Source organism: Psittacula echo (assembly GCF_963264785.1).
Source record: "Psittacula echo genome assembly, chromosome: 4".
NCBI classification, from domain to species: domain Eukaryota; kingdom Metazoa; phylum Chordata; class Aves; order Psittaciformes; family Psittacidae; genus Psittacula; species Psittacula echo.
The window spans coordinates 120142661-120286839 of NC_137738.1; the positions used below are offsets into that span (position 1 = coordinate 120142661).

The following is a 144179-nucleotide window of genomic DNA, read 5'->3' on the forward strand; positions in this document are numbered from 1 at the left end:
TCTGTCAATTTGCTTGGCACAGCCACAAAACCAACTCCAGCATGGAGGCAGGAAAGGAGAAGGTCTGAAATCAGCTCTCATCTGCAAAGTTTTACACCTCTGAGCATCAACAAAACGCAGATGCTCTTTTCTCTGAGTGAAGACCATTCCACATCTGGAAAACTCAAGTTGAGAAGAGAGACCAGAGGGCAAAGGGGAGAAATCTGTCTGCACAATAAAGTGCTGCACCTTGCAAACTGAGCCATACACCTTTAATCAGCAGTAATACGTGCAAACCAAGTATGTCTCTCAAATAGATGAAGGCATTTCTTCATGTAAATAAATATTTAGCACTGACTTAAACCACACAACAAAACAAAACCCAGGCATCTATTTGAATTTTTAATATATATCAGAAAATCACAGAATGGTTTGGGTTGGAAAGGACATTAAGAACATCTAGTTCCAACCCCCTATCATGGGGAGGGAACGCCTCACCCTAGACCATGTTGCCCAAGGATCTGTCCAACCTGGCCTTAGATGGAGCGTTTACCACTTCTTTGGGCACCCTGACAATGACACCATAGAAAATTACACCATGTAACATACTGAGACAAACACTAAGCTAAGACCAAATAAACTAAGTGTGCATTTTAGCACCAGTCTCCACAAACCCAAAGTAAACCCCATGCAGACTTGTCTGTCTCTACTATCAGTTTACAAAGCACCACCACGGACCATGTTCACAGGTTTATCCTTTAAGGCCCATACTTGAAGATGACACGCTTAAGTTTTACAGAATCATAGAATCAACTAGCAAGAAGCTTCAGCAAAGCATCCAGTGAATCACAGGCCAATCTGAAATTAGGTTCTCATGAGCAGAAGAAGACCTTGCCCAGACTGGTAACTGAAAAACCATTTCCTCTGTCATATAAAACTACCCCTGTTCCGTCTCCACTCCCTCACTGAGCTGTTCTGAGCTGTATTAATTAGTTACACTGGAGGAAACAGAAATGGGAGATATCTGATAGATCCTGTAAATTCCCTGAAGCCTCTTGAAAATCTAACCTTCAAAATGAGGAAAACCTCTTTTTATACTCCTTTAACCTGATTTTTAATTGCAAAGTGTACATCACTGCACTCCACCGTAGACTTTTTTGTTGCAACATAGCTGTATCTTGTTGTAATTCAACTAGAATTGTACTGTTTGTCAAGTACCATAGCCATATCCCTTTGAAAAATACCTAATTGTTCTACTAAGCTCTACTATTTTTATTTATGAGCAAGAGCACCTGCAAAGCACAACCGGTTTTGCTCACAACAATTAGATTTCTACTGTTTACGGACCAAATTTTCCTAGCAGAGACACAGGGGAAAACTCCACTTACAGCTGAGGTACATCAGATGGCATTAGTTCAGGAGCTTATCTAGTGCATTTATCTTCTCTTAGAACAGCTTTGTCACCTCCTTTCAACACACAACATCATTTCTAACACAGTTTCAGGTTTACAATCACTGGTTCCCTTCCCAAGCCTTAGGCCAGTCCCACCAGCTGCTAAGGATGGCGATTTACCAACGATCACCAGTGATGGACAGGTGGTTTCCACCAACTGTAGTAAATGTGGCTTCAAGGTAAAACGTGTTTCAGGTGTTTTCCCCACAAGAAAAGACTCGCAAGGTGAAATCGAGTTTTAAACCTTTTTAATTACTAAATTTGACAGTTTCCATGTGATTTACTTACTCCTCAGCAAATCGCAACAGACACCAAAAGGAGAATAGAAAATGCACCACTTTGAGATAATTTTACAGTCATTTATGCCCATGAAATCCCAGATAACAGGATTGTGTCTGTAAAGCAGCAACAGAAGCGTAAACAGAACCAGGTCCTGTTTTCTAAATGAGTGTCTGCCTGACTAAACCAGCACTGCCTTTGGTCGTGGGTACTGTATGGATTTCTCAGGTAGCTGAATACAGAATAAAGCCCAGGTTCTGTGGGCAGTTACAGTTCAGCTGGGACTCCAGCACTGCGGTTACATTTCTCCTGCCCTTTGGTCACCTTTATTTCCCTGTAAAGAATGTAAACTCGCAGGGCACATCTGGAGAGACACCAAGCCAGAGCACTATTCTGCATGGGTTATACAGCTCTCTTCTAACACCAGCCCTTAGTTTACGTCATTTTAGCTCCTCCTGTTCAGGCCACCAGAATTCAGAGCCTAATAACGCGTGAAATAGGAGTTACAAATGTGGTTAAAGGCAGTTCAGTCAGAAGCCTTTTAGGGAATATATTTAATTACTCCTAGGAAAAAATCCCAACAGTCTGCCTAATAATTCCTCCCCTTCCAAACAAATAGCACAGGATGATCAGCCTAAATAACCTCCCCTCTCGCAATCCCTCTGCTTCATGGATTTTGCTGTTTATATAGTTTCTGAAAAAGGCAAAAACCTAAACTGCAGCAAATCTGACTGAAAAGACATTCTTTTATAACTTGCACTTAAGTTCTCCTCAGTCTTTGGCACCAGCTGAACACACACACGGTCAGCAGAGGAACAAGTTATTTATGTAGACACCATTTTACCTAAGGAAAGCCCTTTCCTTCTATGACACAAAATAACTGGAAACCTCCAAATTCAAGCCCATGTTTCACTTCAGACTCGGCTCAGCTCAGCTGACGGAGAAAAGGGAACATACAGTTACAGAGCTCTCGGCACTACCCAAATCCTTACACCACTCCGGAGGAACACCGGCAATGAGGGCAGTTTGGGGAGAGAGGAGCTCGCTATACCCACAACACAGGGCGGGCGTCATGCCCTCCGTGCCTGCTCTTATATATAAAATAATATATAGCTATATACAATACATATATTTATATACAAACACAGATACGTTGAGCAGTACCTACACTTGGTGCCGCTGTCCAGGCGCCTTCAGCTCTATGAGGAGAGGCGGGGCCAACCCCAGCTGGTTCCAGCTGGTTCCAGCCGGTTCCGGCAGCCCCGCCCGTCAGCCTCACCACGGGCACCTGAGGGGAGCCCCGGTGAGAACAGACAAAATGGCGGCCGGCAGCGAGGGGAGAGGGTGAAGAGTCCTGTGGGAAACAGCACTGAGAGACCCGAGGGGAAGAGGAGCCACCGCAGCCCTGCTGTCCTCACCAGTGCTGACGTACAGAGCGCAAGAGACACACAGAGTGTGGCCAGATCGGAGCTGGCACATGGAATTGTGTTATGGTTTGGGTTGAAGGGACCTTAAAGCTGATCCAGCTCCAACCCCTGCCACAGGCAGGGACACCTTCCACTGGAGCAGCTTGCTCCAAGCCCCTGTGTCCAACCTGGCCTTGAACACTGCCAGGGATGGGGCAGCCACAGCTTCTCTGGGCACCCTGGGCCAGCGCCTCAGCACCCTCACAGGGAAGAGCTTCTGCCTAAGAGCTCAGCTCAGTCTCCCCTGTTCTGGCAGGTTCAAGCCATTCCCCTTGGCCTGTCCCTACAGGCCCTTGTCCCAAGCCCCTCTCCAGGTTTCCTGCAGCCCCTTTAGGCACTGGAGCTGCTCTCAGGTCTCCCCTTCAGGTGCCTTCTCTTCTCCAGGCTGCCCCAGCCCAGCTCTCTCAGCCTGGCTCCAGAGCAGAGCTGCTCCAGCCCTCGCAGCATCTCCATGGCCTCCTCTGGACTCGCTCCAGCAGCTCCACGTCCCTCTTGTGCTGCTGCCCCAGAGCTGGATCAGGGCTGCAGGGGGGGTCTCCCCAAAGCAGAAGGGGAGCCTCCCTTCCCTGGGCTGCTGCTCACATCAGGGTCCATCCCACAGTGACAGGCAGTGACACATTCACCATCCCTGCAGGCGTCCTGCCATCGTCTGCTGGTCCCAAGGCCACAAAACCTCCACCCCACAGCACTGACCGGTCAAGCAAGAGGCCTCAGGACCTGCTGACAGCTCCCTGGGATGGAGACATGGGCAGGAACAAGCCCTTCGGTCTCTTCATCAACAGCACAGAACCGAAACAGAGGAGGAAATGTTCACCCGACACATGAGCAGTGCTGAAGGATGCTGAGCATCGATTATTTCATCAAGATCAAAGATAAAACCTTATCTGCTGTAGTCTCAGCAGGGCTCAGGAGCAGATCAGATCACTGCCTAAATGCTATCAAAAGCTTTCTACTCTCTATTGTTCCTTCTTCCTGCTAGGGCAGGGATATTAGCAGGGAAAAAGTCAAGTATACGGTCACATGGACCTATCATCTGAGACAAGGAAGAGCTTCAAAGGGCCGAGGGGAGCTACGTGGTCTGAAGTAGTCCTATTCCTTTGTTAATGTGACTATGCCTCCAGAATGAGTTCAGAGCAGCAGGTTTATTGCACAGTGATGGCACATGCCTGCCTTTACTTCCATCTCAGGTATCCATTAGCACCCGCAGAGGCATTTTGCTGGACACGGTAAAGTTATTACTTAATGTAGGCACATATGGATTATGGATGCTATATAGGAATATCCCTGTAGTTTCCATGGATGCTATATATGAATATTCCTGTCGTTTCCATTCTGTCAGGGTACCAACATAGTCTTTGTCTCCATGGCATTATAAGGCTTATCAAACAGGGCTGAGAGAGGTGATACTTCCAGTGTACTTAGCATTGGTGAGACATCTGGAGTGCTGGGTCCAGTTGTGGGCTCCCAGATGGAGATGGATACACTGGAATGAGTCCATGGAGGCCACCAGGATGGCCAGGGGCTGGAGCACAAGGCGTGTGCATCTCCCCACATGTGGCCGGTGAAAGGACAAGCGACAAGTGGGAACACTGGGCAGATACAAGGAAAGCCTTTTCATTATGAGGATGATCCAGTAGGATCAAACAAAGGGCAAGGGGTGCCCAGCGCACAGAGATGAGCCCTGCACATCTGCAGACCCAAGAGGCTGGTCCACACAGCTCCTCTCTGGCACTCAGCCGCAGGCACATGCCAGGACCAGTGGAACAGCTTCCCCTGCAGATGACTGCAGGCCACTCCTATCCTGTTGACTTGTTATGAATTGTTTCAGCGTGTTTTCCAAAGCCTGATTGAACTGTGGTAACAGCTCATCTGTTCACAAGAGGCTTGTCAAGGTCCTTAGGTGCCTGACCCCTTTCCCCTGCCATCACGTGCGGTCAGGCCCCGATGTGTAATCACTGGCCAGACCCACTGTGTTGGACAGCTTAATTACAGCCACATGCAATCGGGGTCAATGCAGGATTTATAGAGACTGAACTCCAGGTAACATATGGCATAATTTATGATTACAGAAATACACCACTGCCTTCCTGCCTTTCTCCCTGCACATGGCTGCCAAACACTTGCAGCGCATCAAGCCCAAAGAGTCCTTTCCAAGCAGGCAAAGGATGCTGCTTGGGAGCAGCTCTGCTTTGCCATATTAAGCCCTGGGTCTAGGGACAAGCTGGCCAGATTCTCCCCATGGGACTCACATGAACAACGGGGTCTGCTGGCCCTTCTTGATGGTTTGTGGCTATTTTCCTGGACAGAAACAAACAGTAATTTGCCCATTATGTAGCTTTGCCCTTTTAGTGAAGCCATCTGAGAGCATACTGCCTTCAACATCTATTCTATTTTCCCCAAATGTAATTAATGGGATTTATGGAGACAAGGTTTAATCATTCATCATTATTTTACCTTTTCCCCCCTTTTTAAAGCTATTAGCAAACCAAGATGAACATTTTAACAATGATTTCTAGCTAGAATTAATCACTGGAGGCAAAATCTTTTGTTCAACAGGTACACATAATTGATTTGCTGTGATTATTAAATTAAATCAGGAAGCTTTGGAGTCCTCTTAGCTACAGGTTACCTCATCTGGACACAAGGTGCTTTACCTGTCTGTGGGGAGCAGACTATCCCAAAGGAGAATGTTTTACTTTGGAATCACTCATTCAGATGCCACTGAATGCAAAGATAGAGATAACCAGCCTGGTCACAGACCTTTTTGCTTGTGATTTTACTTGGCTTTCTCCTTTTAAGTGTTTGGTTCCATAACTTTGATCAGGAAAGTGAGAAATTGCGTTGGGAGCCTTATGAAGAAAAATACACTGCCTTTGGGGCATTATAGCAGAGAAAGGACTTTGCTCTGAAGAGCACCAGACCCAACCCACAACAGCCTCTAACTGTACCACGCACCACACCATCACCTAACCTACGGCCTGTTTCTGTCAGTGACCTTCAGATAAAGCCTGGGGTGTGCAGATGTGCACCTGCATGCAGACTCACAGAGCACGTGTGAGCACCTCAGCAAAAGGGAGGCTGTACCAAGCTAAGTATTGATCCTGGCAACTAGGAAACTAATATTATTCTCTTACTATGCTGCATGTAAGTTCAGTAGCGGCTCTCAATTCATGCATCATTTTGAAAGGCTCGATAGTTATGACATGTGATGTGCTTTTTTTTCCCTCCCAAGTGTTTTCAGCATTAAAAGGCATCTAACATACACTCTCCTTCCAGCCCTAGAGACCTGTGACTGTTTAAAGCTGCCCGCAGTCCTGCCAGTGAGGCACAGTACCCGATGCAGCAGGGTGACACTGTGTGCACCAACAAACTAACATCTCTGCAGGGACCTGATGGACAGTGGTGCAGCTAAGCAAGGGCAGAGGGGATCATGGTGGTTCAGCGAGGCAGAAACTGAACCACGAAGCTTGTGATTTAGAGGTCCTCACGCTATTTGTGATCTCTTGTTCCCTTCTAGATGTCCTTCTAGATGACACCATCCAGAGCAGAAGGCCTTCAAGAAGCAGTTTTTGCAGCTAGGCATATTCAAAGCTTGATGTAAAAGAAAGCTAAACCTAAGAGAGCGATCAGTATGAGCCATTACACAATGGTAGGAAGCAGCCTTCAACCTCAGCCAGTTCCTACTCCTATCTTCCTACAAGCTTGGCTGCACATACTTACAAGTTCATCATTGCTCCCCTTTTCTGTTGTGCCCCACGACCATGCAGCCTGATCATCAGTGACCCCATTCCTGCTGCCCAAGTGTGGAAGGTGGTTAACCTTCTGGCATTCAGTATCACAGCGTCTTCCCTGCCACTTTGGTTTCATTTGTCTACGGCTACAAATGCTAATATTCAGCTGAGCTGCTCTGAGACACCACTTGCATGCAGCAGGAGGAAAGCACAGGAGGAAAATAAACCCTGTCGTTAGTGTTTGGTAGGCTGTTGGCAGCACAAAGTGAGCACAAAGTGCCCAAATGCCACATTCAAGCCCCCAAATACCTGGTGCAAAATCTTTAGTGAGAAGCCAAATCTTTAGTGAGAAGCAAAATGACCATAACAACAGGCTTAAAAGAGAAATACTAAGAGAAAATGTGAAAGCCACAACAGAAAGAATGCACTGCTTTAACATCTGTGTGAGAACACACAAGAATGCTTATAAAGAAGGCTTTCAAATGAGTTTCATAATCTGCTGTGATTGAAGGAAAGGCCTTATTCAAGACCTCACTCATCTCTCATCTTGCACTTAATTGTAAGCACATGTTGGGGTTCCAGCCTGGAGCAAGGTGTTAATTCTGCAATTATTTCACAGGATTAGAACTTCCTTTTTGTTTCCCCAGGAAATGCAATGTCATTGAAAGCCCATCCAGACATGCGATTTCATAATTAATACTAAATAAAAAGTGAATTCTCTCCTTTGTCTAAATAGTTTGCTTTGGCTCAGCTAGGAGCAGCAATTAGCAAGACAGCCTCCCTGAACGTATTTGATCTGCTACAGGGTTTCCTGCTGCGTATCAGAAGAACAAACCTGATTTCACACAATCCATGGGGTTTATGTTGGCTGGATGTGCTATAATCAAGATGATCTTCCCCCCACCTCCCAAGGGCTTTGTTTATGTGCTTGTGGGTTTTTTGTGGAGACACACACCTCATTTAGCAGTTCTGTTGATTTACACTCCTGCTCTTTACCGCTTCGCTTTGTAGCATTCGCTGTTTGTAGTTTGGTGCAGAAATTGGGTCCCGTTATCATTCCTGCTATAGGTTTTAGTAGCAGGAGTAGAGGAACAGTTCCCATGGAAACGTTGCCGTGTTTCAGGGTGAGCTTTTCCTGGGATTTTCAAGGTTGTGCAGGGTGGGCTCTGGGGTGCTCGGGGCCTTTCTAAACAGGCACCTGCAGCAGTCTGCGAGCACTTCCCTGCAGCGGCAGGAGGAAGAGAATGTATTTTTAGATTGTGTGTTTCCTTTCTGATGAACTCTAATGCCTGTGAAAACAGAGCAGCTCGACAGCCCTGTGCTGCAGACTGATACTCTGGCCAATTCCCACCACTCCAACAACAAACCGGATCCTATGTTGAAAGGCCACCTCAAACCCCCAGAGAGTGTTTTCCTTTCGTGCTGTGATCTTTGCGCTTAAGTCATCAGTGATGCTATGGCTCAACAGGGCTCAGTGCACTTGCCTGAGCCAAGATGTCCTTATGTCACCAGGGACTTCCAAAGCTTCCTGAAGAAACCATGACATCAACCTCCTCCTGCTCCACAGTTGAGGTGTTCAGACCCCAGGACCACAACTGCCCATGACCAACCGTGTCCCATGGCATTTATCAAGAGCAATGCTAAACAAACCCAACCCACAAACATAAGATCACATGTGAAAGCATTAAAGCACTTTCTTTCTCACACAGCCTTTCTCTCAGCCCTCTGTGATTGCCACACACAGGTGGGTTGCATAAAAAGGGAGCTGTACCCATTAGTCACCTAAACACTGCAAGAAGATGCACCTGCAGCCGGGATCCTGGCAAGACAGGTCCCCATTCCCCTTCCCTTTGTCCTCTTCCCTTCCAGAGCCTGGAGATGGGTTCCCAGGGTTATTTTTCCCTTTACTTTTTCACCTGAAGACTTATAAATAAATGACTTTAAAGTTAACGTCAACCAATTCACAGTAGTTGGGAAAAACCCACCAAAGAAACTTCAAACTTCAGGCCCATGGCTACTGCATTGAAGAGATAATTCTAGCAGACTCTGATGCAAGTGGAGAGTAATTATCATGTTCTAACAAACACATTAAATAATTCATTAGTATTATTTTGGCACTTCTTTGTGAGCCAGGTGTTCAGGAAGCTGTTTCAGATGGAAGCAGCAACGAAGTCCCTGAGGTCCTTCCCCACCAGTCAGTAGCACAAGAAGAACCACTCACTAATGCCTGAGCTGGAGCTGCCCATAGGCTGGCTCCAGCACGGCCAGCAAAGACCTCCTATTAACATCAGAAGATATTGTTTTATATAATACAATATAGTTTTATTGTATTTTCAGCTATAGTTTTATTTCATTTTCATCATTCCTCGTGAACATTTGTCAGTTTTCTAATTACCCCCATGGAAGTGTCTGAGCTTTCTCAGTTAAGAAAGATTTGGGTCAGGTTCATGTCTCTGGTCCATGTTATCTCTTAAGTTTTTGAAACAGGATAATACTATTTTTTCATTTATTTATAAAACTATTTAAGATTACTTATTATTTATTTATAAAACTATTTAAAACTTTATTTTCATTCACACTACCCATTTTGGGTTGCCTGACCTTCCACCAAAGTCAGCAGGAGTGCTCAGGAGCATCCCATGTAGTCTTAGTGAGCTTTTCTCTCCTCTCTGATCCTTTTGAAAAGCCAAAGCATTTGGCTTTTCATAACAACTGAAGTTTCTTTTCCACATATTGGAAATCTCAGTCACGCCATGCTATTTCTGGGATAAATCAAACCCATGAAGAGTCTGGAGTCAGCAAAGGAGGAGAGGAGAGAGGTTCTTTCTAAACAAAGAAAAAAGAGAAAGAGGAAAGACAAAAGAGAGGATAAAGTCATTACTAGCAAGAAGGTTACTTGTCCTTTCTTCCTTTTGCAGTTTCTCTTTCCCCCTCACTCCTAATACTGTGGATATCAGAGGTGATTTGCCAACTCTGGCAAATGCTGTCCCATTATTCACCTCTGAGCATTACTACCTATGCTAGAAAGTACGATAACTATGAGGCAGCCTAGCAAATGCTGGGTGATTAAATAACACAGAAACTCTTTCTTCATCCCAGGCAGAGCTGCTATCGAGTCAGCTCTTCTTACCTTCAGGTTTGGATGATCAGAGTCACAGAGCTAGTATCTGGCTGGGGACATGCATGGCTGGGGTCCCTGTGTACATGGTTCACCAAGCCTGGAAAACACAAGTGTGGAGTTATAAGGAGGTCTTGGTATTATAATACCAAAAAAAAAAATGGCAGCTGCATTTGCAGGTCTGTTCTGCAGCAACTGAAAATGAAGGACAGTATCAAGATTTTTTCCTTCCCCTGAAAATGGGGGAAAAAAGAGGCTTCTGCATCACACTGGTGAGATCAGTATAAAGAAGTCACCCCAGAGACTTACTTCCAAACCATATGAAGAATTAACTGAAGCAGTGCCCTGGCAAGAGCGGGATTCACTGGGGAGGTACCCGGCAGTGACACAGAAAGCCTGAGGGGCATTTGGTGTTGAGAAGTTCAGGCAGCACAAAGGAGCACGGGGCCGGGTGCTGCAGGGGCTGTTTGGGGTGGCTGTGCTCAGTGCGTTCCAAAGGGCTTTGTGCTGTGTTCATAAACATGTCCATCACTGCAACCTTTGGGGAACAGGCTCCACTGGAACCTTTCACTTGCTGGAAAACAAACTGCCATTCTTTGCCTCCTAATCCTTCAGCAAAGCAGCTTTTCTTCACTCCAGAATGTGAAATCCACCACTACATCTGCTGTGCAAGAGCTATTTAAAATTCACTCGCATCATGAACTTTAGAGCTCATTGATGCTCAGTTCAGAAGCTGGGAATGGCCCTGTAACAACACGTGGAGATTTTCAAGTGAAGCAGAATTATGCTAAAAACAACTGAACAAGAAATTCATGAGGCTTGGCAAGATTATGTTTTACTGCAGAACACCTAACCATGTGGGAAGAGAGCAATTCAGATGAGATGAAGGCCCATAACTACTACAGCAGTTTTTATTCATTAGCACAGCGACATATCAGCAGGCTACAGGCCATTCAAGAGCACTGCACCTCTTTCTCCCCACGCCACCCACTTTCTCCTCTTAGTAAGCCACATTTTCAGGACCCCCCACAGGATTTAATCATAGAGTAACAGAATGGTGTGGGTTGGAAGGGTGTTCAAAGCTCATCCAGTTCCAACCCTCTGCCACAGGCAGGGACACCTTCCACTACAGCAGGTTGCTCCAAGCCCCGTCCAACCTGGCCTTGAACACTGCCAGGGATGCCACAGCTTCTCTGGGCAACAAAGAACAATATATCAGCTTCAAGATCCTGATTGTACAAAGTTCCGGTTATTTCTCACAAAATTTACTTTTCTGCTCTCCAGCATGAGCAGTGATAGGCAGGCCTTTCACAGCACCTTCCCTTTGCCCCTACAGCCCATGGAGCGGGATGAAGGGGGCTGGTTCAGGGGCCTCCAGAGATGCATTGGGCACAGAAGACACACAGTGGGACACAACCAGCCTCCCCAGGACCCCCAACATGCCTGTGTGTCTTACCTGAGCAAAACGGCTGCAGGAGCCCCACGTTGCCTCATCTTGCCTCAAAGCCATGCTGTGCAAGAAGCAAGGAGGAAAACCCAGCACAGGTGCCCTTGGGCTGCCCTTGCAGCAGAGCTGGGGACTTAACACCTTACCTGGCCACCTGGAGCTGCTGCACAGAATCAGAATCAATGAGGCTGGAAAAGACCTTTAAGATCATCAAGTCCAACCTTTACTCCAGCACTGCCAAGGCCACCACTAACCCATGTCCCTGGCTCCCCGCTCTCCATACATCATACATACAGCACCTACCTCCTTTAGCATAAAAGACAGCAGCAAGTCCACAGTGGTTTTAAAGACACCTGGAGAGAAAGTGAACAAAACCCCACAACGTGCAGCTCATTCCTCAGCCAAGCAGGGAACATTTCAAATGGCTCCTTCCAAGCAAACCTCATGGGAGGCCAAGCACCTCGTGGCTTCAGTCATTAAAGGAGAGCAAACAGTGTGAGATGGTATAATTTATTACCGTTGCTAACTGAACACAGATACTTGATACCCACTCGTATGCAGAACTGTAAAAAAATAGTTTTAATACAGTATCAAAATTTACACAAGTGTCGTGTCAAAAGACCAGTGTCCCTCAGGTTAGCCCCTGCACATCCATCCTGCAGGCACAAGTACGGGTTTTACATCGTTTCATACACGCATATAGATAGATATAGGAATACAACAATTGTAGTTTAACTATGCAAACAATATGCATGGGAGAAAACAACATGTAAAGATAACAGACAGCTGTTTGGGCTGGGTTATATATATAGGAGAACCGATGCAAGAGTGCAAGGTTTCAAAATGGAAGGCCAGATTCTGCATTTCCATCTCAAGGAGAAGAAGCGAAGAAGAGTTTTGCCCTCAAAAGGAGAAAGCAATGCTGGATCAGAGGCCTTACATTGAACGGTACCAAGTAAAACTAACAACAGAAACCAGTAGAATTACTGCTGCAAATTAACACACTGTTTTTCTGAAGACAGTTAGCAGATTTACATCATAGTCCTAGATAACAAAAGATTGTACAGCAACCCAGCTACATTCCACTGCAGATAGCCCACGAATACAGCATGTTGCAAGCTCAGAGAAAACAGAGGTTCTGCCTTTGGCTCAAATCTTAGTAACCAAGAACAAACCAGAAACCCAGGAATTGTTGCATTCCTATTTTTTATGTTTAACTTTTATTAGTCTTTTTTTTGATGCTCAGCTATAGTAAAAAGTTAAGCAACAGCATTCAGTCACAAGCCTGTTGCACATTCATACATGAAACTATCGCTGCTTTTAGATATACACAAAATACCTATTCGTTGCAATTCATTACACACAACTAGTATCATACACATAGATAAAAATAAACTAAGCACATCTAGGGCGCCGTCTGGTCAAGTCTCAGGCAATCTCAACAAGAGCTTTCTGCCTCATAGTAATGAAAGACATGCTCTGAGTATAATAAAACCTTTTTCTTTGAAAGAATGCTACAGTTGGCAAGGAAAGCTTTTGTTTTATATATAATGAAGTGCAATCTTTTAGATCCTTATAGGCTCTTGTTAAATAAACCAGCGTGTCTCGAAATTACACAGTAGAAATTAGCATCCTGACAATTGGAAAATACTCTCCAGAAAAACACTCTTGATTTGAGACCTGTAATAGCAATCCCTAAGTCTTCTGTTCATTAAAGGGCTGTGAACATCCTACATGTCTTCAGAAGATGTGCATCAAAGTGAATCGAAAAGAAAGCTATCGTTACTTTCATTTAGAAAGAAATTGTGTTTCACTACAAGGACTGTAGTTATGCTACACTACTGGCTGGTTAGGAGACTTGATGGTCTTTTAGCACCTCCAAAGGCAGGTATTCTACCAAAGCAAAAAACAAAAAATCACTTGGAAATGGCGTAAGCACCATTAACTGATACTCTACAGACTGCAGGGTTAGTTACTAAGAGGTGACTTTCTCATAACTGCGGCGACCAAAGGCACAGTTTATCAACATCTCTCCAGTCTGGTGGAAAACCTCCATTAAATCCAGTGGCAAAGTTGTTCAGATTTGACTAAAGATTCACTGGAACTAAGCAAAAGAAAACATATATCATGTAACTCCTGCAGAATCCCGATTCTTTTGAGTTAGGGTGGGAATATCTCAGTGCTCCTACACATGGTGTGTTGGCAGATGATGCGGCGGCAGCGTTGCAATAGCCAGTATACCCAGAGAGCAGCACTCAGGGGATGCAGACAACAACATGGCTCCTCTGGGAGACTCTTGGGAGAATCCCGTCCAGTTTCTAACCGAGTCTCTTGCAGTGCATACAGACACCCTGTCGTCAGCTGGAAGTTGCTGCGGACACAGCCAGTCCTTTTGCTCTCATCAGCAGTTCAAAGTCTTTCTCTTCAGTAAGAGGATTTCCTCAGGGCCTTTTACATAGGTCCTTTATACTGATTTCCTGACAAATGTTGTCTAATTCCAGGGCACGACCCTGCAGCATCTCCAAGTTTCCTCCACACAACCTATAGGGAGGGATGGAAGAGATGTTGTTATCACCAGTTCAGAGGTCCCATTGTTCATACAGACATGCATCTGGAAACACCACGCATTGCACAGACCATGCAGCACAGGTAAGGACACAGGGGAGGGCCACACAACAGGAGAAGAGGGTATTTCTCAAGGGGTACAACATTGCTTCTGAACACAGAAAGCACATGCTTCTAGGAAAAAATGGTTAAAAACAGAGACAGATGAACTGGCACGTGCATCACCAGGCTGGTTTATGCTTCAGGTACAAGACTGAGGGCATTTCCAGGCCTCAACTGAAACACTGTTCAATACGTCTCTTGCAGAATGCAGTTCAGAAGCACGAAGCTCAGTCCAAAGGAGCCTAAACATTTCCCGTTTCAAATGCACAGAGCAGTTCTCCTCTTTTCCAAAGAATTTACTTGTTCTCTTACAATCAAGGAAGGCATTAAAAGTGTTGATTTCATTTGTTCTTCCTTGAGATCAGCGGAAGTGTGCCTGTAGTCACTGTTCTACACATGCCTGTGCGTTCTGCTGAACCAGAGCAAAATCTGCAATTCAGTAGAAGTGAGTGATTTATTTCTTTGTGTGGACCATACGTTATAAAGGTTCCCTTCCTCAGGCTCACATCTACTCCCATTCACGACTGCATAGCACTCACATTACAATTATGGAATTAGAAATGCAGGGAAGTTATACCCCAGAAAAATTAGGCAAGTCTAAAAAGGTGGACTGATTATAGGCAGGAGAATCAGCAGCTTGTGTTGTATCACTGAGCATCTCTTCCAGGGACCACCAAAACCAAGAGAGGTGATCACCACACTGTGTATAGCAACTTACGATTATTTCTGTTTAATAAGTATCAACTAGCAACCAGCTAAAGCAGAACTGCTGCTAAGCCCTCATTAATCTCTGAACCAACAGCCATATGACTGTCAAGGAGGGGAAAAAATGTTTTCCATTGTCATTATCTATTATTTGTATTTTAACAGTGCTTAAAGCCCAGGAGCAAAGAGATGGCATTAGCTGGAACTGAACAAACACAAAGCAGCTGGATCCTGGGAAGCTGACATCCTGAAAAGGCAGTTCCTACAGCTGATGAGCAAAGGCAGAACAACCTCAAGGTCCTCCTGTGATCCTGTGCAGGAGATGGGAAAATAACCCAGTTCCTCTGAGCCTTTGCTGAAGCAAACCCGAGCATAAGACTGGAAGCAATGACAACTGTCTCACTACACAGGACCAAACAAATTAAAGTCCTTTAAAGGGAAATGTCTTTAATACTAATGGATGGGCACAACCCAAACCCTGCAAACTTTCCATATGACCAGCATCTTGTAGCCTAAAATCAGAAGTTACCATCACAAAAATATCTTTTAGCTATGTTTGATGTATTGTGAAATATTTTGCCATGGTGAAAGCATGAAAATGGGTTTTCAGTGAAGCCTCCTGCATCAGCTGTCTATGGCAGACCCATTGGAAATGGTGGAGGGCTGGATCTGATGAGATTCCAATGTTTGGTTGCTGATTTTCCTAAGTTAATATTATCAAAAGGGAAGGTCTCTTGGATAGCTCTGTGAGGAGGCACATTGTACCCACACGTTGCCTTTCAACAGCTTTTCTGGTCAATAAGCATTAGGCAATATTTACCAAGCAGCTAATGCTGACACAATAATAAACTAAAAGGTGACACTTGCCAAAGTCCTTTATCTCCAGCTGAACAAATGACCCTGGTTGCCAGGAGGGGACAAACACACATCAGACAGCCCTGGAAAGCCAGCAGCCTCAGCAGAATTGCCCAGGTGGGTCAGAAGCAATACTCATGCCTTTTTTATGGGTGGGAAATGGAGAACTCTGTTATCAGCAACCACTTCTGCTTGTGCACACAGTGCAACAGGTACCTGGGTCTCGAAGGCATCACAGGAATTTTGCCTCCTTTTCAGTAACACAGGATGATATAGGCTAAATTTATCACCAAGCTCCTTTTGTGCTGGCGTATGTACAGTTCTTTGCACAATCATGGTAGCTGTACATGTTATCAGTTCACTAGTTCAACACTGACCTATCAAAAGCAGTGCTAATGGAATTACTTTGTGTTTACAAGCCCTGAAAAGAAAATGTAATGCTTAAGCGTTCCTGAATGTGTTTTAAATAGTTCTGACAAATAGCCCCATACCAAAGATTTCCCTCAGATTTTCAGCCAAAACCTTGATTGAATGAAGGACAGTTGTAAGGTTCATGATACAGTCATGGCAATTCATTTCTAGCTCACTTCCAACACACCAGAGTAAAAGGATGGGGAAAACTCCCTGGAAGCCAGGCAGAAAGCTGCACCCCAACTGCAAGGGAGAGCAGCTGCATTGCCTATTGGAGGGGCAGCACTCAAAGCCCATGGTACTTCATCAAATACTCGTGGAGATCTCTGAACTCCCTCTTTCCCAGCTATCCCACCAATCATATAGGGCATAAACCATCTTCCCTTTGGCTCCCAGCCCAAGTGAGCCTGCTGCAGCCCTGGGAGCAAAACTTACCAGTAATCTGAGGAAAGTGATGAAGAGCACCCCTCCAGACTTGATCCAAATGTTCCTGGGCTTTGAAATTACTTCCATGCTCACTAATACATGGGATGGTTTGGGTTGGAACGGACCTTCAAGCTCATCCAGTTCTAATCCCCTGCCATGGGCAGGGACACCTTCCAGTAGAGCAGCTTGCTCCAAGCTCCTGTGTCCAACCTGGCCTTGAACACTGCCAGGGATGGGGCAGCCACAGCTTCTCTGGGCACCCTGTGCCAGCGCCTCAGCACCCTCACAGGGAAGAGCTTCTGCCTAAGAGCTCAGCTCAGTCTCCCCTGTTCTGGCAGGTTCAAGCCATTCCCCTTGGCCTGCCCCTACAGGCCCTTGTCCCAAGCCCCTCTCCAGGTTTCCTGCAGCCCCTTTAGGCACTGGAGCTGCTCTAAGGTCTCCCCTTCAGGAGCCTTCTCTTCTCCAGGCTGACCCAGCCCAGCTCTTTCAGCCTGGCTCCAGAGCAGAGCTGCTCCAGCCTTGCAGCATCTCCAGGGCCTCCTCTGGACTCACTCCATGACACAATAAACTACCTCTAAACCTGCTACTACACATTCCGACATTCTCATAAAACAAGTATATAAATACAATGCAAAAACATTCCCAAATATGTTGATGCTGTAGTACCAATACCATACGCACATCCTGAAGAGAGAATTCCCACATCTATTATCTTAATGAAATTTCAACATGACCATATAACTCCATAAAGTTTCTATAATATGAATTATACATCCAAATTGCATTTTTGTACAAATCAAAATGATGCACCAAAATTATGCAGAGATTATTATAGAGCCCAAAATGAAATTTGTCATCTTTCCGCTGTTTTTACAGGCAAAATGATGCTGTGGCAAATGTTTCATGTAAAACACCCACAGTGCATAAAGCTGCAGCAAAACAGTGAGCTACAAACAGGAAGGAACTGCAATGAGAATGCAAAAGAAAAGAAACATTAGAATTAGTTTAGCACAGATCCACATTTAACATTGACAAGATGAACGTAAGAAAAAGTAAAACCAGAGAGGAAATAACCAAGTGTTTTAAAAGTATAATATATCAATAGCCAAATCAGACATAGATTATAGAAGTCAAAAGGAAAGGGAGCATTTCAGTGCCAGCAGCAGAGCTTTGTATCCCTGGGGAACAAAGAGACAAGGCAGAATGCAGGTATATCTTTGGGATTTACAAAACGGAATTGATCATGTCAAAGTTAGCGTTTTAGAAGTGGCATCACTTACATCACGAGGACTTTTATGGATTACTATTAAATATGTATTAGTTAGAAACTGCTTTTGTATCCATCATTTGCAAAGGAATAGAGTAGGCAGGAAAGTTCACAGGTGCCATTGCTCAGATGGGGAAACTGAGGCTGCCAGGCTGCAGCAGACTTATCCTTCCAAAGGATGAATTCAGGCCAGCTGAGTCACACAGTCCTTCATCCCAGGTACATTATCACACATAGACTTTTGTGATCAATACTGACCAACATGTTAAAATGACAGTATTCCAAATAAACCAGTAATTGCATTACAGAAACAGTCACTGACTTAATTTCCATGTAACATCTTCAAGAGCTTTATTGTCAGCATTTAAGCAGGAGTACTTTGCATTTTCAGGTGTTTCCAGGCTCATTGTGGAATAGAAAATGAAACACCTTAAACCTATACAGCACAGTTCTCCAGCCACAGCTTTTTTTGTCTCACGTAGGTAGTGGTAAGAGTTTTAGGAGTCTTTAATAACAATAACCTGCTGATTTATATGTTCCTGAGCTTCCAAGGCAAGGGTATGCTTAATAAAAGGAGATTTTACTTTATAAATCTGTTTTGTAGCCACAAATAAGAGCAATGGTAGATTTAAGCTTTCATGGGACCTCCTGAGTATGGGCATACATATACAACTGAGCAAAAAATTGCACTTAGACATAATTAGAGTGATTACAGTGCTCTGGATTGCAGGACAGGAGGAATCAGTAAATCTTCTTGCCTGGGTACCACAGGACACTCACTTTTCTGCAGCAGCTCCTATACTTACCCTCAGACCTTTGATTAAAGCATATCTCAATTGCATTTGTAGATGGCACAGTGGAGATTCCAGTAGGTGACACTGAACTCAGGATAGGAAAACCCAGCGCAAGTTTCACAGGTAAGGCTGTGCCCATGGTTATTCAGGAAGCCAGACTAGATAACCATCATCATTCCTTAAATATAACCCCTGGTCTGCAAAGCAAACTGTGTGGGACATGTGCACCTCCATGCACAAGCAGGCAGGATGGTCATATACAACTTGCAAGATGAAACAAACACATCCTGCCATATGTAATAGTTACCTATATATCTCTAGGGATACTACTTGCACATAGGGAATAATCCCATAACCACTGGCAGCCTGGGGAAGATCACCAAGGCCCCGGCATGAGGATGCACAACTCCTTTCAACCACCCTGAATGATGGATCAGGTCATAGAAGAGCCTGTATCAGACCAGCCACATGGCAAAGCTTTTCCCTCCCTTTCACCACTGTCTCCACCAGTGGAAGAGTCACAGGTAGATAGGGTTGTTTTTTACAGTCTCTTCATTACTCAGGAGAAAACCATACTATTTTTAGCAATGACCTCCCTCTGTTTTCTTCTGGATCTGCCCCTTTACAACACATTCCTGCTCTTCAGATTTCTTGCTGCGCAGAAGGGGACCGCACCAACAATGAGGTTTTGTAACAACAACTATTTCTTTCTTGCAGGAATTCCAAATGGTCAAATGAGTAAGGAAAAGCAGGCTCCTGAGGCTGGCTTGTTCTTCCTCCTGCATCTGATTCTGCTGAGCGATGCAAGTGGGAGCTCTGCATTCCCCAGACAGGCAGGATCAAACCCATCTGCTCCACTCTGCGAAACAGCAGGGTCTCCTCCCTGGCTGGGGATGGGGAAGGTAGGGCAGTGTGTTTAGCTGACAGCTCACTTTCCTTTTTGAATATACCAGTATCATTTATATCTACCTCTGCCTGCTGCAATACCTCCTAGCAAACTCAAGGCTGAGCTTTCACATCATATTGAACTAAATTCTGTGTATTTCTTACCAGTCCATTTCAGCAACCAATGTATCAACCATTGTTCAAATATTTCACTTACACCAATCAGCTATTACAGGTTGTACAAGAGCACGCTGTTAAAGGTTCCACTCAGGGAAATGTCTTTGCCAATAGGAATTCTAAGAACTACAAAAGGCTTTTCCTGATAATCACCAGCCAGGAATGGTGGCGGTTCATCCCATGAACTCTCCTGTACAAGGACAAGACCAGTGCACTCATAGGCAAAGTGCTGCTGATTGGGGACATGGGCTGTAGTGGTCATTATAGAAGGGACTTGTAGTTGTGTGCACATGGAGAAGGGTCAAGCTTTCTGCTGCTGCTGCTTCCCCTTTGGATGCCAGGAAACCAGGCGAGGGGGCTGCAGTGAAGCACTGCTGTGCCCAGGTTTTATGTTACAGGAAGGGATCTGATTGCTGTAATTTGTGCACAGGTCACTTGTATAAACCTATTTCCTCAGGCTTCCTGGAGGAGAAGTCAATGTCACCCAGCCATGTGGAAGATAATCACCCTGTGCATAAACTCAGCAAGTCAACAGCACTTCAGAGCTCTTGCTGTGCACTGAGCATCTCCATGAAGCCCCAAACCAGAGCAAATGTCTACAAAATCCCTTCCAGTTCTCCCCTGAAGGAGTGCAGACCTGCCACCTCCAAAGAACCAGTATATCCCTGCAGTATGTGTACAGGTGGGGAGTAACACCCACTTAACCAAATGAACATTAAAGCAGTTTAGCTAATGAGTAAAGTCCAGGAGAAGATGAACACAAAGCACCAGGAAACAGTCACATCAGAGCCAGCACCAGGAGGCAGGAACAGGGAGTCCCTGCTCTCTGCTCAGTTCACCATCAGGTTTTGATCCTCTCCGGAGGAGCACAGACTCAGCTGATGCCCCTCCTGTGGTGGGACAGGGAACTCAGCCGCTGGTTGACTCGGATCAGCTGATAAACCATCACATCTTTAACAGCTTTCTAAGTTTCATTAATTGCAGTAGTTTCACTGTTAACATAGGTAAGAACTTGGAGATATCTCTGCTTGTGGCAATTGCTGTTCATCAATACAACACAGGTCTGTGTAATCCAACTCTGACTTCAGAGTAAAGCACATCTGCTCTCAAAGATGTTTCAACACTGACCTTGGGATCATGATGCATGGTCTTCAGCCCAAAGTCCTGCTAGTTTTGTTATCAATATACCATGCACATTGACTTTATCTTTGCATTAAAGTATTCCTCTCTGCATGGGTTACAGGAATCCATCATATTCCACTGGCGAACAAGCAGGCATCCTAGGTGAAGTAGAAAGACTTCCTCATTTGGAAAACCACCAGTTTCAGGTTCAAAATAAAACTGTACATGTGTAAGTAGTTTGGAGAGCAGCTACAACTGGCATTGATCCCATTGTAAGGGCCAGATTCCTGTCCCAAGAAACACACAGTCCACAGATGCAATGGGTGACAAACAGAACACCAATCTCACTCATGACGGTAACATCCCAGTGGTATCCACAGGAATGTTGCCAAGACAAATACAACACGTGTTGGGGAACAGACAGGACATTTGGCATGGACTGTACCGGAGGAGCGTTACCTTCAGAGCATTTACCACTGAGTCAGACTGCTGGGAGGCTGAGCCATGTCCACTGACGCTAGCTGGCTCGTTTGCAGAGCAGTAGCTCCCCTCCGCCCCTCCTGGCATCCTAATGGGATCCTTCACAAGAAATTAAACACTATTTAATAAAGAAAAGGGTTGGCAACTAATTTCAACAGACGTCAGTTAGTTCCTGTTCTGTTTTAAAAGGCTGAAAAGCACTGAAGGCATGTTTCACGCCGAAGTCCCCCTCTTTCTGTGCCACAATAACCAAGATCCACATGAGGCAGCTCAAGTGCCACTGTTGAGTGTCACCCAAACACTCTCAAAAGGCCCTCAAAGGCAACTATAGCTGGAAAACCAGGATATAGGAGTAAAATTTCTTACCACAGAGTGGCTTGTGTTGGAAGGGAGCTTCAAGCTCCTCCAGCTCCAACCCCTGCCACGGGCAGGGACACCTTCCACTGGAGCAGCTTGCTCCAAGCCCCTGTGTCCAACCTGGCCTTGAACACTGCCAGGGATGGGGCAGCCACAGCTTCTCTGGGCACCCTGTGCCAGCGCCTCAGCACCCTCACAGGGAAGAACTTCTTCCTTATATCTAACATAAATCTCCCCGTTTTAAGTTTGAATCTCCCCTGTTTAAGCTTGAGATGTCAGTTTATACCCAACAGTGACAACCTCATGGGCTTCTTCCTCCCAGTGAACACCTGAAGGGTTCTTCAGGAAACTGCCAAACAAACACAAGCTACATAAACTCTTACAGCCCTGTCACCTCAAACTTTGCAGGATGTAAAGCACCTCCTGGAGCGACTGCAGTGCCGAGGTAACCTGAGCAAGCAGCCTGCTTCAAAGGAGTGCTAAAAATACCCCTGCTGCGTGCATGGACAGCAATGTGATAGCTGCAGTGGGAGGGATCCTTCTGAGGTGCCTTCAGCCTGACCTGCTCCTCACTGCCATTCTTCATGTAGCACTTTGTTTTATAACAAAGAGAAATAAAGAAGAAAAACGTTTCAAAGGTTGAGAGATGAAAAGTTCCTTTCTTACAAAGTAGAGAACCACTGTAGGAAACATTAAGAAATAATGTAGCAGTAATTCCTGCTGGAATGTGTGGGAAATGCATTTCTGAAGGGAAAATAATGACAGTGGGAAGAGCCTCTGATCAGGATCAGTGCCCCGATGTGCACTAATGTGCCCCGCTGAGCAAGCACGAAGCATGTTGCAGTCTTTGGGGGGAGGTCTATAATCTAAACAATAGGAAAGCTGGAGGTGGCTGTGGGAGAAGAAGGGCACAGAGAGATGGCATGAGCTGAGCTGCACAGATCCAGTCTGCCTGAAAATGTGGAACTGGAAAGAACCCCAGTCCAAAGCACGTCTATCTGCTGTGCATGGCTTCCTCGAGATATGCCCAGGCTTTTGTAACCAATGCTGCCAATGGGGCATAGCACAGGGAGAGCCCTTGCAACTGCTGGCCATAGAATCATGGAACCATCGAGGTTGGAGAAGACCATCAAGATCATCAAGTCCAACTGTTCCCCAGCACTGCCAAGGCCACCACTAACCCATGGCACTGAGGCCTCGTCTCCACGGGGTGTGAACCCTTGCAGGGACGGTGCCTGCAGCCCTGCCCTGGGCAGCCTGTTCCAATGCCTGAGCACCCTCTGGGGCAGGAATTGTTCCTCAGCTCCATCTAAACCTGCCCTGGTGCAGCTTGAGGCCGGTTCCTCTTGTCCCATCCCTTGTTCCTTGGGAGCAGAGCCCAGTCCCTCCTGGCTCCATCCTCCTGTCAGGCAGTTGTAGAGACACGTTAGACTCATGCCCGGCAAGTGTCTGCAGGACTGAACCTCACATATTCTACAAAAACCCTAAAAAATGTAACAAAATGAGACTGCTGCGTATGTTAAGCCTATGGAAAAGGTACCTTAAGTCTGCATTTAATACAGAAACTCATCTTCCTATGCCGCCCTCCTGCCAAGCCATGGATGCTTGTGTGAACCACAAGAGTGGGGACTAATGGGTCTCATAACCAGGCTGACAATAGCAGCACACACTTAGAGCAGCGTGCAGTGTATCATCCTTCACTTCTCCCCAGCAATGACTATTATCAATTTGCTGTGATATATGGAGGGAGGTTTAGGACTTATTTTTCTTTGGGCAGGATTTATAGATCTGTTACTGACTGGGCAGACTTAATGCTATACTTTGGGAAAGGAAATGAAAGGGGGAAGGAAAAGGGGTAATAAAGCAGATTGGAGCAATTCTGGTTTAGGATAAATTCCCTCAGTCAGCTTTGGGGTTTTATAAGTCAAAGTATTCTGTTTCTGTTACTGACTGCAGAGCCAGCAAAGATTTCTAGTCAGTTTTGAATGGTAAAATACAAATATTGCTATGAAAAGGCTGGGAATATTAGTGCAGATTGTACATCTAAAGCCTCTTGAATATGAGCAAATGCAAAACTCCTGTGAATTGTGCTGCTCTCAGAGTTCAGGCCTCCTTCCCTCCAGGCATCCTCACAGCCTCTTCTGTGCCATCTGCATCTCATGAGAATGAGAAACTTGTGAACACAGTGCTTTAAGCAGGCAGCATCTCAACACATGTTGGTAGGACACTGAAGTTAGTATTTCCCTTGTGGGCATCCTTCTCCCTCTGTCCTTGGTAAGACACATCAGCTTTTCCTTAAAAATAAGGCAGGTTTTGCAGCCCTGAAGTCCCATCCTTCAGCTCAGAGACTTCTCATCTCAGGGGATGCGACTCCACAAAGGCAGGATAACTTCTGCCAGCTTTGGAGGAAGCTTATTGCAGCAGGGGATGGGGATGGGACCAGCCTGAACGTGGGTCTCTTGTTCTTCAACTCCTGTGACTCTGAAGGCACTCCAGTGCTACTGACGGTGTTACGAGTTTCTGAGGCAGAGAAGCAAAACAGGAGGAAAAGAACTTTGCCAAAGTGGAACTGTCTGAAAACAAGGTGCCTTAGGAGACCAGAAGTGTGCTTTTCAGACCTATCATCACAGCTGCTGCTTGCCAGTGGGGAGCATGGTGATGGTTAACCTTCCACCAAAACCTGACCTGATCTTCCTTGCACTGAATCTCTTCTCTGCTGCTGCTCAACCCAGATTTCAACTGGATCCTGAGCAGGACCCTGAAGATAGGAGGAGAACTCCTGTTCCCTTCCTCCTATTCTCCAGCTCCACACACAGCACTTGCATTCAGCCACTCAAAGTAGGTATCCCTTGTGTACACGTGTGACCTATCTACTTATTATCTAGTAACAAAGCTGTGCAAGTGGAACCAAATCAGACAGAAGGGATGAAGTCATAGCACTGAAATCAGATTCACAGAATCCCAGCCTGGTTTGGGTTGGAAGGGACCTTAAAGCTCATCCAGTTCTAATCCCCTGCCACGGGCAACTTCCACTAGAGCAGCTTGCTCCAAGCCCCTGTGTCCAACCTGGCCTTGAACACTGCCAGGGATGGGGCAGCCACAGCTTCTCTGGGCACCCTGTGCCAGCGCCTCAGCACCCTCCCAGGGAAGAGCTTCTGCCAAGAGCTCATCTCAGTCTCCCCTCAGAGAGTTATTAACTCCTATTAACTTCATGCCTTACTTATTGAATAAAGTAATTAAATAAATTTAAGAACATATTTACATATTTTTGTGAAAGAAACCATTGTCTGATCCTGCATTAATTTCTTAACAGTTGCAGGACACATCACCTGACACTGCAAATCTGATCTGCAAGCTGTCTCCAGGCCTATTTTCTTCCCAATAGCTCTAAAAAGCTAAAGCAGAATTTCACGTTTGCTTTCATTTGCTGGCTGCCTGGCTACCAAATCTGCATTAACTGTGCATATTAATCTGTATTAACTTTAATATATTGAGTAATTGTGAATAAACAGTGCTGCAAACATCAACACCTGAGAAATAATGTACTGATCCTACACTGCCAACCATCCCCTCTGCCCCTGCCAGCCCTTGCGCCCAGGCTACAGCACGGTTTGGATGTTGCCTCCTCCGAAGTGTAGTCTGTGTGGATTATACTGCTGCAGAAAGCACATTGCCTGAGGCAGGCAGAACCCACATAATATCCCATGTACAGCTTCTCATAAAGAAAAGAGAGGGCAATTTCTAAATCCGTAGATCCATTTTCTGTTGGAAGTAAATCTACACAATATCTAATGCCAACACGTGACTCCAGTGAATAGAAGGCACAGGAAATCTGACTCAGCCCCACAATATCAAGTAACAAAAAATGAGATGAATGGAAATTCAGCACATCCCTCACACTGCCTTCAAAATGTGAGGAATACTCAGGCCATTCTCCCATAGAGGCAGAGGCAAACCCTGCACTGTGCCCTGGTCACAGTCAGAATGAAGACCCCTGTGCAGAACAGGGTATTTGATGGACAGAACTAATCATGAGCTTTTCTACTTGAGCCACTAAACCCCACCGTTTCCCAGTCTTTACTGTTGACAAGGGCAGTCTTGAATGTAAATCATGTAGGGCAGACCACGCTGTGCAGCTCCAGTCATGGCGGTTCATCTGCCAGCCCCTCCAGAGGAAACATTCCGCTTGCTGCCTGACTCCCAACCTCCCCACAGCACGCAGGGAGAGCTGAGAAGGGAGAACCACAGTTCCTTGTGTCCCAAGGCCACTTGAGTCACCTCCCCAAAGCTTCTGAGAGAACACGATTTTCCTGGCCACTGGGCACTGTTCACTTACCATCGGAGACCTACTTCAAATGCCCCAGACCTGGTTCTCCAGCAGCCTTTTATCCCAGAGGCAAGTGGTTTACTTGGAAGTATATCCTTCCTGCTGGGTAACTGCCACACCAGTGCAATCACTATCTGATGTTCGAAGCTTGCTTCTGATTTCCTCAGCCCTCACTTTCCCAGTTAGCTCAAAGAAAACATGGGCTGCATTTGTCGCCTTGTTTCAAGCAGGCAGGAGAAAGGAAACCAGAAAATACCAAACTGCAGAGTGTTGCTGTGCTGGATTAATAACACACTGCACAAAACTGCAGCAATTGTATTAGGGAACATTCCTGTCCATTGAAATACACAATTTTACAATGCTGCAGTTATTCACCACGTAACTCCTGTTCTCAAAGACCTCAGGAGAAACCTCTACTTGTGCATATTATTGCCAACAATCCACACAGCATCATGACTTATTTGAAGCACACTCAGATTTCTAAATGGCCAAAACCATTGCTGGCTACAGACTGTCATAGAATCACAGAAGAGTTTGGGTTGGAAGGGACCTTAAAGCTCACCCACTTCCAACCCCCTCCACGGGCAGGGACACCTTCCAATGGACCAAGTTGCTTCAGAAACAACCATTTTCAGCTGGTCCTTCATAAACCTCTTTTGCTGATGAATGCATAAGAGGAAAAGGTCCTGGGCTGTAGCAGGTCCAAATCTTGGAGACTATATAGGATATAAAGACCATCACTACTTAAGATCTGGAAGGTTCAGACTCAACTAGACTCCACTCTACTAGGACTCTACTAGAAAATCACGAGTGCGAGCAACTCCAGACCTTGGGAATTACTCTGGGAACAAAAAACCCCAAACCAAATCCGTTCTTCCCTCTGAACTGCAACTCTTGTTGTGACCAGGTTTTCCTTGAATTTGTATCTTAACAACAAGCCCATAAGCTCTTCCCATTCAGTTAACTCAAGGTGAAAGCACTGCTCTTGCTGCACCCAGAGACAAAGACCTCAGTCAGAACCTCAGCTGTTGTAAGTCACTACATTAATGACCTATTAATTTAAACAGAATAGGAGAGCACATGAAAGAACCTGGTGGGTGGATGCAGTTGATTTACTTTCAGCAAATATTTGATGACATGATGAGATAACGTGGGTTTGTTCAATGGGCTTTAATTACATTTTGGTTGAAGGATTCCCTATTCTCCTACATGCTATGGAAGGGAGGAGACAAACAGTATTGGGCTGTGAATAACACAGATTGCACAAGAAAAAATGCTAACCAAACAGTTCCCATCTTCTAATTAGATTTATAAGTAAACCCATGCCATGCACAGAGAAAATAGAACACACAGAGCTCAGCAAAAAGGGTTTTGAAAGAATTGGAAAGGGGTTGAAATAAAATGTGATAGTCTAAAGGAATGGGGGAAAAAGAGGGAAATGCAAATGTTAGAAGGGCTTAAAAATAAACTACTGTGTGCCTAAGGATCATGCCTGCCATTTCACACTGAAACATACTGCAAAAGGCAAGCTTCTTGGGTCAAAACCCCCAAAAAGCAGCAGTGGAAATGAAAGAGATACAACAAGAAGAGATGGAAAAGGACCAAAAGACTGGTAAGGAAAGAGTGAGGAAACAGAGGCAGGAAAGCCCTGAAAGAGAGCAGAAGCTTCAGCCTCATGGCTTTGGTGCTGCACACTGTGGAAGCTGGAGCTCAGCTCTGTGCATCCACCAGCCCCACTGTCCCATGCAGTTTGCTTCCTCAGAAAGCAGCATCCTGGCAACACTTCCTTTCCCCTTCATTAAAAGGTAAAGCTAAATTACAAGGACAAGGAGTTAGAAGGGGGAAATGTCTGACAATTCTCCATCTCTGCCTCTTGCTCCCTCCTCCAATGAAACAAGCACTGAAGCAATTTAAATTGGGTGGTTTGCCAAGTAGATCTTTTGCAAATGCATTCGCTGTCATTACATGACAGATGTCCACATTTCTATAACTTTCCAGCTGAACTTATCAGCCCTGAAATACAACCCCTATGAAAACACAGGGAGATCTACAGTTAATTGCTGTGGGGATGCCAGATCCTGATCTCGCTTCCCGCAGCAAGAGGCACGGATAGCGGTTACGCACCACACCAGGGCTGGGAGGACTCTCCTGTTTCCAGTTATCTGAAGCTGCTCGCTGACATGACAGATCTGTCGCGCCCAGGAAGCTCCCACTGGGATCTGAATACAATTTCTTGATTATTGCTGAGTGGTTTTCATTACTATACGCATAGACACTACGTTCTGGTGTACTGGGTTTGTGTGCCAAGGTTTTGGTAGTGGGAGGCTACAGGGGTGGCTTCTATGAGAAGTGGCTTGAAGCTTCCCCCATGTCCAACGGAGCCAATGCAGCCAACTCCATGACAGACCTGCCAGTGGCCAAGTCTGAGCCCATCAGTGACAGTGGTAGCACCTCTGGGATAACAGATTGAAGAAGGGGAGGAAAAAAGCCTGAAAAGAGAGGAATATGTGAGAGAAATAGCCCTGCAGACAGCAAGGTCAGTGCATGAGGAGGAAAGGAGGTGCTGCAGCCCATGGTGTAGACCATGGTGAGGCAGGCTGTCCCCCTACAGTTCATGGAGGTCCATGGTGGAGCAGATGCCACCTGCAGCCCATGAAAGGGCCCACACTGGAGCAGGGGGATGCCTGAAGGAGGCTGTGACCTTGTGGGAAGCCTGCGCTAGAGCAGGCTCTGGGCAGGACCTGTGGAGAGGAGCCTGTGCTAAAGCAGGTTTGCTGGCAGGACTTGTGACCCCAAGGTGGACCCGTGCTGGAGCAGAGGAAGAGTGTGAGGAGTCCTCTTCTGAGGAGGAAGGAATGGCAGAGATGAACTGACCACAATCCCATTCCCCATCCCCCTGTGCCAGTGGAGGGAAAGGCAGAGAAAAGGAGTAGTGAAGCTAAGCCCAGGAAGAAGGGAGGGGTGGGCGGAAGGTGTTTTATGATTTGGTTTTGGTTTTCATTATGCTATTCTGATTTGATTGTTAATAAATTAAACTCAATTCCCCAAGCCCAGCCTGTTCTGCCCCTGACAGCAATCAGTGAGTGATATCTCCCGTCTTTATCTGGACCCATGAACCTCTCCTTATATTTTCTCCCCAATGCAGTTGAGGAGGGGTGTGACAGAGCAGCTTTGGGGGGCACACGGCATCCAGCCAGTGTCAACCCACTGCATCTGGTTAGAACACTGGTCATTACAGCTTGCATTTTGGGGGACTTTCAGTGTTAGCAGCAAAACTCGATCCACAGCGATGCTGTAGTGCCAGGTACATTTTGAGGCATCAGAAGGCACTGCCTGAGCCAAGTGCCACAGGGAACTTTCCTGCCCCAGCCCCACGGGGGAACTGTGGTCTGAAATCCAAACCACAAATGCTCTTGCTCAGACCCTTTTGCCTCCACCACTGCTGTCACATTCCCTCACCTCCACGAGGGTTTGAGAAGCACCAGTGCACACACAGCCCTTGTCTCGGGCACAGTCGGCACCATTTGGCATTCCCAACACAAGACCCAGCTGCACACCATAAATCTTGGAAAGCATCTGCTTTCTTGCACAAAAATCCTGTTTGTGGCCAGGAACTGAAAGGGTCTGGATCCTGTTATGGGCTCGTTGAGAGAAGGCAAAAAAGACAACAACATAAAAAGAACAGCTAACTACAGCTCTCACCAGCACAGCAAACCTATAACCCATCTATGGCTCCTCCTAACTCTTAAAACCACTACTACACTATAAACCGCCACCAGAACAACTGCGCACAGCACAGGAACAGACTTTAACAGCCTGAAGTGATTATGTGCATTTTTATGCCTTTGTTATTACCTGATCAAACTAAAATATTGACTCAGTGGTGGTACTGCATTTCCTCTGACACAGGAGCCCTTCAGCAGAGCAGAGTGAACTAAAACTCAGGTTCCATTTGAGCAGTGATGGCAGCACTTAAACCCATTTTCTGTGGAAATGTTCTTGCTACTAAATATTAATAAAACCTTTACATTAGAGGGCTGTGGGGTTTTGAAAAGAACAAATCAGTGTGGAGGGAGACAAGCAAAGCAAAAGCAATTGGAAAAGAACCACACCTAAGTGATAGATGGAAGGGGTGATTTAGCTGAAGAGGGAGTCAGTGAAGGTGCCAGTGCATTTTCATGAGTGACACATGAGCAGAAAAGGGAAAAAAGAAAGGATATTGAAAGGAAAAAGAAGGAAATCATGGCAGGAGGAGAGAAAAAAGCCTCAGAAAGCAAGGCAAGGACTCCTCGGCAAACACCTGTCAGAGGCTTCATACAAGTGTGAGTTGTCACCTCTCTTGTACCAAGCGCAGTCCTGCAACTCCCAAAGCCTCCCACTGCTCCAGTACCATCAAAGAGGTGCTGTGCACAAAGCAAAAGGCACTTTCTTACTGAAGCACTGGTGAAATTTTAAGGCAAAACACTTTAAAAGCTGTGCCAAAAACCTTCATCAGTTCTGGAGCTCATCCTGTATTTGCAGCTGATTTGTCAAAAGCGCTTGGTCTGGCCTAATATCCAACAAACTTCCATTCCTGCCGTTAAACTGAATCAAAGCAGTGCTTGGAGCTGATGCATTTCCATCCTGCATCCTTGTGTTTGTGACAGGGCCTGACTGCTGCTCACCGCACGTTCAAGGTGTCACTCAGAGGAACCACAAACACCCAAAATGAACTCATGCAAATGTGATGCCGAGGTAATTGAATGCAAAGTCATCAAACTGAATGTCAGTGTCTACATTGCCTTCCTCTCTTCTTCAGGAGGAAAGGTGAGATATGTCAGGAAACACGAACTTTCTCACTCCTTTTTCTTAGCATCAATATGCAGAGATATTAGGAGATTTTTCAGAACTCTCCTACACATCCTTGTGCCAACAAAACCAAACATAAGGCAAACTCTGGCCTGTGTATTGAAAATCAAAACTCAGTTTGCAGGTTTGCTCACCTAGTTCTTCCCCTTCAAATGCCCACAATCAGCATATTTTGTTCCAATTACTTTTGCCACAGCTACAGGTTTAAGTGCTATAGTCACAAGCACTATTGCTCTGGTTTTGGCACCCCATCTCAGATATTTTCAATGAACTCAATGCTTACAATGTGGGTGTTCCAGTCTTTGGCAAGCTCTGGGAATGCACTTCATGGGTCACCACCTGAAAGCCTCAAGCCCCAGACAAAAAACCATATGAGCACTTGTAAAGATTTTGCCCACGAAGAATGTTCTGCACAACTCATCCCTCAGTGCCGTTCCAGATCCAACACAAACCACAATGGTATTTTGCAGGTCCTGGACATGATTCTTGGCAAGAAAATCATATTCTTTATCAGTGAAGATCCACCTTTGCCTTTCCTGTTGAAGGCTGTGAGCGTGTTGTTGGACATTTAACCACTCTGGCTGTCCTCCCTTTCCAGATCAAAAAATTAGGGTATAAAGTTGCTACATAAACTGCTCAGTGTCACCAAGAGCTACAGGGGCTCTTCCAACTGTCATATTATGGGTGAAGAAAAAACCCACCACACTTGACTTCAAATCTACCTGAAGGCAATTGTTAACTCAGGGCTGAGATCTTCTGGCTGATCTCAGTTTATACAAATGAATAAATCTCAGCCAGTGGATTTTAGTTCTTGCACATTTCACTGTTCTCTTGAATGTCACATTCAAATAACAGTGCTGAGCATCTTTCTTAAAAGCAATGTCTTCATTTAAACTAGTTTGATTTAAACAAAATGCAACTTCTTTTTTCTGCCAATGGGCATCTTCATTTGGAGACTTGATGGATTTTTCTAAGGATTACTTCATAAAATATAATAGAAAGGTGCTGGTTTGTATGTGTATATATAAAAAATTAACAAGTGTCTTTGAGCCATTCTTAATGAACTTCAAAACTTTCCATTCTTAAAAAACATATTTGAAAAGCCTTTAACTTCATATTCTCTTATTTATTCAATTTAATCACAGTTTTGCATTTATGTATCTAATATATTCCTCAAAATATTAAACTAATATAACCCAATTATTATTACTTAAAACATTTGCATTTTCAGAGCAAAATATTTTGGTCAATTATAAATAGCATTTGGTCTGTTAATAAGAAGAAGCTCTTGGAATAAAATCAGACTGTAAAGGGTCAGTTCTCTGTGATTTCCAACCCTTACATTAATTAATTATAAGAAGCAGCTTCCAGTGAACTTTTCTTAGCAAGGTACCAACACCTGCAAAGGAGAAAAACGAATGAAAGCATTGTCATAGCCTTAAAGAAATACCCCACTCAACCACGAGCAAGATGAACAAGCAGATGTGAGTGCCTTTGGTCATCCAAGTGATGAGCCCGAGCATTCAAATGCAGTAGTAACAATGTCAGATGAGAAGTGACACTGATTTATCTCACACACGAGGACCCGAGCGCTGCTGTCTAGCTGCTGGCTACTGTTCCCATCAAGAGAAGTCACCCACCTGGGGCAGCATGCGATTTTCCTCCTCCAGCTGTCTTACTCTTGCCTCCAGCTGCCTAACATAGGACAAGGTTGATTCTAAAAAATCAAACAGAAAAAAAGAACTCGTATTATCCACAGAGATCTGCTCGTGTTTGCTCACGTCAGAGCCTGCCCCACATTCTGACTTGGACTCACAGTAGATGGCCTCTCTCAAACGTCCACGAAACAGTCAGCTCTGCTCCTCTCAAGGGCACTGCAAGTAACGCTGGTGCTAGAATTAACCTAGTTCTTTGTTGCTTGGGATTCTAAACTGCTGCACTTTGAGCTGGTCCCTACTCAGACACAAGGTATTTCACAGAAAGGCAACCACAGACTTGAGTTCTTCAAACCCATCCCTTGAGCCCTATGAGCTTGTGCTGTATTTTGGAAATACCTCACAAGAATAATGCATTATCCCACTGAAAAGCCCAGAAAGAGAAGATAGACTTCTGAAGGAAGATGCAGTGGAAGAAGTCCCTCCACAGAGTCCCACGTAGGTCTGATGGTGCACATGCAGTTTCCCCCTGCACGTCATGCTCTCACCTGCAGGGAACACAGCAGCTCACCAGCACGGAGGCTGAAGCCTCATCCTCTGCTAGGAACACGCTGTCATGCTCAAGCCTGTGCTACAAACCAGATGTGTGTCTCCAGGGCCCTGAGAGGGTTTTAATCCTGGTTGATAGCACAACAGCCCAGGGCACAGCATTGCTCACTGTGTGTACTCATCCCATGCACACCAGCGCAGTGCCATACCAGGACATGCCCTCACAGCCACTGCTATGCTATACAGGCTTGGTGGAGGAGCAGAATCCTGCCTGCTCTATCCACAAGCAACCTCACTGACCTTCGTAAGGTAATTCAGAATCACGGAGTCATAGAAAGGTTTGGGTTGGAAGGGATCTTAAAGTTCCAACCCCCTGCCACAGGCAGGGACACTTTCCACTAGAGCAGCTTGCTCCAAGCCCCTGTGTCCAACCTGGCCTTGAACACTGCCAGGGATAGGGCAGCCACAGCTTCTCTGGGCACCCTGTGCCAGCGCCTCAGTACCCTCACAGAGAAGAACTTCTTCCTTGTATCTAACATAAATCTCCTGTTTAAGTTCGAACCCAATAATAAATGATATTAATAAAAAATAAATGCCATAAAAGTGCATTTTTCCCATCCTCTCTTCTTCCACGGAGTAATATCAATGAGGAAAAAAAAATGAGTCACTTCCAGTCTGCTCTGTTCCCAAGAACTTCATGCAAGAAAGAGTAGATCCATGATCCATCCTTAAATGCATCCAGAGTTTTATCATCCCACATTTATTGGGTCACGAAGAATTTCTGCTATTAAAGCCCTATGTCTAGGAGAAACACGTGCCTGAGAAAGTAGCACTTGACTGTAAGAGAAAAGATACCTTCTCAGTGCAGAAACACGGTTGTGACTCTTGGACCTCCTTGTACATAGATGGAAATCCACCATGTACTTACTCCTGACTTAATGATCCACTCACCTTTCTCTGCAATGTCAACTCCAGTAACTTATCTGTACTCTTACTATCATGTAACTAGTAGAATTATCTCTCTGATAGTTAATGGTACAGAATCCATGGGTATTGGGGCAGTACTATCAGTTGACACAACCCTGCAAAGCTGCATTGACCACAGAGCTCTTCACTGTTTTAAACCTGCAGATGAATTTGTGCACCAGTTTCCTCTGGCACCTCATCACCTTGCCAGCCCACCCATAAAATATAGGTGTCACTGCTCCTATGAGGCTGCAATAGGCTAAACTATGCCTGCACAGTGTGTGGGAATTTATACAACATGAGGACAACACACAGTAATTTGTCCAAAATGATTAATACACAGTGAGGCACTGGGTTAAAAATAGAATTGTACAATGAAAGAGGTAATGTGAGGTTCTGCATGCTCTGCTGCATAAGGATTTCCATAGCCAGTGATGAGTGCACCTCTGGAGAGCCACTAGCCAAGCTCAGCTGAGCACTTAGGAGATGAACAGCTTATTCAATTAAGTGCATACAACAGGGTCCCTCCCACCACATCAGCTCCTTCCCAGCAGCAGCAGCTCCCTCACCATTATGACCATTAGCACAGGCTATAGCTCCCAGCACATCTCATCTCTTCTCCTTGCTGTTTTCTACATAAGATGCTTCCTGTCCCTTTTCAAGGGGACTGAAGTAGGGGCTTTCTTTGGCATGTGCCATCTTTGAATTCATTGGTTACAAGCCCATTCTTATGTTCGCTTGGGTTTGGACTTGATTCTCAAGTCCAACTTCCCAGCTGTGCCCACCAGCCTGCTTTATGCAAGCTCCCTTCTGGATTCTCTTCAACTCTGGGTCTTTTGTAATTGTCTGGTTTACTGTTTAATAGCTGCTCATAGGATGTGCACCTCCTGGCAAAGTCTGCCTCTCAGTTTTACTTCTTCACTTATATGCTGGGAGTCCAGAGCCAAGATCTGCTTCAAATCACACAACTCTGCTCCAGTGCCAGGTCATACCTGCTGAGGATTTGGTCTGAAATCTCTGTGCCTGTTAACTCTTCAAAAGTGTGAAACAGCAATTTAAATCCCCTTTTGTAATCTGATTAAAACAGAAAATTAGGTCATCTACCACAGTTTTGATCTAGCAAATCCTTATGTGAGTCTTCTTGACACGTAGACTAGATGCATATATATTTCAGTATCTGTGAATATATTTATGCTGTGATGCTATGAGCTTAAAGGAAAAAATGAGCAGAAAAGCCAGTCAAGGACATAAGAGACAGAGGAATTGAAAAGACATGAAGTGAAACACTGTCACCAAACTTCAAACAAAGTTGCATCTTGAAAGTATTTGTGAGAAGGCCTGTATGATCCATCTATTCACAATCAGCCTGGAGACCAGGAATGAGCTCTAAACAAAGAGCAAAGCTTAAAACGCCATCAGCAAACAGTTACCTGCTACTACTCCCCTTGTCACTTCAGGCAAATTGCCACCAGACAATTAAGCACTTTAAAACTGAAGCAGAATGAACTGATGATAATAAACGCTTCAGCTTCAATATCTGAGCTGCAAACAGATGTATCCCAAAGGGGAAGCAGTACAGAAGCTTAGCATCACTTCCTATCATTACTGTTATCTGATAATCAGGCATTTAGTGAGATGGTACAATGTGTCAGACAACCACTGCTCTGAAACACAACCTGTGCAAACAAGCTGATCCCAAGCTGATGTCATTAGTCATGAAACCTTTCTGTGGTTTATCCTTCCTCAAACACATCTCTCAGATTGCTCAGAGCTGTAGGGACACAGAAAACCCCTCCCTTATTTGCAGGACCTTAAACTTCAGTTGTAGATTGCTTGCAGATAAACTTCCAAACACAAATGCACCGAGAACACAACTGAGGGGAAACAGCATTTGTATTAACACCATAAAGGCTCAGCTACTGTGTTCAGGGTAATAGCTCAGAAACTGTTAACTATGTGCAGATCAAACACAACCTCAAATAAAAGCACTCAAACAATTAATTTGGGCCCAAAACTAAGCTAAATCTGACCGCAGGGACATGATGTGGCAGTAGCCACACATCATCACCCTGTGGGCTTCTTGGTTACATTATTTCTGCTTCATCTCATTTTCCTTCACCAGGCACTTCTATGGGAGTGACAATTTTGAACAATTCCCATTCTCAGGAATGGGTTCCTACCAAATGAGCTCCCCTACTTGAGCCTCCCGTGCTCATAGCATCATTGAAAATAGGATCACTGTGTGGTGCTTTATTCCACAGCTGAAACTAAAACTCTTTTCCAAATCATTAGAGAGACAGCAGTGCATTGCTTTTAGGGAAACGAAGTGACAGCACACGCTTTCTCCACATCCGTCACTCTTAACATGTTATTAGAGAACATCAATATTTATAGCTGATCCCTTTCTCTTTTGACATCCACACTTGAAGCCAGTAGATATTTTGGGGTCATGTCAAACTTTATCAGACTCTTACGCTGCTCCAAAGGCATATTTGTGCCTTGGCTTTATCCATTTTTGTGTGACTGTGCCGGCTATCAAGTAACTCATAATGTTCTTTAAGCCAGATTACCCTCTGCTATTTTAGAATGGTTGAAGATGTCACATTACATTCTGATAGTTTCCTTTTTTTCTGGGTTTGCAGAGACTGGAGGGGTACAACTTGCAGGCAACTGTGGCACTGCACTGGAGAACTTCTTAAAGACTGAGGTCCTCTACTACCATTTTTTTGCAAAGCAAATAGATCAGAACCCCACAGAAAGCAAAAACTCAAAGGTTCAACCTACACTTCTACTGTTCGAATGAGCTTGAGTAACAAGCCGGTGGAAAGGGTTTTATCTAATGACTAGAGGAGTACTTGAGGTAAAGAAAGAGTAGGAGATGCAACACCTCTAGGACTGATACAAACTCAGAAAGTAATGCACAAGGGCACGCAGTAACTAAAATCCCAGCTTTTTGTATTTTTAAAGAACACTGATTACAATTATAATATTTGTCTGCAAAAACTGAGCACAGGGATCCCACAGACCTTCCTTTGACTGACTTTAAAGGACAAACCCATCAATGCAAAAGATGCTACTCACTTCATGGAAGTTAAAAAAGACTTACAGAACCTTTTAACTTTGGAGACACTTGATAATACAGGGGATAAGCAAAGCACAGAAAGAAGTACAACAAAATCCTCCAAGCTGAAAATACTTAGAAGGAGAAACAAGTAATACTGTTTGTCTTGATCTCTAGCTGGTAACTTACGGCCAGCATGAAAAGAAGATGCTATGATGGACAAAAGGCTGCTCTGAAGCAGCAGCAGCTGGTCCTCATGTCCTCATGGCCAGAAAATGGAGAAACATGGTTTATGACAATGCAAACATCACTCCAGTTCTGTTAACATCAACATTTTCTGCTTCCACTAGCTCAGCTCTTTAGGTTCCTAAAGGAGGTCACCAGAACCTGGAGAGCTGTCACTTCCCAATGCAATATTTTAACCACATATGGTATAAATGAGGGAAACTGCCAACAATTTATTTCAGCAAAGACTTTAGCATGTTACGTTCAGTGATACTGTGATGTACGGCAGTGAAGGTTCAGTGAAGGTATTTTCACTTCAGTGGGGAAAGTCATTTGTTACGCTGCTCCTCCTGCACTGTGTTGGCAGGGATATAATATTTGCACATCAAATCACATTTGGTCATTCAAATCCACACCCAGCATCCTGCAATGAAAACTAAATCATCTTTCAAGGAATGGGGGATGAAAACCAAGGCTGTGCAAGGGATACTTTAAACCCTCCTGCAATTAACTGACAGCTCCATATGTTTATTGAAGGGTTTCTATGCTAACTGGGGAGCATATTCAATGACACGCAAAGTATCTCCCTGTCCTATAATTCCTAAGTATCTGATTTAATTACTTCAGTATTAATATTCATGACTAAACCATGTTATTACTGCAATTCATCTCCTTTAAGCTGCCTTGCTTGAATATAAGTAAAAAAATCACACTGTTGACTTTACACGAAGGCAGATTCCCACCTCCTGCATCTCTGAACCGGTGGAGCTGCTCAGGGCTTACACTGGCATCATCCAGCTGCCCAGCAGCAGGATTCAATGACCTCTGAAGGTCATTTTTAGCCCTGTCTTCTGTGATCTTCTATTATGGTTGCACATCTTATGCAACACTGCTATTGAGTAAGTGCTGGAGAAGTTATTAAAGTGCAGCTGAATTCCCCTGTAACACAGCGACGCGAGGATTAGTGCTACTGTGTAGACAGACAGACATTTGCCTAAGGCCACATTTTAGGAGGCTCACCAGAATGTTTAGGAGCTATTTACCACTTAGGCACATGCTCTTGGGAAGTTCTGGGGCAGCAACCAGCCAAGCATTAGCATTAAGATAGGGTCTGCATTTCTCAGGGTTGCTGCTGTCTGACATTCTCTCACCCCAAGCTGAGATTTCTTGTGATTATGGATCCAGCACTTCTTGACTTCTCCCTGTAATTAAAAATAGAATTACCCAAGCTTAGCCAGTTCACTAAGTGCCTCAATACTGAATGCTAGCAAAGGGAAAAGCTTACGTATGCTAATTCAAACATCCAGAATGCAATGTTACCCCTGCCACTTAAGTTTTATTTCTCAGACAGCATGTGCCGTGTTTCCCTTTTTCAGTACACACTACACACAGACATGTGCCAATTATGGTATTTCTGTAACCAGGCATTTGCACACAGATTTCATTCAGAAATAGTGTCCTCTCAGTTGTAGCAGCTTTTAATCATAAATCATCTCTTTATTACAGGGAAAAATACTTGTAATGTCTTGAGGCAGCCCAAGCCATGCCATTAATGATCCAGCTCGGGGGGACCTTATCGCTCTCTACCCAAAGAAGGATGGAGCCAGGAGGGGATATGCTCTGCTCCCAAGGAGCAAGGGATGGGACAAGAGGAAATGGCCTCAAGCTGCACCAGGGCAGGTTTAGATGGAGCTGAGGAACAATTCCTGCCCCAAAGGGTGCTCAGGCATTGGAACAGGCTGCCCAGGGCAGGGCTGCAGTCACCGTCCCTGCAAAGGTTCACACTCTGTGCAGATGGGGCCCTCAGTGCCATGGGTTAGGTTAGTGGTGTCCTCGGCAGTGCTGGTGGAACGGTTGGACTGGATGAGCTTAAAGGGCTTTTCCAATTTGGTTGATTCTGTGATTCTATGTTAGTGATTTAGGTTGGCATTGGTTGGAGGTATTGTTGCATGTTCAGTTTTAGGGTACAACAAGATTTCCAGCTGAATTCACCTACATAAAAAAAGCTTAAAAAATAAGTTAAAAAAACTCTCATAGAGAAAAAGGATCTGACTTCAGGAGCGCTGAGAAATGACATCAGATGTCAGACAAGGTCAGCTTTTGCTTCCTGCTTCTCTGAAGCTATCAGTAACACTTTTGCTAACAGCTAGGTAACAGTGTCACATTAATGGTCTGCTGTAACACTAACCTTGGTTTGTTGGGGGTTTTTTGGTGCTACAGGTGACAAAGGCAAAGCTTTTCTTTCTGGCCTGCTTGATATCCTGTTAGCTCCACTTCAGCCTGTGCTAAATGCATTGGCCACGTTATTGATGAAAACTGAGAAAATCAAACCCATTACACTATTGCTTAAAGCTTGCCCACTGGTTGCTAGCTTGTTTTGGTATTGATTTTGTGTGTTTTATTATTGGCAAAACCCTTATCAGCTCCACTTACTTAACTGCCTGGGTTTGTCCCTGTGCCACTGCTCTCTCATTTGCTCATTAGGAGCGTCCCCCCCCTTAGACTGGAAGTGCAGCAGCAGGAGAGGAGGGGGGTTCAGTGGGCTCCTGTGGGAAATCAAATGGAAGACTGGGAAAGACAAGCTTGAGTATAGCTTTGCTTAGGGAAGTAAGGTACATGAGGGCACTGGCTTGGAGAGACAAGTAAGGGAGGGGTTTATTACTGGTACCTAGAAAGCAAGCTACAAAATCTCCTGATCATGTTGATTTGCATCTTCTAAGTGGTCCCTTGCTGAAGAGGACCTGGGTCTTCACCACTTCTCTTGGCCACTGTGAAGCCATGCATGCCTACATGGCCCCATGATCCACAGAGCCACCACAGATCCAGCGTCTCTCACTTCTCCTATGCCCATGTCAAACAACCATTTGTACAACAAAATGAAAAACAAAACAATGAATGCAAATTAAAGTTTCCCAGCAACAGCAGTATTAGTGCAGAGAGCAGAGGACCAGAGGGTCAAACTGACTGAGGTGCTGAATACATGCACTGAAGGTCTCTCATCATCCCTGCAACTCGCCACAGATGCTCAAGGCCATCTTTCTTGGCATGTACAATGGTGTTTCACAAGCTCCAACCATCAGATGTTGAAGAAACACAGTGTAGAAAAGTTAGTATTGGTACAGCAAGTTCTAGTTAATAATTATGTTGGCTCCTACTTGGAAGACTGCAATGTAGGCCAAAATTGAAAACTACATCTCCAGGAATTCTGAATCAGATCAAACCTGTGAATCACTCTCATGCTCATCCATTGCCTTGTTAGGAGGTAGTTATCCACCCTGTACAATCCCTTTTCATGGGTTATGATTTGTGTGACTCAGAACCAAATTCAAATGATGTTCCTGGGAGAGCAGAAGTAGACGCTTTCACATTGCCGAAGCCATTGAACAGCTCACTTCTTGCTACGACTACAAATTAGATGCCAAAACTCACAACAAAGATTGATAGCCATGTGGTACGTGGAGGAACAGCCAAGCCACATTCCTCTTCTTTGTTAAGGCATCTCCTTGTGTGACTGAAACCAACAGTTCACATTCTGGGTTTATGTGGGGCAAGTTCGGACGGAGAGGCAAAGGCTGGGAAGGACCCTGTAGCTGCATACACCATTAAAGTGGACACCATGGACTACAGGTGCAGTGGCAGCAAAGTGCATCCTGCTGTCTATAGGCTGCAGACCATGGTACACAGAGAGCTGTGTCAGGGAGTTCTTTCCTCACCTTTTACTTCTCTCCTTGCTCAGAGAGGCCTCCAGTGAGGTAGCCTCACTGAGGAGAACCTGTACAACATCCACTCATGGCTTCAGGATATCTGGGCAGCAGGCAGAGCCACGATTGCAAGAGTAGCAGTAAGGTCACTGTCTTAGGCTCTGTTTTAGCTCCTTGGCTCCCTTCTGATCCTCCTGCTGCTCCGTTTCCTGCAATAGATGCATCCTGCAGTGAACTGTGGTGTGAAGACAGTGGCACGATGCCTGCTGGGGAGCCTGCATGGAGGCAGCATCTCCTTTGTGCAGAGCAATGCAGCAACACCCCGTCCTCAGGGGAAAAGTACCACCTAATAATAACCCAGGATGATAGCAGGATTTAATCCAGCTATTATCCATGAGACTGCTGTCTCAGAGGCACAGGAAAAGATGCTGATAGGTCAGGAGTCTTTTATGTTCACTCTTAAACTGAGACCATCTTTACTAGCTGTGCTAAAAGCTCTGCCAATATACAATTTTGTATGGGAATAATGAGTCCTACTTTCTAAGAAGCTGAATTTCAGAGCTGTCTATCAGTCTCCCTGCATGTGCTTGTCACTGCCTCACGCCCAAGGCATGCAAGGTACCCTGCAGCTACACACAGCCCTGCCACCGGGAGAGACAGACTTCATTGCCAAGTGGGAAGAGAGGGCAAAGGGGACATCCACACCTCTAGAAACAAAGGCATCAAAAATGTCCAGCCTTTCCGCACGGCTGCAGGCATCCCCTGGCCTGGGGCAGGCTGTCCGCATAGCAGAGATATCCCTCCAAGCAGCCTCTCCCTGCAGCCATGAGCACTTGGCAGCAGTGTGGCATCTCCTCCCAGGGGCAGAGCAACAGCAGGAGGCCCCAACCGCAGCAGGTCACCACTGACACTCCATCTACCAGAAAAGAAGAGGGGGAATGTCCTCCCCAAATCCTGTCTTATTAAAGATGGATACTTACTGGGAAACACAGCAGGAAAAACCACAAAACCAGCAGGTCTCCAAGGGAAAGAGAAGCTAGATTTAGACTATTATCCATCTCTATGGATGAGCAATGAGGAACGCTCCCATGATCAGGCAAGAGCAGAAGCTGAGGAACTGCCAGAAGAAGACAAGCTAATGTGAGCAAACACAGCGAAGATTTAAAATTATCAGCACGAAAGGGGGCTTTGGATTAATTTCCCTACACAGAGTGATTAAGATGTAGGACAGGCTATTAAATGTAGTAAAAGATGTTGCAAGATTAAATATGTCCTCGAGACTGAAACCACCCTCTTGCTTCCCACAGCCCATTAAAGAGCCATCATATAATAGTGCTTTCCTGTCCCTACTGAGCCTGGTCACATTTGGAGCTGGGAACATGACCATTCTGTAAAATTACTCCACTGGCAATCTCAGCACAGAACCTAATTCTGAGGAAAAATTAACTACCCATTTCATGCTGGCAGCTACATGATAGCGGAGGAGAAGGCTCCATCTCTTCTGTAAGACTTTTTTGGCTGAATGTGGAAGAGAGTAGTAAAAAGAAGTATTTAAATGACATGGCTTTTAAGCCAACAATCTGTCAGTGCAAGTATGTCTCTATCTATAGGTACTCACATCTTCAATAGTCTGTCTGCCAGGCAACGTAGCACAAGCGCCTGGGCTCCTCTTCAGTGGAGCATCCATGTCTCCAGACAAAATCCCTGGGAGAGGAAAGCTCTCAGAGGGATCTCAAAGATCAGGAATCAGACTAAATGCCCAGCTCTGGCTGAATCAGCACCTTGCTAAACTACTTCAGCACTTTGGAAAAGTCTGCAGATGTCTCCTGCATGCTCTTGATACCTCAAACAAGCCTGATCTTGGGAGCATAGGGATGCCTGTGCCAGAACAGACCAAGCACACACCTAACACAAGATCTTGCCATTTCCTTCATTTCTGGAGATCTGACCCAGTTTCTTTGCGGCCCTGGTACAATGCTGAGATTGTGCAATTATTCCAGTGAGGCTGTCAGCAGCAACCCCTGCTTCAGAGCCACAGCCAGGGCAGGGCCTGCTAGGCAGAGGGGACTCAGGTGCTGCATATCAAACCCTGCCACACTGCATTTTTAAGGCACCCAAACTCTCCCAGGTTTAGGCACCTTTTACATATTTCCCCATTCATGTTGTCAGACATACATAGAATCCCAGCCTGGTTTGTGTTGGAAGGGACTTAAAGCTCATCCAGTCCCAACCCCCTGCCACAGGCAGGGACACCTTCCACTGGAGCAGCTTGCTCCAAGCCCCTGTGTCCAACCTGGCCTTGAACACTGCCAGGGATGGGGCAGCCACAGCTTCTCTGGGCACCCTGTGCCAGTGCCTCAGCACCCTCATAGGGTAGAATTACTGATAGCCTGCACTATACACATCTGCTTTAAAGCTGTCAACTTAACAACTGTATAACAATGTATGCACCTCCCAGAGCCAGAACATGGTGGCTGAGCCCCTTGTGCTCTCCTTCCCTTTCTGCTAGTCATGTATCTGCAGTGTCTTTGTAGAAAAACCAGCTGAGACTTCCTACATCAGCATGGTCAACAACCACCTGCCCATTTCCTGGTCAGCATAAAAGATTTCTTGAGTGATTCTGTATGGGTTGCATAGGTCCTGGGACAGCAGATGTGGACAGCTCCCTTAGGATGCGACTACCCCTGGAGGGGTAGCCCCTCCAATGTTGCAGCTTTTTGCCAGTGTTAGTGAAGCTAATCCAGGTGCTTTAGCATGATGAGATCATCCTCCTCATCAAAGAGGTTAATGAAGTGCTTTCACTTCACTGCACTTCCAAAACATTTAGGAGAAAGATTCAAATACATCTCCAAGCAGCTCTTAGTAAAGGATAGTCTTCTGCAGAATGGCTTTTGTATATCTTGTCCAGCTCTGGGGCAACAACACAAGAGGGACATGGAGCTGTTCGAGTGAGCCCAGAGGAGGCCATGGAGATGCTGCAAGGGCTGGAGCAGCTCTGCTCTGGAGCCAGGCTGAGAGAGCTGGGCTGGGGCAGCCTGGAGAAGAGAAGGCACCTGAAGGGGAGACCTTAGAGCAGCTCCAGTGCCTAAAGGGGCTGCAGGAAACCTGGAGAGGGGCTTGGGACAAGGGCCTGTAGGGACAGGCCAAGGGGAATGGCTTGAACCTGCCAGAACAGGGGAGACTGAGATGAGCTCTTAGGCAGAAGCTCTTCCCTGTGAGGGTGCTGAGGCGCTGGCACAGGGTGCCCAGAGAAGCTGGGGCTGCCCCATCCCTGGCAGTGTTCAAGGCCAGGTTGGACACAGGGGCTTGGAGCAAGCTGCTCTAGTGGAAGCTGTCCCTGCCTGTGGCAGGGGTTGGAGCTGGATGAGCTTTAAGGTCCAATCCAACCCAAACCAATTTACCTTTGTTGCCAGCAGGGCCATCAGCCACCCAGCAAGGTGAATCTGTGCATCTCACTCTGAGCTGTCTCTTAAAACACATGAAATGATGCCACTGCTGTTGGCTGCCCCGGCACCTTCTCTTATGTTTCAAATACCATTTAATTCAACAGGGATTAAATCAGTCCAATATTGGAAGTACCCTAGAACCTGAAAATGGTAAATAAGCAGTTGCAACAGTAGTGCAAGTTTTTAAACCATCTGCAGGGGTATGGTACTTTGTGTGGTTGCACAAGGGGCTATGACATCTAGACAGAGCTTAGAATGACTCATGAGCCGTCAAACTTGAGAGCTCTCACAGCTGCTTATCTGCAGCATTGGAACAAAACAAGTGTTTTAAACAAGGTCTCCTCTGTTTATTTCCTGGTTACTTCACTAATGGCAAAGCCATTTACGTATTTCCTCTCCCTAAACATACAAATAATGGAGAAAGGGGTTTGTGTAGGTTTACAAGGACTAAAAATGTGTGCCTTCAGAAAGACAGAGGGAGATTTTTGGTCCTTAGCTGAGCATTTCCTGAGGAGGCTGTGCAGTACAGTCACAGCTATCCTGTCTATCTGATTAATACTAATAATGAAATAGAAATACAGCAATGTTGTGCAATATAATAAATTCTAGAAGAATAAAAAAGACCAACGTCTTCCTCTGCCAGTGGCTGCAAACTAGGACTGTATCTCCTGACACTGGCTAGAATGAAGACAAAAAGACACAATTATTCCCAGAGTTCTGGGCAATAAAAGGCAGATGTGACTCTAACTACAAACTGAAGGAAAGCTCCGAGTAAAGCAGTTACAAATCAGATTATATTACACACATATGACCACTGCAAGTCCTGTTAAAAAGACAACAGAACCACACAACCTACTATTTCATTACACAGGATGAGCTCAGATACTACAGTGCTGAGGGCAAGGAAAGTAGAATAAGGCCATAAATGAGCTGTCAGAGTAGCTGTTGTACCAAAATGCAGGCAGCATCCTGAAATTTCTGGAGAAAATTGAGAAATACAGAGAGCCTCAGAGGTTTAAGGCTAGAGGAATGCCATTAAAACAATGCAGTCTGGCTTCCTGCCCTGCGGAGACAAAGGAATTCTGATAATAATTCCAGGAATGCCTGGTTTCCTTTTCACTGCTGGAAGTGGACACGATCTAAAGAAGTCTGTGGGGTTTTTAACTCTAGAGAAAACTTTGGCAAAAACAACTGGACCAAAATGAAGTTTATGAACAACGTTTTTCATGTGATTTAGGAGATAAACAGAAGATCTGTAGTAATAAATTATTGCAAAGGGTTCCAGTCTCCATTTCTATGTTTTTTCTGAAGCCTGACAAGCAGTTCCAATGCCTCTTTGTTACTTCCTGCCAGTCATCAGGACAATGCTGCTCTGATGTTCATGTATGGAAAGAGCAGGATAAAGTCTGTATCACTCACCCTCCATCCCTTTGTTCACAACACGTTGCACACAAGAAGGAAACCCATCTGCCCCAGCTGGGAAACCTCCCACCAGAGGACACCCCATGATGCTTCCTCCATCCACCTTCTTCTTCAGGGGTATTTGAATAGGAATTGCAGCACCACAATCTGCCATTCTACAGTTAAATGTTAACGAAGTCCTTATATACGGTGATCTTACACAGATTATGACCCCCAGCAAGCCATTGGTATTCCTTAGATGAGAACAACTCCACAGGCTTTACCAGAGCACTAACTAGACCGTTCTTCACAAACTCAACAGACACTTTCAACCTTAATAAAGACTAACAGAAAAATCTCAAAGCATAGGCTTGGAAAGTAAAAGGAATCTCCTTTCCTCCCATTCTTCTAATAGCAGCAATTACAGCACACTGACTCCAGCAACAGTTGACACACAACACAACTTCTTCCTGGAAACATGCCAGGAGCTCAGGGAAATTATAAGCTTGTCTTTCCTGTAGCATAAACACGTTTCAATGAGCCTCTGCAGCAAGAACAGCAGCAGAATTATCAGGCAGAGCAGTCTCTACACGTTACCTGCCCCTGTGCCGAGAGCCATCAGTGCCGCTGGGCCAGGGATATGGCATGTTCTCAGACATCTGAGATAACCTCTTCCTGAGCACTCAGGATCCAGTGCTGGCAGGAACTGAACTCTTCAGCTGAGTGGAAAGTTCCATCATTTCTCATCAGACAAGCAGAATTTGGGAGACAAAGTGCTTGAGATCAAATGGAACAGTAACAGGAAGTGCCTGCTTTGTTTCCCAGGGATTGGATTTGGGCTTTTTGGAGGGTGGAGAGGTTGTGCTACTGTTGTTCCACTGTTACAAACAGGCAGAAGGCAAAAAAAGCATTTAACACATCTCTAAACAACTTTGTAGGCTGAGAAGTGGTACTGAGCTGATATTTTTCCTACCTCAGTCTCCTCCAAGCAGGTCTGTGGACGAAGTCGTTCCCCTCCAATGTCTCACAATATTCCCAGGTTTCCTTTTCACTCTCTGTTAAAGGAATGCTTGCAGGGGCAGCTGCGTTTTGCTAAGTTATTTGTTACATCATTAGACATTCAGATTGAGCATTAGGCAGAAGCTCTTCCCTGTGAGGGTGCTGAGGCGCTGGCACAGGGTGCCCAGAGAAGCTGTGGCTGCCCCATCCCTGGCAGTGTTCAAGGCCAGGTTGGACACAGGGGCTTGGAGCAAGCTGCTCTAGTGGAAGGTGAAGGTGTCCCTGCTCATGGCAGGGGACTGGAACTGGATGAGCTTTAAGGTCCCTTCCAACACAAACCAGGCTGGGATTCTAAGATTCTTTGACCAGAGGCCTGGCTTCATGGACAGCAGGAAGTAACAACTTATACTGTACAGGACAGCAAAAGAAGTGCTATGGTGGCACAGAATACATGTGGTGCCTAGAGGAGGTTATTAACTGTCCATGGGATTTTTCTGGTTTGAAGCGCTCCTTTACGAAATGATAAGGGGATGCTACGAAGGATTAACTTTACTGAACAGAGCACCAAGCTGGCATTTGATACTGGAGACAGGTAGAAGGATTTGGTTTCTGTATTCCCCTCAAAGGAAATTATTACCTGCTCTTACCACATGCTGAATGCACTCCTGATATCACTGTTTTGGTTTGGTTTTCTATAAACTAACTTGAATTACTCTAAGAGGCAAACCCTGGACCTCTCAGTAAGACCCATACTCCCAGGACCCCTCCAAGGGCTGCTTCCCATCATCAGAGAGAAAGGAAAAGCCCAAGATTCAATAACAGTGTTAGGGCAGGCTTACCCAAGTGTACAACTTCGTCTGTAAGTAAAACAGAATTAGAGCTGCCTGGCCAACATTTTAATGAAACATTTATCATTGTCACCCAAACATGAAGAGTGTTATCTAAAAACCATCTGAACATGACTGATGCTGTTGCAGTTGAGGACACCACTTTCAGCTGAACAGAGAAGAGGCCCAATGTGTAACACCACCATTTCCTCTAAGCCTGATCTGCCTCAGAGCTCCCATTGGTTTTGACCTCACACCAGAACTTCAGCCATGGACAGCAAATACAGTGATGATCTTGTGGCCAGGGCGCTGCTCCAGGGCAGTAAATGATCAAAGACCAGCCTTTTAGTTCACACTGGCCATTAAACGGACACCAGCTCTCCTTAAAGAAATACCAGTAAAGAGCCTCTTGTCAACTTCCACTTTTGCTTGTTGATAACCATCCTCACCACTTCGTATTTCAATGATAATGCTTAGACTTGCTTATATGTTTGTTTCATAATGCTTATACTCACATGTTTGTTAAGCACAAACATGCAAGTCATTGCTCTGCCTTAGAACAATACAGGATTAAAAGGTCAGGTCTTGAAAGGACTGGACCTTTTGGGCAGGAAAAGGTTACAGGACAGACTCACACTTGGGTCTGCAGCTTTCAGAGTGGAAAAGAGAAAGAGAGGGAAGCAGAGCAGGAGGAAGGAAACCTGACCTCAGTTTGAACTACCGAGTGAGACAGATCTCTCATTGTGGCAGGCAGAGGAATGCAGACCTGGTTGGAAAAGTAAAATCAGAGGAAGCAAGTAATCATCAGCAACCTTATTTTCAGAAAATCACCTTATCTTTACTGCCTCATTCTTACCATGAACACAATGCTTCTTACGTTATGGTAAAGAATTCTCTGTAAATGTAAAAAGAAGTGACTTCTTTCTTCTAGACAGTTTTCTTAGTCACCCATTGCCTCCAAAGCAAGTCTACAATCCCTTGAGACTCAAAGCATTTCCCACTGACCATGTGAAATGCTGGCAATAGCCAGTTTTGTTTCAGAAACTCTCTCTATGCAATGCCAATTCCTGCTTTTCCCCACTAGCTCTTGTCAAAGCCCACATCTCCACTGCTGGTCCCACCTAACCAGTTCCTTTCCTCAGCTGGCAACTAAGTACATTTCAGAACCGTAAAATAAATACATTAATGGTTGCTAGTTGTAAGCTTTTATGGCTGCACAGTTGTTAAGTACCACACTTAGTGCAACAATAGTTGCAGTGCTGCCAATAGTGACATTGTACTCTGTTATATTAAAAATACTTGTCTTATCACATAGATATTGAACAACTCACATCAACCATATCAAAAGCAGAAGTTGTCAACACTTCTTCCATAACTCACTTCTCAAGATAACACTTAGAAAGCTGAAAATGAAAGGACATACTCTGCAACTACATAACGTGTTTAGAGTAAGCACTAGCCAGACCTTAGCTCTGGCATTCTGATCAATATAGAACCTTCACCTGCAAAACATTTCCCCCCACTTCTATACAAATGCTCACACATGTCAGCGAAACTACCAGCAGAACTGGCTGTTCTAACTGAAACCAAACCCCGAAGCACACTCTGAATATTCTTGCTCAACACTATAGTAGTATAGTACCTACAAGGGAACATGCCCTAAGGCTTCCTGGAGCGACTGTGCCTCGAGCTGACATATGGATACATAGAAATGTCCATTTCTATGAATTCTAGAAAGATGCCTCAGTCCATAATGCCCAGACATTCAGATCCTGCCTCTCTCACAGGGATTTGGACTGAGCGCAGCCCCAAGGAGAAGGACTTGGGGGTGTTGGCTGAAGAAAAGCTGCCCATGACCCAGCTTCAGCGTGCGCTTGAGCCCAGAACCTCCCCGTGTGCTGGGCTGCACTCCCAGAGCATGAGCAGCAGCTCAGAGAGGGGATCCTGCCCCTCTGCTGCATGAAAGGGAGACCTTAGAGCAGCTCCAGAGCCTAAAGGGGCTACAGGAAACCTGGAGAGGGGCTTGGGACAAGAGCCTGTAGGGACAGGCCAAGGGGAACGGCTTTAACCTGCCAGAGGGGAGACTGAGCTGAGCTCTTAGGCAGAAGCTCTTCCCTGTGAGGGTGCTGAGGCGCTGGCCCAGGGTGCCCAGAGAAGCTGTGGCTGCCCCATCCCTGGCAGTGCTTAAGGCCAGGTTGGACACAGGGGCTTGGAGCAAGCTGCTCTAGTGGAAGGTGTCCCTGCCTGTGGCAGGGGTTGGAGCTGGAGGAGCTTTAAGGTCCCTTCCAACCCAAACCAGGCAGGGATACTATAAACATTCACTCAAGTCTGCTGATTCAAATAAATATCTTCACAGGAAAAATAATATTTGTTCTTTGGAGTCAGGATTGGAAAATATCACAGAAAACACAAATTGTGCAATCCGTGCTAATATTCTGGGGAAATGTCTTGGCAAGTTATTTGCTGCTTGGGGCTCAGATCTGAGGAAATGTCACAAGTCACAGAAGAGCTTTCCCACACTGTAAGAAAACCATTTCCCATAGTGTATATTGCAACTCTTCTCAAAGTAAGTTAATTTCCCTCTTGAAATAATGGATCAAAACCACCCAGCCTCCAGTTCATTTGGTGCACTGAAGAGACCACATGTCAAGCCAAAGTCACTTTGATCCTGTAAAAAAAGAGGCCGCTGAATCAGCAGTGTCATACACTAGATTAAATTTGCCACTAATCCAATCAGATACACCACTTTGTCCTACATGTTAAGCACACCCCCAACCTATTAAAGGCCACGTATTTCATTAAATAGTTCTGGTTCATAATTCACAGTTAATGTCTCAGTACAAATTCAAAGGGAGTGTAAAGTCTACTTCCTTTTGCTGATGCATATCTTTGTGAGCAGCCACTTTGCCACCCCTGGCAGGGTGCACTGCCACTAATCACTTCCCCTCTCATCGTGCTGTAAAATGGATCATTTCACTTTGGAGATGACTGATACTGGAGCAAGCACAAACTAAGACAACTCAGCCCAGTGCTGCTCCACCGGACACGGATGGTGCCAGGGCAGGAAGGAAGGAAGGAGCTACCCTGTGCTACAACACACAACACAGTGTGATGGACAAAGAGGGGTGACCTGCTTGAATTTCGGGTGTGCTCCTGGGCAGAGGTAGATGGATAAACCATAGAATCATGGAATAGTTTGGGTTGGAAGGGACCTTAAAGCTCATCCAGTCCCAACCCCCTGCCACAGGCAGGGACACTTTCCACTGGAGCAGCTTGCTCCAAACCCCTTCCAGCCTGGCCTTGAGCACTGCCAGGGATGGGGCAGCCACAGCTTCTCTGGGCTGCCTGTTTCTCTGCAGCTTGGCAGGGCAGCTCTCCCAGGACAATCTGCTTCCCTCCACCAGCAGCCTGGAATCAATATTATTGGATTGGTAGATACTTTCACCATGCTGAGAGTCATTTCCCAAACCACAAGCCTTTACCTGCTAATTGTCAAGTTTACATTTGCACCAGTAATTGGCTTTTACCTCCTGTTCTTGCTGCTACAGATTTAAGAGCCCTTAAACACTTCTTGCCAAGAACTGGGTCTAACAGAGCATGGCAAGTCACTTCACACTGTAATTAAGTATTCCTGGCCCTGTGAACCATGATAGAAAAGTTAATCAAGCATAAAAGAAATTAGGGATGTTGTTACTCAAAACACCTCTATTTTACAAGTCGTGTTTCTTAACTGGGAGATTATTCACGTCTGTCATTGGTTTGTTCCAGCTTCTCTGTGGAAAGGCTGCGCAAGAATGATGTTTATTTGAAATGTCACCTTTAGCAATCTTCAGACCAAGATTAAGCTCAATAAGCTCATAGAGCACATGAAACTGAAAATCTGCTGAATGAAAGATGAGTTTGCCTGAACTGCAGTTTTCATAATGTAATTGCACACAATCAAAGGTAAGATTGCTATCCCCAGCAGAACCCTCTCTAGTAAGGTAGCTGGGTCGTGGTAACAGGATGGGTTAATTGCTGTTTCCCCCCAGTAAAATCACTTCTATATAGTTTTTACTTATTACATTAGAGCAAATGATGTATGCACATTCTGCAATAGGATTTCTCTTTTCATGAAGCCAATCATCATTAGCAAACTCCCGAGTCCTTGCGCAGTCTTGACGCTGTGGTTACTCGAAGAAACTCTCACTGAGGATCACAACAAAGACTTCAGATTTTATCCCATTCTCATGCCACTGTCTGACAGTGACTGAGAATGAATAAATAAGTATTTTCCTTACACTGCAACTTCCTTCTCTATGGCCTCGAAATTTTGCTTCTCTCTTCTTGTCAAACACACCTCTTACGTTTGACATGTTTATCAGGGGCATAAATATGCACATCGTCAAATTTCACACTCAGAAGCATTACTTTGACCCCGAAACAGACATTGTATATTTTTGCAGCTGGAGAACCCATAGAATACAAATATACTTTGAAAAAGGCAGCAAGATCGAGGCCATATGAATGAAGATTTAGGATTAAGATATAAGGAAAACAGATTTTTAAATAAAAATAACCCCGAAATATCATTCAAATGAAGGTAGATCCTGTCACAAAGTCAGAGGGCAAGTTTCAAGAGTGAAAAAAGTCCATTTTCAAGAGTGCCGCTTAGGACCCTTTTCAAAGCATTATCATACACACAGAATGGAACTCTGGAATGCTTAGCTAGCTATATTTAACCTCTAAAAAATGTACCATTTAATATTAGTATGCTGCAGGTCTTGTATTTGCTCTGAGAATAGCTCTACTGTCAACTGCCATGAATTAATTCAGCTTTTTATGAAAGTATTGGAAGATGAAATATCTGACACTGAATAAAGAGATTTCATCAGAGCCTTCTGGAGATACGCACAAGATGTTCTTTTATACCAAGCCCAGTTCCCCACCCTGCAGCTCACCAAGCAGGACAGTGTGTACAAGAGTACTAACAGATACAGGACACCCCTCTGCGCACCAGTATTTCCATCCCTGGGCTCTCATAGCACTTTCCTTTCCAACCAATACAGATCTTCCACATAGCTGCAAATTTAGGACAGTCAAGCTTGAATATTAATGATTTTAATAAAACTAACATAACTTGAGCCAGGACTGATTTAAAGATCTCTTGCACATGCCTTTTCATTCCGATGGCCTGATTTTGCTACTGTTTTATCAGATTAATACTACCATGAGGCTGACAGAGCTGGGCTGGTTCAGCCTGGAGAAGAGAAGGCTCCTGAAGGGGAGACCTTAGAGCAGCTCCAGTGCCTAAAGGGGCTGCAGGAAACCTGGAGAGGGGCTTGGGACAAGGGCCTGTAGGGACAGGCCAAGGCGAATGGCTTGAACCTGCCAGAACAGGGGAGACTGAGCTGAGCTCTTAGGCAGAAGCTCTTCCCTGTGAGGGTGCTGAGGCGCTGGCCCAGGGTGCCCAGAGAAGCTGTGGCTGCCCCATCCCTGGCAGTGTTCAAGGCCAGGTTGGACACAGGGGCTTGGAGCAAGCTGCTCCAGTGGAAGGGGTCCCTGCCCGTGGCAGGGGTTGGAGCTGGATGAGTTTTAAGGTCCCTTCCAACACAAACCAGGCTGGGATCCTATGATAAGGGGCTGTATTTGGCCATGGTTTGTCACTTCTATCATCTGTCTGAAATTTTGTTTGTACTTTTGCCATTCTGTTTCTCTGTATCCCCCTTTGCAGCCAGCCATGGATTCAAGAGTTACTTCTCAGAGACTGAAATTCTGCCCAACATGGAAGCTTTAGCTTGAAAACCATGTCACTGAGCATGGGACACGTGCACTGTTAAAACAGCAATGTCCATGAGCTGTGGACAGGGGTGTTTTCAGTGACTGTCCTCACATGTCTCTGCTCCCACCATGCCTGCTTTGTTACAGAAGCAAGTAATAACCCTGTCAAATGAGAGTTACAAGACCTCCTGTTATATAGTGGGGAAGGAGTAAAAGGAGAATGAAGTCACAAAACGCCTCATTTACTGCAGGTCAAGGAACTGGTAATGTCTGCCCAGCTCCATCACATGTTCCTCTGTCCCACACACACCATGTAGGTGGGCTGAGCTGACCCAGAACAGACCCTCTCCTTTATATAAATGCTCCTTTCAAAAGGGGAATTGCCCATATTTCTTCCTGAGTTCTCTTCCCACCTCCAGAGAGGAAACGTTTAGTTACTCAGCTCATTTCAAAGACTATTCACTCACTGACTTATCTCCATGGGAAGAAAGTACTTATGACATTTTCTTTTAAAGGCTTCTAAAATATTTGTCAGTGTAATGAACACGATGATATATATGTCCATGACATATATAATAAATAATAAACCGGTTCAAACTATGTCCCAATTGGAAGCTGTATGGATGAGATTAGTAATGTGCAGGGATTGAGCGAAAAGCTGCTCCTAATTTGTTTACTTGCACTATTCAATGCAGGCAGGTGTGAAGAGAAGCAATTTTCCCTACAAATACAGGACAGGCTCCGTGTTCTCTCTCTGGCTTCTGTGTCGGAAACTCATAAACACTTCCCAGCTTCCCTTTTAGGGAAAAAAAAGGTTAAAGCTTCTTTAAATTACAGCATGATGAAATGATGGCAGCCTGTCCACACAGCTGGCCTCGAGGACATGCTGTCAGTTAAGGATTTGGTTGTAGCCACACTGAAGTTGTCAACAGTCTGAAAACACAATATCCTGCCCATAGCCATGGGGCCTCCAACTGACAGGAACACCACGAGCCACAGCTTTTCCCGAGGGGCTGGACCTGACACGTGTGCCCTTGAAGTGCCAAGTGATGTGTTTTAAGTGTGCTTACCACAGTGTGCCTCTACCACATACACATGCCTATGGTTTCAGGTCAGATTCAGCAGGATCTAGGTGGAACTCAGCCTACTGTATCCTAAACTACTTTTTTCTCTACATGCACTGACTTGGGCTCCTCAAACAGACAGAATGCCAAGAAGTGAATTCCACCAGCACAGCACAGTAACTGTTTTACATGGCAGCACTTTGTGTAGCCCTGCTGCAGCACATCCACTGCTCTCTCTGTGGTTCTTTCCGTTATCAGAATACTGCACTCAGCTCACTTGGAAGCATAACAATTTGATTTTCATTGCAAGCTATATAAGTACCATACAAAATATATACATGTGGTTGCATTTTCCTATACAACCACTGTATTAGTAACTGCTTCAGGCACTGCAAGAGGAACTCTAGCTTGTGTCAAGAGCACAAGTGTGATGGGGAACAGCTGAGGGACCTGGGGGGTTCAGTCTGGAGAAGAGAAGGCTCAGGGGGGACCTGATCGCTCCCTACAACTGCCTGACAGGAGGATGGAGCCAGGAGGGGCTGGGCTCTGCTCCCAAGGAACAAGGGATGGGACAAGAGGAACCGGCCTCAAGCTGCACCAGGGCAGGTTTAGGTGGAGCTGAGGAACAATTCCTGCCCCAAAGGGTGCTCAGGCATTGGAACAGGCTGCCCAGGGCAGGGCTGCAGTCACCGTCCCTGCAAGGGTTCACACATGGTGTAGATCAGGCCTCAGTGCCATGGGTTAGTGATGGCCTTGGCAGTGCTGGGGAATGGTTGGACTTGATGATCTTGACGGTCTTTTCCAACCTAAATGACCCTATGATTCTAAGAGGCACAGCCTCACTGGTGTGACAGGAGAGCCAGCTCCAAGAACAGACCATAAACATCAGGAAACACGGGCGCAAACCACGGGTTGAGACCCTGCTTTCCATGTAAACCACAGGACCTCTTCACTGCTCTCTTTCAGAGGAACCACTTCAGCAAGAGGGACAGCTTTGTAACCTGCCTGCTCCAGCAGAGCTACAACAGTGTCTGGGCTGAGACACAGGTGGAGAACAAGCCCCATGCCACTGAGACAACTTCCCTAAGAGTGATCCCACTGCAAGAAGCCCCAGCTGAACAGCTCGGCCTTGGCTGGCAGCCCAGCAGCATACCCTAAGCTAACAGTAACTCTTCTATAACGATTAACCTAATGGGTACATTTATAGTGTAAATGCTATATATACCCACTGTAGATGCTGACATCCACTGTAAATCCACTGTAAATGCTGGCAGGGATTTGTTGTTTAATAAATTATGGGTCTGATTTCCAAAGGCAGCCAGGTGCCTGTTCCCACTGAGGCCACTAGGAAAAATCTCTCCTGATTTCAGTAGAACCACATAAAAACTCAAGACTTCTGAAAATTCTTAATTTTCAATATAAAAATGAGATGTAAAAGCTCACCAAAATAAGATGAGTGTATAAAGACATAAACTGCTTAAACAATTCATTAGATTTACATCAGACCAAGCTTTGCAGTTTGCAGGTATTTCACATCAAAGCCAGAACACTTGTGAAAGCCAAAAGGAGCAAAAGAGAGAGAACTGAGATTCATGACTCTGCTGTTTCTTAAATCCAGATAGAACCCAGAATGACTGAGTCTTAACCTTGCCCTGAAGTATCATACATGGCAGTACAATGTTTCTTACAGAAAGGTAGCTATATCTTGTGGCAGTAACATGTAAAATTTACATGGCATGAATAATTAAGAAGATATTAATAGATACTGTAAATAAGTAATAAGTTTTATGAAAATAGCATCACATACATGTTTTAAACCCCTTAACTGCAAGTGTAGTACTTGAAGTACTCGCAGGCAATCATTTTTTCCTTTCACAAAACAGCCTACTGTTTTAGAGTGGGATTATGGCAGTAACTACCATATAGTCAGTGCTTTCTTAAGGGCAACTTAAAGTAGCTGTTTTGTTAAACACAGGTATGTATCAGATCTGCTACCTTCACTCAGGACCTGACCCTGCACTGCCTTTTGTAGTTGGCATTAAGTGTACAAAGGTTTAGCTGTGTACCAGAGCTCCTAGGACAAAGCCCATGTCCTCAATAAACCCCCCACTTCATTCCAAAAGCATCTCTCATCCAATCGGTAGCATATGTAATCCTCAATACCTAGATATTTAGGTATATCCCAAAAGCTAAATCCAAAGCTATATCCAAGGTATTTCCAAAGGCAGGTGAGAAGAGCAGCCTCTGCCAGGTTCCTGAGCCCTTTCAGCACTTAGAAAAGCAGAAAACAGCAGCTGCAATTCAGTCAGAACTAAGAGGACTTCCTTGCCCTCAAGGCAAAAGTAACACTTCTAAGAATCTAATACATAATTACTGCTACAAGAACTTCCTGCATGAGGCTCAACAAAGGTATTAGGCAAATGAGGGGCACCTAAAATGCAGTGACACTTGCTGATTCAGAGTTATTTGGGTGCAACTGCTGCCTGCTGTGAATCACAACAGGCTACATTACAAAATACAGCAGGGAAGGGGACATCAGAAACCAGCCACAGCTTCAGTACATGGACAGACATCTCTCCATATCAGTAATGGTTCTTCAGACAATAATACTGAGCCCTCAACAGAAAGAGCATTAACCATCTATAACTGCATTTAAGCTCAGATCCCAATGGTGACCAGCATGAGAAGCAGGAGTATTGCTGCACAACATTCCACTGGCCTCCCCTCCTGCTGCCCTGCACACAGATAGCTTCAGAAAAGCCACCTCTGAGGAGCTCATCCGACCCAAAGACCAGGTAGTGGCACAGCAGAACGTCCCTGCCAGGACACCAGAGACCTCACGCAGCAGCTTTCACTTGAGAATAAATGCTTCAGTGTTTGAGTTATAAACCTCCAGAAACAGGACTTGGAGATGATCGTTTTCACATTCCCCTGGCTAAGATGCTACTCTAAAAACAAACTGCTAAACAGAGATCTATTACCTGAGGTAAGATTAAAAATAAGGTTTCAGGGCAAGTCAGTTCAATGCAGAGTGGATATGTATTTAAGAGATCCATTTATTCCATGCAGCTGTATTTCTCCCTGATCTTCCTTTCCATTCAATTATATTCAGAATTGTATTTAGAGTTAGACAGTCAAACCTGTAGAGCTGTGCTGTCATTTTAAGATGCTTTCTAAACCAATTTTCTCCCAGATTTCTCAGCCATCTGAACTAGAAATTCCCCCATTTGGTAACTTTACAGGTCTCTGGATTTTAAAGAAGTGCTTAAACAAAATCAAGCTTAAAAAAGTACCTGCTAATAAGAACCATTTGCTTAATGGGAGTTGTACCGACAGTGCAGTAGGAGACTGCTTACATCTGCAAACAGAACCCATTTATAAAAATGAGCCTTATGAACGACTACACAGAAATCTATGGGAAATCAATGCCCATGGTTTCTACCAGGAAGTGGCAATGAATTATTATTCATCCAAGAAGTACAATAAGCTTTTCCCCCACTGTAAAATAGGAAGACCAGATCCAAAGCCTTCAGTCAGTGAAGCTCCTCGCTGGCTTCTGTGGGCTTTGGATGACACCCTTTGCCTGTCCTTAATCTTGTCAACAAATTCTATCATACACTTCAGAGAAAATCCTGCAGTTGTTTTAAGTATATCTAATCCGTAAGGACAAAGCTTTAATGAGTTTCTAAATTTGTATCTTAAGAAGTAAAATAAAATAAAATTAAAAAACCCCTGTGACCTAGAATCTATTCAAAGCATGGCTCATCCTTCTGCAGCCTGCATGCGCTCTCTTGCCGTGAAGCCTCTAGATCACATTTCACAGAATCCCAGCCTGGTTTGGGTTGGAAGGGAACTTAAAGCTCATCCAGTTCCAACCCCTCCCACGGGCAGGGACACCTTCCACTGGAGCAGCTTGCTCCAAGCCCCTGTGTCCAACCTGGCCTTGAACACTGCCAGGGATGGGGCAGCCACAGCTTCTCTGGGCACCCTGTGCCAGCGCCTCAGCACCCTCACAGGGAAGAGCTTCTGCGTAAGAGCTCATCTCAGTCTCCCCTGTTCTGGCAGGTTAAAGCCATTCCCCTTGGCCTGTCCCTACAGGCCTTTGTCCAAAGCCCCTCTGCAGGTTTCTTGTAGCCCCTTTAAGCACTGGGAGCTGCTCTAAGGTCTGCCCTGAGCCTTCTCCAGGCAGAACAAGCCCAGCTCTCAGCCTGTCTCTCACATCCATGAGCTAATAGGCAGAAAATGGGAAACAACTCTTGTGCTACACAGAAATACAGTTTTTACCATGTTCCTCAGAAAAGAGCAAACGGCCCATGCTCTGTGTACCCACTGTTGCCACAGAGCAGTTACCACCTCGTCTCTCTGTAGGAATGGGTCTGACAGCACGGCATCATTCCTAGATGAGAAGTGCTGGTTTTAGTAAAAATGAGAAGTGAAATAAACGAAGGCTGGAGCAGCCCCCTGGGAACAGTAACAGCTTCTCCTCCATTCTCACTGTCCACCCCTTAGGTGGTTTAATAAAGGGCAGGATATTGTATATCATAAAATGAAAAGATAAAATTCATCAGAACTTCTTGTGTTCCACTGAGTTTGTGATTTGGCAGTTGTGTCATTTAAAAGAAGTGAACAGTATTTCCCATGCAGACTCTATCAACCTGAGAACAATAATACCCCAGTCCCTTACCCAGGGTTTATTACACTGCCAGCAAAATGACAAATGAAAGCAAACACCAACCTCTCACTTGTTTCTAGTCAAGATTTACATTCCTTCCAACGACCCCATTCTGTACCCTACAGGAAGCTGCAAGTCAAAATCACTTCCTTGGTCCCTTTTTATTTCATTTCTCAGTTAAATGTATTCACTTTAAGGTACATGAAATAAACCAAAGCTGGTGAGCAGCTAGGGGAATGGAAGAAGGGGGGGTGAATCCAGGAGGAAAGGAAGGGAATTTCCTCTGCTCAGTTGTGCATGCAGAAGGTATAGAAAAATATATGACAATATATGAGCAAGAAACAGTGTATTGATCACCACCCTGCCTGGCGATCATCACAGTGCCTTTGCATCCCTTTATTCTCTTCTTGTTTTTCTAGTGTATACAGTCTTTGTGAAAAGGACAATACTTCTTTGTTTTTCCCACTGCTAGGCATGTTCAGGATGCTGCTGCAATCCAGCTCAGTGGCTCTATCAGGCTAATGTAGAATACAGCAGGGAGGGCCAAGAGAGAAAGCAGCACAAGGGCAGCAACCACCAGCTACTGAAGCAGATCAAAGTATAAACCAACTTACTGAGTGTTCCCTGTCCTTGAACAGCTTTGGGCAGTGCTCTTAAGGCTTGATTTGCAATAAGCTGTGACCACATCAGAAACAGAGGGCCAGGACAGCAGATGGCACAGGTCAAGAAGATGTAACATGAAGTTATCATACCTTCTGACTCCCAGTGGTGATAAAACCATCCCTATTGACGTTTTGACCTTCTCTCATTTGGTGTCAGACAAAATCCTAGAGAAAGACCTGCCTTTTGTCAAAATCAGTGGGGTTGTAGACATGCTATAGAGGGTAGCTGCCAAACACACAGCAATGCAGAGTGCTCCCCATCATATCACTAGTGAACAGAACTGAGGGGTACAACCCCACACCAAACACCTCTTATACTGCCCTCCTCTTCGTTTTGGTCCTGTGGCTTCTTCCCTTCTTAATCCTGCTGAATATGTAATAAGTAATGCCTTTGCTCTCATTTATGGATGCTGCGGGAAGGCTTTTTGCTTGTTTCATACTTTTATCTATTCAACCTCTTTCCTAACTGTTCAATCACATTTTTATAGAACCATGGAATGGTTTGTGTCTGGTTGAAGGGAACTTGAAGCTCATCCAGCTCCAACCCCTGCCACAGGCAGGGACACCTTCCACTGGAGCAGCTTGCTCCAAGCCCCTGCGTCCAACCTGGCCTTGAACAGTGCCAGGGATGGGGCAGCCACAGCTTCTCTGGGCACCCTATGCCAGCGCCTCAGCACCCTCACAGAGAAGAGCTTTTGCCTAAGAGTGCATCCCAATCTCCCCTCTGGCAGCTTAAAGCCATTCCCCCTTGCCTTATCACTACATATAGATATACATATAGTTTCATACAGAAGTTTGCATGTATCTTTAGAATTCAATCCATATGGCATTACTTCTGTACATGTAGCCTAAACAAAGTTTCTACTTGCAAATTCTCTTAATTATAACCATCCACTTGCACTAAAATAAGCTACAATGTTTAATGCGTACAGACTTCAAAATCAGAGCACTCTCAGGATGAGCTCACTTCAAGCAATCCAAAGGCTGCACAAGGGCTGTGTCTACACTGCATATAACAGGCAGACTCTTCACGGAAGAATCCCCAACAACCAAGCACGTCTCTGTGCACCGAAGTGATCTATTACAAAAATAAGTAATTGATGGAATAGGACTCAAATGTGGTGAGAAGTGAAGGGTATTTATGGGTATTTAACCATAGAAGGGTAAATACAGCCTTTAAGCGGACAAGTCAGCTTGCAGTTTCAGCAGCACTGCTCTGAGATCAGACTGCTCTGTCAGGGATTAGTTCAAGATGCTGCAGAACAACAAGCAAACACCCCAGCGCAGGCTGACGCAGGTTACTTTGTCCCTCTCAGCAGGGAGCACATCCTGTTCTTTAGGAGCCAGGAGTAAACAGTCTTGAAATGTAATTATTGTGGGACATAGCTTGTTCCAAGCAGTTATGATAACCCTGAACATTCCCAATGTCCATATTTCAGTCTTTTTTCCAATTATAAATACCCTCTTTTATAAATATCATCTCTTTTGGTTCTAATTTTTTTATATATATTTAAATAACATGTTTGTTTCTCTCACTGGTTTTGAATTCCCTGCTATTATATTTCATAGAGTATCTATGAAGTATATCACAGAGTAGCTAGGACCAACATAAAGCTTCAATCTGCCTTCTGCAGCTACTCACTGTTCATCTGTTTACAGTTATTTTTCTCCTCCTCTTCTCCTCAGACATTAGAGTCTTTTCCAGTCATCCTTCGCCAGTTAATTCTCTTTTGTCCCCAAGATAGAGATGACCAGAACTTCACTTATTAGTCACAATAAAGCTTATACAAAATACACACACAATACTATGTTCCCTGTAGCATTCACAGCCCCATGTAACCTATCACCATCTTTGCTTAGTCTAACCACCACTGCACATGCACAGGGCTTCCTTCCTGCTGTACACCTGGATTCAACACCCATACTGATAATGCCATCAGTTTAGCACTAGGAGAAGTGACTTAGTTATTTTACAACTCTATTAAAGTTATCCCTATCCTAGCTGGACACCACAGTGGTTGTATTTCAGCCACTAACAGTGATGTTAAGTGAAGACTTCAAGCTGATCTTGCACCAGTTTGGTTTGCTATGGACCACATCTTGACTAAGTTGGTTTTCTTAGGCATGACTCACATGTTAAGCAAACACGATCCACAGTGTGGTTGTACTCCCAAACACATTGAATCTTTCTCTAAAAGACTCATGGAAGGACAAATATTTGAGAGCTCCTCTGGAGAAAAGCTCTGTTCAATTGCCACCTTAACTGCGATTTTCTTCCTGTCCCCACTCACACCTTGGTTGTGAATTCTGCAGATGCTCCCTTTGTTCTCTTTTAAATGTCACTCTCTTTTCATGTCCCAACCATGTATTTAAAGGCAGTTTTTCTTAGTTTCTAAAAGGGCACTTGCAGGCATAGCAGTAGTGTAACATTTCCATTTCCAGCCATGTACCGTGTCAATTTTTATCTCATCACTTGCCTGAAAGTCCTTTTATTCTTCTTGTTTAGGAACCTACAGACATATGGTGGCAGTCATCTAGAGGCAGAAAGAAGTGATGTGGCATGAGCTTAAAGGAAGCTAAGAAAGATTAACAAGCAAGAGGACAGTTTTTTCACTAGAGGTAAATGTTACATATCATAGTACAGTGTCCCAAATACAACAGCAGCACTTTCTGCCTGGCTGCATACGCTACAGATTCCTGCTTTTCAGATGGCAGACTATGGTTGACTCCAGGTGAGGAGTAGTATTCCTCCTCAGCTACAACGCCAGTGATTTCTGTAGCTTCAAAGTGAAGCTCACAAGAGGCAACCGATCCCTAGGAGCACACACCAACAAGGAATCAAGCAGCTCCCATTCACCTGCATGGTCAATACTTTACTGATAGGAAAAAGCATTTCTGTGTGAATTTGGAGGTATTTATTTCTCTGGTTGCTCCTGCACTGATATAGCAAGAGCCAGCGAGCCCAAGGAACAGATGTCAGCAGGGAGGCCTGCCCTTGCAGTTCACAGGCCAGCCTTAAGTTAGTGCATAGCAAAACGTAGAATGAAATTAAAGGAAAGGGAATTTAGTCTATATAGGTAAGAAAATATTTGCCTCCTTTTCTTTAATGTAACATGTTCCAAACTGAGAGCAAAGACTATCCTGCCAACAAGGGTATAGGCAAGTTTGTGTACTCATAGCTTAGACACACTCTTTCAGGTGCAAATCAAATGCAGAGTAACGTTTTAAGAGACGGATCCTACTGTTTAACCCCACTATGGCATCCGCATCATGCCCTCACCTGGTTGGAAGTTAAGGGATAACTGCTCTTCCCATCCAGACTCCTATGTCCAAGCTGCTGCTGAGAGAAAGGCTCAAATATAAGCAACACACCAGCCCACCAGCTGTAAAATGTTGGATATTCTATTTTAACCCAGTACTGATGCCTCTTTGATGGAAATTTCCCTTTATCATTCCCAGGAAATGTTGAAAAATCTGTCATCTTTTAATAAGTTTTAGTTCTAAACCTTTAAGGAACAAACCTGAAAATTAATGGTGTTAATGCAGAAGCACAATAAACCCAGCAGCTGATAAAAATCCCTGTAAAAATGAAATACAGCTTATTCTTCTTGCAGCTTTACATTCAGCTTGCATTTCTTCCTAACGCTTCAGAAAGGACAGGAGGCAGCCTATTTATCAGAAACCCATCAAGCTGGAATTTCAAGTCAGGCTAAAAAGATCCCAGGTGAGCTGCTTATGTATAAGTAAAAGAACCTGTGAATACAGTACGGAGCTTGATTTCCTCAGCTCTGAACCCCAAAGCTGAATGGTCAAACCCAGAAAACCCTCACCACAGTTTATTTCATCTTAAAGTTCTGCTGCAGCATCAATCACCTTTGGGTTTGTTATCAGGCATCAGGCTATAAACTACCACTTAGCCCTGCTTAAGCTGTCAGCTCATTAAAGAGAGTGCATTCATAGTTCCAGCACCACTGAGACACACAAAAAACCATACTTTTTGCATAGGTTTCTACAGAGAAGGCAGAAAAGCATGAGTTTGGGGCCAGCTATGCACACCAGGTGCCAAGGTAATACAATGAAGCAGTTAATAAACCCAAAACACGTTGGGAATTTAATAAGATCCATGTACGTGAGCTTCCTTAACAAACATCAGCACTGCTCTGCTTTCAGATGGAGGTCAAGGCATTGATGCTTCTGACTACAGTGACAGAAGAGTTGTGGATCCATAATGCCTCCCCTTGCAACCAGATCTACCGCATAGAACACAGCTTTAGTGAAATCTACATCCTGAATTACACAAAATACTGGCTGAACTTACCAGTTAAAACTGACTTTTATTTCAATTAAGCAGGAAAGCCAGGGTATGGAAGGAAGATGTGAAAGAAAAGCTTATGCATCACTGGGATGGCCACTATCCAAATCATTGCAGCTTTCACAGGAGCTGTCATCATTTGATGTAATGTATGAAATGGTTTGAAGATCTGAAAATCTAAGCCAAACTCCCAGTGAGACAGAAGACAGTTGCACTTCTATGCCACTTCACATTAGCTAAGGATACATTAAGGATAACCATCTCACTCTTTAAAATGTTAAACTTTGATGATTTGGCTCACCAACACAAACTGGTGCACATTCCCTATATGGCTGCAGGGGGCTGGGTGGATGGGGTCACGCTCACAAGGTCCTTTTCCTACTACTAAGGGAAATGAGAGGTTTAGTTTTCACAGCTCTTCAGCCAGGAATCATTTTCTTCTCTCCTCATTACAGTGTCTTCGCATGTGTTATAACTCTTTTGAGAAGACAAAGAGAGATCAGGAAGATATATTAAGATATATAAATAAGTAAACAAGAAATCTCTGATTTCCAACTATTGCTAAATAAGATTAAAATAACTCCCATAATCAGACCGACCTCTTATTGGAGAAAGAAGTGAAGAAATGGCTGTGAGATAAGAACTGGCCTCAAGAAAAGCATCATCATTATTCTCTTTCCACTCCAAAACCTCAGACATATTCAGTCTTACTTGATTTCATCAAGATACTGCCTAGACAAGGGAAAGGATTCCAAAAATAGTGGCAGCACCAAGACTACTTGCACTGCAACTATTCCTGGACACTTCTCTTCTGATCTATCCCTTCTACATGACATCCAGAACATCACTAAAGCTTAGTATCACACTGTGGCATCCAGCATCTGACAGTGCAGCAATTACCAAGCTCCTGTGATTGAATGTCTCTCCCTGAATAATCCCTGCAGACCAGTGCTCTGCATGAGAATTTGACTTCTGGAGAGAACACTGATGATCTACACTCTGACACAGGACGTGTTTCCAGGTCCTGCACATTCAGCATAACTCAAAGCAGCCCTGATAGGAATTGCAAACAGCAGGTTAAAGTTCTGGTGTCCTGCAACCTTTGAAACAGCTACTATTTATGTCTTCCAGCTCAACAAAAATCACCCTTGGCACATCCCTGTGCTTCCTGGCTTTCTCCCCTTGTCTTGGCTCTAGTACATCTTCCAAACATGACACCAAATCTGCTTACTGTTTTAACCACCCATTGCATTACGTGTAAGGAATACTGCCTAGAAACTGTACCTTGCACTTCTTCACTCTCCTTCTGCCCTTCAGAGGCTTCTCTGCTTCCTGCTGACGCTGCCTACCTGGGAAACCTCAGCTCTGGCAAAGGCTTTTGGTTTGGTTTCTCTAAGGAAAAGAATGTGAAGGAAGAAAACCCCAACAACTCCATCCAATCGCTTGCCTTACTCATTAGTCAGGCAAATGATTTTAGGGGCTTTGGGGGCTTTTGCAAGTGCTCTGTTTCTCTTCCCTTCAGATGAAGAGCCAAAACTTCCACTGCAGCATGTGCAAGTCTCAGTGTGTGCAGAGGCAGTCTGACTTCAACACATGGATGGAGTTGTTCCAAATTCGGTTTGGATTTCCAACACAAGACAGACATTTATTCCTTCTTTACTACATTTTTGCTATTCCTTTGTTACCAAACTGGGAAAAGCTAAACAGTGTAAAGTGGCCACACAATACAAAGCACAGCATATCCTCAGGTAGGCATCAGATCCAAATTCTGCCTTGGGAGGCAAGCATAAAGCTTCTGCGAGTACCTAAGAGAGGGAGAGCTTTGTCCAGGTTTAATCAAGATCACAAAGTAGAAATGTAATGCTCAAGTTGTCTGAATTACCAGCAGCTGGAATGATACCTGTGTCTTTTGGAAATACAGCAGCTTATACGGTCCAGTGCATGGCTCCAGTCAACCTCCCTCCCCTGCTCCCACAGGCATCTCAAGACCAGGCTATTGGGCCTCCATTGTTATCTATCCTGAAGTTTTATCCTGTTTCAAGATCATCTCTCACTCTTTGCTGTCTGACAACACTTTCAGCTTTTAAGAAGTTTTACTTCTACTAATTATTTATATTCCCAAAGGAACATTGTTGATTTATGCGCTGCTCTCAGCCAAAGGCTTCTTTTACCCCTTTTTCTCCCCACGTGGCCCACGGAACCACTTTTATTTTGCTAAAATGTCCAAAGAAGGGACACTTTCACCAGCACTGAAATACACAGCATCTTCCCTGTCTTATAGCAAAATTAAGCCCAAGCTGCCATCTGTTCCATCTGTCACATCCAACACTTGCTGCAAGAGCAAGCTCGTTTGATCATCACCCATCTAGACTTTGATAGCGCGACCATAGGATCCTGCCTAAAGGATAGTAACAAATCGTAGTGTTCTGTTTGCAACCATAAGGTATTTTTAACCTTATTGTGATGAGATAAATGCAATTTTTCCCTTATTATTCATAAAAATAATAAATAAAAACATTGTATTATTTTTATTAAGTTGTAAAGAAAGTCATGAGTACGCCGTGGAGACAGAGGAGAAACTGAAGCAATGTTTGCAAAAGGAAACAGTAAAACATACTCTGCCATTGAAAGTGGTTCTGAAAGGAGCTCATGCCTTAAATATACTGAACAACAAGACATGTCCTACTTGACATGTGGGAAGCCCATGCCAGGGGGACAGAGAACAGATCTAAGATTTCAGAGAAAATCACAGAGATTTCATAAAAGATTTCATTAGATTGGATATAAGGAGGAAGTTCTTTACTGTAAGGGTGGTGAGGCACTGGAATGGGTTGCCCAGGGAGGCTGTGAATGCTCCATCCCTGGCGGTGTTCAAGGCCAGGTTGGACAGAGCCTTGGGTGGCATGGTTTAGTGTGAGGTGTCCCTGCCCACGGCAGGGGGTTGGAACTGGATGATCTTAAGGTCCTTTCCAACCCTCACTATTCTATGATTCTATGATAATGATTAACAATCCCAGCCTGGTTTGTGTTGGAAGGGACCTTAAAGCTCATCCAGTTTCAACCCCTGCCACTGGCAGGGACACCTTCCACTAGAGCAGCTTGCTCCAAGTCCCATCCAACCTCGTCAGGTCTGTTCTGCTGTGTCCAGACAGTACCATACAGTACAAACAAGTTAGGATCATCTCTGAGAGGTAGTGAAGAGCCCACAGAGGTTTGGCTGCTGAGGAAGACAAATAAAACTATTTTCAACCTGAGATAAATTTCTCTAATATAAAAAGATTTTTCCATTACAGAAGTTGGATACTTCACATTCCACAAGTCAATAATTTGAAATCATTGCTTTATGGCTACACTGAGCACAAAGCTTAGTCCTTGGAAACAAACCCGTGTCTACTGCAGCACCAACATTCATTCACCTTTTACAAGTTTTTCGTGGATGAAGACTGAGATGCCAAGAGCCCTTTAAGGAAACCCTTTCCTAACTAGAGTTGTTCATCAGTCAAGCCCAATATGAAAGTCCAACCACTGATCATTGTGATAAATCCAAGCTGACAGATACCAAAACACAGGGATGTAGAGAGAATAACCAGGATTGATTTTTACCAAACAGAGTATTCACTGGCTTGTTGCACTGCAGGTATGTGTCGTGCACAGCCACCAGCCACTCACAGTCAGAGGGCACCACAGTTGTTCTCATGTAATCTGAGTATGGGCCATTGCAGTCACTGACAGTTACTCACTTCAGCAGCCACGAAAGGCAGGAATCTGGCTTATAGATTTTAAAAGACTTCAGCACTTAATTTTCTGAAGATGTGGAAGGAAGCATAAGGGAAACAGCATTTCCAAGAGAGAAAACAGGTCAGAGAAGCGAGGCTTTACCCCAGAATGGGAATGATCTCTTCTTGACATGGTACTGGACCATGTCCATCCTCAGTAGGTATTTTTGCTTATAATTAAATTTATCTTCCAAGAATATAACACTGAAGAGTGGCAGGGACAAGGGACAAAGTGATAAGACAAGAGAAGGCTTCAGGGAGATCTTATAACAGCTCTGTAATACCTAAAGGGGCTACAAGAAACCTGCAGATGGGCTTTCGAAAAGGGCCTGTAGGGACAGGACAAGGGGAATGAGACGAGCTCTTAGGCACAAGTTCTTCCCTGTGAGGGTGCTGAGGCGCTGGCACAGGGTGCCCAGAGAAGCTGTGGCTGCCCCATCCCTGGCAGTGTTCAAGGCCAGGTTGGATACAGGGGCTTGGAGCAAGCTGCTCTAGTGGAAGGTGTCCCTGCCTGTGGCAGGGGTTGGAGCTGGATGAGCTTTAAGGTCCCTTCCAACTCAAACCAGGATGGGGTTCTATGACAGCTGTGATAAAGGGAATCAATAGGTGCTCTGACGACAGAAGAGAAAGTGAATCTGCTTCTGCACTCAAAGCAGACAGGGCTGTGTCTGGTGAGAAGCACATTGCAGCATCGTACAGAGGCTTCTGACAAGAAGTGAATGGTAACACTGCAGACAATGCTTTCTGCAAACACCACCAATGTTTGCAGAAAGCCTTGGAAGAACTTTAAAGCCCTTGGTCTTTGGGACTTCAAATAACAAGCAGAAAGGTTCTTAGTCGAATATTTCAACCTTTACCTTCACCGTATTTATGACTGACTCAAAAGATAATAGTTTTTCCATCACTAACACCCTTGTGTTCTTTCCAGAGCTTAAAAAGGCAGGTAAAGACTCAGGCTGACCCTGCTCAGCTTAGAAATGCTGAGAAGAGCCTTGCTTGCAAAAGTGCAGCTTTTTTTCTTTTAAATAAAGAATTTACTTGTTAGCTCAGACACTGCTGAGCCCTTCTGTCACTCTGGAACTACACAGGAGACTATGTATAGAGGATTATGAACCAGCCTCTGAACAGAGCAGAGTCATGGGCTCACCTGATCCCTGTAGGGCAAGGACCAAAGCCATGAAGCACCTGAAGAATTTCACCTCAGTCCAACATGATCAGCCCTAAGGCCTGATGCTGCTGAGCTGTCCAGCAGCTGAGCTGCAATTTACTCCTCCAGAAGACTCAAGTGCTGCTCACCTACAGGATTCAAGGCGCATCACCAGCTCCTTTTATGTGTTCAAGACCACCAAAATGAGACTTCCAGTGAAGGTTAGCTGTGTACATTTATGTAGCTCTGAGTTTAAGGAAGCAGCATCAGTGTTTTCAAATCCCTACAGTACAAGAATCAACCCCAAGTCTTGTTTGCACCAGAAGAAACCCCAAGGCTCTATGGCACTGGGTGCCTGCCCTTCAGAGAGTTAACACCACACAGCTGATCATTCTCTGTAAGACAGGATGCCTCTTATCATATCGCTCCCCTCTCCATCTTCTGCTGGATGGATTCTCCTCTCAGCTTCCCAGTCTTTCTCTAACCAGCTTATTCTCCCCAGAACTTAAAAGATGAAAACAGGAACAGAACTTGGAGCTGAAAATTGCCCCAGTAGAGCAAGGCCAGTGTGGGCATTTCACATTGACTGCCCGGGGTTTCAGTCTGAGGTCTGTCATCTGAGAGCAGCCAGAAACTGTTGTGGGCAACAAAGGACTATGCAGAGAGGCGGTGATCTATACACTTAAGCCTAAATTTAAATCAATCTCCTGAGAGCTTTAAAGAATAAGAGCAGTGATTTGATAAGGAGCAAGAACAGTGTGAGCTATAAACATCTTCTGCAGCATAAGCTGCTGAGAGGTTTGTAAAACATCTCATGGGGAAAAGGGGGAAAATTGTGAAAAGCACAATTTAAATATCTCTCAGATTTTATTTCCGAGTTTGTCCTTTAAAAGTTATGTTTAATCATATAAGATTCCAGGGGGGTACAAACAAGTGATAACATGAAGAATCCACTGAAAATTAATTCTGCATGTAGGTTCTATGGTTTAAAAGGTAATAAATCATCAATCACCAGCACAGGACCACAGCATCTATTTCATGCATGAAGCAGCACTTCATCATGGTAAATTTAGCTGTGTCTTATTAAACTGAGAGCAGTCTCTGGCCAGCAAGTAGAACCTCAATAGGTTTGCACATTATATTCCTCAGAGCTCAAAATAAATCAAAGCCTCAGCTTCATGTACCTGCGTGATGCTTAGAAAATGACTTAACCATTTCAGGTCCTGAGACACTCACCAAGTGTGGGGTTGGTCTCAGGACTAATAGAGGAAAATCTCTCCTCACCCCCATAGCTCTGGCACAACAATCATGGTACAGATTAAGGAGTTAATTTAGTGCCATGCACTCAAGTAGACTTTGTTTGTTCACTTGTAGAGAGTTGGTTTTGGGTTGTGTTAGGGTTTATTTTGAGTGTCGGTGATCTAGTCTACACCAACAAGGCAGCAGAGTCAGAGGCAAACCATGTGGCTGCATCCTGTTCTTCTAGAAATCAATGGCAATATTTCTCCAAGACGATTCAAACCATGTTTGATCAATTTCTCATTCAAATTCATTTATTCTTTCCTTATTCTTTCCACCAAAAATGAAATTAAAGCAATTTAAGCATTCTCCAAACCCCTCTGCCCCTTCTCCCCATGGTTTATTGACATTCAGTTTTTGAGAAGAAGAAATGAAATTTTCTCCTCTCTGTCCTAAAGGATGTATTATGTGCCAGGTTGGACAGAGCCTTGGGTGCCATGGTTTAGTGGGAGGTGTCCCTGCCCATGGCAGGGGGGTTGGAACTTGGATGATCTTAAGGTCCTTTCCAACCCGAACTATTCTATGATTTTATGATTGTATGTGTGTCCAATTGTATAAGGTTTTGTTCCAACCCCACCTATTTCCTTCACTATATACACACTGATTTTTCATACTTTATTCACTATAGGAAGCAAAGATTTAGGGAAAGAGTTGACTGAAGTATGAAACATATGTTTATATATAAAACAGAAAGAGAATTCTTGTGTGACCAGTTCTTTGCAGCAATATGAACTTCCTTCTTCCTTAGAATCAACCTTAGGAGACCTTTAAGATCAAGTCCAACCTTTAAACATTCTGACATTTCATTTTCCTTAAAAATCAAACTGGGGTTGAACAGGCTGGAAATGGAACTTTGGACCTCCCCATGTCATCTGCTAACCCACAACACCCCAAGTGTGGCCAGGCCAATTGCTGCTCCTGGCTATCTTAATTCTTATTCCTGCTTCAAGGACTCTCAGCAAGAGAACAAGCCCAACAATCCAAGGTCACTATTTCCTTGATTCCACTTTAAATCTCTCTCCTGTGTGCATATGAAATAACATAGGGTATACTCATGTATGGATTTCTCTTCTGGCTTTTTTACAACTTTAGCAAAGGGGATGACTGAAAAGCATATTCTGCTGTTTTCATTCAAGATAACACTGGATATTCTGGTCCTTAGGTAAGATACATGCAACAAATTCACAGAGTGCTGCCAATTCACCCTCAAGATTTGGGGCTTATCGTTTCAACACGTCTGTTCCTGTGATGAACACAGGGTCACAGCACTGGGATCTGAAACGCTCATCACGCTGACAGCCAGAGGCTTCCAAAGCAGCCCCAAGGCAACTCTCTTGGCTTTTCATGATCTGAGAGATGAAGAAAAACAACGTTTTCAGAAGAAAAGTCTCTGATAAATTTAGAGAGAGCTTTTTCCTCCATGTGGAGCTGTAAAGCTTTGCACTCCCCACAGATTTCTATTTGCCTGTGCTTTCACTCTGCACTGCAAGGTAAGTCCTGCTCATAGGGTTTGCTTCATATGCCTGTTCACAGGCCAGCTGTCAGAGGCAGGAGTCAATAGGAGTCTTTCCACAGACTTTAACCTCACCTAAAGTGATGACAGAGTAACGGCTGCACACCAGAACCCCATTCAATGTAGCACAATCCTGTGCTTCTCTCCCCCCACAACTCAACAACCATCACAGTTGCATTTCCCCCTCTAGCTCTACTTTCCTAAAGAGCAGTTAAATACTTCATGCCATTCTTTAAGAGCTCCAAACCCCAGCCAAAATCACATTACCACTAATTGTGGCTTTTAATATATCAGTGACCAAAATCTGCCTTTTTCCAGGAAAACAGCTTACAGCCCAACATCATCCATTCAGCAAGCAAACACTGCTGGCCCTTAGCTGTCACCAAAGCAATGTCAATAGGAAACAGGCAGATTATTCCAACCTCCAGAAATGCCACCACAGTTCAAGACATAACAGCTCCAGTGCTACTCACTTGTAGTTGTGCTTTTGAAGCACCAGCTATAGCCTGCACGCAGCAAGGATACCTCACAGACTTTCATAATATTAAGTTATTGCAGAAACAGGTCTCATTTCCTGCCCTCAGCACAGGAATAGATTGGTATTAATTCTGCTTTCTCTCATATTGCTGAATCTCAGACTGCCTGCAGATTTGACTATTGAGAGCATTTGTATAGCTACAATACAACCTATAGGTTACCACACTGTGCACCTTCCTGTGCTTTCCCTCTCCTTTTGAAAGAGATCTAGAATTTCCCACAAAGAGGTTCAGGTCCTGCATGGAGTTTAGTACTAAAGCATATATACAGCATATACAGTGGAGGCTATCCTTGTCGGAAACAGAAAGGCAATTTCATGTCAGCCCTGTGCAATTCAAAGAACTAAGTATCTATTTCTCTTCTCAGTGACCTTCCAGGGAAGTTTTCATCCCAAGGTACCTTTGGATCATGTGAAGTATATTAGAATTATCACTCAAACTGAGAGATTAATGGTGCTTAAGGCTATAGTTCAAAATAGTTATAAGGCTAAAATTAAACATTACAAAGGATTCAAGAAAGCTTTCAAACCTACTGCCTCTGTAAGAGCATTTAGCTGAGTTTCTTGATAATCCTGAAAACAAAACACAAGAAAACCCTGATAATGATTGACTAAAAGTTTGTAGTTTAACATCTCAGTTGTGTGGTGCCTTTTATCTAGGTAGCATACACTTAAATGAGTATCAAGCCATGCATGGCAGCCCTTGTAACTGAAGTGGAACAGGCTGCCCAAAACAGTGGTGAATGCTCCATCACTGGTAGTGTTCAAAGCCAGAGCAGACAGAGCCTTGGGCAACATGGTCTAGTGTGAGGCATTCATGCCCCTGGCAGAGGGTTGGAACTGGATGGTCTTAGGGTCCTTCCCACCCAAACCAGTCTGGAATTCTATGATTCTACGAAGTTAATTCACTGCTTTTACTTTAATCAATCTGATAATAGCTATAGTCATAGTTGTGCACTTGAGTAAGCATTTTCTATTTGATTTAAAACAAGACAAGCATCCCCCTAAATTAATAAATGCTACTATGTACAGACACACATAAAATGAACCATCAGATTCTCTCCCTGCTCAGTTAATCTGGGATTTTTCTCTACATCCTGAAGCCCAGGCTCCTATAGGAACTTCATGCTGCCAGACACTTCATGCTGCCATGTTAATCAGACAGTGCTCTGTCAATTAAACCACTGCTCGACAAGGACTAACAAAAGGAACCAGGAGGAATTCCTGCATCCCTGTCTCCCTGTGAATAATCCATCACCCACCATCAAAAATAAATCAAGGAAAACCAAACATTTGAGAAGAGTCTGATCTCAGTCCCTGGTAGATTTGCAGTGATACATCTCAGTGTTGGTACAGGTAAAAATCAGCCTTCATGGCTTTTCAACCACAACTGTGTCAGGTCTGGATATGATCCCACGTTTAACTGACAGGCTGTTATTATACAGAGGCAGAAGACACATGCACTAATCTTTTACCAATATACAGAAGAAATTAAACTTATTTCTCACTACACTGCACCCCCATGTAAACAAAATATAACCTAAATAGACAACAGTAATCAAGTGCTGCATTAAAGCAGCCCTCAGAGGATGACACTGTATTAGCAGCACTCAGAGGACAGACAATCCTCTCACAACCGACTCTTAGCTGGGCTTGTGTTGAATAAGAAACAGGGACAAACCATTTTTCATTTTGAGGATTCTGGCCAATAATATCTATGACTTTGATCTACATAAAACTTCTTCTGCAATGCCCAAAGCATAGTTTCCAACCCTACATTTAAGTTTACTTATCAACATGGTCTGAACTTTAAGTGTGGATCAGGCTCTATGAGCCTGATTTCTCACACTGCCCACTTTAATGAAGAAGATTTTGCCCTTTAAAAATCAAGTCCTGATATCAGCAAATGCTGCTTTTACACTTACAATGAGGAACACAGTGAAGCTTATAGAAGACAATAGCATCACTTCAGCACATTACCTTAGAGCTGATTGTAAATGGCCACAATTCAGGGCCAAAGATACAAGGATGTTCACAATGAAACTGAAATGTTGATGCATTAAGACTGCAACCAAACCTACCTAGTAAGCTATTTAGCTTTTTTAGTTCAGAGTAACATGCAATGTCCCTGGCCTGATGGATCATTCTGATTATGCTTGCACATCACTATGCTTTTAGCAGCTCTATAACGCTGCAAGGTACTGCAAGCCATCTGGATAGTCTTCCATGGACAGTCTTTGTGGGATCCTTCTGCACTGCTGGACTTTTTTGCCACGTTGTTGAATCTGTCCAATTTCACCTCAAATCCCACCAGACTGAAAAGGTGCAATGGATTTTGCGCTCTGAAGAGCAGCAGCTGACTAATACTTAAGAATACATATTGCTGCAGAGAGAACTTATAAAAAGAACTTAGTTATTTAATAGCAAAACTGAGAACCCAAATAACTGGATTACCTCTGTTCTTGCCTGCTGGCAGTCTAAACTGTTTATAAAAGGCAGCAAGAAACCATCTCTGCCCCATAGAACTGGTACAGAAACTAGCACTGTAGTTCTTCATCTCATATTAGACTTTTAGTTGGTCTTCCAGTGTAACTGATTTTTCAACAGCAGCAATAATGAAAGGACCCATAGTATTGACTTTCACAAATTAAGACTGAGTAAAAAAGTAGACAGAAAACATGTTTCGCTTTCTCCTTTTTAAAGACGAAAGCTCAGATTTAGTAGCAGAGTTCAACACAGACCAGATTTCTCATTCTTTGAAAAAGTCAGTGTTTCCTAATGAGAGATCTCTGCCTTCCAGTGTACAGGAGGAGAACTGTGCTTTACAGAAAACTCTGGTAGAAGAGTAAAAGGGTGTATAAGAAGAAATTCACATTTCTACACTATCAACTGCTGGGATTGCCACAGTAGCTGCAGTTGTACTTCTCCATTCTCAACCACAAGGGAAGCCTTGCAGTAGGCACCTTGAGGTGCTCAAGACACCAAAAGCCCCAGGGAGCTCAGCAATGCTATGGAAGTAAAATTCCTGAGTACCCACCACGAGTCAGTCAGAATCAGCACTACCACATCAGCAGCTACAACCACAGCTGGCAGATACTGTAATAGCTGCCCTATTTTTCATCTGATAGAACAAGGGGGGCAGGATATCAACTGATATCTGTGATTGACTAAAAGCTGCATAGTCATTAACAAACCCCTTCAATTACTGTATTTATCACCCACAAAGAAGTGAATGTAAGTGGTCGTTACCTGCATCATTCCCAACAATTTCAAGTTCAGAAATGCTGGAGCTCTGCTTGCCTCTATGATCTAATCCTGCTGTCCCACACGTCCATTTTCTAGAAGCAGGAATACTGTTAAAAACAGTGCAAGATTACTTAATCCAACTTTGAGTAACTGGACGATGACACTTCCCCTTCCTCAGAGTCCTTCACTTTGACATTTTCTTTTCTTCAGAGTCCTTCACTTTACAACATACACACCTCTTACTATAACTCTGAATTTGTCCAACCTCATCCAGTTTCTTTTTCTCAAGGAAAACCCCTCAGAAACTACAAAGTCTTTTATAAGCAGCTTTATTGTCTCTGCTCACAAGGGTGCAACTCAAACCTTCAACATCAAACACAGCCTGCTCCCATTACAACTACAAAACTACCTCCTGGGTGATCTGTCCTAGAAATGGCAGTCAGCTTCTGGACCCAGTTGCAGGAGTGAGGAGAAAGGAGATCCTGTCCAGTGCATCCTTCTCTTTCCTTTCCAATTCCAGCTATTGTGCACTTGCCGCTCCACCTGTAACCCCTCTGGGGAAAAGTGTGCTCTGCCTCCATGCTCCAGCCCCCCAAGCATGACTGGGGGAGCTGCTCACTCTCCTTTCCTGGATACTGAGGATGCTTCATCCCTTGTAGTGTTTTACAAGGTATATGGATGGTCAAGAGCTTTACAAGGCAGCACAGAGAGAGTCTAAAACACTTCCTGCTACCAAAAGCTACTGCTACTATATTGTGCCTTCAGGGAGGGCCAGCCCTGAGATGAGTGATTCATGAAGGCAGCACTCCAGGGACAGAAAGGCCATCATCATTTTTTGACTGTCTTCAAACCTGGATTGAAAGTCTTGATGCCAAATATCAATCTATTGAAAGCAGGAAGGAAAAGTTGCAAGATTTCCTTCAGATCAGAACATTATGGGCAAGAAGGGATTGCTGCCCGCTTCCTCTGGAATACATTTTCAGTCCCAGCTCAGGTTTTCATACCACTTAAAAAAACAAACAAGTCCTTCTAGAAGCCTGTGAACTCGGTGGGGATATGCAAGTGTATGAAGTCAGCCACCTGCATAAATAAAAGCAGTATCAAACCCTAAATGATTTCATTAGTTCCACCATGATCTCCAACATGACAACACAGTGGGCCATTCTGTTTGCTGAAGCAGCAAGATTCCAGCACACACATCTTCACACACATGCATTCCTACAGCACAGTACCCAGGAGCCTCAAACAGGCAAGCAGTCATTTATTCCAAGCAGCAAGAAGTGCTTCAGGTGTTGGTTTAACACAACCTGCCCATATTCCCAGAAAGGACACAGAATGTTTTCTGGCAGCTTGTCTTTCAAGGTCTGCCCAATCCCACCCTCATGCTCCTGGATAACAGCTGCTGGGAAGCAACAGGGCAGCACAAGACCTGTCATCAGGCTGGCACCACTCCTATGCCTTCGAGCGCTTCCCTCTGTGGCAGGTAATCCGGGGGATGCTCATCACATACCCACATCTTGGCAATGCACTTTGCTTCAGGAGGACCACGTTAATCAGAACCCTTGCTTTCTCACTGCTATGTAAGAAGAGGAGTTTTAGATCTGCATCATTTCTGAGAGAACTGTTCTTGCTCATTTCTAAAGCTCATTAACAGGCCAGTTAGCCTGCTCATCATCTCTCATGCTGGACAAGAGTCTAGCAATGTATACAAAAGGATACAAAAGTATTCTGGTTGTTCTACTAACTTTTCCAGCTATACCAAACTCTTCAAACATTTCCAGTTTCCCTTAATTGTATAATGTGCTGCTATGGCACATTTTTTAATGCATGCTCCTGACTTCACATGGCTCAGACAGAAGAAACACTATCACTTAGAATGTGAACACAAAGCATGAGATGTAACCAGTTACCATGTGAAGAGTTTGGACACTGTGTTATGGGATTCCAAGTCGACCGACAGTGATATCCCAAGAGTTCAGCTTAAAAAGAAATGTACTATTTTGACCCTTTCAAAATATCTGGAAGTGTTCTCATAAACTATTTTATTTCTATGAATTAGCACTATTCCATTTCCTACTGGTCCCTCTGCATTTCTAACTGCTTCCTGGTCATTCTTCTTCTTCAGGCTTCACTGTTCAATATCTTGACCTACATCCAGTAAATGTTTACAATGACCAGAACGTGATAATCTCATGCTGGAGTTATAAAACTGCTTAAATACATTAAGAATGTTTTTACAGGAGAAAATTATATGGCTCTGCAGAAAATCTTACAAGCAAAGATATTTAGACAAGTGCTACATCTGAAGTAGCACCATATGTTTCCATACTTCAGCATGAAAGACAAAATGCCTGTAAAATGAAAAGCAACTGCCCTGAGAACTTAAAAATACACCCTTACTTCAAGCACCAAATAATCAGAGCAATCTAATTAGGAAGGGGATAATTAAAAGCCCAACAGATTGCTAAATCATGCTCAGGACACACAACCTGGTGTTTGCTCCAGTTTGTAAGATTAAAATAGTAACAGAGCCAATGTCTCTTTAATCTCCGCCCAGGTTTGAAACACTAAATTGCACTCAGACCACATCTCATGGTAAGAAGTGCCATTAAAAACTCACTTCTTCGCATGGCAGGAAGCTGCTGTGATTGCAGTAACTTTCTGCTCATAACAAGAATTGTTACTATGGTCCTGTCATCACATTTCATGGGCTGGAAATGTTTAGGCTGTCATTTCTGAACGTCAAAGCCTGATTCCCCACTGAGTGCACATTACTATGTAGCGAGCTTGAAAATCCTGGCCTGAATTCTGATGGGTGCCATTCATAAACATTTTTAGCAATGACTCTGCTACAGTTACTTTGTGCAGGAAACCTCCATCTTTTTGGCAGACAGTGAGAGCCTTTCCCCAGCCTTCCCTCAAACACAGCCACTGCTTCACAGACTTGAAGTAAACACTTCAGAGTGCAGTGTTTGATAGATAGCAGCAGCAGCCACCTACCTGCTAGAAATGAGTGTACAGGCTTTCAGCCAAAACATCTCAAATTACACCAGCTCTCTGGTTCCTGTCCACATCTGCCAAGTCACACAGATGTGCAGACTGCGGCTTGCCATAGAGATTTATATCTGATAAGCACCACTGGCATATTCACAAGATAACACACTATTGATTGATACTGAGGACCAAATCATCATCTTGCCAAAATACTGTGTTCTCCTCCCTTTTAGCACGTAACACCTTCCATTTTCAAACTTTATACTGATAAAGGATGAATTCCCCTTTTGATTGTCAGTCAGCAACTCGAACCCCTCAGCTGATAGCTGACCGTGGCTCTGATTCATCTCAGCATCTTCATCTCCCAAATGAAGGCAACTACAGCTACACAACTACTCTGCAACAGTAAAAACAGGCCACAAGAAACAAGACAGACAAATATAACTTCCTCTAGAAAAGCTACCACAGCACTTCACGTATGGATTCACTGTAAATCACTTTATGGGCAGGAATGCTTTTAAGCACCCTGTAAATGCAAAAGGTACATTAACATCTTCTAATATGCCTGCTGCATTACACACACAAAATAGCTTTGTTCCCCACTGGCCTGGTTTGCATACTTCAGGAAGCTCAGGAAGGAAGGAAGCAGAGCCTTAAAGGTTGCTTTTGAAAGGAAACACATTGAAAATGTTTGTATCAAGCTAAGTGTTCATAAAGGTGTTTTCTAGGCATGTGAGCAACCTCAGCCCCAGTTTTTACACCACACTCAGAATCAAACTAATGTAAGAAAAAGAACTGTTGGAAAAGTGGGATGATGCAATGGAATAATCAGTAGCTCAAACTCAGGAAACCTGGATTTAAGGTTTAGTTCATGGCTGATTCATCCTGCCTCTTCATTTGTTTAGCTCATGGTTCATACACCAGATGATGATCAGTGTTTGTTTCATTGGTAACTTGTTTTGAGAACTACAGGTAAAAAGCTGTAAGTACTAAACAAGAACTACTAAAAGGTGTAAGTGTTTACTCAGGTTAACAGCACATCCTTTAGCTCTTTATACACATCAACTTCACAAAGCCATTTTCAGTGACTTCGTACAACCATTTGCTTGGCTACAATCATTCATGCATGTAAACTGGTGCTAGTTCCACACCCTGATGGTCAACACACCAGTGATATCCAGGGCTAGTACTACCACTAGTTAATCCATCTCCAGCTAAAAAGTCAAAGGTCTTTAGAAAAGAGCTGCTTTGTCTCCTAACAGTCACCTAAAAATAGTTCATAGAATCCTAGAATAGTTAGGGTTGGAAAGGACCTTAAGATCATCCAGTTCCAACCCCCTGCCATGGGCAGGGACACCTCACACTAAACCATGGCACCCAAGGCTTCGTCCATCGACGTCTTCAGGCTCAAACTCCACAGTTAGAATCTGGAGAAAGGAGTTTCTCATGGCTTTCCACAGCAAGTGAGCAAAACAAAACAGCAGTGTTCTCCTCTCCTCCTGCTCCCTGGCGGGTACCACAGTCCCCACCTCTGAGATCACACACTTGCTCTGGACCTTCCACAAGCTCACAGGACTGACTGAAACACAGAAACAAGCTTATACAGCACAAACCAGAGCAAAAAGGGGTTGGCACAAAAGATTGGGCCTGAACAGAACAAAACTATTGCAACAGCAACTTCCAGAAGATGCAAAAATGTCATTAATCTGATGGCCAACATGTCACAGATTTTGAGTCTTTCCCTGTGTCAGATGTTCATGAATTCAGCAAAATGTAAGCATACCACAGACACACAAAAATCATAGAATCATAGAGTGCTCTGGGTTGGAAAAGACCTTATCATCCAGTTTCAACCCCCTGCCATGGGCAGGGACTCCTCATACTAGACCAAGTCATCCAAGGCTCTGTCCAACCTGGCCTTGAACACTGCCAGGTATGGCAACCTGTTCCAGTGCCTCACCACCCCCCCAAGTAGAGAACTTCCCCTGTTTTAGTTTGAACCCATCACTCCTTATCCTACTGCTACAATCCCTGATGAAGAGCCCTTCTCTAAAATAGATATCACTGAACATTTACTTTGGTGGCTCTCAGATCTGATGTATACTTGGGTTTGGTTCTTTCAGAGTTTGACTTTGTGGTTTTGAGGGTTAAGTTTTCTGCACAATACCCCATTAAAAACATGTGTTCACAAAACCAGAGCAAGGTGACATTATACAAGATCTGGTCGATGAGAAAATGAACATGAGCCAGCAGCACGCACGCTCACAGCCCAGAAAGCCAACTGTATCCTGGGCTGCATCAAAAGGAGCGTGACCAGCAGGTGGAAGGAGGTGATCCTGCCCCTCTACTCTGCTCTCGTGAGACCTCACTTGGAGCATTGTGTGCAGTTCTGGTGTTCTCAACATAAAAAGGACATGGAACTGTTGGAACAAGTCCAGAGGAGGGCCACGAGGATGATCAGGGGCTGGAGCACCTCCTGTATGGAAACAGGCTGAGAAAGTTGGGGCTGTTCAGCCTGGAGAAGAGAAGCTGCGTGGAGACCTCAGAGCAGCTTCCAGTATCTGAAGGGGGCCTACAAGGATGCTGGGGAGGGACTCTTCATCAGGGACTGTAGTGACAGGACAAGGGGTAACGGGTTCAAACTGAAACAGGGAAGTTTAGATTGGATCTAAGGAAGAAATTCTTTACTGTGAGGGTGGTGAGGCACTGGAATGGGTTGCCCAGGGAGGTTGTGAATGCTTCATCCCTGGCGGTGTTCAAGGCCAGGTTGGACAGAGCCTTGGGTGCCATGGTTTAGTGGGAGGTGTCCCTGCCCATGGCAGGGGAGTTGGAACTGGATGATCTTAAGGCCCTTTCCAACCCTAACTATTCTATAATTCTATGATCTGATGAAGCCAGACAGAAGGAAAAGAGAACCAACTCAGCAGTGAGGAGCACACCTTAGTGGATGCTCAGATGTCTCTAAGAATGCTTCCCACCCTATAGAAACAGGTATTGGCAAACCTGCACACAATGCAGTGGATACCAAGCCCTACCTGACTGGCTGCCACTAAACCCACACACCTTCACAGTCAGCCTCTAGCCCAGCTTACCGGTTTGCAGCTACTCGGCCACATCATGCATGGTGCGGAGAATAAACACCACTGGAAGTGAAAGCAGGCAGGCACCCCACCTTAGTCAGCATCACACCAAGCCAAGATCTACAATCTCATCCACCCCTGGGCCACCACAGATTTGCAGCTGGCTTGAGACCTGAATTAGATACACACTTTGATTGCTAAAGGGATGGTGTTGACATGCAGAAGAGAACTGGGCCTGCAATCTGCAGGTCAAAGAGCTACTTCTGATTTACACTATTAAAATTGAGAAATCTATGTTCGTGAATATGTGTGCAACAAATGTCTCTGGATGTGGCTAAACCGGAGTATTCTCAGCTTTATCCTGTCCAGATTCCTGATAGGACTTCTGGAGCAGTGAAGAAACTGTCTCTTAATACCACTTTCCCATTGCGTTTTGCCAGATATGATGGGACGCAAGCTCAGTACTTAGTAAGCACTGTATTGACAGTCATGGCAGCTAAGGAGCAAATCAACCAGCTGGTTTATTCACCATCTCACTAGTCTGACTATTCACACTCCCGAAGCACCTGAATATCACCCTGATGATAGAACAGTGAGGCTCAGGGTTTGGAATTAAGATGCTGCTGGTTCCCTGAGAAACAGCATTTCCTTCTGAACACATCATAAACATTGTTTTTCTCACTCCAGGCTGTGAAAATCTACTGATCACTTTCATCTTCCATTACAGACCCTTTCCCATGAGTTTCAAGAGCCTATGCATGAAGATGTATTGCTGAGCAGCACTGCATGAACAAATAAATCAAAAATAACAAACTTTGGGGGGTATTCAAAGCACTTCATTAAAAATGTTAAATGCATCTTCACAGTCAAAACTGTCTCTCCTGTCACAAGGACAGTGGGCATCAAAACATCTCACATGAGGTTTAAGTGACAGGGAGGTTAATACCCAACATCAATTGATTGAGAAATACAGATGGCAAGTGCACCTCCACCAAACACAAAGCAGAGCCAAGGTTTGTTACATTTAAGGTATAAATCTTTCCATGTTGATAAATTCAACAGGTATTTTGATCTCAAAGCCAACAGAAATGGCTTCTCGTTCAAACAGTGTTCACTAATCCTTCAAATATCCATTTTCCAAACTGATATCAGGACCAACACTGTTGGCTTTGTTAAAGAAATAGAACACCATCAAGCAACAGAGATGAAGTTGAAAATGTTGCCCAGAAAACTGACTCCCAAAGTACAGATTTCCAGGTATAGGTTGATAAGTTTTGACTTGTCTTTTAAGTACAAACCACTTGGCTTTATCTGGATTGTTGTAGAGTTATCATCAAAGAGGCTCAGGCAAGTCCTTTTGTGCTATGCCTCTTTTTGAGTTTCCCCTTTTAAGTATTCCATTGGTCAAAACTGGATATACTTGCAGTAGTGTGATCAATACAAAGAGTTAGCACCTATCCAACTCATTCTTGACAAAACCAGGATGATGGAGTGACTTAAGAGGATAAAACTCTGAGATCCAAGCTTCCAAGAGAGTCTGATCAGTCACTTCCATGCTGTCACGCAATCCAGCAACTCCTCTTTATCAGTCTGGATACAAATTCTCAATACACTCTAAAAGGTTATGAGATCTTTCAATTTTCTTACATTCACAGAGAAGGTAAAATACACACGTACCAGCGCCTTAATGCTGAAATTAGGATTTACTTTGATATGCTCAGGATGCTTTAGCTCTCCAGAATATTTGCAGCACATGCTATGGTTGCAAGTGGTCAAAATGCAGCATTCAGCATTAGTGACTGAGTGTAGTAGACCAGGTGGCAAGTTCCAATAACAAGGAGTAAATCAAGAAGTTCTCAGCACCTGTACCTGGAGGAGACAGAGATTCTGGTATCTTCTGCTGTTTAGTTAAGACTGCAGAGCCTTTGGTGTTGGTGGTTGGAGAGCTGGTTAGGAGAAAACATATTGTTGCTTTCATGGTTTCTTTATGGACTTCACGATATTGCAAAAACCTAAAATTCAAAATTCAGCTTCAGGTTACAGAAAAAGCTGAAATGGAACAGGCAAAAAAGATGAATGACAACAACAGACAAGTGACTGCAGAGCACTGCAAGCACATGGATATTCAAGCTCCTTGCTTCTGTCTGGGCATCCAATCTCAGTAGAAGTCAGGTGCCAACAAGGAGTGAAGTGCTCAAATACTTTCATGGACCTAAACCAGTTTTCAGGTTCTAGCTCACAGCATTCATACACTGTTCTTGATGTATGCAGCTGCCTTCAGTGAAACCTTCCTTTCTCTCTCATAAGCAACCAGTATTTTTAGAGACCCATCCTAATGTCACTGGTAATGTTTTCAGACCACAAAACCTCTAAGATGGATTTTGAACATCATTAAGATTCATTCACTGTAAAACAAAAATAGACCCAGAAAGCAAGAGAGGATGTGGGTCACCTCCCAATGCTTTTCTCCAGGCTTCTCTGAACTTCACATATATGTGAGCTACATAGTGATGAATCAGCCCTGAAGCCTCTGTAAAAAGCAGATATATATATTTTGTTTGAATCCAAGTTTCAAGTACATGCTCCAGGAGCCTACACCAAGGGCTGAGCAAGGCAAACGTTCACAATCCATAGGAACTTAAAGAGATGCAGTAGAAGAAATCTAGTGAGTTTCGAGGTCAAACATCTGAAGGAGTGTCTCTCTACTGATCAAATCAGAAGTTTGATAATACAGGCATAAAAGCTCTGGAACAATTTTAGGTAACCCTGAAAAGGTACCTGTCCTGTCTTCAGAAGATAGCTGAAGGCTACAAGGATGCTGGGGAGGGACCCTTCATTAAGGACTGTAGTGATAGGACAAGGGGTAATGGGTTCAAACTTAAACAGGGGAAGTTTAGATTGGATATAAGGAAGAAGTTCTTTAGTGTAAGGGTGGTGAGGCACTGGAATGGGTTGCCCAAGGAAGTTGTGAATGCTCCACTCCTGGTGGTGTTTTAAGGCCAGGTTGGACAGAGCCTTGGGTGCCATGGTTTAGTGTGAGGTGTCCCTGCCCATGGCAGGGGGGTTGGAACTGGATGATCTTAAGGTCCTTTCCAACCCTAACTATTCTATGTTTCTATATTCAGTACTGCTGCATACCACATGGCTCAGGATGCTTTTTCAGCTACACTGTGTATTTACTCATGACACTACTGGTTTTGACTAATCTAAGTAACCACTTACATTATTATATGGACTTCTACTCATCAATATTACAAACCTTGTCACCATTTTACCCACTCTAATGTGACATAATATTTGTAATAATTTGGCGCAAAGTTAACAGAAATCATGCAAATGAAAAATGAAAGCATGAAGAAACTGTACTTGCTGACATGTACAGGTACAAAGCTGCTGGTTCCTTCCTCTCCCCAAGGATATAGAGAAACCATGCAAATATGCCCGAAGTTTTCTAGTAGAACTGACAAGTTGAATTAAGACTGTTATTCAGTCTTCACATGAGTGTTCATCTTTGAAGACAGCCGAGCTCAAGATAGCAGCTTTCCATTCACAATCAATCCATCTGAAAACATTTTCCTGCTGCGTACCAAATGCTCACAGACATATCCCAAATCATGATCTGACTCCCTTCTGTGTATCTTACAGAATTAAAAGCAATTTAAAAAGACTTACAAACACACTAAATGTGCACTAGTGTCATTAGTGTATTTATATTTTAAAGACAACTTCAGTATAGATCCTTCTCCCCATGTTACACTTGTAGAACTAATCTCCTCTGAAATGAATTCCTGTTGTTACTTGTGTATCCTGCTGGCTTTTAGTCCCACTGTCCAAGACTTCTCCTGGGCTAATCCTTCCCTTTGCTCATTTCATTTGGTATCTTTCTATTATGACACTGTCTGAAAATCCCATCATAAGTGATCAGATTTCGAAAGAACTGGGAATAGAACAGAGAGGGGAAAGAAGGGTGGATTTTTTTTCTCCTCATTTACCTAAAGATGCTTTCAGATTTCTTTACTGTGAATACCCAAAGCCTACAGAAGATTCTTAATTCATGCTTACGAAGGAATCAAAGAACATAACTAAGACCCTTCACAGTACTTTAAGTTTGCACTAAGCCTGCAGACTGTATTATTAAGTCCTCAAGGAATATTACAGGCCACAGCTGGAGAATGAGTGTGTGGAGAAACTGCCTCCACATACAAAAGAATAGGGACCAAAAGAACCATCTTACAGTAACCAGAAATTACCACACTGGATCAGATCAGTGCAATTAGTATTTTATCATATATTTAGTATTTTATTATATATATGTATGCAAACACACATATTTTACACACACACACCCCCAACAAGGACCAGGACCAGCTCTTTTAGACAGAGGCACACCAAAACTTTTGCCATTAACAGCAGTGGAATGACACACTGGAGTGAAATTCACCCTCAGTTTCTATTACTTAGAAGCTGATGTTCACCTTAGAGCAGATGAATCAGATCTCCCAAACACCAAGGATTCCCATTTTACCTTGCATTTTGTATTACCCAAAGGGCCACTTGACACTTTGCAGGACTTTAACTGTTGTTGGGCTCTGTGCCGTTGCACAGCAATGAGAGTCTGGCTAAATCTGCTGGTGTGGGTGAAGAGTTCAGCTACAACTGAACATCCTGTTATAATACTTCTCCAAACTCCATGGTACAGTGCTCTGTCCTTGTCTTTACTAAGGCTTAACGCCACAGTTATCTCTAGACAGAGAAGAACACTGTTGGTTCCACAGTGATTATTCTATAGACTCAAGTATAAGGTTGTGGCAAAACCAATCATAGCACAAGCACCGTATAACTTGGTTTTAATCTTTTCATACGTATGGAGGTGGTGTATTAAGATGCACTTCTTTCTGCACTAAGCCGAATTCAAAGCTCAGTGTACCAGTCCTAATAGATTCTTTTAACTGAGGCACCCTTTAACTATTCAAGCAGCACACACAGACAAGATTTATATCAAGATCATGACTTGAAGATAATTCTCAATGCTCTCTAAGAAGATATATATATATATGTGTGTGTATATAACAATAAGACCTAAGGTGTGCTTCAGTTTACTGATTAAAACATGACTTACTAGCTCAGAAGACAATGAATTTTCATTTCTAGAGTCATTTTTATACGTACACAAAGCTTTACTTAGCTCATTAAAGCCCCTATAATGTGGAATGCTTCACTGTCCTTCACTCCTGCCAGCATCTGTGCACTCTGGGTGGGTGAATGGCACAAAGTTTTAAGCCCACACTATATAACTGCTACCCTTTTTCCTATTTGTTAACCAGTTCAGCTCAAATCCTTGCATAACCTGCAGCAACTCCCCATTGGTAACTTCCTAATAAAATAATACATTAAAGATCCCATTACTAGCTAGAACAGAAGAGACAGGACGCTCTTTGATTAACACACATAATGTAGCCTACAAGGTGGAAGTCCTCAAACAAGCAGCATTTACCAAGAGTTATTATGATGTTCTAACTCTGCATTACAACTGACAGAGTTCAGAGAATTTGACAATTTAATCACTGTAATATTTCTAAACCCATATTTTACTATTATAAAATCATAACACTTTTAACTCAAAGCTCTGCAAAGGACTGTGTTAAATGAGGTCCTGGCCTCAGGCTAAAGGTGCTCTCTCCAAACACAGACTCAGACAGTTCTTTTGTGTGAGGACTCTCCATTCTGGCACTAATGAAATAAAATAGAATCAAAATGTGCCCACATATTTTGGGCAGCCAACACTCACAGCGCTGCGAGCTCCTGATGAGCTCTCACAGGTAAAAGCAAGGATCTTGCATCTAGACCCAATCATCATGAGAAATAAATTATCTTCTCTACATCCCGAAACAAATTCCCACTCACTGCTCAGAAAACACGTTATTGTTCACAACAGGCAATGAAATAAGCAGAAGTAGCACGAGTATGTCAGCCCCATCTCAGCAAAGTGAGGGGATGCCACAGGGCTGGCTTGCAGGGTGTTTGTCAAGACACTGTGATAACAGAACTGTGATCTATTGTCAGCCTTTCACTTCTGAAGGTCTGTGGACAAACGCCAGTGCAGTTCCAGCAGAGACCCAGAGCAAGAGCTATGGCCACACACCTCAAATTAATCAGCCAGCAGAGCTGCTGGTTAAATGCTTGGGAGATAAGGGCACTGCTCACAGGTCTGAAGGAAGAGCTGCTGAATGGGCACTATCAACACTTTGGTGCAACTATGGTACGCCACAGGAGCTGAGGGATGAGTAACCAACTCACTGCAGCAGCTGTACACTTACCACCAATTCCCTCCCACCTTATTAACACACACACTCATCATTGACTAACACAGACCTTGCTCTTAGAGATACATGGTGTCTTGGGTTCATCTGTAAGTTATTTTTCTCCTTCCTTCCTATACTGGTGTTTGTTTAAAGGTAATATGTCTACATTCCCTACTCTGAGTCTTGCTTCCATTAAAGGAAGACTGAACTAGAATCAAGTCCTTACTGCCAAAGTCATCTGTGGTACAGCATATGCAACCTATGGGGAAAAAAGAAGGATGAGACTTGAAGTAGTGACTCCACAGAAAGTGCAGTGTCTCACACTTGGCTGAGATGTACTGAGTCCTGTGAGGAGAGAGGTTGTTCAGCTGAGCTCTTTTCCCACTGTAAGGTTTAGTGCCACTGCCTATCTAGCACCAGCTAGACAGGGATAGGAGCAAACCTCTGCCAGCAGCACCAGTCTCATTGCCATTTTGATCAGTCACTGAACTTCCCAGTCATCAGAGCACTGGAACATCCGTGTAACTGTTTGAAATTAGGCAAGTGTCTTTGTAAGGAGAGGCACCACTCTTCCCATTAACACATCAGCAGTTTGGCTGGAAGGATGATCCACCCCAGACTAAAACATTCAAACCACTGCTGGTTTTGTCAGTGAAGTTAAGGATCTGTAAAGGCAAACTTCTTCCCAAAGCCCTACAATATGAGTTTGTAATAGGCTCCTTGTTTTGATACTGCAAGACACATTTTCAGCTTGATAAATTACTTCACAAAAAAAGAGTTTGGTAATAAAAGCAGTGCACTGCAGTCACATACATATTCACATATATACCCTCATTCTCTTACAGTGTGTAAGAGCTAAAACTAATTTACAAGCTTGACATAAACCCAATGGAATTCAATTCAAAGACTCTGATTGACAAAGTTTCAGAGCTCTACACTTCAAATAATAAGCTTCTGGAATAAATAGTAGATTATTTCATAATGGCAAGCAAAAGAAGCTATCAATCCTTTAGCCTCTGCTTACACAACAGGTTACTCTCAAGAGTCAGTAAAGCAGTATTAGGCTCCCAACAGCAGATGCAGAGTCGTGGGTGCCACCAGGAGAGCCCAAATCACACACAAAGTACCATATACTGCTATTAATGACAGGCAAATTATTTCCATTATAACTTTAAGGAACATAACACATAAACAACCTACACCATAACATGTCATCATTTCACTCTTTGGCCAGCAGGATGTGAGCTGTTTCCATTGAGAGGCTACCAGTTAACTCAGTAACATTATTACATGTTTTCCCTCTCTGAAGTTATGCTGCAGTTTCCTCTTTTTACTCAACACAGCATTTTCTGAGTTTATTTTCCTTATACGAAGCATCTTTATAGCAGAAATCATTCAAGACTTAAGCCAAGTCTCCATTTAGCCTACAAATACCTTTGCTCAAGGAGAGAGGCTGCTGCATTTGTTCTGCAAGAACCCTCACACCTCCAGCAGCACACATAGTGTTAGTCAGCAGTTTTACTTCTCATTAATAACCTCAGCAGGAAGCAAAAAGCACGTATGAAAAGCCTTCTGATGCTTTCCTTTCACACAGGACTCAAAGCCCAGAGTAAAACAAAGGGCTTCTTAAATTAGAAAGTTTACAATAAATTGCTTTGACTAAAACCCACCACTTAGATTGCAACTGCTGAAAGCACGATCATTTATACCGAGCACTTCTACCCCACACACTATGTCAGAGTCAAACCGCCATGCATTATTCTCAGTTGCAGAAATGTTCTCTTTGAAGTGTTTTTTACTGCTGGTATCTCCTAATTTCAGCAGTCTTTCTATTCCAAATAACTCCGTGCCCATTACCCAGAACTTTTAGGTGTGAGCACAGCAGAAGGTTGTTGCCATGTTTTAGTCACTTAAAGCCTTTCAAATGAAATATGTGTTTTCAGTTAACAAACATCAAGTCACATTTAGAGCTCTCATCCCAGTTTCTGTCACTCTAAAGGTTGAGGACATCCAGTGCAGAAAAACACATAGGAGAACCCTGAAGTAAAGTCTTTAAAGCTTTATAAATCTTATAAATGAAAGCTGACATGTCATACAACAAAAAAATACTCAGATCAAACCTTTGAGCATAGAAAATGAGAAGAATTAGGGAAGGAAATGTTATCACCTCATCCTTTATTCCTTCAGCTGTGCCTATGGACCAAAGACAGCTTCAGACTGAAGTAACTTCCTGCATACCTCATGACAGCTTAAAATATGCATGAAGCCCAAACAATTAATGCACATACCATATCCCGTAAAGCAGGCAACAGCTATACATCATATTTCTGATGGCACTGTAATGTTAAACTGCAACTGCATTAACTTTAGCTTAAGAGTTTGGCAGAACCCTGCAAACACTCCATTCCCCATGTCTTTACATACAGTCAGAGTTCTAGTATAGATTAATTGCACATTACTCAAAACGTTGCTTCCCTGTGGTCACACAAGTGCTGACAAGACAAGAACTCCTCTCAGACCTGATTCAGAATCCAGTTAAGAACAAGGAGGATGGGACAGGCTTGTACTCAGCCTACCAAGTTCTGATTACTTTATTCCTTTAATTACAGAGGAGTCAAAAGGTGTCAGTATTTCTTTGCTATTTGTCACTCTTGCTGCTCAAATGACAGTCCACAAGAACTACAATAAGATTGGAAGTGCCCTGAAAAATAACCACCTGTATGTGCAATCATATTGCAAGTTGTAAAACAAACTAGGCTCCGCCAACACGATATAGTATGCTTACCACATGATTTTCAGATAGGAATCAAAAATAGCATCCTTTTATATTGCTGATGAGAGTAGGGCTAGGTATAGAGGCCACTTTCTAACTCCTGTTTTCAGAGTTCCACCATTCCTTACAAGAGATGCAAAAGATCAGGATTTTCTCTACAACGCACAGTTCCCATCTCTACTCAATTGGTAGGTTCATGTATATAGGTAGACTCAGAACAGGCACATTAAGATCAATACATTACTTTAGCAATAACAAGTGATAATAGCCAGCACTTCTACTGCTTCCATATTAACTGTTCTTCACACCTTTACAGCAGCTGGCAAAAGCAAAACACAAAGCCCCTAAAAGGATTCAGCCTTGCTGTGAAGATCAAGTATGTTCTTGAAGTTTCAGGCTTCTTCCTCAGAGCAAAGCTGTTAAGAGTTTTAGCACTGTCCAAGGTCAGACAAAAGTCAGAACTAAGCCTCATGCTTGCATCAAACTATATAAATATGAAAGGAGAGAGGTCTGACATCCTACTGGTGAGAGAAGTCCTCTGCAAGAATAATTATATAAAGCACAGGACAGGCAAAGCTCTGATTTAAGTCAATAAACAGACTCGCAAATCACCAGCTGCCCTCTCCAGCACCTTGTGGTCCAGATCCAAATTGTAGATAGCTCAAACACGCTACACAAAGGACACCAGACAACTCAGGTTTAAGGTAACAACTGCTTTCCTTGCACTGTTATTAACATGGCTGAGCTCTTGACAAGACTATTTGGACTGAAAAAATACCAGAAAGTCCACTCTGCTGGGAGGAGAAACCCCATCCCTTTGGTGCACGAGTTTTAAAACCTTAGATCTCCTTTCTACATAACCAGTGATCAGATTGATGAACCTCACAAATGCAACAAATAAGTCACGTGGGGAAGTCTGGTTCCATACTTCATGTTACTTACAGCCAGGTCACTTTTAAACAGAAAGAACTGGACGGAGAAAGAAATACAGTATTTAACAGAAGCTTTTTTAAGACAAACTTTTGTAACTTGTGCATTGCGCGTCTTCACAGTCATACACTCATCTCAATCATTTCAAAATCATTAAAAAGAAAAGTCTCTACATTTAACAACTTCGGGTTCCTCAGCCCTGTCAAGCATATGCATTTCCCTGAAAGTAATCTGGATTTATCCCTACAGAGGGAGTTATCTTAGCTGAAGGCATTCTGCAAGCTAATCACCACAGGTAAATGGACCAAGGTGAGAGGGATGTGATAAATGAGGACAGAGCTCACTGCTGCCTCCAGCTCACAAGCAGATCCAACAAGTGGCCAGTTCCACCAAGGACAACACAACTTCTACAGATGCTTATAGAATACAAAGACATTAACTCCATCCCAGACAGTTTACTAAGACACAATCATCACTTTCCACAGAGCTTGACTTCAAATCTACAAGTAAAGGTCTGAGAAATGGGTTTGCAGCTACAATGCTATTTTCCTTCGTGAAAACAAACTGGAGCAGACTACAAAAATTCTGCCAAGTCTCTGAAAAGTTATTTCTACAGCATAAGAGGGTGCTTGAACTCTGGTTTAACAATTTCCTTTGCTGTATTTCATTCACTTCAATATGTTTGCAACTGTTTGTCTTCAAAGTAACAAAATGCTTCATTGTGACTACTTTAAATCATTTCAGAGAGAATATGCAGCTCTTAAAGCTTGTGCTTAGAAGCATGTTTATTTGGTATCATTCTAAAATGCAGCAATAACACCACAAAACCCCAACTTTAAGATCTTCCTTCATTTTTGATTTATTATAATTAAACACATGCAAGCTCAAGGCTTTGTGAAGCTTTAGGAGCAGACTCATTTATATTGAGCCCAGCTCCTCATCTGGGGTCTTTTCCAAAGCTTACAGAAAAGGACAGAAGCAGCCTTCCAGCAACAAACAGGAATTTTTTACATCTTTAAAGCTACAGAAAGAGGAGGTTGGGAAGGTGGAAATGAAACTGAAGACATTCACCTCCATTTTGCTGACTCAAACCCACGCAACTCCTCTCTGATGTAAACAGAAGTCCGCCTAGGGACAAACAGTTTATGTCTACCAGCCACAGAACAGGATCACAGCCAAGAGCTGCTCCGTGGTACCTTACACCAACACTCAAGATGTACTTTTCCTCTGCTTTTGTAATCTACTCAACACCTACTGGAAGGACTCTCATTACATCACTTGCTAAAGGAATAATGCCAACACCAGACTTGGTACCTTTCACTTCACATAAAACATTATTCCTTTTCCAAAACTGAAACTACCTTAGTAATTTTCAAAATGAGTTTTCACTAAAGGTATTGACCCACCATTCATTCCATTGTATATACTCCTGTGGTGAGGTGACAGGTCATCTGTTACTTGTCTCCTGAGGGTACCTTCTCTGCTGCCTCCACTGAGATGTTTGAGATGCTCTGGACTCCCTCCATAGTGTTGTTTGAGATGCTCAGGGCTCGTACCCCTCACTTTGTGGAGATGTTCTGTACTCCCACTCAGCGTGTGCTTTTGAAGATGATCTGGGCTGCCACTGCTGTGCTTTTGATGCTCAGGACTACTACCCGGCCTCTGCTTTTGAAAGTGTTCAGGGCTACTACTCAAAACATGCTTTGGGATAGTTTCTGGGCTGCTGCTGCTGTGCTTTTGTTGTTCAGGTGCTTTGACAATGGTTTTGTGATGTTCTGGACTCGGTCCTTTCAGGTGATGGTCAGGACTGCCAGAGCTCCTTGGCTTCTGCAGGTGCTCTGGGCTTATGCTGCGGTGTTTCTGATGCTCAGGGCTTCCTTCACCCCGAGTTTTCTGGAGATGCTCTGGACTGGTACTTGGATGATGTTTATGATGATCTGGGCTATCTGTGCTTCCTGTGCTAGAAGTACTACTCCCATCACCAACATCTCTGATGTAAGCACTTGTTGCAGTTAACTGGCACAGGCTGATCTGGCTGTCGATAGAGCTCCGACTGCCTGCTCCACCACCCTTCTCCTCATCCAGCAACACACACAATTCCTTCAGCTCCAGGTTCTCCTTAACCACTTCTTCTTGTCTCACTTCCAGTTCTTTCAGCTTCTGTAGGTATAAGGCAACCTCTTTGTGCATAATACTAGCACTGTACCTGCCCAGTCTCTGCCATTCTCGGGACACCTTCTTGCCCTTCTGCCTGTCATCATCCAGAAAGCAGCAAAGGTCTCGCAGTTCTTGGTTATCTTCTTGCAGCTTCTGGTTGATATCCTTTAAGAGAAAAATTATCATGATAGAGAAGTGTCTAAAAGAATAACATTATACAAGCTAGTGAACAGCCCTGCTATAAACTGATCATCTAAGCATTCAAGTGAGGCACAAACAGTTGTGTGTGTAGATGTGGCAATATTATAACAGCATCACGCTTCAAACAAAAAAAAGCTGCTGGCCAGTAAAAAGCAACTGTGACCTGGAGCTAAACTCGAAGGGCTCAAAGACAAACCTGTGATATAGCATAAAAGTTTTGGATGCTTAATTCATTTTCATGCTAATCATGAGAATAACTTAGTTTCTGACTTAGCAGAGATCATCACCTCTCAGGATGATCTCACTCCCCTGAGGTATATTCACCTGCAAGTTAGTGCTGAACAGAACTGCAAAGTACATCAGAAATTGTAATCTTGCTTAAATAATTACTTTTTAACATTTATGCTCTCTGTTCCCTAAAGCAGATTCACATAGAAGGATGAACATTTGAGAGATTTAGAAAAACTGAGCCTTTCTTTGGCTTTGTTTCAGATTTGCATGACAGAACCTTGTCAGGCATTACTTAACCAGGACTGCTTCAACCACTCTGCAATAAAATAATCGGCTGTCATAGGTTTTTGTTAGGAGTGAAAATGAAGTACATGATTCCATGCCCTTCTCTGAGGAAGGAACAGTGTGAAGCAAATACTCTGAAGCAAAAATGTTCAAGCTACTGCTACAGGAGAATAATGTGCCAAAGAAAACATCTTCAGTATTTTAGCCTCCTAGTTTCACGACACTGGCTTGTGACCATATTTATCTTTCTCCCATCTAAATATTCATTCCTTCTTATGTAAGGCATGAGAAATAGAGATTAGCCACAATTGGTAAAAAAATTAGCCTTATAGAAAGACCAGTTTAACACTATTTCTTAAGAAAAGGAAGCTTTTGTAACTCTACTGCATGTGTTTATCTGATCTTTGCCTCCAAACAACTTTGAACTTGACCAGTTTCAACCCATATTTGACAACAGAAAAATTTTAGTGAGGCTACAAGGTATCCTTTAAAATCTGGGCTGTGAAAGGGATTTTAAATGACCTCACAGTGGAATAAAACAGTTGTAGAAGCCCACAGCTGGTCACTCAGAGGCAGGAGGCATCCATTCAACGAAACCAGGCACAGCTGCTCATTCTGACTCAGACCAGTTACTCCACACAGGACAAAGGAGTGGATGTCCAGATACCAACCCAGGGCTCACAGACTCATTCTCCCTAATTCCTTTCCAAAGTTCCAGCTGAGGCATCTAAACAAAAGGTGGAAGTGAAACATCACTTAAGGAGTTTAGAATGAAGAGAGGAATTTGTCACTCCTTCCTACACATCTTGGTCTGGTTTGCTACTTATCTGGAAGACGTATAAACCTATATGATATCACCTTCACACATAGCTGTAATTCAGCTAACATTTAACACTTTAAGCTTTATTTTTACTAAGGTACTATCATGGATGGGTCTTTTCTACCCCCAGATTGTCAAAAAGAGGGAGAGGAGACATACACACACACATTCCTACTTCGCAGAACTTGTGAGATAGGAACAATCTTCCCCCACATGCTATTTATTTTATGCCATACTGTTGTCAAAGATGCTTTCTCAATCTTTTAGTTGATTCAAGCCATTCTGCAAGTCAAGAACTGCCTTCTAATGTACTGTTATGTAATAATAATTCTAAAGTCCAATCTACATCTCTGTTTCCCCTCTCCTTCTCTTCAACCTCACCTCACTGAAGAACTTCCTAAAGAAAACGTCCTCTCTCAAAGCAACAAGGCATAAAAGGTTTTGTAGTCCTGCCTGCTTTAAGATAACTTTCTAGGTCTATAGTACATGCATGCATACTAAGGCAGGGAAATTATCTATGAATACACTGTCTTCCCAATCCTTGGAATTGGGAAGGAAGCATCAGGGACTACGCTCCTCATCCAACAAAAGAGTTCAGTTAAGAAGGGTTAAGTCACTACAGACTTGGTCTGCCCCTGACTGTAGCAGAAGCTACAGTACAATCAAAAATGGCTCGATCAGAGATGAGTTACCAGACATCTTTTGCAGACAATAAACTTGGGATTGGTTCTGATCATCCCAAAACAGAGCCCAGGGGTTTACCACCACCTGCCACAAGCTGCTCTGCAGCCTGGAGATGAGCAGCTCTCTCCAGCAGCCCACCAGACAAGTAAGTCATCTTAAAACAGTGACAGAAAACAGACTAAGCTACATAAAACCTTTTGAACGTCTACAGCTGCGCACACTACTCTTTCATGAACACTTTAAGGCAGGGTAGTTTAACCTGCCCAAAAAGCAATGAAGTCTAAAACAAAGGTGACCAGACTTAAGGGGTTTTATCAACCCAAAGCACACTGGGGCAGAGCATAAGAGAGCCATGCTCCACAGACTGCAGGAGAGCTGGTTGTGCTCTCCTAACCAGAACCTCCCTTTTTAAGCAAGCTGAAAGGCTACTTATTCACTCCAGCCCTTGTTCACTTTCCAGTGGACTCTCGGTAACCGCTCCTCCCAGAGCATCCACCTGCTGAGATCGCTCCCGACAGGACGCCGAGGCACGGCAGCAACTTCGGGGCTCCCACCCTGCCCACCCCGCTACCTTCAAGCCGCGGATCTCTCCGAGGTGAAGCTGGAGGCGACGGTTCACCTCGCGGATGAGGTTGCTGTGGTCCAGCATCGCGCTCATCTTCTCGGCTTCGGCTCGGCGGAGGCTGCGGATCAGCTCCTCCTTGCTCCACTTGAGCAGCTCCTCGTCCGACACCTTGGACAAGTCCTCGGCCGGCGCCGCCCCGCAACTTTCCGACGCCACTTTGGACATGGTGGCACCCGCGGAAGGGACACCCACCGACGGGGGGCTACAACCCCTCTGGGGCGGCCCCGCCGCCGCGGCGCTCAGGGGAAAGGGCGAGCGCGGAGCCCGCCGACCGCTCCCACAGGGGCACCCCCGGCTCCAGCGCCCGGGGCGGCTGGGCCGGGCGAGGGGTTACGAAGGGAATAGCTCCCGGCTCCACAGAGCGGATCCTGGAAAACCGGAGGAAGAGGAGGAGGAAAGGGTGTGGAGGAAGCCGAGCCACAGGCTGGGAAGCAAACTTCCCCCGTCGAGAAGGAGGAAAACCACCAAAATAAAGGGAAAAAGACAAGGGGAAGCGGGACAAGCTCGGCTCTTTCAACAGGTCAGCGGTCCTCCTACCCGCTGCCGCGCCGGGGCTGCCGGGGCGCGGTGCCTCTCACGGTAACCGCCGCCCCTGTGCTGCGGGATGCGGGCGCGCCGGGTGCCGAGGCTGCGGGGTCCCGAGCGAGCGCTCCATGGCGGTGGTCGGTCTGCGTCCGTCGGACGAGCGGTCCCCGCCGCAGCGGGAGGAGCGGCAGTGCCGGGCGCGGGGCTGCTCGCGGCTTTTCACACGTGCGGGAGGCGGGGCGGTGCTGTCCCCGCACGGCTCGCGGGCGCCACCTGCCGCTCACTGCCAGGCGGGGGCTGCCCCGGTGCGGGGCGGAGCGGGTCCGGTTGGCACCGCCGGTACCTGCCTCCCGCAGCACGGGGGCCGGGCTGAGCGCACCGCGGCCGCTGCTCGGGGCAGCCCGGCGGGAGGGAGCTGCCGGGGCTGCTCCCCCTCACGCCGCAGACCGGCCCCCGGTGCTCCAGGAAGCAGCTTTACACCGGGAAACGGGGGTGCAGAGGCAGCCGCCCGCCGCTCCCCGCGCCGGGCGGGAGGGGAGGGCGCATTACATCACCGGCAGCCAGCGCCGCCTCGGCTGTATAGAGCTGTGACCAGACAGAACTAGACACAGCCCCTCAGTGCAACTCTTCACTCGAGCTGAAGGTCGCTTCAGCTCCCGGCAGGAATTAGGACTGGGATGTTTGCATTTCCTCCTTCAGAACACCCAGTGGCGGTGCTGCGAGAGGTTTATATGTCCCAGTTTGCTCAGAGATACAAAGACTCTACATAACTCTGCCTTGCTGATGATTTGAGAATGGAACGTGATAATCCATTCATGCTGCTTACAAAGACAGATGATACGATATAGTTGATATAGTGAATGAACTGGAACTAGTAGCTGCAAAATTGGTTGAATTCCCATTTTTTAATCATTCTGAGCAATTCCCTGATGGCAGAGGGAGGGTGCCTCCCTCTATGGGCTCTTGCCACCTCCAATTTCAGTATTCCATACTTACTCAGCATGAAAGATTCCCAGCTCTGGAGAGGGAAACTGTAAAGTGCTGGATATTTGGGGCTGCAGATGCCGCGGCTGCAGCCCCACGAGTAGGGCTGGCTCTGCAGGAGCTGCACAACGCCTGCCCTGTCCCTGTCACTGTCACCATCCCAGGTGGCTCCTGTGGCATTTTGCTGCCTCAGGCACCTCTCTGCCCTGCCTGCTGGGAGAGCAGCCCATGCCACAGGATCAGATCGCCAAGGGTTATTTTCTGCTCCAGTCCTATTTAAAAGTTGCAAGAACGGTCAAATCAATCACTATTTAGTCCTTTGTTCTTCTCCCCAAACTATCAGCTGTAATTTCATCACAATCAGAGTTATGTTCCTATCCATCTCAGGCTACACTTTGCATTTCCACTATGCCAACAAGTCCAACGCATTTTCTCTTCCCAAGCACATTCAGAGATGCTCTGCCCAATGATCCGCTTCCCATGTACCTCCAGTTTCTCAGCGAGGTGCCAGACCCTGCTCTGACCCAGCATGACCCAGCAAGGGCAGCCACAGACACCACCTTCCACTCCTACCAGTCACTTGCCAAAGCCTCATTTTGGGTACATCCCACCATGGGTACAGGCTGCCACACAAGGAGAATCACCCCTACTACAAACAGAACCTGTGCCAAGCTGCAGTATGAACTCTGATGTCCATCACGGTCAACAAGGGTTCCAACAGAGCATGGAGCTCTGCCATCATGAAATCCCATTTCCCAACCAGCACTAAGTATTGTGTGAAATATTTATTTTCTCTGAAAACTCCATCACTCCCTTAAATCCTCTGAATACTTTTCCCCACTCAAAAGAACAAAGCTGTAGATAAAAGCATCTGACCAGTCACAACAAAAATACTGTAAAAGGCCATGAAAAGGAGCTGTCATCTTTCATGCCCAAATATATTCCATTTTAATGCAATTCAAAAAGAACAGCTTGGGGAAAAGGCAGCAATAAATGAAGGCTTTTCTTATTCTTCTAATTCAGCAGTATATTAGTTCAAAGGTCAGACGATGCTGGAATTTTAAAAGTTCAAATGTATTTCTTTCCATGGAATCAGCTGTTGACTGAAAAATGTCTGATAATTTTTAATCTAAAAGCTTTAGGAAAGAATGTCCCCTTGCCTCAACTCAGTGTTAATGGTGTTTCTCAGAAGTAGCACTCTGTGGTTTCTGATCATGGGGTGCCATGGAAAGCACGGATCCAAGAAGCACAGCTTCAGAAAACACCACGCTCTCCAAAAGTTTGAAGTTCCTCCCCATTTGTGTCTTCAGGAGGCACGGATTTATTATATAGACACAAACTTCCAGTACCTAAAAGGGCAACAAGAAACCTGAAGACAAGGGCCTGTAGGGACAGGACAAGGGGAATGGCTTGAACCTGTCAGAGGGCAGATTGAGATGAGGCAGAAGTTCTCCCCTGTGAGGGTGCTGAGGCGCTGGCACAGGGTGCCCAGAGAAGCTGTGGCTGCCCCATCCGTGGCAGTGTTCCAAGGCCAGGTTGAATGGGGCTTGGATCAATGTGCTCTAGTGGAAGGTGAAAGTGCCTGCCCTGTGGCAGGGGGTTGGAACTGGATGAGCTTTAAGGTCCCTTCCAACACAAACGAAGCTGGGATTCTATGAAACACAAAAGGAGAATTCAGAAAGCGTGACCATTAGAAATAGTTCAATAAAGTCAAATTTCCAAAGTTTGGGAGAAATGTAGCTCTAATAATGGAACCAAAACCATAGCAAGCGGAACTAATCTGTAATGCTTCTATAAGGAGAGCATCTAATTTCACACTCACTCACGCTTGTGTAACAAGATCAAACAGAGAGTGGGAAGTGTGATATAATTATTCCATCTTCTGGCAATTTTAAAACTTTACTTTCAGATAGTCCATCTTCTGCTCAAACACTGAGCACTTCAGAGAATCACAGAATCAACCAGGTTGGAAAAGATCTGCAAGATCAAGTCCAACCTTTACCCCAGCACTGCCGAGGCCACCACTAACCCATGGAACTGAGGCTTCGTCTCCACGGTGTGTGAACACTTGCAGGGACGGTGACTGCAGCCCTGCCCTGGGCAGCCTGTTCCAATGCCTGAGCACCCTTTGGGGAAGGAATTGTTCCTCAGCTCCATCTAAAACTGCCCTGGTGCGGTTTGAGGCCATTTGCCAAATGCCAGCAGCAATGTGGGCCCACATCCAATTAGCTCTCCTTAGCTGACCATGGTTTGCCAGCTCCATAACATGTTCACTGCAGTGTCCTGCTCACCTCTGGACATGCGGACAGGTGCTAGCAAATTCTTTTGTGAGTCCTTGAGGACTCACTGGCTCTTCATTGCCCCTTGCAGACTATCTAGTACTTAAAGTCTCTGATCCCTGGGAGGAGTCTCTAATCATTATTATAGCCAGTCATAATTACACAGTGATTTTAAAAACACTTTTGGACATTTCCAATGAGGTCCAAAAGCTGTTCAAGAGCTCTCTGCCAAAAATGTGTCATAGCAAATGAATGCCTTCATAGCAGTCATCTTACAAAGATGGCTAAACTGTTTTTGTTCAGACTTTCCAAAAATACTTGTGAGAAGAGTTTAGACTTCAAAAATGTCATTCCCAAATTGGAAGGAAGTGGAAAGAGCTTTACAAATGAAAAGTTCAAGTAATTTTAGTTACTGTTGCTTCTAGATTTCTACCCATCATTCATGTGTCTGTGGCTGACACCCAACACAGCATCACCCACCCTGGCTGGTCTCTAATCCTAGCCCACAAGTTCTCCAGTGGCTCATCACCCATCCCTAGGCAGAGCTCCACACCTTCCCACTGGATGACTTCTCTTCCTCTCCTTTTCATCCTGTCCTTCATAAAGAGCATCTATCCGTGTCAGCATCCAGTCACATGAGCTATCCCACCATGCCTCCATGATCCCAATGAGATCATAGCTCTGGAGCTGCACACAGACCTAATTCCTCCTGTCCGTTCCCCATGCCATTTGCATTAGCATACAGGCATTCCAAAAAGGCACCCAGTTGTTCTGATTTCCCAGGAAAGGCAGTAGAGCTTCCCCTGCAATGCTGTCCTCTCGGCACCTCCTTACTTAAGTGCACATGCTTTACGTGGACACCCTTCAGTCCTGTATGTAATTCCTGATATCTCCTCTGTCCACATAACTCTGCATCCCCTGCTTACCAGCCTGGTCTACCATTTGCTCGCTTGTCTGTCATCAGCTTTCTCCTGCCCATCCCATCAACAGATCTGCCAGAATGTTGGCAAAAATGCTTTTGCCTAATTCGGTCAGGTGGATCCCATCTCTTTCTATTGGTCCTTAACACTCACAGAGGATCCCATGGACAAAAAAGCCAAATCCCTGCTTTCACACCGTCTGTGCAAGTACTTGTTGACCACAGGATCCACCCACTCCTCCTTCAGCTCTTTCACCATAGGAGTCTTCATTTTCCAACTTGACAAGCTCAGACCTTCGTTTATTCACTACACCAGTAAAAATTGGATTAATGCATTCATATAAAAGCATTTTACAATAGAATATAGAACAACTTTCCCTAATGGAGTCTTCTGCTTGTACATATAAAAGTTAATAAACTGACACCAGGCAGTCCCTATAATATTTTCTACTTCATTGCACACCCACTACCATCACACAGGGGATTATATTACGGACAATGCCATTGAGCTAAAGCTGGCCAGAAACAAAATCCTTCCTTACAGACACCTTCATATCCAAAACATTTACAGATGGAATCCTTGTCTCTTGCTCCTGACTTCATGATAGGCACGAGTGAACAGCCAGCATCCAGCAAACCCAGACTTCCTTATGTCCGCAACCCAACATGAACTATACTCACACTCCCTGGCTTAAACCCATTGCTAAGGCAGGGTTCATTTATACTGTTTCCCTTAATATATTTGCAACAGGTAGAGATACACAAACACAGCTCGAGCTTTAAGTGAGATTAAAGACAGTATATTATGTGAAAGGGTTGGTTTTCCAAAGCTCTTGTACCCACGTGCCCTGGGCATTTCAGAATGCCTCTCTATGCCATTCTCTGCTATAAGAGAGTTTCATTTGTGACCTCTCTCCTAAACAACACTGCAAACACCAACAGAGCACCACAGCAAAGCTGCTGCACCACTAAGAGCTGCAGTAAGTGAAAAAGGGGAGGAACCAGCAGAAACTACAGACCCCTGGGACAAGGCTAGTGACATGAGGGCAAACCATTCAATACTCCAACCCTCTTGATAAAGCACAGAATAGTCTGTGTTGGAAGGGACCTTAAAGCTCATCAAGTCCCAACCCCCTGCCATGGGCAGGGACACCTTCCACTACAGCAGGTTGCTGCAAGCCCCTTCCAACCTGGCCTTGAACACTTCTCTTGCTGATGTTTCAGCTTTATTGCAACCTAGATGACAAGCAATTCCACAAAAACGGATTTCCAGTGCAACTACCAGCATTCTTTCAAACCAGGCAACATGCAGTTTTCTCATCTTAGAAATAATCAAAAGCTCAGCTTGAGTTCACCATTGGGCTTTTTAAAACCTCAGAAAGTTTAAACTTTAAACCCTTTAATTAATTACCTATGGTAGTTTCTATCTATTCTGTCAGAAAAATGAAATAAAAACTTTTTTCCTCTTTAAATAGTTGAAAAGTTTATTACCATTTTTCAAAATTAAGAATTTCTCCCAAAACAAAGTTTGCTCTGAACTCTCTCCTACAGCCACCTACATGATCTGGCTATGTGCAATCCCGTGAGGAGCTGGATCAGCTTCAGGAGTCAATAAAATCAATCTTAACCCCAAAATCAACCACTTAAAATAATGACTGCTTCTGCAGTGGACGATTGCACTGATCTGGCTCACAGGACCTGTATTAGCTGCAAGGAAGGGAATACAGGACCCCAGGGACAGAAGTGGAGCAACAGCATCCCTGTTGATGGCAGCCCGCATTCAAAGCAGATTAAACACAGGGTGACAGTGAGCCTTCACGATGGCCACCAAAGACACCCTAGATGAGAGGAGCAGAGAGCAATCAGCACTTCCTGCTGGGGTTCTTGTGGCTTAGCCAGGCTTGCAGATTTGACTTGCAATCTACAACAGAATGAAAAGTCCTGGGAGTTCTTATGTGGGCATTTTGCTCTTTCGTTGGAAAACTGACTGGAGGTTTTTGCAGCTCTCCTCCAGGACAATCCTGTGGTCCTCGTTACTCCCAGGAGGTGCCAGGAAAAGATACTGGCACTCAGACTGACTTAGAAATTGCCTTTGCAGGCCTGGGCCAATACCCTAAACCTGTGTGGTACTTTCAGTGAGGTACATGGAAATGAACGTGCTTTATAACTGCTCAAGGTTAAACCAGTGGTTGCATGACTGATCCTTAGAGACAAAATAAAACACAGGAATAGGCGCCTTTCCAACTCAGCAGAAATCATACCTGAAACAATAACTTCAAGTCATCCAACGATGCTAGAATGAAATCATTAATTACAACATCTTTATGGGGCTGATTTTATCGAGGAGCTTGGCAACTTGTCTACAGCTAACAGTTTGTTCTGGCTGGGATCCAACACAGAGGCATAACCAGAGCATCTGTGGGTTTGTTTTAATTGTACTCCTGTTCATCGTTTCAGTAACACTGGACTTTGGTTTGTGTTCATATTGGATTAGGGAGTTAATGAGGGGCCAGATGCTTCTTTCCACTCTTGCTGATGGAAGCAGACGACTATGTATCTTCTCTATGTGCATGTCCTACAGCATAATCCTTTGCTTTCCCTGACCCCACAAAAGTGGCAAATACTGGTACAGTATCTACAGGGATGAAGATGGAGATCTCTGTCCTCCTTCAAGACACCAGTATAACTGTAGGAAAGTGCACTTTTAAGCATTTACAACACACTTAGTAACCACAAGCTCTGGAATGAGATTAAGGTAAGGTAAGTCCTTGTAAAAAATGAGATGTTTTGGAAATCAAGCAATACCATGCAGGAAGAAAGGCACCACTGTCTGGAAGGAACAACATGGAAAAATGCCCCGTTGGACACCAAATACTTTACAGGAGCTTTTCTTCTCCTTCCCCTCTTCCTTCCTATGTCCTTTTTTCAAGTTTAAGCTCTGATATCATGAGTGAAAACTGACACAAACTGACTGGAGTAGTGGTTCCTTGATAACTGCACAAAAACAAGTACTCAGACTCCATGTCCATTCACATAAGCCATCACATCAAACCAAATAAGCCCCACTTCCTAACTCCTAAGAAACATGATGTCAAACAGCCCCCAGACTCCATCATCATCTCCCTGAATCTATGAGACAAAAGATTGTATTTTTAAGCTAAAAGCTTCTTTTTAACCTGTCTCTTCAGTGGCATTATTGTTATAACTTGTTAATAATCCCTTTTTATGAAAAAGAAATTATTCATTGTATTTTTATAAAGCTATGTGTGCTTAAATAAAACTAATCAGCAACAAGAGTATATGGGACAGATCTCACTGTAACACTCTGTAACAGTGGTCTGTAATACAGTACTTTTCATTTAGAAGCATCTCCATTTATCCCAAAACATCTAAATCAGTCACCCACCCACCCATTCTGGCTGCCACATGGCTACATGATGGCCTCATACCCACCTCCTCCCTTGGTACAGAGATATTTTGCAAATAGACTCTGCAGTTTCCACAAACCTCCCCAAAACTCACTCAGTTGTCTGCAGTAAGGTGGGGTTTGGGAAATCACTGGTTATTAGTCCATCACTTACCCCTTTGCCAGAGAGACACCTAGCAGGATTACACCAAAGACAATTTCTCTCCATCTCTTGCTGCTTCACAGTGACAGCTTCCAGAATGGAGCTTGGTAGGAAACAATTCCAGGGATTTCCAGCTTATCTTTACTTCCCATTCAGAGGTGTCCACATCTTTACTAGGATGACCTAGTTACAGAGAAGTAAAACAAGATTATTTTGAAGATTTCCCTAGATTCACTCTAAACACTAGACTAGCTTAAAAATACAAACAAAACCTTTCTCCCCAGCCATCCACTTGTTCTTGAGCACAGAACTGGAAACCAAGTAATGAAAGCAAAGCATAAACCCAAGGAACACACACTGAAGACATTCACACATCGGTCCACATCAGCCTCATATCCTCACTGTAACTCTGAGTTCACCTACAGCATTTCTCAAAGACAGTGGCCAGACCACAGCATCCAGAGTGCCATGCATGCAATAATGCTTTGAAATTCTTTACTGGTTTGGGGTCACTGAAATATGTGTATACATATTAATGTGCAATACCACACTTGGAAGAAAGGGGTACAGTAATGGGAAAGGCAGCTCAGGAGGTTATTGAATGAACAGTGATTCCCACAGATCACCTTCCTCTGCAATTTTCATGTCCAGGAACAGAGTCTTTAGTTATTCTGCTGATTCCTCTCAGCAGGAAGAATCTATTAAATATTTAATTAAGCTGTGTTCAATATATTAGGTAATTGTACTATTCTAGTGCTGGCTTAACATTACGTTCTGTATCATAACATTCTGTACAACACACCATTACTATGATATGTGCTTTACTGGTGATTTTGTTCTATGTGCTTATGAACAGTAAAAGCAAAAAGAAAATGAACAACTAAACCAGGACTTCTAAGTGTACTGCTTTTAGCTATTATTATCAACTCAAGAAGAGATGCCCAAACTCTGGAAATTGCTGGTGTACTAGTAGGTGAGCATTGAAGTGGGGGTTTTTTGCTTGTTGGGTTTTCAAGTGGAGCAGGAATTCACTGGTAGAGAAAATCCCGCTGTACGGCATAGCCACAGGCCTGACAGGCCACAGTGAAGGTTTTAAACTGAGTGAAACAGAGAGGGGACAACTTGGTGATTCCAAGAAATGCCATTTAACCAAAGTACAGCACAAACCATTGCTTCAGAACTCCAGCAAAACTTTGCAGACCCCAGCTAATCCCCAGCAATCAGGGATGACACACGCTGTAATGGTTAGAATATTCAGGGGGAAGAAAGGAAAGAGAATCAAATTGCTGTAGTTTGCCACAGCTGAGGTATGACAATTGCCAAGGGCAAGTGCTTCTGAAGATAAACTGATAGGCTGCAGTTGAAACAATGGCTTCTGACAAGGAAATATTAGAGACAAACCCCAACCCCAATCTTCAGGGGATGAGTATTTTCTCTGTTTGTAACATTAGACAAACAACAAGCACAAAGCAAGATCACTGCATGAGAAATTCTTGCAACTGCAGCACCACGTGAAATGAAAGAAGATCTAATCCAGAAACTTGATTTCTTGGGCTGACACAGCAAACATTCAGCAAAGGTTAAGTCAAAGTTTTTAACTTCCTAATATCTAAAGAGAGGGGCAATCAGATTCAGTCCTATGAAATAGGAACCACTGCCACTACATAAGACCACAGAATAGAAAGCTATGATAAAAGAAGGGACAAATCTCAACATTTTTGATCAGGAACTCAGCACTGTAGAAGCAGACAGTTGTTAGATGTTTGGTTTGTCCCAAAGCCCACTGGCTTCAATAGGTGACTTCCCATCATTTCCAAGGAGTATGGATTGGTACCCTGCTCAGTTACTTACCTATCAGCCTTATTCCTGATCTCTTAGTAGAAGTAGGCTGATAGAAGGACAAAATCAGTGTCTTATAAGGACTAAACCCAAAACATTGCGAAGATACGCAGATATGCAGAAGACAGTCTTGTAGCAAGCAGCACGGGGAGACTTGCCAGCTGCCCAACTACTCTTCTGGAAACAAAGCAGGTTCTGGAACTAGAGCATCTACAGCTTTACACAAAGCCACAAAATCCTTGATCTTGCAGGGGGATGGGGAGAAGCAGTTTGGACCAAATTGAAAGGAAAACTTCCAAAAGGTTTTCTTCCAAGAGGATCAGATTGGATGCTTCCTTCAAAGCAGTTACTTATAAATAAATAAATGAGGCTTAATAGAAACAGTTATTTTCCATACATCCTTCTGAACAACAGGCAAGAAAGAAGGACAAGGTCAGCAGGTTTTGTCACTATTACAGAAACAGAAAGAAAAACCCTACAACCAGATACTGTTAAAGATGCTGTTGGCTTAAAGCCAACTCTCCTTCTTCAGAGGGTGACAGAAACATGCTGGCCCCACAGGGAAACCAAGAATCTTCTCATTGTTGTGCCATAATCCTCTTGTTTCTGGTCTTCCAGGGGCACAAATCACTGCTTAACACTATGACACATCCTTCTGTAGAAATAACAGACTGGATGTGGCTTAGCCCAGTCTTAGACAAGGACAATTTTAGGGGAGAGGCAAGCCATCAGAGGCACATGTTTATGTAGCACAAACATATTTATGTCTCCATCCACATAAACAAGGTCTGATTTGTATGTGTTGGCACTGCAGCTGCTCACTTCCCCAGCATTCTGAGGATAACATGTGGTCTGAAATCATACCCTTTAAGTTTACATCTCAATAATCCAATTAAAATGTACAAGAACTAATTAAACCTAATGGATAACGATAATAACAATAGTACGTAGCAATTTATAGCATTTTCTATCTTCAATGCACTTTACAGGCATTAACTAATTAATGGATAACATGAATTTAAAAATCAATGCCTGAGCAGAGCATATGATTAGAATTAACATCTCAATTACTCTCCTTCTCTGACCACTACGTTTACAAAAGGCTTCTTATTTCTCTGCACGTATTTATTGTAATTAAAAAGGATTCTCTACTACTTATTAGAAAGTAATTACTGAGTTTCTGAACCATCCTATGCCCTCAATGAGGAATCTCATGGAAGTCTTCTGCAAGGAGGAACTGAGGCTTTGAGAAGCACAAACCAAAGACCCATTTTGGCAACTCATCTTCCCCTGTTGCCAATTTAAAACTCACAGTTCAAAATCTATTCCTTTCAACATCTCTTGGGTTTGTGGCTGATGGATTGACCTTTTGGAGAAAGGAAAAGATTCTTTCTGGGTTTTTTTGCAGGCCACTGGTCCACAGGGATGTCAGTGCCTGGATAACTCACAGTTATTAAATATTTGCAATAGCTTTCAAGGGTTTTCAGGTAGTAAAACCAAACCAAAACTCCCCAAAGCCATAAGCACCCACATAGAGTAGCTGCCAAACACAGCCTACCATGAAAAGGCACCTCCCTCAGCTGCTGGGGTAAATGCCTTTTCTCCACAACAATTTGCAGCCCAGGGTCTCTGTGCTGATTCCTTCCTACCACTGCTCTCTCCATCTGCAGAGCATTTCACTTTGTCCTCCTGCTGCTCCACGTACCTTTTTAATGAAAATTAATTCATAGTGCAGCATTTTCCCTGCTAGATGTGTAGGCTGAGACCCTCTTTGCTCTGCTGTTCTCTCTCTTTCTTTATGGACCAATGCAAATTGCCCAGCTTGAGTTTTCTGTAAGAATCTCTTTTTTTCCACACATCCCTGCATAATTGTCAAGCATTACGTTTGAACTTGTAAGTGTAGAGGGACAAAAGCATTTATCCATCCTGCTACCTCTTTCAAATGGCTTTTCTGCTCCAGTCTTAACTCTTTAGCCAGCTGTAGAAGCCTCTGAGTAGCTAGTATCATTCTAATGTGTCTTCTTTGGTGCTAGTTACATGTTTGCAATCAATAAAATCGATAGCACACTTCTCATGATTTCCCCATTACATCAGTATTGATCTAATGCTTCCAGTGAACAGGCTGAGGTGACAGAAAAAGGGGAGCACAACAGTGAAAGCCAAACAGGAATCACTCAAACCCTGCTGAATACAGTTCCTACTAAAATTTCAATTATCAGGTTCCTTTTTTCATTGAAATTAATAAAACACCCATAAATGTCTAAGCGGCCAGCACTGACTCTAATCTTGCTCTTTACATCTTTTGCTTCTGACTAATAGGGCTGCAAATATCCACTCTTGTGTTAATTAATTTTTATAATTATTATTCTTTAAAATGGAATATTTCTTTCATTTAGAGAGAAGCTACCTGCTGAGATCTACCTACTGATAATTCAAGCTCATCGCATTTACTTTCAGCCATGAAAAAAAATCTGTACAAGCGTGAAGACAAGGTTTAATCAAAATGCAACTGGCCACTTCAGAAAAGCATCTCTGTACACACTGCACAAAAAGAGCTGTGTTAATAAAGCTTTCTGGAGCCTGGATGGAAATTCTCATTGGTAATTCTCACTAGCAGGATGGTCCTAAACCCTTACTAGTATCCCTGAGGAAGATTTTACAATAACAATAGGGAAGCAAGCAAGTTGATATAGGAAAAAAAAATCCAGTGCCATTACTGCCACACTGAGACATATCTCTGAAGCTGAAACATTTGGTTACTGTAACGTAGGAATCAGATTTAATAACAAGATTTTGTAGGCAAGCAGAAGATGGAATGATTCCTGGTACGCAGAGATGAAGCCCACCCCAGGAATCCACCTGAATCCATCCATATGTGCAGCACCCACTGCTCCTACTACAGCTCTATGAAGAAGATAACGAGGGAAAACCACACAGAAAACATTTTTAGAAGAGCAAGAGGGTTTGTTTCATCTTGCTAGGCTTGGGAGAGCTGCTGAAGAATGCATGAGCACTGGAGAGGAACTATGCTCTGAGCCTAACAGATGATTTTTAGACAAGATTCAGGCACTGTCCCAGAGCAAGGGGAAATTTTCATTGCTGTTAGTACTGGATGTCATCTGGATAAAGGCTTTCCACCTCCTTCCCACTGCCTTTTACAAGTTCTGCACTTACAAAAAGCAGCACAAACCTGAAGGCTACAGGAAATGCAAAGTACTTTTATAAGAATGTTCTAAGGGAAAGAGGGATCACACAGAGAAATATTTCATCAGAAATATAGCCTCATAACTATCCCATTTTACTTTTCCATTTACCATTTCTACCCACCTGCTCTCCCACCCACACATCCCCCAGTACTATTAATGCTTATGAAAGAGCATCGTTTCATAATAAAGAACGGGTTTTGTCCATTATCTAGAGAATAATATACTTCATTCAATATGTTCCCTTCAAGAAAAAGGCATTTGGTCTACTGTAACTAGATGCTCCTGCTCAGGACAATACATTGCACTGAACTACCTGGTTTCCTTGTCTATTTATAAGGGTACAGAACAGCTCTGCCTGGAGACAGTGATTTCCTTGTGGAGATGCTCACCCACAGACAGCTGACGTGCTTTCATTACATATCATCATCCTATACCATGTGTTACGTGCACAACAAGGAGATGTATTTTTGAGCCTAAAAGCTGATCCTGTTCTTTTTTAATCTCATTACTGAAAAGACAGATGTGCTAAAGCTCAGAGTTTTGTCCTCAAAATTTACTTCACAGATATGCTCTGCTGCCATTTATTGTTTGCTTCTGGAAAGTTCTTTATTAGCCAGAAATGTAGTCACTAAATCACATGCCTCCAGAACAACCTAAATAACCATTTGCTTATGCTAAGGTTAAGTCCAGACTACAAATTTAGGATTGAGTTGTGGAGCCAGGGATTTCAGATGACAGTGCCTTACCCATAGCGCCTCCAGTGCTTTTCATTCCTATATGCCTAATGTCCAAACTGAATTTATATAATCATAAGGAAATTTACACCTATTTTAAGGAAATAACTAAGGAAATACAGCTTGAATGTCACAAGGCTGAAAGTGGGTGCCTGCTGGATAGGATATGGCACTGTGGTTCCCCAAACCCTGACACTTACTGAGCCAGGAAGATTACCTAAGGATTTAACGGGAGGCAACAAAGATCTTACTTGTGAGAATCCTCAGAGAATGTCCAGCAAGGAGGGGACAGTCCCTAAATATCACTCCCTCCAACTGAAATAAACAATTGCATAGCAGCCTCATCTGTCCATGAGAAGTACTGCATGAGAAGTAGGGAAATCCTCTGCGGTGACTTCAGTCAGCTTAGGGAATTTTGTGGATTTGTTATTTGGTGAACATTTATTAAAAACAAACCAAAACCCCCAAACCCACAAAACCAAGCTACTCATTGACGCTTTCAGAAACAACTCCAGTGTGTTAGCACTTGTCTCCATGGTGTGTGAACCCTTGCAGGGACGGTGACTGCAGCCCTGCCCTGGGCAGCCTGTTCCAATGCCTGAGCACCCTCTGGGGCAGGAATTGTTCCTCAGCTCCATCTAAACCTGCCCTGGTGCAGCTTGAGGCCGTTTCCTCTTGTCCCATCCCTTGTTCCTTGGGAGCAGAGCCCAGCCCCTCCTGGCTCCATCCTCCTCTCAGGCAGTTGTAGGGAGCGATCAGGTCCCCCCTGAGCCTTCTCTTCTCCACACTGAACCCCCCAGGTTCCTCAGCCCTTCCCCATCACACTGTGCTCCAGGCCCTGCACCAGCTCCATTGCCCTTCTCTGGCCCCGCTCCAGCACCTCAATGTCTCTCTTGTAGTGAGGGCCCAGAGCTGAACACAGGATTCGCTGTGAACCATGTCACTAAGGGCCTCATTTACACCATTTTTGACCACTTGCAGGGACTGTAATCACCCACAGTTCAAAATACCTTTCTCCTGTGCCAGCCAGTGCCCCGGGCCGAGCCCCCTTCGCGCTTGCTCCTCTCTCAACACAATCTCCTCACGATTCGCGCCAGTGGATGACGGAGGCCACTGTTGCCCAGAGTCCCATGAGGGAGCCAAGGGCTGCGCCGCCTGCCCTCGCTATCAAAGGGGCCGGGGCCAGGGAAGCTGGGCACGGCCTCTCGCCTCACCCCGAACCGGGGCCGGAAAACCGGACACCGGGAGCCTAAAACCGGTGGGGAAGCGGCGGCGGCGGCGGCTCTGGCCCGCGAGAGCGCGGCCGGCAGGTGGCGCCCGCACACAGCCGTTACACCACAGCTCAACGGCCGCTCCGTGAGCCTATACGGACATACATACATGTATATATACACGCCTATATACACGTATACACACATATATACACGTATACACACATATGTACACGTATACACACATATATACACGTATACACACATATATACACGTATACACACATACGTACACGTATACACACATATATACACGTATACACACATATCAGGAGCCTCCCCAGCCGCCTGACTCCTTCCTCCTCCTCAGTCTCCACAACACCAAGGGGTTTTACCTCAGATCCGGCTTCTTCCCCGCTCTGGGGACCTTCCGGAGGGCCAATGGCGGGAGCCGTGTGGTGGCGGCGTCGAGTGTCCCCCCAGGGCCTGGCGCCGTGCGGCGGCACTGGCAAGGGGACACTGCACCATGGAGAGTCAGCCCTATGGGTGCCCATGGTCACGGGCACCTTGCACCCCTCCAGCTCTGGAGAGCGGCCTGTGCCTCATGTGAATCTGGTGGCCTGGCTGGCATGGCACTTCGCTGTCGATAAAGAGCCACTTCCATTAGTGGCAGGCAGGCTTACCAAGAACCTACTGTCATTTTACAGGGTTTCCTCTCCATAGGCTCTGCTTCACTCTGTCTGGATGCAGGTATTGTAACGGTGTTTTATACACCGACAAGCCGGCGGTTTAAGGATCTCTTAAACGTACAAATCGCAGCTTCCCAAGTGCTTTGATGGAAGAAGGAACCTCAGGCATCACTTAGAGGTAGAGAACTGACGCACATGTAAATGTGGACAGAGCAGGACCCCTTCTCTGACAGAGCACCACTCAGCACCACCACACCTCAATGTTATCAGACACAAATTCCTGTGAACTCAGGCTTGGGAGGGATAAGCGAATTGCCTCAAGCGAGCCATCGCGGAGGCAGGGAAAAGACAGAGCACCCAATACTGCTGCTCTAGCTGTCAGAGCCATGGCTGAAAACCTTCCACCCAGCCTTCCTCTCTGGACACCACTCAGCAAAGCCTGTTCAAATACAATCAAATGGGAATGAAACACACAATAAAACTGTGCAGTTTGCTTTTACTGCTCAGTGAAGTGCCCTGTGAACGTTACAGGGCAGTAACTCATGGTTACTGCTCTCAATTCGTGCTGAAGTAAAACCCATGGATGTTTCCTGAAAGGAAGGATTGGTGCGCTGTGGCCATCTCAGCCTCTCCGAAAGCATCTGTGCCTAGAATGCATTTAGGAAACATCCTTCTCCCCCTATGCATTGCCTTCCTTACAGGAAGAAAATATACCCCCTTCAAAACTGAGTTTTATCAAGTACAGGAGCTATTTTCTGTAGAATTGGACAATTCCCTTCATTGAATGACGCTGCCTCACACCCTCCACACAGGGAGCTCTGCCAAAGACCTCTGGCAAAGGTACCTGACAGGCTTGTTCCTGCTTGTGGGGCTGAATAAGTTCATTAGGCTTACAAGGAAGAACAAGCTCAAATAAAGCTGCACACATCAATGTGCCCTGCCTTAATTAAAACGTACGATCACCAAACAGCTGACACCCAAAGCACTCCCGACACAAAGGAAGCACACATGGCCCTCAGCTAACACCGCTTTATTTCTGCCAAAACTATTCAGGCAGGGGGTTTGGTGGGGTTTCTTTGGGGGGGGCAGAGTCTCTATTAATTGGGCATAAGAAGTTGCACCATGTGGAACCAGGACTCATGAGTTTCAGAATGCAAGGTCAAGGTTGTCAAGGTAATAACCGGAAAATTGCACATGTACCTTTTAGTGATTTGGTGGTATTTCGGTGACTGAGATTTTGTGAAATACTGGACAAGTATTGACCTTCTTTTCCTCTCTTTCCCATTTTTGTAGCTGATTGCTACACCCATACAAAAGTAAAAGATCTTCTGGAGTTCAAGGAAGAACAGAAAATGCCAGATGGTGCCACCAGAGTTTTCCACTTGGATATTCCCCCGCCTATAGAATCTCTCCATCTTCTTCGGGATACAAAAGGAACGACCATTCCCATAGTAGAAAACCCAGCAGGTTAAGATTTTCCTCAGCATCACAGGCACCAGCAGTTGTAACACCAACATTGACAGTGATCTCCCCTTAACCCCGTTCTCCAGCCTACCTGGAGACACAGGGGACTTTGGTGATTATGAAGCCAAGGGAGTGTTGGCATATGGTTGAGAGAGGATATATGTATTACACATATATATTTGGGTGATCAACACAGGTGTTCAACACATTCATTTAGGTGATCAACACAAAAGAGCAAACGCAGAACATACAAGAACCACCCCAGCAAGAGCTCAGCCACCAGCTCTTCTATCCTCCATGTGTTCTCTGAGAGGTGTCTCCTCACCGCACTCAGTTCAGGATAGATCCTGTGGACTGGCCTCCAAGGGAGGAAGCATGGAAATACAGAGCATGGATGGCTGCAAGATGAGCTCTGTGGGCCAAGCATTCTGTGTTTGGGGTCAAACACACCTGTGGCACTGAGAACACTTGAGGGAACAGAAACTGCACAGCTAGCCCAGTGTTTGCTGTGCCTAGAATTACAGGACCCAATTGAAACTGCAATGCTACATTTACACTTCAGAATAAAATATAAGCATCTGGCTAATTATATAGGTTTCACTTCAAAAAGCGGGGAAAAAAGTCAGTCTTGCGCTGCACCTTTAATATTGCCAGACCTCAAGTAATGAGTGTTTGCCATGGGTGTTTCAACACTGCTCTGTCCACTAAGCGTTGTGAACATATGATATGCACTTTCTCCTGACAGCTAACTAATTGATTCTCAGATAGAATCAGCTTTCCAAAGGTGAGCAAAAAGTGATTTATGCAAAGCAGCATTTTTGTCACAACAAGCACAGCTCTATAGGGAATAAACATTTTACTTGGACTATGACAGAGAAAGCATTTCAACAAGTGGAATTGTGCTGGCTCGTGATGCTTCTGAGAGCAGAAATAGATCTGTGCTTTTTGCCTTTGTTCTATTACTTCTGAGATAAAAGAGTTTAGATTGAAGGTTCTTTTTTCTACACCTATTTTGATCAACATGATACCTTTCCAATGATATATAACGTTATGCCATTTGCAACCCATTACAGCATGTTGTTCCAATGATTTGCAATAGAGTGCAATATAAAGCTGTTTATAAGGCAGTTACTTGTGTGTATAGTTCAGCCTGAGTCAAAGATATTGAAAAGAAAGGCTCTCAGAGCCATAATTTTTTTATTTGCTCATAAAACTATTTTGGAACTTCAACATTCAAGTGTAAATTTAAGCCAAATTAAAGTGCTAAAATGTTTACTGAGAGTCATATTTTAGGAACAAGTAACTTCAAAAGCATTAAGAAAACAAAAAATAGGAACTGAAGGCATTCCTCTGCACAGAACAGCAAAATTCAAACACTATGGTTTAGCTAGAAAACACTGTGTCCAGTGAAAGCCAGAAGGCAATGAATAACCCTTTTATAAAGGTGCTTCTTATTGACAAATCCCACCAAACACAAGAGGCCGAGAGACATGTTCAAGTCCCTTTCAACATCAGGTGACAAATCTAAATCCAATGTACATATAGACCCTTCCTTAACAGAGGCAGGTCTCTGGTAGGTAAAAATAGTTGAACTCTGCTAATTTGGGGCCTTGAAAGAGTTTTGCAGACCATCTGGACTCAGCAATGCTCCTGGGAAACAAGGGTGTTATTATGCCCAGTTTATAGAGAACGTGCATTAAGCAGATTTTTGCTATCATATTTTAAACCATCAGCCATGAGGTAGAAACAAGTTTGAAGCACAGCTGTCCTTAATGGGCTTCCAGGTCGGCTCCGCTGACCGCTGCTGCTGGAATGCTGAACTCTTAGTGCCATTCAGTACAACAACTTCTGTGTTCCCAAAACTGAGGCAAGAGAGGCTAAAGGCCATCACAAAAAGTATAAAGGCTGGGGAGCAAATTCTTCTATATTACACTGTGAGTAAACCCTGTCTGCTTACTAATAACCCTGATCCAAAGGGAAGATCATCTTGTTATGGACACACGTATGAGCAAACCAGGAGCACTCATGGAGCACAGAGCACAGAGTGGCAGCACATGCCCTTAAAGCTATACCAGGCAGTGTTAGAACTCTCACCATGGCCAGAGCAGCCCTTTGGGGCACTGTCAGAGAATGAATGTCCTAGGAGGGGACAGTGATTCCCTTCAAGGTGCTTTGTGGTGGTGTTTGTTGCTTTCCACATCTATTGCATCACTGAATAAAGGCAGCATAAAGTGGAAAACTCTCATGTCTTGAGAGAGCGGTGAGGCCGTTTCTGATGGTTTATACAGTGTGCCATGCAAGATGGCCCAACTGGTTTTCTTTCCCAAAGTAAAAAGATTCCCCTGAGCAAGCCTGAATTCACAGTTCCAAACCAACTGGCAACCAGGAGTAGAAGCGCGCTCCAGATCATGCTCCATCACAATACAGTTACAACTATTTAAAACCCAATTAATTCTCTTTCTAACTTTCCCATCAAGCTGTAAGGTTCCAGTTGGCAAAGCTTTTCCCTTTGATTTTGAATTCCTGCTTGGAAGATTAACTGAGAATGGCTTTGGCTTGAACAGCTGCACCGAACAGATTTTGTTTTATTTTGTTGCCATCTCAAATAACAATACTTAGCACTCTTCATCTTCAAAGCATTACACAAACACTGAGTCACATCCCCTCACAACAATCTCGTGACATCACCTCCTGTGAAGAACATCATTCTCATTGCAAAGAGGTGGAGAATGAGCAACAGTGCCATAATTTGTGCAGGGTCACAGGAAGAGCCATTGGCAGAGGCAGATGGAGAAGCCATGGGCTCATGGGCCCCTTCTGGTCCTCACTTCTGCAGACACATGGGGGTTGATTCACAGTGGAGTTTTCTTCTCTTTAATTTTAGCTCTGTTCATGCTAAGGTAACATCTATGGTAGGCAGAACATGCACGTATTAGCTTGTAGGCTTGCTACGTGCCCTGCCACCTCCAGTCAGGCATGCACAGCTGGTCCATGGCAGGAAGTTCCCTTTTCCCTCAGTGACTACAAGGTATTTCAGGAATGGATGTGTGCAAGTGTATTTGGCTTCAATCAGCCAGGAAACATCATGGAATCAGCGAGGCTGGAAAAGAACTTTAAGCTCATGGAGTTCAACCATTCCCCAGCACTGCCAAGGCCACCACTAACCCATGGCACTGAGGCCTCATCTAGTTACGATGTGTGAACACTTGCAGGGACGGTGACTGCAGCCCTGCCCTGGGCAGCCTGTTCCAATGCCTGAGCACCCTTTGGGGAAGGAATTGTTCCTCAGCTCCATCTAAACCTGCCCTGGTGCAGCTTGAGGCCGGTTCCTCTTGTCCCATCCCTTGCTCCTTGGGAGCAGAGCCCAGCCCCCTCCTGGCTCCATCCTCCTGTCAGGCAGTTGTAGGGAGAAAAGCAGTAGAACTCCTTGTCTCCAGACACACACAATGCTGACAAAGCAGAGATCTCCTGAGGAGTTCACTGCCTATGAGGAGAACACAGAGCCAAGGCCAACACCTAATCCAAGTATTGCTTACACAGGCTGTAATACACTGGGCACATGACTTGTGCCTAAATTAGGAGCCTCAGGTCACTGTGAACTCAGTGGAGGAAGGAGCCTCCTTTCAGGGGTAATTCAGACTTTAATTTAGGCTCCACTGACTACAGAGAGCGCCTGTGCTCCTAAATTAGACACCTAAATCAGTTGCCTGTGTGAGGCAAAACTTGTGTGAATACATCCTATAAATATATACTCTCTGCAGCCCTAACTCCCATGAAGTGAAGTAACGTCAAACATGTAGAGCACATAGTTGTCAGGGCTTCTTTTCCTGCAGCAAACTGACAATGAAAATATGATCTGTGTTCCTTTGCACATCTTGTTTTGTTCCTTTCCTTATTTGGCTTCTTCCTCACCATCTAGAGACTAAAAGAAGTGGATTATTCTTTATAAAACTATAACATCACCTAGAGAGTCCCTTCCCAAGGCATTCCAAGGCACAAGTGAGGGAACTGCTTCTCCTAAGGCCTGACAGTATGAGGCAACAAAATACAGAGGGTATGTTGAATTTATGCCTCTTTATGCAGCCTAGTACCCTTGTTTCCAGACTGGAAGGCACTGGGAAGAAATGGCATCATCATGAGGCTGAATCATTCAGCACTTAAGACATTATCCTAGGGTGATTCCCAGGCCCATTACTCCTGTGGCACAGCTTTAAACATCTTATTTCACCTCTATTCCCACTATGAGGTAGCCTTGATCTCAGGAGGCATCATCAGGTGCTTCCTATATTAGCTTCTAGTGCCAGGTTTTGAGTTCAGGTGAAAATTGTCCATAGAATTCCCAACAGCAGTGCCCACATGGTGGAGAGGAGGTGTGCCAGTGAAGCAGTGTGAGTGGGCTTCTTGTGTAATAGAATCATAGAGTCCCAGACTGGTTTGTGTTGGGAAGGACCTTAAAGCTCATCCAGCTCCAACCCCTGCCACAGGCAGGGACACCTTCCACTAGAGCAGCTTGCTCCAAGCCCCTGTGTCCAACCTGGCCTTGAACACTGCCAGGGATGGGGCAGCCACAGCTTCTCTGGGCACCCTGTGCCAGCGCCTCAGCACCCTCACAGGGAAGAGCTTCTGCCTAAGAGCTCATCTTAATCTCCTCTCTTTCAGTTCAAAACCTCTTTCAGTCCATGTCTTACATGAGTTTCTGGCCCAGTTCAAAGCACTGAAACAGTTGTAAGAACTTTAGATGATATAAAATGGTTGGGGGGCATTAGAGAAAAGAAAACCCAACAAACACAAACCAATATGGCCATTTCTGTTCTGGTTGTGCAACTGACAATGCAGCTTTTGAAGTAGCAAGTCCAGCTCTCAAAGGTTATCCCTGCCTGCAACACAGACCTAGCCCACGCCTTCAGCAGCACCTTCTGGCATTTTAAATCTCTCACAAAGAGCCATTTGTGGCCTTTCTATCACTGGTGGAGAGTAGGAACACAGAAAGGCACCAAGAGCATATAAACCCCCATAAGAATAGGAAAAGGATGTAGCTGAAGAATTTTTGAGAACCACTTTCAGGATCAACTCCCATTTTGCTTTTGCTTTGTTCTGGATCCCCTTCATTCCTTCTGAGACTCTACTATCAACTTCACACCCAGGGACTGAAATAAACCCTAGTGCAGCAAGTGTGTAAAATAATTTGTATTTCCGTATTTATCACCCATCTCCACACATTCTAGTTGCAGAATGGTAAAATACTGCATGATAATGGGTGTGATGGAAGAAGCAGGAACAAATCTACCATTCCTTTTGGCCACGCTTCTGTGCAGTGAACTAAGAGGTGCAGGAAAATGAGTTTAAAACTGATATATGTCATTGTGCAATAATGCTACTAAAGCTAACTGACCCTGAAAGCTGAATCAGATTCAGATTCCCCCTGACATTCCATTGTACATCATTTTAGATCTTCCATTAACCACTACTGAAGTTTCATCAGGTGCTATTTCATACCAGACCAGTGTTTTATAACCTTCACTTCACAGAAGCATCACTGGTTCTCAGGTATAATGAAGTGATGAGCTCTGGAATAAAAGGAAGAAAATAGTCCAGGTAATTAGATACCGAAAGACTGTATGTATTTATTGCTTCAAAGTGAAAACCCAGCGCAGACGGGAAAGGGAAAAGGTTCAGTAAAAGCAGTTTCAGCAGAGGAATCTCAAATTATTCACATATTCCTTAGAAAGGATCCACAGCACTTTCATCTGGTAACAGTAGTACTGGGTTAGGAAACAGCACTTACCATTCTGGATTAAACAGCTATCTTGTAAAAGTCAGGTGGGGGCTGTTAGTTCTACTCATCTAGAATTAGACCTAAACCCCTGCAGTGATGTGCAGCAAAGGGCACATGTTAGAGGAGTAAAAGGTATTACTGCTGCAAAGCAGAAATGCGGCTGGCATCATTTGTCTTCTGTAAGGGTGAGCTTGAACTGGGTGATGGCAACACTTGGACTGATACGCAACAGCTTCATCCCCCCAACTGCTTCGTACACAGCGTGGGTTTACAGACACCACCTGGCACTGGTGAATGTCAGAAATGGAAGAGTCATTTCTTAGATCCACATTTAACCTTGGAAAGTTTAACAGTCTCACTGTGCTCCTTCCCACATTTACAGAGTCTCCCCAAGCTGTGTCAGGATAACCATGAATTTGCACACGGAGATGCTGTCAAAGAGCAAACAGAGCAGCATGGGAAGAACGGCAGAGAAAACACACCCCAACCAGGCCAGACTGAGACAGAGTTTTGTAATAGCACAGATCCTCCCCCCCAGTAACAGCTGTGCCCCTGAAAAGCACTTGCCTGAAAATTCCATTGCTAAAAACATAAACAAGCAAGTAAAATGTTCCCCAGAAACACACAAATAAAGAGCAAAAATACACCCGTGCAGCTAACAGAGATCTAAATATAGGGACAGAGACTGAAAAGCTCTCAGTTCAATCTGGGAGCCACACAAAGAGAATCTGGTGTTGTTGCCAATGCTGGAGCCAGAAAAAGCCCAGTGGCTGTGGCCATCTCAGGTTTATAGGAGGTTTCTGTAAACGGCAAGAGGCAAACCCTCAGAAGTCACTAAAGCCCATTTCATTAGACAGGCAACTTAATTAATTTGTTCAAATTGCTTCCCTCTATGCATGGGTGTAAATGCAGGTTGGAAGGCAGGCGGCTGGAGGAGATGGGAATGAAGCTCATTAGGAAGCAATAAAGAGAGAAGAGATGCTGGAAAATGAATGCTGGTTCATTGGGAGAATTTTAAACCCCACCATTTATCTTCATGACACAGAGGGAGACGAGCCCAGGAGCCCATGCATATGGTTAGTTTGTGGGGACCTTTGACTGCAGCTGGCCTCTGACCTCAGTGCTTCAATCAAGCCATGCACGGCGCCACCTTCCAGTATCTAGCAACTGCAGTTCTTCCAGAGTATGAGCCAAATGCAGAATAAAACCACACACCTAGTACAGGATTTGTGGATTAGCAATCTGAGAATCCGAGATGCTGTGCACGTCAGGCTCCTACACACCACTTGGTACTCTCTGGTCCCCTGTGATCCAGGAGGCTTCTGCACAGTGTGTCTCTGCCCACTGCACATTTCCAGTCTAAGAGGTGCAAACTGACTCATGCTGGCGACTGACAGTGCTGGTGGTAGTCCCTTTTCTGTAGACCACGGCTGAAGGTGACACCACTGTAGAACCAGCCTGCTGGTTGGTAAGGATTTGCCTAGCACATTACAGACAGCCCTCAATCACTGCTCCTTTTGCCACCTTTCAAATTGGCACTGGCCAGAAATGGGTGATATGCCCTTGGGTAGGGAAAAGAACTCAAATGTAGGAGCAAAACCCTAATATCAGAGAGCTACAGCACTCCTACAGTGACCAGAAGGTTTGGTCCTTCCTTTTCAGCATCATTTAAGCACTTGTGACCAGTGAGAACCTCACCCACCCAACAGAAAAGCTCTGCTGTCTTTCCAGCCCAACAGCAGGAACGTGGAGGATGGCTGAATCCCCTGGAGCAAGGGAAGACTGCGGCTGCTGAATGAAGCTGACTGTGCAGACTGATCCTGGACTGGCTGACAGAGGAGCACAGCACATCAGACCTCTTTCACACCCCGCCTCTGCAGGCAAAGCCTAGTTCAGGACATCCAGGAGCCATGCTGGCTGCTGACACGCTCTTCTACAACCCCTACGCTTAAACATAACTGCACATATCAAATGATGCAACAAACATTTGCTGCTTTCCTACATGGATTCTCACGGTTCCTCCTTGACTGCTCACACTTCCTGATGGTGTTTACTCATTCAGGCTCTTTGAGAAGAGCGTCTATGGTCAGCTCTGCAGCAGGAGCAGACAGTTGTGCACTTAACCTGGGCAGGGACTGCTGAGAGCCATCAGTCACCTCTTCTTCCTCAACCTGGGCATGGAGCCAGCACTCTCCTCCAGGAATCTCTATGAGCTGAGACAGCCGTATCCCATAAATAAGTCAGGCTCAATTATTTTATATCAAAACAATATCTTAGCTTTTAATGAGTGCAACTGCCAATACAGAGAGCCCCGCATTATGAATCACTGTTTTCTCCTTCCTAGCACTTTCTAATTTCCTGCTAAGGAGTCAAACTGAATGGGGTCATTAATCTGAATTAGAAATCCCGTGACCTGCTCTGCACTTTATCTGCTAACATCTTCTGGTGCAGCGACAGAGGATGGGATTTTGCATTTCAGACACCAGGAGGATGTGGGAAATGTAGCTCCTTGTTTTAAATAAGCTCATGAGGAAGTGGATTTTTACCAGCAAATTTGAAAGCAGCATTTAAATCTCTCAAAGCATCCCAGAAAATATGTTGACCAGACAGCAGATACCATGCTCTTAAAAACATCAGCATGGGGAATGCTCTTCTTTACCTTCCAGTTAAATACAGGAATCACTTGGAAAATACACAGATGAACGAGATCACAAACCAACTATAAATAGAACTATAAGGTATTAAAATCTAAAAAGTACAAATAATAGCAATGTTCAGAAAATGAATGAAAACCACCGTACCTATTTGTATTTTCCATTTACGAAGCAACTTTCCTCACGTGGGAGTCCAAAGGCCCTGACAGAAGCTGCTTGTGCTGGGTCTATGCTGTTCCAGCAGCATTGCACTCTGATCTCTGCAGAGAGCTGTTCAAAGACACAAGCATGATATAGCCCAGGGGGTGCAATATCTGAGAACAGTTCTGCACTCGAGCCTTGCTTTCCTTTTGGATTATTACTTTTTATTAGACTAAAATGGGAAGTGCAAGCTCAAGTCGGGGAGCACATTCCCATTGTGCGAGCACAGGGCAAACTCAGCCCAACAAAAATACAGAGCTGAGACCTCGGTGGTGCCCAGACCTGTTGCCAGGCGTTTGACAAAGGAATGCACCTCCCTCAAAATGACTTTCCACAAATGGATAATCCCTGCAAAATCAGTGGGAGTTTTCCACAGGATTTAAGCTGCTCACGGAATTTCCAGGATCCAGCCCAAGGCCCCAGCAGCTCATAGGTGAGGTTGTCTGAGTTTCCAGAGCTCCTCCAGCAGGATTGGGCCTATCCCAGGGAACAGCACTTACAGACAGCAGTGCCTGGAAGGATGAAGAGCAGCCACCTGAGACCCAGCATCCTGAGCAGCAGCAGCACACGAGAAGGCTTGGCTGAAGATAGGGAAGTAAATGCCACACATAGATCTAACGCGACAGCATGCAGCCAATTCCCACTGCAATTTATTCAGTAATTATTCTCCATTCCCTATATATATTTGAGAAGCCAAGAAGATTAAAAGCCAGTAGGAAGACTTTTCCCCCCTTATTTCTTTGGTAAAATCCTAATTTTCTCCTGCTGATGGCAGTTTTACTAAGCTAAAACCCCTTCAGAGTTTAGTTCTCCTTAGAAGTAAGTAATCTTACCTCTGACCCAGATCTCTCCCTCCCAGGCTGTTGAGTTTATTATCAGGTTTTGATATCATGGGAGTTATGTTTCATAGTGCAAACCGTTTTCAGCTCTGCAAACCTTGTTGCTAAACATGCATTAAGGCAGACTACAAATTAGAAACGCAGAATCCCAGCCTGGTTTGTGTTGGGAGGGACCTTAAAGCTCCTCCAGCTCCAACCCCTGCCATGGGCAAGGACACCTTCCACTGGAGCAGCTTGCTCCAAGCCCCTGTGTCCAACCTGGCCTTGAACACTGCCAGGGATGGGGCAGCCACAGCTTCTCTGGGCACCCTGTGCCAGCGCCTCAGCACTCTCACAGGGAAGAACTTCTGCCTGAGATCTAACCTGAACTTCCCCTGTTCAAGTTAGAACCAAGTAAGTTAATAAGGGGAAAAGACGGAGTTTTTCAGTGGTTCAGATTTGTGTTTGGTACAGGTTGGCTGTGCCTCTGCTCTTCTTAAGAAGGTGACAATCAGCTCACATTTCAGCATCTCAGTCTGCTGACATGACAGAGGAGAGGGGGAAGCACTGATACTGTGATTCTGACGGTTACAGGTGTCAAGAAATAGATGTTCAATTTCAGGCTAAGATCCCTCCAACTTGTGTGCAACAGATTCTCCAACAAAGGAGCAAGTGCTGTGGTGCCCTCTCCCCTTATCCTTGCATACCACATGGGAAGAGAACATGAAATGAGATGTTAGCTCTTGAAACAAGATGAGCTTTGACAGGTGAGTGGGTTCTTCCCTTATTTGACATAAAGAAGTTCTATATGAACATTGGAGTTTTCTCTTCGATGCAGACAGACCACAAATAATGCAATGACCAGGCTACAGAGCCAATGGTTTTGCCCTGCCTCTCTTAACATGTGACACTCACAACAGGCAGGATGGAGCTGAAGGAAAAAAATCTCTATGCAGTTTGCCACCATTCACTTTCTTCCTAAGTCTGGATGCCAGAGAGGGACTCTTCATCAGGGACTACAGCAATAGGACAAGGGAGGATGGGTTCAAACTGAAACAGGGGAAGTTCACTTGGAGATAAAGCAAAAGTTCTTCCCTGTGAGGGTGCTGAGGCGCTGGCCCAGGGTGCCCAGAGAAGCTGTGGCTGCCCCATCCCTGGCAGTGTTCAAGGCCAGGTTGGACACAGCGGCTTGGAGCAAGCTGCTCCAGTGGAAGGTGTCCCTGCCCGTGGCAGGGGTTGGAGCTGGATGAGCTTTAAGGTTCTTTCCAACACAAACCATTCTATGATTCTAAGTTTGCCCTCTCCACATCTCCCTTTCTTGTTACCAGGACATAGAAATTCCCATCTATGACATGACTGCTTCCTCTGACTCAAAAAGACATTTTGTGCTGAAACAAGACGGAAGAGGGTAAAGGGATGGAAGCTCCTGTCTTGATGGGTGGGGACTGTTGGTCTGGGGTTTTAATAAACATATACGCAAAGCTAAAAGAGCAAGGTAGGCTTTAAGAGCCTGGGTGTACCGAGAAGTCACCTATCTGTTGGTCAGTCGGTTCTGACTTCCTTTTATTCAGGAGCAAGAACTGCAAACTGCAGTGCTGGGGACCTGTGGCTGCCAGCTGGTTCGGGATCAGGAAATGAGCCGCTCCACACTGGCCAGCACTGTTTTGGTTTATTTTTTCCTATTTTCAGCCTTTGACTATTAAAAAAAAGTGACATTTTGGCAAGCACTAAGAGTGCAGGAATTGCTGGTCAGCAGTTTCGCTATTCCAGCATCCTGAATCTGCCAGCAGCTCTCAGGAAAACCATCCTTCCTTTGGTCAAGCTTTACAGGTTCCTGTTGTCACCAGGGCCCATACAAACATTCCCTCGTGGCTATGCCCCTTGGCTAAGCACCTCAAATAGCCTTTCCTCCACTTTGAAGGTGATCCAAAGAGTCATCTCATCAGCCTTCTTTACTGCACACTCCTAACCTTTGAAGAATGTCACTTTCCCAAGGAAAACCTCATGATTTTCCACTGACACGTTTCCACCTCTGAGCAGTACTTCTGTCCTCATGCTGGGTCACAACACATTACGAATAATAAGGTCTATCCCCAAATGAATTCCTCACCCAGTTTGAGCTGTGACACCTATAGGCACATCCTAAACTCCATTATATTTCCAAATCCCAGTCAAGCTGTAACACATTCTAACACTTCTTTTTTCCTTCCCTCTCCTTACGCTGCCATCCAGCCTTTCCAAAGGAAACACAGCAGTTCTTTTCATGAGCTTTTGAGTATTTCAGAGGCTGACACTCAGCCATGCAGTAATTCCTAGAAAAAGGAAAGCAGAACAACTGAACATTTGAACTCCCACAAATAACCTCCACAATGATTTTCCATGACCCAGAAGAAGTATTTTTAGAACCAGCAAAGTAGCTTGATTCTCCATTTCCCCTCAGTGCTGGTGATGCTGGAAAGCACATTCAGTAAGGACGAGTATTATTCTTTCTCCGTGATGTGTATTCGCTTGGAAAAAGCTCTAATTCCTAGAAGTACCAGCCATGAAGAAGACACTCTGTTCTAAGCACTGTGTAACTTATGGTAAGAGACAGCTTCTGCCTCCTGAGAGTTTACCATCAAAACAGATGGAAACGAGAAAACAAGAGGATAAGGAGTGTGGTTTGCAGGCAGGGCTCTAGTTTCCAGTTCAGCCACTAAACTGGTGCATCCTATCCTTGTGCGAGACAGGACAAGCCATCAATCCTTCTAGACTGAACCTTTACTCCCTGTTCAACCACAAGTATCTTCTGCCTTGACTATTTTCCTATGAACAGAGAGGTTTTGGCAGAAGCACTCAACTGCAGCTCTTCTGTGGGGCACCCAAGATCCAACAGGGAACTTCCCTCCACCCCTGATTCTTGTTTTCAGCCTTTGGTAGGGTATGAGGTGTCAGTAGGTAGTCACAGAAGGGGCTCAGTGGTGCCCATTAGCCCACTGCATTTCCAGCTTTGACTTCAGAGCCCACCAAAGTTCATGTCATTTCCATCACACCCCTGTTCTATCCACCTCTCAGCCAATACATGCTGCTCAAAACCTCAGCAAACAAAGAACACTTTTAACCAGCTTACAGGACCCACCAGCTCCTGAATCCTATCAATCCTTCAGTGCTGAGGGGAGATACCCAATGTGCCATCTTGCACCATAGAGCAACTCTTCCTACACAGATTTACTTATTTGCTAAGATCCCATTTCTACAGCCTGAGGCCAACGAAAGGTCAGTGCCAAAAGCTGCGCAAGCAGCTTTCTCAGCATGAAACTGCACACCAGTTTCATTTGCATGCTGCAGTAAATGAAGCCACACGTTCTATTTACTCATTATATTACAGACCAACACAAGTTCTGGTGCATGGAACTGAAATGTGCTGCAGCAAACAGCTGTGGAGGAGCTATGGAAGTGTGTGATACATGAAGTCCCAAGAAAATGCTGCTGCTGGGCACAGATGGGTGATTTTCTTACCCATTATATTCTTTCAGTGAGATAGAACAGGATCTGTGCATTGACAACTTCTGAGCTCAAACAGGAAAATAGAAGAAGTATAATTCTGAGATCAAATATAAAAGCTCCTGCAACTACTCCAGCAACTGTTTGAATCCCTATTTAGCAGCTAATGTAATCCAAACCTGGTTATAAACCACCCGTTTATTTCTCAAAAACCTTCTAGAACTGGAACAAGAACATTCATTTACCCCCACTGAGCCTATTTCTACTTTTAAACAGATTCCAGTTTTACTGCTTTTTTCTGAAGGCTTAGCTTTCCCACATGACACTCCCATGGGATCTGTGAGCTCCAATTCAAGGCCCTGAAAATCAAGGGAATGCACCAAGTGGTTAAAATAGGTTTGGGATTTGTGTCTAGGATCCCATCACAGGTGAACCAGGACCTGCTTCACCTCTGCGCTCTTCCTTAATAGTAAAAGCCCATCAAAACCTCCCATAGCACTTAAATTCCTATTTCTCAGAATAAACTCATCCACACAGACCTTTTGGTGCTGTGACACAGCTGCAGATGAAACACCTTGGCTCAGCAAAGGGTTCTCTTCAAAGCTTTCACTTCCACAGTTCCTCCCTTGTGATACCCAGCAGACACATCAATAGCAAAGCTGATATGGGTTCAGTATCTATATTTAATACACATTTGTTTCACCTTAGATTTATTACAGATCTGTAGAACCCAAGAACAAAAGAATTGACGGTGGAGCAGAAGGAAAAATTCCAGCTATGGAATTTTTAACTTAGGAATTTTGTACAGTGGATTTTGAGGTCTCATCCAAGATAGCACAGAAACACTTCAGAAACTCATGAAACTCCATAAGTCATCTACATATTACATGTAGATACATCACACAGCGTACTACTTATTTTAAGCAGTTTGCCAGGCTGAGAGAGCTGGGCTGGGGCAGCCTGCAGAAGAGAAGGCTCCTGAAGGGGAGACCTTAGAGCAGCTCCAGTGCCTAAAGGGGCTGCAGGAAACCTGGAGAGGGGCTTGGGACAAGAGCCTGTAGGGACAGGCCAAGGGGAATGGCTTGAACCTGCCAGAACAGGGGAGACTGAGCTGAGCTCTTAGGCAGAAGCTCTTCCCTGTGAGGGTGCTGAGGCGCTGGCACAGGGTGCCCAGAGAAGCTGTGGCTGCCCCATCCCTGGCAGTGTTCAAGGCCAGGTTGGACACAGGGGCTTGGAGCAAGCTGCTCCAGTGGAAGGGGTCCCTGCCTGTGGCAGGGGTTGGAACTGGACGAGCTTTAAGGTCCCTTCCAACACAAACCATTCCATGATCCTATGATTCTATGTACTAATTTGCACTTTATAAAAGGTTATCTTGCTTTTATCCTCATTTTATGGGTAGAAACAGTTACTGGCAGACTGTAGGCATGTCACAGGAGAGATCTATGCCTCCCTTCCTAATGTGCAGGGCACAGCTCAAGGTTTGGACCTACACAGAAATCCACTTATTGTGAAAATGCACACAGGAATATTCCCAGAACGCATCTGACAGACGAGATCAAACCACCTCATCGGCCCTTCCTCATTTACCCCCCATCCACGAGCCCTTCTCTGTCTTGCTCTGGAGAAAATGAGATTAATTTTAGTACAATGTGCTGTGACATTACTGTTGTGTTATCTCAGCGGGGAGCAGGCTGCTGTGAGAGCCGCCCTCAGCAGGGACCAAGGGCATGATCCCACCAGGTGCTGCACCGCTCTCAGAGGGAAAACGCACTGCTCATGGTTAGAAAGACCTTGGAGAGAAGTTAGAGTCCAAGGGGAGTGGGGAGGTGAAATACATTTTGTGGCTGGGCTCCAGCACCTGGTATGTAGCACATCAAAGAGGCTGAGAGTGTCTCTCCATGGCCGGAACATGCTGCACCCACAGCACAGCACTCATGGTACCTCGGGTGAGCAGCAGCAAAGGGCCAGACGTCAGTGCGGGTACCTCCAACTGCAGGCACTGAAGTGCCACTAAGCTCACAAGGTCTGTCCTCATTGAATCCATAGTAACTAGACCCCTGCACAGGGAGAACTTGGCACTAGATATAACATCTTTATTCTCTTTGGGAGCAGGCTGTGAACTGTCTCCTTCCAGTGAGAACCCACAGTGGGATGAATTTGCGTTTAGTTGCTCTTTCAGTCTGCAAATCAAACACAGCAGTTCAATCTGCAAAAACCATCATCAGAGGCAGGACAGAATTTAGGGAGGCTTTGGGGATTTTTTAGGCTTTTTAGTTGTTTTTCCTTTTGGTACCTCAGTGAATGAAAACTCTGATTCTGGAGAGCCCAAGAGAAAGAATTCAAGCAATCATATCCACATCTCTGTGAGTGTGCAGGGTCAACACGCCAGATTCTGTTTGCTTAGGTGGCTCTCATCATTATCTGATTCCTTTCTCTCCATGGTTAATGGCTGTACCAAGCAGCACGTTCCATTTATACAAATAGCATCTTAGTTCTTTAATTAAATCACAGCATAATCAGAAACAATTGAAGAGGCATCACTGAGGCACAAGACAGAACAGCTTGTAACACACAAGCCATGGTATTAAGCCTGTAGATGATTTTCATTTGTTTCCTTATTAAGGACCATAAATGAAGCCTTATATTATTTGAAGATGCTTAGAGAACATAGGTATGAGCACTTGGTGGTTAATCACTTCCAGACAGGAGACTAGTGCTAATTTCTTTAATTACAGTACAACTAATCAAACACAGAGAACTCCAAGGAATCGGCTGGTTCCTATGGATTAGACTGCAGGGGTCCCATCTAATTTCAGCGACTTAACCCATGATTTCAACTCGTGTAGTTCAAGTCTCTCTCCAGAACAAAACCCAAAGCTGCACAGCAGATGGTGAGGTTACCAGACCATTTTCGGGGGGTTTATTTAGTACAGCTACAGCTGAGGTTTGGTGGGAAATGGCTGTTAGCAACAAAGTGAAGTTATCGAATGAAGCCTCTTTCCATGGAGTCCCTATAATCGCTTTGAACCTGCTGCAAAACCAGAAGCCCATAGTCTTAAAAGTCACCTAGTTTCAGCCTTTGTTCAAAAGAGCAAATACAATTGTCCAAGCAAATGCAATTGTGCAAACTGCTGCTTTTGTCTGGTTTGAGGTATCAGTGTTTAAGATTGGAATTTCTATTCTTTATATCGTTATTTAATTACATCTATTTAGGGGGTTTTAATGTATAAACTAAATATTCAGCTGTCATTAGCTCAATGTTTTCCTGCATTTTAACCTAGTTAATTTTCTAATAATTTTTAACGTGTATTTTCATATCTTTAAAAGTCTGTTCTAAAGTTAAGATGTTGATGCTTGGCTAATGCTGACATAAAAAGAGACCAGTGCATCAGGAATCAGAGAAGACCTAAAGAATCTTAAATGGACTCACAGTGACACGTGGAATAATAATTACTTTTACATGGTGCTATAATAGAGGAGGTAATAGAGGATATTACAGTGCATGAAAATAATACCCCGCCTTTAATCCACCATATGGTTTTCATGAAAGATGAACTGAAATTACAGAGCAACCAGGGGAAAAAAGAAAGGGAAGGCAAGCGAGTGAACACAGGACAGAGAATTTACTACCTTAATATTAATACAGAAGGAAAAATACCTTTCTGGCAAAGCCTGTTCACACAAAGACGAAGAGTTAAGTTTCAGGGAAATTCCCTTCATCAAATACAGGAGTTGGAAAGAATGTAAGCGGGATCCTATGCTCCCCCATCTTAAACCAGAAAGGAATCACCCAAAGGCTTTCAGATGCCTCTAGAGTTTCCCAGTGAGTTTGTAACATGTATTTCTGCATCTCGATTCTCCAGAGAACTTGGTATCTTCCTGCTAAATCTTATTTATAGTCCAGCCCGTTCCCACCTTGAATTTTCTAGGAGCCTTCTGACCTCAGATGCACACAGTTAATTCGTGGCAGTAATTTATCTTCTCCCTCTTTCCAGCTAATTCAATCACTTCTTAATTAATGGTACAAGACAAAGAAGAAAACAAACCTAGTGTATCATTAACGGGCAGTCAGGAAATTCACCTGAGAGGCCTCTCCAGTGGACCCCAGTGACATGAGGGATGAATGGGGCATCTCAGTGCCATCCTCTACAGTGGCCCTGATGCAATAGGACTGGTTATACACCACCAGTGTTCACTTAAGCTGCTCTTATTAAGCTTATAGCCAGTGGGATGGGATTCACTCATCCTGCAACACCTCTGCAGGAGGACATCCTGCACAGACCAGTGTACATCTGCTGCCTGGAGCAGCCCCTGCAGCATGACTTCCATCAGTGCCTTACCTCAGCACGCTCACTGCCATGTAATACCTGGGGTTTACTTCTCTAGCCATCAGTCCTCTGCCCTTTTTCTGGTGTCTGGTGCCACCACAGAGCTCTCTCTCCTACACGTTTTGCTATGGAGTAATGCCAGCTACCCAGATACCCACCAAATCAAGCTTGCCTACAGACAACACTGCCTTGCAAGTCTGCTGATAACATTTCAGCACTCCGTATCCATTAAATATGGATTAGAGAAGCAATCAGAGCATTGAAGAAGTAATTACTGTGTACTGGTTTCTGCAAAGGCAGGAGACAAATTAGTTATGAGGTAATTACGGGAGAGATCTTTTCAGGACTTCTGCAGAAGGAACAGCAACGACTGTAAGGATCAATTTTAAACACAAGTTTCCAGCCCACCCTTTCACTTTATCTGATTCTCAGGCTAAAATGTTCAAATACCAAGTTAGAATAACACAGTTCAGCCTCTAGTAAGCACAAGAAAGTCTATTTCATAGAATCATAGAATCAAGCAAAATTGGAAAAGACCTTTAAGATCAAGCCCAACCATTCCATTTCCTATTATAGAAAGAGATTTATAGACTCAGAATAGTTTGGGTTAGAAGGGACAGGTCATCTAGTCCAACCCCCCTACAATGAGCAGGGCCATCTTCAACTAGATCAAGTTGCCCAGCCCCACATCCAGCTTTATTCTTTTACATATTAGTTATTAGCAGAGAACAGAAATGATGTTTCAGTACTAAAGAAGTTTCACTTCCACATCTCTACTACATCCCTCATCCCTTCCTGAGGAAAGCCAACAAAAGCACTTGTTTCGCAATGACAGTGAGCACGTGTGAGAGCAATGGGCTATCACATTGAAAACAAACCTGCTATAACACCAGTGGTGATGTGCATACACAGCAGAGCTACAAAACTGAATCCGCTGCTACAAAACATCAGACAAGAGGATCTGAACAGTGCAAGCAAAAGAAAACGCCACAGAAATTACAACTGATCAGGAAAAGTTCTGTCCCCAGGTTATCACCAGCAAGTGGGGCTTCAAAAGACTACCAAAAGGTTGTGAAAGGCTCTTTAAGATACAAAAGGAATCATAGAATCATAGAATAGTCAGGGTTGGAAAGGACCTCAAGATCATCCAGTTCCAACCCCCCTGCCATGGGCAGGGACACCTCACACTAAACCATGGCACCCAAGGCCTCATCCAACCTGGCCTTGAACACCGCCAGGGATGGAGCATTCACAACCTCCCTGGGCAACCCATTCCAGTGCCTCACCACCCTCACAGTAAAGAATTTCTTCCTTAGATCCAATCTAAACTTCCCCTGTTTCAGTTTGAACCCATTACCCCTTGTCCTGTCACTACAGTCCCTGATGAAGAGTCCCTCCCCAGCATCCTTGTAGGCCCCCTTCAGACACTGGAAGCTGCTCTGAGGTCTCCACGCAGCCTTCTCTTCTTCAGGCTGAACAGCCCCAACTTTCTCAGCCTGTCTCCATACAGGAGGTGCTCCAGCCCCTGATCATCCTCATTGCCTCCTCTGGACTTGTTCCAACAGTTCCATGTCCTTTTTACGTTGAGGACACCAGAACTGCACACAATGCTCCAAATGAGGTCTCACGAGAGCAGAGTAGAGGGGCAGGATCACCTCCTTCGACCTGCTGGTCACGCTCCTCTTGATGCAGCCCAGGATACGGTTGCTTTCTGGGCTGCAAGTGCACATTGAAGCCAGCTCATGTTCATTTTCTCATCGACCAACACCCCCAAGTCTTTCTCTGCAGGGCTGCTCTGAATCTCTTCTCTGCCCAACCTGTAGCTGTGAAAAAGCTGTGAAAGGACATCTCCTCAGCCTTTTGGGGACAGCAATACAACCCAAAAGCATACAAAGGATTCAATACCTGGCGTATCAGAACCCTGCTTTTCTGGGTTACTCAGAACTGCAGCACAGTGGCAATGTGCAGGGTCAACTAGACTTTTAAAATGTCCTTGGAGCAAACGAAATGAGGAAGACGACTGATCTGTGACTGAAGAGATGGACTACGAACTAAACACCTCTTCCTCTTGGGAGAGCTGGGCAATTTCCCCGCATCCCAATTCCCCAGTTAAATATAGGAAAAATGACACTTCATTATCTCATACAGATGATATAAAACCACAGATAGCAGCAGCTCAGCATAGGCTGGGAACTGATCACTGAAGACAGAACGGAGAATTAACTCCAAAATCTGCTTATTCCAGAAACGTGGACTAGAGTTATCCAAAGGAAGATGCAGCACTGCACGTGAGTGTAGTGAAGCACACTGTTCTCCAAGGCTGTGCAGCCTGGAAGTAAGGAATGATTTGCTGCACATTCACTCATGAGGAGCTTTGCTGACTACTAAAAAGGTTTCATCAAATACGTGGAGGGTTCCCAAAATGCTTAAGCAGATATTGGACAGAACATTCCTTCCACTATCTGCACACTTCACAGCTTACGCTCCCTGTACTCTTCAAACAGCCCACTTTGCTTTAGCTCCAGCCAAGGAGGATATGAAAGGGAAGTGGAAGGCAAATTCCACTGGTCCCAGAGCTCCAGGGAGTCCTCCTGCTTTGCTCGATTGCTCCATTAAAAGACCTGATCTCCTGCAACTTCAGAGCTGCTCAGCAACTATGCACTACGTGAAAATAGGTTTTCCCAAGATTATATTTCCTATAGTAAAACGCATGTCCTCCAACATCAGAAATAGAATATTGCTATCTCCAGTGCAACTGAATGGTGGTAGAAAAGGTGATTTCAGATAAAGGGTAGTAGAGAAAGCGGATGAGCCCTACAGAAATGAACCTTCTGTAAGGAGGAAGATGTTGCTGCTATCACACAGACTTCCGTGAAAACCACTCTCAGCCAGAGCACTGTATAATCCATGTTATTTACAGAGGTTGCCATAAGGTACCACAGCTGTAAATATGTCAGCAATCTCCGGGTGTCAGGCACAGACTCATGGAAGAACCCTTCTGGTTGTTAGCTCAAGAACCAAGTCAGTGTCATAGCCTGGGAAGAGCTGAGCTCCACGGTAAGTTTCAAATGAAGAAGCTTACACCCTGCCTCAAGACCCCGTATTTTTCTCAAGCAACAATTAAAGATACCCCAAGTTCTCCAGTACCATCACAGCTCCACTCTCTTTATATACTCTGGTGTTACCATATGCTTGGCTTAAAAACAGGACAACTTTAATCAAGGCTTATTTGGCCACTGTACTATTGGAATTAGGAGACCCAGTTTAGCATAACGACAGTGAATAGGAACCATTTGGCATAACAGAGAAACACCAATTCTGACGAATGAGGATACATCCACCCTTTGCCAGCTGGTTAAGCAGTGCTTGCCCAGATGTTTAAAACATGCAAACTACTCAAATCCCATCTTTTAATTAAACAAACAACATAAAAATGAGGATGCTCAGCTAAAAATGTCTGCTTCATCTGCTTGTTCAGCCTGAAGAAGAGAAAGCTCAGGGAAGAACTTAAAACAGTCTTCCAGTGGCTAAAGGGGGTACAGGAAACCTGGAGAGGGGCTTGGGACAAGGGCCTGTAGGGACAGGCCAAGGGGAATGGCTTGAACCTGCCAGAACAGGGGAGACTGAGATGAGCTCTTAGGCAGAAGCTCTTCCCTGTGAGGGTGCTGAGGCGCTGGCACAGGGTGCCCAGAGAAGCTGTGGCTGCCCCATCCCTGGCAGTGTTCAAGGCCAGGTTGGACACAGGGGCTTGGAGCAAGCTGCTCCAGTGGAAGGTGTCCCTGCCCATGGCAGGGGTTGGAGCTGGATGAGCCTTAAGGTCCCTTCCAAATCAAACGACTCTGGGATTCTGATTCATCCAATGTCACAGACATTTTATTATTTCATTTATGTCTTTGAAGCATTATTCTGAGCCGTGTCTTCTCTGGTCGCTGCACTGAAGGAGATCCCATTGTATTCACACAGTGTCACATATTGGATATTGGATGAAGCAAACCAGCCTGGTCAGTGTTGAGCTGTCATTGCCACGTCTTGGTTATGTGCAGCAGTAGAGTACTCTCTGCTGCTAGAGGCGAAACCACAACCAAAGGAACTGCTCCATGTAAAGCAAGGAAAAATGATTTGTTTTCCCTTGATTCACAAGAACAGGAAACCTTTCCAGGGAGGAACGAGCCCACAGCCAGCAGCAGACTACTCCCTCCCTATGCCTGCTCACTGCTGGCCAGCGCTGTGGGTCAGAAGGGAAACGGAGCACGGGCCTTCTTCTGGCAAAGAGATGGATTTGAGACAGCCCTGATGTCCACGCTCCTCCTGCACTGTACCTGCTGGGCAAGTGTTTCCCACCAAAGATAAGCCATGTCCTGTCCATGCAGCTATTTTGGATGCTCTGCACTCATTCTGTGTGTGGATGTGTATATCCTGTAGGAATAAACCCAGTGACCACTGTCAGGAAATTTGTTGAAGGAGCAGCATTTCCTAGCAAACTCACATTCATAACTCTTCCCCGAAACAAGGCTTCCAGTATAACTGTGGTCAGAATCTGGTCCAAAGGAAGCTATGCTTATTTATATTCTGGAGACAGATTTGAGCCCTTAGTATCTTGTTTTCCATATTAACTTGAACAAAGCACGCCTTTTCCAAGGCTTGCTAATGAGCCTAGCATACTGAGGGAAAAAATGTCAAATATACAAACAAACTCACTGTCAGATGGGTTTTTCCAAGGCCTGGCCTGAAACGCAGAGAAATAAGAAATAAATGTTGTGTCCCTCCAAATATCTTACAAACTCTGATGAAGAAAAAAGCCCAACCTTGATTTTCTGGCCAAATCTCCCAGCTGCTTTTGCAATTCATAATGGGCCTGGCTGAGAAGCTGCTTCATTTTTATAAATCCAGTTCCTTTTCACAAGAATGTTACTTCAATAACATCCAAATCCTGATTAGGTTGTGCTTAAAAACCAAGCGCTGTGAAAAGACGGTGCCTTTTCCTGCAACCTACTTTCACCCAGCGTCCATGAAGACACCTCTGGGGTTCTTATGGAAAGAGCGTTGTCCCTTCCAGCACCAATTTTGTTACTCAGAGATTGGGGTGAGTGCATTTGAGAAGATAAATAACAGATTGAGATGGAAAGCATCTAAAATGCTGGTGATCAGTCAAGCTGTCAGAACACGCAGGGCACTAAACCTTCACAAACTACAGAGGTTCAGAATTCAATATATTGATGAACAGTCGATGCCAGTTCCAAACTGACAATATCACTCCAAAAGCCGGAACACACAAAAGTCAGGTTTGGATGGGGAGATTTCATTGTATTTCCTATATTTCATCAGTGATGCTCAGCACTGGATCCTCGATATTTTTCGACCTTCTTGCAGGTGTAGCATTTCCAAAGATTCACTTGCTAATGGACTTCTACTCATAAATTCATCAATAGCAGGTATTTTGTACCCGAAGGGTTGTAAGCAGAAATCAGACAACATTTTTACTATATATGCACAGTTATTCAAGCACTTGTACAACTTCTGTGTGCAAATACCCACGTTGCAAATACCCGTGCGTGTTGTATTCCCACTCACCTGAGCACATTCTCCTCAACATTAGTTTCTTCCTGTCAAATTACACAAAAAATAACCATATAGGGACCAAATGCGTTTCTCAGAAATGCATCTCCCAGCCTTGCCACACAGCCTTTTTCCACTTCCAAGCTCCATTCCTCAAAATAGCTCTGAAGTGGTTCCAAAAGGCTGGCAGGACACAAAGCAGCTTTCACATGCAACTTGCAGCCACTTGGTTCTCACCTACCAAGTGATGGTGAAGGAGCATGGAGAAGTCTTGACCAGATTAAACCTTTCCTCCACCATATGCACCACAAGTCTGTGTGTAACTACTTCTTATCATGTGCTTTTCTTCAGCACAGATACCACACTTAGTGAATACTGTAAATTCTGATGTCTTATAAACATTTTCTGAAGGACAACACAACAGATCTCAGCTAGGGTACCTCTAATGTCTTTGTATACAAGAAACAGCCACCTTCAGCCCTCAAATACATAATTCACGGAAGTTTGCTTGATAAAAATTTAGGAAACAAGTTAAAATGCATCACTTCAATCACACTTGCATTTGCAGATTGTCCTTCACAGAAGCTGCCTACCAAGGTCAAAACCAGTCACCTGAAATGGGATTTAGGTGGAGATTTAGCTTCCCCAGATTAAGTTCTCCAGTCAGTCTTTGCTGGGAGGAGCACTTCTTGCCACCCTTCTGAGCACATCCTCACTTTCTGCTGTAGAGCACAAGCCACAATCACTTTCCTGTTCACTCACCATTAGACAAGAGGCCAGCTCAGTAAATCAGATCTTCACAAACTAAAGGGAGAACAAAGGCAGGGCAGACTCTGGCACAGAGCAAACCTCTTGAAGTCTCCCATGGTATGACTTGAACTGAGCGCCATCAAGCCCTCAAAGGCACCCATCACCAAACCGTGAGACAGCAGCAACCTGGAGCTCAGAAGCTATCTCCTCACAAGTGAGCCCTGTGGTACTTCAGGGAGCACCAGCAGATCTATGGGATGAGGAGGGCTTTGAGAATTCCAGCGTTTGCTGCTCCAAAAATACCCTGTTTGACCAGGCTGCTGTCAGAGCCCATTCCTACTAAAACAAACATTTAACATGTGCAAATACTAAAAGATGAATTTCCTGTTTGAACAGTCAGCATGATAGAATAGTGCCAAAAGAATCATTGCAACATCTGTCAACGTAACCAACCAACTACCAGCCAGAACACAGGACAACCGTGATCCACCATCAAGAGACAGAGAGAATGTCCCAGCAAAGCCTTCCTATAGCACATTCCACCTTGGAGATGAATGACTAGCAGGAAAGGGGGGCAAGCAGGACAGTTGCTGTGAACTCCTGCCCTTCCCTTCAGCCTAGGAGTGAAAGCACCTTTGGTACTTGGCTCTAGAGATACATGAGAGCAGGAAAGGAACCACTGTCTGGTTGCTTGTGACCATGATGCCACTTCCCTCAGACATCGCAGAATGGTTTGGGTTGGAAAGGATCTGAAGATCATCCAGTTCCAACATCCTGCCATGGTGACATCACGGTAACATCAGTTACCAGAGCTTACAAGCCTGGCCAAATGCCCGCAGCAGATATGTACAGACATTGCCACAATGGCAATAACAAGTCATTAACACAAGACTATGCTTCAATTGTTGTTATTTTTCATATATATTCTCAAAGTCTTTGCTCAGTTTCTAAGCATTCACACATTCGTCATCACTCTCTTTGAATCAAATGATAATAAAAGGGTTTAAGTTCTCAGGGAAAAGGTGTTACTGTTGACAGCTCATTGCATGCTTCTGCTCAACAGAAGTACTGTGTGCTGGTACCTACAGCTAGGTCAGTGTCCTCACCATTGCCTTCCTGCAGGACAGCATGGGCTCACTCTCAAAAGCTGTCTGTACGTGCAGTGGGACACATTTATGCCAGGAGAGATGTCACTTCATCAGTAGAAATGATGCTGATGAAGGTTTTTAACCTATTTCAGGAACCAAAACTCCCTCTACATCCGGAATGCCTGAGCAATTAGTACAGTCGTGTGCAGTGAAAGAGTAAATGTTATCAGTCTGGCTTCACAAAGGCTGTAAAAACCCAGAGGAAGCCAAATTAAAGCTTCTCTAATTTCACCAGTTAAAGAACCCTCTAACGCCAAGGAGGAGGATTCTGGCCACATAAGGCCAGGGGAATATTTCCTTTGTGAACTTGCTGCCAGTGGAAAGCTGGTGAAGGATTTTCTGAGCCAGTTCTTACTATTGCAGCATGTGGAACATGCAGGAGGGGAGAAAAGAAAGAAGAAAGAAGGAAAAGACACGGAAAAAGAAGTGTGGCAAAGCAGTTTATAATACCTCACCTAGGATATGCTGTGAGCAATATTGCTCACAGCAGTAAGACACAGCTGATTTGCAAACGCTCTCCCCCTGGATACCTGCAGGGAGAACCCAACCTCGCTGCCATTCCAGCCCCAGCTTGCATACCTGGGATCTGTAAATGCAAACGGAGCCCTTAACTTCCCAAAAGCTTTTTCCTGTTTCTATTTTAAACTAAAAGGAGCCACTCAGAACTTGCCATCAATCTCTGCAGGCTCAGGGCACCTGAAGCACCAGCGTAAAATGTTGTGTTTGTGATTTGCTGCAAGTTTGCTGCCTGCATCTGTAACGTTAGAAAACCATAGGAAGTAAAAAGAAGCAATTGCCATTGCTCAGGACTGACCCTGCATTAGTATGGGTGACATTTCCAGTGCTTTACACTGTTCCCAGCTTGCTCCCGCACACTGCCAGTGGGAACTTCCCTTGCTTCCTTTGGGAAACCACCCCCAGACATAATCCACCTGATTATAAAGAAGTTCTTCTCAGTATCCAAGCTCAGTTGTATTTTTCCCTTAATTTTACCTTACCCGTCTTCACTGTGCTTTTTTCCTGGTTCTAAATTACTCCCTTATGAGTTTGATATTTAATGCTCTCCCTCTCACTGATCACAGAATCCCAGCCTGGTTTGGGCTGAAAGGAACCTTAAAGCTCATTCAGCTCCAACCCCTGCCCGGGCAGGGACACCTTCCACTAGAGCAGGGTGCTGAAACCAAAAGAAAATGCAAGAGACCCTGATCCTCAGTGGAAGTTACATTCAGAAAACCCCAAAATGAACAAAATCAATGAATGAGCAAATTCTGTACATCACCAGCTGGATAAACACCCCCCCCCCCCCGACAGTGACCTGCTTACCCTTCCTGCCCAACAGCAAAACCTATCTTGATTCTACGATCTCGATAGTTTGGATGCAGTGATTTGACAAGAAGTTTGGAGGCTGGAGACCCAAATGCCTCTTTAAACCCAGAGCGGCTGCAGAGCAGTTTCTTGAAGGCAGGCCACGCAGTGTGAAGCAGCTCAATCCAGCTGGCTGAGGGATCCATACAGCTGTGGCTTCCCTCAGCTCTTCAATAAAATATTAGGGTGTGTTTCCATTGTTTGCTGGCTGTCATCAGCCCATCCTTCAGCTGACGGAGGTTAAAGGCTATGGAGATTCCTGGGACAGCTGTTTGGTAATTGTCACAGCCACTTCCCTGGTAACCCACAATCTCAGGAGGTAGATTCTTGGTTGCTAAGCGATAAATTCAGGTAAAAGAACCTTTTCCTGGGTTTTATTACAACCACAGGCTCCAACTGTAGAGTCTGGAGCTGTTTCCTTTTTCTTTTCCTTTCTAATTCCCAGGGATGGGATTTAAAATTATTGCTGAATAACTTCCCTGGGCTCTGAGGCAGCGTTCAGCACGGATTAAATGAAGTGGCACTATATTCTGCTCCTATTTAACTGGATAAACCCACAACAGACGTCCTGCAGCATGTTGCAGCACGTGTAGTTAATTTGCTGGGTGTAAGAGAGTCATTCCCACAAGAACAGGCTGAGTTAAACAGGCCTTCCCGTAGAAAGGACTCCGTGTTCCTCTTTCCACTTTGGGATCTCATTCCCATTTTTAGGAAAGTGCAGCATACAGGTTTGAGCTGAGCCAGATGCTCTTGTGACTAACGCTTGCTAAGCAAAGCAAAGACCTCGCTGCCCTTGGCAGCATTAGAGGGGTCAAACCTCCACATGTTCCTTAGCAATTTTTCCCACATGTGTGTCACAAGCAGGAGCTCTCAAACATCCTTCTCCCAGCTTCAGCGCCAGCTCTCGGTGTCCCTTAATGTCCCCACCTACGAAACAGAGATACTGGCAAGTCTTTTTAACATCACACCCTTATTTATGAAGGCTTTTGAGGATGAAAACCTGCTCTTACCCAATTTGCTGATGTTTCATTAACAGAGCTACAGTTGTGCTCAGTGGGGATGGCAAGTGGTGGCTGAGAGTGAGGTGGGGTTAGCTTGTCCCTGCTGTCAGCAGCTCGTCCTCATGGCTCATGGGTGACCCCAGCATGGGCTGGCTCTCAGGGCAGGCTGAGGGCTCTCTGTCGTGGGGAAAAGGGCAGCTGCTCTGCCCTCGCTGCTCAGAGGATGGTTAAGGTCCCTCTTGCCTCAGCTCTATCTTACACAAACAGGCTTTGCTGCTGTATCTGTTCTTCTCACGTGTGTTTGCCACAAAGATATTATTATTGGTTGCTCAGGAAAAAGCCCTTCTACCTCTTGTCACTGTTATTTATCAATTCTCATGTCCATCTTCAAGGAAATTAATAAAGCAACACTTCCTTCAAAAGAGATATGCAGACAGAAGTTGGCAGTATTGGCTACACTAACCACACCTTGCTAGTACAAAGCAGGTCAGAAAAGGGTTGTGATTAGGGTTTGGCTGCTGGGTGCACAATGATGGTGCAGCATGGGCTTTAGGAGCATGGTGTAGATGTCCGCAAGATTTGTGCAGCCACTTACATGTGTCTATCAGCAAGCACCAGCCTCCACCAAAGGCAGCGGTGACATCCCAGGGAGTATCTGACTTCCCTTTCTGGGGCTGTCTGACCAGTGGGAAGAAACATAGAACCCTAGAATGGCTGAGGTTGGAAGGGAGCCTAAAGCTCATCCAGCTCCAACCCCTGCCACGGGCAGGGACACCTTCCACTGGAGCAGCTTGCTCCAAGCCCCTGTGTCCAACCTGGCCTTGAACACTGCCAGGGATGGGGCAGCCCCAGCTTCTCTGGGCACCCTGTGCCAGCGCCTCAGCACCCTCACAGGGAAGAGCTTCTGCCTAAGAGCTCATCTCAGTCTCCCCTGTTCTGGCAGGTTCAAGCCATTCCCCTTGGCCTGCCCCTACAGGCCCTTGTCCCAAGCCCCTCTCCAGGTTTCCTGCAGCCCCTTTAGGCACTGGAGCTGCTCTCAGGTCTCCCCTTCAGGAGCCTTCTCTTCTGCAGGCTGCCCCAGCCCAGCTCTCTCAGCCTGGCTCCATAAAATCCAGTCATGCTTTTTGCAACTGCCCATCTCCCTGCAGAGCAGCGGGCATGATGGCCTCTGCTCTAGTATCTGAAGGAGGATGACGTGTTGGTCCATGCTGCTGATATTCCACTTTCTTCTGGAAAAACCTGGCAACACTGAGATGTTTTCCCAGACACTGGAAGGACTGCTCTGGGACTCTTGAGTGACTCATGTTTCTCTCAAGGACTAAGGTGTTCCCTTATTCTGGCCCTCACACAATAACCTCTGATATGGGAACAGTTAAGCTTTCAAGAGCTAGCACTCTGACATCAGGAACTTTCAGGCAGGATTTCTGCAGCCAGTTCTGCTATAAATCCCCAGTGAATGAGACCAGCTCTTGCCTCGCTGTCAGACTGGCCTTTTCCCTTGACAAGTGGACTCCTCAAGCCATACTAAAAAGCTACTTCAGCCAGTACCTGAGTCAGCACCGTGGGGACCGGTGAGTGTGATACACATGTGCCGGCTACACTGAGCGCGGCATCCATCCTTCCACACAAAAGACTGGCAGCAAACACAATGCAGCATCTCAAAGGAAAGGAAAACCCCAGAGTGGTGATGGTGAGGAGCAGGTAATATGTTTCTGTGTTGTACGTGTGCAGTGTCTGCCAGGCTTCCAACCAAAACACCCAGAGCCAGTGCCTCAGTACCCTCACAGGGGAGAACTTCTGCCTAAGAGCTCATCTCAATCTCCTCTCTGGCAGGTTAAAGCCATTCCCCTTGTTCTGTCCGTACAGGCAAATACACCTTGCTTCAGGAGGAGCACAGACTACAGCAGAACTGCTTTAACTTAGGTAGGCCAACTGCCTTGTGAAAGTCCAGACCTCAGGCTGGGTGGCTGCAGTAGAACGTGCACAAGGAACCATGCCCCTATAAAAGATGAGACCTAAAAGCTTGGCGCAAATTCTGAAAGCATTTTCTGTCCTGACACTCTGTAAGAAACCAATGAAAGACACTTGGTAATATTCAAATGTAGACTAGCATTTCTTTAGTATTTTTTCTTCGTGTTATAACCACCAAACTGCTTGTGCTCTGCTGATAAAGGATACCTCACTTAGCCAAATAACCCCCCCTTTTTACTACCAAAGGGTAAAGGAGTGAACTTAGATCAGAAAATTGGTTTGAATGAGTAACACAGAGACATGTAACAAACCCTTCTATACACAGTCACTGTCACAAAGATTACAGAAGGAGGGTCCTCATTCCAATTACTACCAAAATTACCATCAAATAGAATGAAGATCTGGCCTGTGTGTATACAAAACCAGCAGGAAAGTTAAGCTTTACAGTGAGACAAAAGGCCCAGTTTTCAGTGGTACATTTCTGGTGGAGCCAGCAGCTCATTTGCTGATGGCATAACAAAAAGGATATAGATTATTTTGAATCCAAAATCCATGTTTCCACTGGTCTCACTTGATTTATTTTTCAGTTACATATTCCAATCAGCTGTAACACGCATTTGGAGGAAGAAAGCGCATTACAAATTATCATTACTGATAATTTCAGCTTTGTGCTCAATTTCTACAGCCCCAGGAACATGACAGCTCTAAAGCTGTATTTCTGTTTAAGGTATTTGATTTGCATGCACAAAGCAGATAGAAAATGTCACCTGCTTTGGATGTGCAATTGGTGCAAGTCAGGTACAACGACTTCAGTGGAGTGCCCACAGCACCTGGTGGCAGACTGGAGCCTAAAGATAGTGGAGGTAAAAAGAAGAGTGGGCAGTGGCTTTCAAATGCAATAAACCAGCACAGAAGCAAAACCCAGTGACTGGGAATGGCACAGGGTGGGCATGGGTCACATTTTGCATTACAGGCATTAAAGAAAATACACACACATTTCAGTACATCTCATGTAAC

At 44.6% G+C, this 144179-nt stretch overlaps 1 protein-coding gene across 2 annotated transcripts; it reads right to left on the reverse strand.

The window, feature by feature from the left end:
- Nucleotides 1-13924: 13924 nt before the first annotated feature.
- On the reverse strand, nt 13925-96857 carry CCDC85A (coiled-coil domain containing 85A; the record flags this gene model as incomplete). 2 transcript variants are annotated; one of them, XM_080616364.1, is made up of 5 exons in its annotated part: nt 13925-14014; nt 21242-21361; nt 32435-32511; nt 93096-94011; nt 96639-96857. In XM_080616364.1, 5 exons carry the CDS (start codon nt 96855-96857, stop codon nt 13925-13927), a joined length of 1422 nt encoding a protein of 473 aa, XP_080472490.1. The 2 variants fall into 2 exon arrangements, with proteins under 2 accessions (XP_080472490.1, XP_080472491.1); XM_080616365.1 differs by lacking the exon at nt 21242-21361.
- Nucleotides 96858-144179: the final 47322 nt, after the last annotated feature.